At 41.5% G+C, this 136,988-nt stretch overlaps 1 long non-coding RNA gene across 1 annotated transcript; it reads right to left on the bottom strand.

Moving 5' to 3' along the window:
- Positions 1 to 20,507: 20,507 nt before the first annotated feature.
- LOC140706076 (uncharacterized) lies at positions 20,508 to 106,744 on the bottom strand. Its single transcript, XR_012085803.2, has 2 exons — positions 72,892 to 106,744; positions 20,508 to 54,986 (listed from the first exon to the last, which is right to left on the bottom strand). It is a non-coding gene; the product is annotated as an uncharacterized LOC140706076 (long non-coding RNA).
- Between the last annotated feature and the right edge of the window lie 30,244 nt (positions 106,745 to 136,988).

Below are 136,988 nucleotides of genomic sequence, written 5' to 3'. Positions count from 1 at the left end.
TTCCTGTTCTTTATCTTGCAGAAATATTTGTTCTTTCGCCTGCGTTATTTATTTGGCGTTGCTGCCTGTCTCATTTGCTATTTATCTTATTTCCATATCTTATTACTGGCAGTCCAGGCAGTCTTTCCTCCCACCCCTGTCTTAGAACTATATTCATTTTATTATCCCCTGCTCTTAACTTCCTCAGTGTTAATCATTTATCAGCCAGTTGCAGAAGGAGAGAGAGGAAGCAGGCCAGATTGTCCTGAAAATAAATTACCATGTGGCTTCACTTTTGATCACTACAGTAGGTTTAAGAAGCACCATTGCATCCATTACGCTGCCCTCACATCGCATCCTTTTCTGTTAGTAAACTGAACGAATATTCCAGCTCAAAGTAGGCCATCCTTCATAGAATTGTTCTAGCTTAGAAGATTTAGCTCTATGTGCACAGTGAGGTTGGTTGGCAATTCCCATATGCATCAACCTCATCTTCACAAGGGTCAACGTCCCTTTCAGACTGCAATTTGAAGTTTGTTCTTGTTGGGCTTCTTGCCATCTTTCCAAAAAGCCAGGAAGGAAGGTCCCCTTGGCAGGACTGACTGCAGGAGAGAAGCAAGCAGAAAGCCGTGGCTGAGTAGTTGAGTCCTTATTCCAGTTTTGTATTCGATATCATGATTTACAATCTGGCAAAATGTTTTATAGGTGCAAGAATTCAGGTGCACATGACCTGCAATGATCTCTCTTTTTATAGTCAATGAAAGAACTATTCTAATGAAAAGGAATAAGATGATTTAATGTTTAGAGTGTTAGAGGGAGGCAACTTTGGCAGATCTAGGACACTTCCCCCTCCCCGGGGTGGTATAGACCACAATTGCCTCCTATAAAAAAAGGTAACCAAAGTCGCTGGAAGTCTACTTCTGGTTCTGCAGAATGATAGAAGAGCAGAATGATGTAGTTGGAAGGACCCTACAAGGCAGGGGTCCCCAACCCCCAGTCTGCAGCCTGGTGACGGTCGGTGGCCTTGGCAAGACTGGGCTGTGGAGACAGATCTCTGCTCCACACACACACACACTCCTTCCATGCACACCTACATGCATGCATGGTCCAACCACCCACATGCACAGGTGCCCCACCCACCCATGCGAGCGTACCTCACCCACTCATGCATGAGTGAGTGTGCGCCCCACACATCCATGAGCATGCCCTGCCCACCTGCGAGCATGGGGAGGTGCCCCCCTGCACATGGACCCCACCCTCCAACCAGTCCATGGTTCAGAAAAGGTTGGGGACCACTGCTATAAGGTCATTGAGTCCAACTCTCTGCTCAATGCAACGATCCAAATCAAAGCAGATCTAACAGATGGTTCTTTAATTTCCTCTTGAATTCCTCCAGTATTGGAGTGTGCTCGCGCGCGCGCGCGCACACACACACACACACACACACACACACACACACACACACACACACACACACACACACACACACACACACACACACACACACACACAAGGTCATTGGCTCCATTGTCCTACTCCTCTAACAATTTTGTCCATACTTTATTTCTCTAAGGCATTTTGGAAGATCTGAAATTGTGCAAATTTTTGAGAAGAGACACATTTTTTTTTCTCAGAACAAATCTTAAGCAGGACAAAAATCTTTGCTTTTTGTTTTGTTTTGTTTTGTTATAAGAGTCAAACCCAAACAAATTTTGTCTCCATCCCTTGTGGCAAGTGATGCAAATGACAGCCCTGAAGAGCTGCTGATAGCCAAAGGGAAGGCAGTACCTGAACAGGCTAATGTATACTTTGACACAGGAGAAGGCAGCTCTCTCTACATAACTACGAAAACTTGGGAAAGAGTCAGAGCACTTGTGCTTCGTCACTTACTCTGCTTGAAATGACAAGACAAACCAAATTTATTCTATCTCTCTCTCTCTCCTGCTGGTGATGGGTGGAGACAAGTGCCACCTTACATAAGAAATAAATGTCACTCCTCCTTCAGTAGTGTTCAGTCTGAAATCAGGTAGACGCAGGAAATCACCAGATTTGCCTGAGACATCACTTGGTATCCTGAGATCTTTATAGGTTGTTGTTACATGTCATCAAGTCACCTCCGAGTTAACACAACCCTATGAATGAGTGATATTCAATATGTCCTGTCCTCAACAGCCTTGCTTTAAAGAGTCAATCCATCTCATATTTGGTCTTCCTCTTTTCCTACTGCCTTCCACCTTTCCTAAGCATTATTTCCTTTTCCAGGGAATCTTGCCTTCTCATGGCGTGCCCAAAACAGAACAGACTCGGGTTCATCATATTTGCCTGTAATTCAGTCTTGCTTTGCTCTAGGAACCACTTGTTCATCTTTCTGGCAGTCCAGGTCGGCACCACATTTTTAATGAATCATTTTTGGGTTTACAGTTATGCTACCTTTCCCTCTCTTGGTGCCATGCTGAGGAAGGGCGGAAGATGGGGGCCACTTTTTGTCATCCATGAAAACAGGGGCGAAATAAGAATAATCAGCTCAGCTCAGCTCTACTTGACTCAACATCTTCATAACAATCATTTCTCTTTGCAGTTTCATGCCAGGAACCCAACACACAAGACGGATGGAATGATGTTAAACTGTCTAATTCCTGATACAATTTAAGTCTAGCCTGCCTTGCTCAAATTAATTAATGCCACATCATTATCTTTAGATGGCAGGCAGATGTTAAGGTTATGGTGTTTGTGAACCCTGCACGCTTGTTCTTTGCAGATTGAAAGCAGTTGCTTTATAATTGAGAAATCAAGGTCTAGGCCTACTGGCAAGTGAATTGGTTTTGTAATTACCTCAGTAAAAGGCGTCCGTTATTATTCAGCAAGGGTCCTCTTTCCTCTGCTGATGGGTCATGGCAACCCCCCAGGATCCATATATGGTCCAGTTCTAATTTGTCCCCTGTAAATGACTTGCCATCTGTGAGCCATTCAACTTCACCTGTTGCTGTTCCAGAAAACTCAATAAATTAATTTCTGACTTGCAGGTTGAGGTAAGAGCATAAAATTGATTTAGGTTACGATTTTTGTGGAGCCTCCCCCCACACACACACACACAACCCCACTCTGAGATGGATTTGAACTGCTAAAAATAATCAACCATACTTGGCAATGAAATGAAGTTCAGAACATTTTATATTGACTTATGCCAGAGGTGTGTTCTGTTCCTGCTCAGGGTCTGGACTGATGGATGAATTAGGTGCTAGTCTGACACCGGTCCAGGATCTGGAGCTCCCTGGGAAATGAGATTTGGGACTTTTGAAATTCTTTGCCATTGTTCCTTGTCATTTACTGTGTTCCCCCCTCGGTTTGTCAAGGCATCCCATCTTGGGGCATTTAGTTCTTGCTTTTTTTTCTAGGTACGGCGAGATACTAGGCAGTAGCTCCTACCCATGTGAATATTGATTGTGCTGTGTATTGGATTGTGAGTAGAGTTGGGCATGAACCAAACCACAAACCAGAAAAAAAAATAATTTGGGCTGGTTTGTGTTTTGGTTTGTGCTTCCTTTCAAGGATCCCATTTTGCTGAAACATAACAAAGTGCTGAACATTTTTTTCCTTTCAGTGCTTCATTTTGCTTCAGCAAAATGGGATGCCTGCCCCTACCCCTACCGCCATTGTCTCCCTACCTGGCCTTGAAGCTGCCACTGCTACCTCGGTGGCAGCAGACCCAGCCCCTTGCATGGAAGCTGGGGCTGCTGCCTGCATGCGTGCACACGCCGCTCAGCCGAGAGGTGGAGGCTGCATAGAACCTGCCAGCATGAACTCAAAACATGAACTGCACACCAGTTTGGGATTTTTTGGGGGGGGAGTCATGATAATTTGTGGATTGTGGGTAGCCATAAACCATCATGAACCCTCAGTTTTCTCGCTCATGCCCATTTCTAGTTGTAAGGAAGGTTTGTTAGTCCTGTGGAACAATGATCAGCAGTACCTAAAAGAGCAGTGACTGCAACAAAGGGCATTTCTGGAGGCTGTCTGGGTAATCTCTGCTGTGTTCAGAGCAAACTGTTTTGCCTTCAGGAATCTTGATGGATTTGCTGTGCTCTTTTAAGTAGATCTGGTAGATATTTAGAGAAAAGATCTACCCACGATTAAAAAAAATTGCATCTTATCAAAAGGTTGACAGGCGACTCCTCCAGAGAATCTGGTCACAAGGATTTGTTTCTAGCTTTGCTTTCTTTAATCAATTTATAATCTATTTGCTGAATTTCAGAAGAAGAAGAAAAATCGACCCCTGATGGTAAAACTAAGAAGTTGGAATGCTGCAAATCAGGGCGTCCAAACATAACCAGGTGGCAAACTGGGTGTGGGATTGGTCAGAGAAACCCTGGTTAGAAAGAGTAGTGTTTAACAGAGCCCAGAGCATTTGGCAATCTCCCCATTGGGAGGAAGAGCCTATTCTAAAATCAGGGTGCTGTGCTACCATACACAAGGCCTGCTCTTGGGTTGCTGCTAGATGTCAATCTGTATCATGAAATAATCACCAAACCCTCTTCTGATGATTATTCAGATCTATATATAGGACTGGGACCTTGATCTTGCTTTGAAGTGTGTAGATCTCAACTATATCAAAAGGAATCGGCTGGAGATGCACACACACACACACACACACACACACACACACACACACACACACACACACACACAACACCACCACCACACTACCACCATCATCATCACTACACACACACACACACACACACACACACACACACACACCACCACCACCACCACCACCACCACCACCACCACCACTACCACCATCATCATCACTACAACCACCACAGAAATGTGACTCTCTGAACAACTTGCAGTACTTGGTCACTCATGACACAGTGATTAAACTGTAGAACTGCAGTGAGGACTGCTCATGATCTGAGTTCAAACCCGATCTTCCATCCTTTCAAGATTGGTAAAATGAGTACTCAACTTGCTCAGTGAAGGCAATGTGTAGCCTGCTTTATCTATCTATCTATCTATCTATCTATCTATCTATCTATCTATCTATCTATCTATCTATCTATCTATCTATCTATCTATCTATCTATCTATCTATCTATCTATCTATCCATCCATCCATCCATCCATCCATCCATCCATCCATCCATCCATCCATCCATCCATCCATCCATCCATCCATCCATCCATCCATCCATCCATCCATCTATCTATCTATCTATCTATCTATCTATCTATCTATCTATCTATCTATCTATCTATCTATCTATCTATCTATCTATCTATCTATCTATCTATCTATCTATCTATCTATCCATCCATCCATCCATCCATCCATCCATCCATCCATCCATCCATCTATCCATCCATCCATCCATCCATCCATCCCCCACCCATCTAGACCGAAGTCTATTCTGGGCGGCTAACAACAATACATAAAAGTAAAGGCAATTTAAATAAAAACAACGGTATTAATATAATTCAAGACAGCAAAGAATAGATTAGTTGGTGACAGGAGGGAAGGCCTGCCTGAAGAGCCAGGTCTTATGTTTGCTCTTAAAAACACCCAGTGAGGGAGCCAGGCAGATTTCTGTGGTTAGACTGTTCCAGAGGCGAAGGACCATTTCTAAGAAGGCCCAGTTTCTTGTTCTTTCTCTCCGGGCCTCCCGTGGCGTTCGGCCCCTCAGCTGCCCATCCTGGCTAGAACAAGTGATTCGGGTAGATCTAGGTGGGAGAAGATGTTCCACTAGATATTGAGGTCCTAAACTGTTTAGGGCTTTATATGTCATCATTAACACCTTGAAATCAATGCAGAAACACAGGCAGCCAATACAAGGAAGCCAGAGTGGGGGAAATATGCTGATATTTTCTCACCCCAGTGAGAAGTCTGCCACATTCTGCACCATTTGAAGCTTCTGCATCAAAGGTAGCCCCACGTAGAGCACATTACAGTAGTCTAATCTCAAGACTACAAGCACATGGACCAGAGTGGTGAGCGCCCCAACATCAAGATATGGACGCAGCTGGGCAATCTGCCAGAGATGGAAATAGGTGGAGCAGACCACTGACACTACCTGGGTTTCCATGGTGAGCGCTGGATCCAGATGGACCCCAAAGCTGCGAACCTCACTCTTTGTGGTGAGTGTCACTCCCCCAAAAGAGAGGGAGTTCCCCAAACGACCAATGGTGGGGCCACCCACCCTCAGGACCTTTGTCTTGTCTGGATTCAGTCTCAGTCCATTCACTGGCATCCATTGCAGTACAGCCTCCAGGCAGCACTGAAGGGATGGAACGGCATCCACTGTTGTTGGAAAAAAGGAGATGTAGAGCTGGGTGTCATCAGCGTACTGATGACATGAAGCCCTACATCCCCTGATGACCACACCTAGCAGCCTCATATAGATATTAAACAGCATTGGGGAGATAATATGCCCTGCAGAACCCCACAACTGAGATTCCATGGGGCTGATACACCCTCCCCAAGCTGTACTCTCTGAGGACGGTCCTCCGAGAAGGATTGGAGACAGGTAGGCACCAGACCACCTATCTCAACTTGGAGAGCCTCCCCGGGAGGATACCATGGTCAGCAGTATCGAAGGCAGCTGAGATATCGAGGAGGACCAAGAGAGACATTTTGCCCGTCGGCCTCCTTCAACAGGTCATCAAACAGGGCGACCAATGCTGCTTCCATGCCATGGTGCAGCCTGAAGCCCAATTGGAATGAATCCAGGGCATTGGTTTCATCCGAAAGGATCTGGAGCTGGTCAGCCACCACTCTCTCTTCTACTTTGCTCAGGTAGGAAACATTGGCAATGGGCCTATAATTGCCAATGTCCTCTGCTGCCAGACTTGATTTCTTCCTGATGGGCCTAATGAGTGTCTCCTTGAGGTCAAGCAGAACCTTGCCCTCCTGGAGAGACCCATTAATTATTGCAGTGGCCCATTCAGTTGTTACAGGCCTGGCTGCTTTGATTAACCAGTTCAGGCCAGGGACAAGGGAGGTGGTGGTGGCACGACAGTGATCAAGCTGTCTTTTATTTGACTTTTATACCACCCATCTGGCTGCCACTCTGGGCAGTTTACAACACAATAACATCATAGATAGCCATTTAAAAAAAAAAAAACAGTAAACATAAACAATAAACATAATAGCTAAAGAAAATCAAAATTAACATCAGTTACACATACACAAAACAACATAACATGAACCAAAAATAATTAAAGGTAATTTAAAGGCCAGGTGGTGGAACTGAATATGAATGCTGAGACAACTACAGTGGTGCCTCGCATAGCGATGTTAATCGGTTCCATTAAAAACATCGTTATGTGAAAACATTGTTAAGCGAAACACCATTTCCCATAGGAATGCACTGAAAACCGGTTAATCCGTTCCACTAGGAGCCTATTCAATACATTTCAATGGTGAAAAAAAAATCACCAAAAATTCAAAAAGACTCAGAACGAAGCCAAATTACTTTAACAAAGGTTTTATTAGGTGCACTAATGATTCCAAGCATTTTAAACATTTTTAAAACATTTTAGAATATTTTTAAAATAGCGAAAACAGGGCTGTCAAAAAAATGTTAAGCGAAACAGGGGACCTAAAACTGTCATTGTTAAGTGAAGCAAGGTCCAAAACATCGTTATGCAAAAATCCCCCATAGAAAACATCGTTAGGTGAGGCGACAAAATTTCCAGCAAAGGCCATCGTTATGCGAATTCATCGTTGAGCGAGGCACTTGTTAAGCAAGGCACCACTGTACTGTGTTATGGATGTTATAACGCCTGGGAAGGCCTGTCTGAAGAGCCTTGTTTTCAAGGACCATTTGAAAATTCCCAGTGAAGAGGCCAGGCGAATTTTGGGCAAATTAAATTGTAAACTGTCCAAAGAGTGCTTTTAGCCCAATGGGGTGGTATATAAGCAGCACACTACACACTTGGGTAGCTTCTCCATGATGACAAACTAAGCTCCTGATACAGAATTGTACCAGGGGTTGCCCAGTGTGATGAATTTGTGGCATAAAAGACAAAACCAACATTTCCTTCCTTTCTTTCCTGCTTTCCTTTACGTAAGCAGGCTACCCTAATAAAGAATTTAGAAGTTAACAATACTGATAACCCCATCCTTTGCTCTTTCTGTGTTAAAATGGTCTCACCGAAAGTGGTGCTGTGTCGTACAAAATTACCATACAAATTGTGTCACTGAACTCTGCAACTGAAATAACAGCAATTTGCCACAAATGGCAAATCTGAGTTAATTATTGATTGTCCGATAAACAAACCATTTCTAATCCACTGCATGATTCATTATTAATAGATTAATAAGAAGGCTTGTTTTATTATCATTGCAGTGGGATCAGTTATGATTAGCTTCTATGAAACGAAGGGACAATGCAAAGATTTTTAATGAGAGGAAATTTGGGGGTCCATGATGCATTTGGTAAGCCCTCATTGCTTCTTTTGTTTTAACAAATTGTAGTGCAGTGGAACCTCTACTTACAAACATCCCTACCTACGAACATTTTAACTTATGAACAGCTCCATTCGCAAAATTTTGCTTCTACTTGCGAATGGAGCTTCAATGTATGAACGAAAAAAATACGGGTAAGGCAGGGAAAGCATGAAATTTGAACTTTCAGTTAACTGTTGGCCAGCAAAGAGGGTTCTTCTCTGCTATCTCACTCGTCCAAGCGGTTAAAGATTGGATAGGGAGAGAGTCTTCAGACTGCCTGGTACTGTACTGTACGGACTGTATTTTTTTGGCTTTTTTAATTTTGGATTTTTGGATTTTTGATTTTTGGATTTTTGGATTTTTTTACTTTCTTTTTTAAAACAGAGATACTGCCTGTTCTGGGTGAGTACACTGTATTTACTGTACTGTACAGGATTTTTTGCAGCTTGGTTGGGGGATAGGGCTAGGTGTGGGGGGGTTATGTTTCTGTGCTCTCATGGGTCCTGCAGTGTAGATTTTAGTTTTAAAATGTGTGTGGTTAAAATTTGGCTCTAAAGTCTGTTTTAAAAACAGAAAACATTCTGTGATGGGTTGTAGATGCAGGCATCCAGGCTTTAAAATGGAGTTTAGATTCAAGTATATCCCCCCCCCGTGCTCTCTTTTTGTGATGAGGAGTTCTGCGCTGGAATAATGGTTGCTGATTGTTGGTGCAAGCAGGCTTTAAAATGGAGTTTAGACTCAAGTCTCTAACCCCCTCTTGTTTAGACTCCACAGACCTTTTTTCTTAAAATCAGAAAATATTCTGTGAGGGGCTAACTGTTGATGCAGGCAAACTGTAAAATGCAGTTTAGACTCTCTTTTTGTGATGAGGAATTCTGTGCTGGAATAATGCTGGATTCTGTGGTTTTTTTAAAGGTGTTTTGTTCAAACGGTATTCTCCTGCCTTTTTAATCTAAAAGGTGCTTGGTTTTGTTTAAAAGGTGCTTGTTTTTAAAGATGTTCTGTTTAGAAGGTGTTCCCTCCCCCCTCCTTTCCTGTCCTTTTTTTGACCTAAGTTCATTTTAGGTCAAAAGAAGAAAAATTCGCTCCCTAGTGGTAGGAGACGGATTAACCAGTGTTGCATTAGTTCCCATGGGAACTAACGCTTCAATGTACAAACGGCACCTCTACATAAGAACCAAAAACAGCCGGAATGGATTAATCGGTTTTCAATGCATTCCTATGGAAAAATTTGCTTCTACTTATGAACGTTTCAACTAACGAACATCTTCTGGGACGGATTAAGTTCGTAAGTATAGGTTCCACTGTATCTGAGTCTTTTTGAAGGCTTTTCTTTTCAGTCTGGTTGGTTTCTTGCTTGATATTAAATTTATAAATAAATATTAAACATTTTAAACACCTTTAAGACGAATAAACATATTTCAGTACTCCAGTGACAATATGTACTTGTTTTGTTGAGCTTATTACTCAGAAAAAGAAACGGCAAATGGCAAGTGGGTGAAACTGAGGACATCCCTTCACGTGAGAATGCCATAAAAATAGGAATGAACTTTTTTAGTGATTTTTGGTTTGTTTGGTTCATTTGCCCATTTGCTCTCCCCCGCGTGCGCCCCCCGACAGCTTGCTCCTGTCAGTCAGAAGCACTAGGCAACCCTGGGAGGGACCTAGAGACTACCAGATTGGCAGGTCAGGCAGCCAAACATGCACTTCAAAGGGCTCTGAGGGAGTTGCTTGTTCTTATTCATAAGATTGATCCACAGAAGCCATTTTCACCTCAGAGCCACTTTTGCTTTTCTGAGGAACTCTTCTACCTCAGAGCCATGTGAGCTCAGATGTCCAGCAGCATGTTGCTTTTCTTGTCAGGCGCCTTGTCTCCCCACAACCACCCCCTCAGCTCAGACCACACAACAACCTCAGCTCAGACCTCCAGTGCGGCATTGTCCATGGGATTTGGTGTGTTGTCCATCCCCAGTCCACCTCATGATGAGCAACACCCTTTGTCAGGTTCCTTGGTACACTGCTGGAATTCTCTCCAAGACAGCTACTAAAGGGCACTTTCCTGGAAGACCAGCTTTCAGGGTGTATAACTTGGACATCCGAAATCCATACTTCACCAAACGTAGAGGAGGTATAGAGGAGAGTCAGGAGAAGCTTCTCTGTGATTTTGCTGTTTCTGCGCGGCTAGGGCTCTTGAACCTCCAAATCACAATGAACTGATTCGTGGTACTTTTTTTCCCAAAAAAAGTTTGGGAAGTTCATAGTGTATGGACTTCAGAGAACCACAAACCACAATGAACCACCATTTTGCTGGTTCATGCCTGTAACGGGCAGACATAGCATCACATGTCCATCACAGCTGGGCAGTGAGTCATCAGCCAATGGTGGAACTTAAGGGGAGGAGCTAGTATAAAAAGGGGGGTGAAGAGTGTGTGAGGGAGATTAGAGTCTGAGCTGAGAGCTGAAAGTGATTGTTAGTTATAGTAAGTGAGAGAGCCTGTCAGTGAGAAATAGTCTGTGTGAGCAAGTGATTTAAGAACAGTGATTGACTAATTGATTCTTTACCAGTGATTTACTATTTTTATTTCTTGTAATCAATAAACCAGTTTTTGTTTTCAAAGTTACACTTGTCCTTCTTTTGATTTTTAAGGATAAGTTGATGGCAGCAGAGTTTTGAAGTAAAGTAGCAACCACTCTTTGAGGTTTGAGGGTGGCTGTTACAATGCCCATCTCTAATCAGAATAATGTTCCCCCTCAAGTAAGGTTCTTGTTGTTCTTGCAGCATCCCTGCATACATGACTGGTACCAAAATAGTGTCAGTGGCTTCTTCAACATTGACTATGGTATACTTTTTTGTTTCAGTCACATAAATATTTGCCATATATATGCAGTTTATTTGTGAACCTGGCTTCCTTTCAGGATATAAAAAGACTGAAGGATCAGAGAAGAGCTTACCTACTCTGCCTTCTTGGTTCCAGCCACATCCCGGCAGAGGTTGTTAGCAAGTCCAAAAGCAGACAGGAAATCAACAGCCCTTATTTGGTGTTGATCTTCCTGCAAATACTGCACCCACCTCTTGAATAGAGAGACACCATAAATTATCCAGGTTAAGATTTATCTTCTTCAGATCTGTCCAGATACCTATTTAAGCTAGTGACCACCTCCACAATGTTCAGCAGCAAACATTTAGTCATCATATTTGCCTTCAGCGATGAGACACAGAAGTCCAGCCTCAGAGTGTGGCACAATCTGGTCTTGCCGGATCAAGTGGGAGTTCTTTTGGATTAGCAGAGAATATGACATCTGCCACACAGGATTTCTCTGACCTTGGCTGCAACGAGTGGAGAAGAAAATTGCTACAGTTCATTTGTTGACTTTAAAATAAAAGCATTTCTCCCTAGTTGCTGGGAAGAAAATTTCTTTGAAAATCCTGAGGCTGAAGTGTGCATGTCTGTGTATTTACATGTACATGTATGAAGAACTGGATTTAAAAAGAAATACTTTGGGGAATACAAATCCCAGAATGCTCCAGCCAACATAGCCATAGCTTGTGGGAGCCCTAAAGCTATGTGTGTGTACAGTGGGGTCTCTACTTAAGAACTTAATCCGTATTGGAAGGTGGTTCTCAAGTTGAAAAGTTCTTATGTTGAATCTGCATTTCCCATAGGAATGCATTGAAAACCATTTAATCCGTATCTGCTCTTTTCCATCCATAGAAACTACAGTGGAACCTCTACTTAAGAACTTAATCCATTTTGGAATGGTGTTCTTAAGTTGAAACATTCTTAAGTTGAAGCAAAATTTCCCATAGGAATGGACTGAAAACCAATTAATCCGTCCTGGCTGTTTTTTTGTTATGTAGAGGTGCGTTCGTACATTGAAGCATTAGTTCCCATAGGAACTAATGCAAAGTTGGTTAATACGTACTCTACCACTAGGGGGAGATTTTTTTTTTAACCTAAGATGACCTAAGGTTAAAAAAAGAGCAGGAAAGGTTTTTTCCTGTTCTTATCTTGGATTTCTGTTCTCAAGTAAAAGCAAAATTTAGCAAATGGAGCTGTTCTTAAGTTGGATTGTTCTTAAGTAGAGATGTTCTTAAGTAGAGACCCCACTGTATATATGTGCACATATGATGCACAGAATGTGTAACACAAACAAAATGAAAATATTGCAACACCTTTAGGACTAATTAGGCATGGTGTGAAATCCATATTCTCTACCTGTAACATCAGGACTTCCGCAGAGATTTACATCTCAGCTGCTAGACATGCAAATTAAGCTCATGTTTACCTTCCAATATCCAAACATAAAACTAGGTTTAGTGTGTTACAGTTATCTTATTCTTGTTGTACACAGCCCAGAGTAGTAATTTGCTAGATGGGCTGTATAAAAATTATATAAAATAAATGAATTAAATAAAAATGTATTTCAGTGTGAATTTTTGCAGAGAAAGAGAGCTGATGGATGGGTCAAGACAGCTGCTCCCTCTTTTTAAAGAATCTCAGTGGTGGTGTCCTCATAGGCACAGTCCATTTGTGATGAGTCGCTAAACTTCAAAAACACATCACTATACACCTGGCAGGCAGAGAAACCCTGAACAGATGAAAACTCACCAAACAATCATCACTCCTCAGATTCTTCTCTGTCCTACTTACCAGCCACTCTCTTTTGCAACATGATGAAAAAATTAAGACATCAATGTGCAATTGCACTCGTTACATGAGTGATATGGAACAATTATTTGACAATTAAATGTCCAGTTAGTATTGCAGATATTTAGCAATGACAATTAATCCACCAGTTAATTCCACCACTGCATTTCAATAAAAGGTATGAGAGTTTCTTTTTTTCCCCTTTTCTAAGATTTCATTGGAGTTGATTTCAATTACCCACTGAAGCAGAACTGTATAAAATGAGATGTCTTGTCAAACTAACTGCTGTCAGTGCCATATATCTGAGACACTCATTGCCCTGACAAGTTCAAAGAACCAGGTCAGATTCTTGAAAAGGCATGAGGACTTGATTTGATTCAAATGAATGACAAATCAATAGGCATTTTGATCAAGCGAAATCCAGTTAACAACACACACTCAAGATGGCTCACTTGGGGATGAGATTTAAAAAAAAACTAGGCCACCAGGCTTCTGAAAGTTGAAATATTTGGGTAATATTATTCCAGCTGTGATTTGTTGAGGATGTGGTTTAGCGTACAAAAGTATATTATCTGATAGTCCTTATTTGCCACTGTAAAGTCAGATGAAGGTGCCTGAAATGCAGCATTCCTGTACAGTGACCACCATTGTATAATGGATGGAGAAATCTTCATATATAAGGTACAGTCTACACTGGTCTCAATTGTGTTCCTTGGACTTCTAAAATGTATTTTATTTTCATCTATTCTCAAGTCACCCTGCAAATACAATATATTCTATTGTTGCGAACCGCTCTTCTCACTGGCGAAGGTAAAAGAATGGCATGATGAATAAGAATGAGGATATCGTGGAGTATTCAGGCCTGGTAAATTAACTGTGCAATGAGTTTAGGGAAAAAAATCACTTCAGATTCCTTACTCCCTTACAAGATCTGGACTAGGAGAAACTTTGAGATCAAACCTGCAAGGAAGACCAATTGAGAAACTTGTGTGGTGCTTGAGACGATACCAATAGATAATTAGTAAGGCTTATCAGAATAGATCAGTATTGATCAGAGAACACCGCTAGGTTTCGGAATCAGTAATGGAGTTGTAAAAACCTGCAATATCAGGCCTATGTCACAGGAAAGGCTTCTAACATGACAGATAAACAGAATGCTAAAAAATGCTCTCAGTTCAAGATCATTCGGATGCAAAATCACTGGGATCAAGATTACCTTGCGTCGTATTTTCACCTGAAAAACCAACATAACTAATTTTTTGTTGTGTACTCATGGCACAATAGTGTATAACTATCATTGTATGATGAATTTCACAATAATGGGGCCTGTTTCAGTCACAGTTAAGCACTAGTGCATCCAGATAGTTCAGTGTGAGATTCATATCTCCTTTGAATTCAAGTCAACTTAAATATACTTAATATGATGGGATGATGTTCACTGCAGAGGTGTTCTTGGTGATGATTAAAAGAATTCATTGTAAATACTGACAGTTCTTTCTCTGTGTTTTGTCCTTACTGATAATATGCAGGAACAGAGCTGAGTATGTTCAAGAATGTAGTTGACTATGATCTTGGTAGCTGCTTGTAAAACTGTACCCCACCATATAAAAATTACTGGGGAAAAAGTCAAGTGCCTAATCTCAGAAGTAGATTGGCACTCAGAGAGAGCTTTAAGTGCTATGGGGCATATACAGTGGGGTCTTGACTTACGAACTTAATCCGTATTGGAAGGCAGTTCTCAGGTCGAAAAGTTCTTAAGTCGAATCTGCATTTCCCATAAGAATGCATTGAAAACCATTTAATCCGTATCTGCTCTTTTCGTCCATAGAAACTAATGGGAAGCTGCTGTTACATACAGCACTGATGTTACCTGTCTGTCATGGGTTTGGAGGGAAAGTTCCATCCTATGGGGAGTGGAAGGCGGGACATCAGGAGGAGGGGCTGTACTGTATAAATATGTGATGCGTGTGTGGAGAAGCTAAGCAGACGAAGCAGCAGCTGGGAAGAAGGAGTTGGTGTGGGAGTCTGTGTGTCAGACAGGGTACTACTGTGTGTCAGAGTACCAACCTGATAGGTTCAGGTGTCTGTTGGTTAGCCAGAACTGATAGGTTCAGGGTCTGGGCTTTAAGTTAAGGTTCTGGGTGAACCAAACTGTATGCTTGTATGAGTGAGAATAAGCCACGTTACTTTATGTTATTCACCTAATTGTTTTATTTACCCTGTTTGTATTTAAAATAAACCTTATTCTTTTATTGTTTGAAAATCCATCCCTGGTCTGTGTGACTTATTATAGGGAATGGTTGGTGGCAGCTTAGTGTAACTGTGTGACAGGTCCCAGTAGGTCTGGGTTTGTCACATTGATTGGTGTCCAGCGTGTGGGATACGACTGGTCCAGTTGTCCAGCGGTCCAGCAAAGCCTTGGCAAGTGTGCCCAGAGCAAGGGGGGTCTAGTCAGGGACAGTCTGAGGCGCGTAGGTAATCTTCTAGGTGTACCTCACGGGGAGGTGCGCTAGTAGAAGAACGTGCCAACTGGGGAGACTTAGATTAAGGTGCTCTGAGGCAGCCTAGTTTTGGCGGGAAAAGGCTGAGGCAAAACTGCGTAGTAACAGTGATCTAGCCTGCCAGCTGAGAGGCCCAGCAGAGGGGGGTAGGCTCTGACTCGATACTGTTGCAAGTTAGTGCTGAAGAACAGCAGCAATCTCTAGGGAGAGCTGGTTCTGAGGCAAAAAGGAAAAAAGTGGTCGTTTTATTTTGAGGCTTGACTTTTTAAAGCAGCCTGTTCTGAGGGGGGATTATGCCCTTGACTCGAAGCCAGATGGCCGAAATGAGTGAAGTGAAAGACCCCCAGATTGACCAAGGTTCTGAGGATGAATTTGGCTCAGTGCAAGGTGACAGCACAGGAGAGCAGAACCCAGAACTCAGAAAATTGATCCTAGTCCAACAGCATGAACTGAGGATGAGGCAATTTGAAATGGAGGAAAGGGAGAGGCAGGAAAGATTGGAGAGAGAGAGAATGGCGTTTGAATTAAAGAGATTGGAACTGATGAACCAGAACAATAATAATAATAGGGATTCTGAGGGAGGCCAACTGTCTAAAGCTGACCTGAAGAAATTCCCTGTGTACCACAAGGGAGATTGTCCTGAGGTGTTCTTTTCCTTAGTGGAAAGAGCGTTTGTGGACTTCTCAGTGAGGGAAACTGAGAAGATGACCATCATGCGATCTTTAATCAGTGGTAGCCTGGCTGAGGTTTATGCCGAGATGCCTGAGGAACTGATGAAAGATTTTGCAGAGTTTAAAAAACTGGTGTTTGCCAGACATGGGATAAATGCAGAGCAGCTGAGACAAAGATTCAGGTCCCTAACCAAAAAACCAGAACAGACTTTTACCCAAGTGGGGGCCCAATTGGTGAGGCTGCTTGAGAAATGGCTATCGCAGGAGGGAACAGAGACCTATGAGCAGCTTAAAGACTTGATAGCACTGGAACAGTTCTATTCAGTCCTGCAAGGGGAATTGAAATTCCAGGTGAGGGAAAGGAAACCGAGGTCTGTGGCAGAAGCCGCAGAGATCGCAGATTTTATTTCCCAAATAAGAAAGCCCTTGGGTGAGGGGAAATCTGTAGGTAAACCCAAAGAAACCTACAGCAAGTACTCTCAGGGACCAGGGAAAAGCCAGCAAGGGGGAGGGGCCCATGGTGAAGGGAAGCCCTCAGACATGAAACTAAGACCTCAGATTTTGGAGGGAAAACCAAAACAAGATGAGAGAGAATCAAAATACACCAGAAAATGTTATTTCTGTCAGGGAAAGGGTCATCTAATCTCAGAGTGTCAGAAATTAAAGCAGCTAAAAGGAATGGTGCCTCAGGAGTCTAGTGGGACCAAGCCAAAAGCTGTGTTCTGTGTCCAGAAAGAGCAAAGCTCAGTGTCACTGAGGGAGCCTGTTGCCATGGCTACTCAGTCTGGAACAGCTACCTCTGCTGAGCAGGCTGAGGAAAATGGTCCTCTTATAGAGGTAAAACGCTGCTTGCTGGTAAAAACAGATTCTCAGTTGTTTGAGACAGCCGGGGTGGACGTAGGAATACTGGACCGTCAGTATAGGGGGCTGCGGGACACTTGTTCCCAGGTAACCCTGTGCCATCCAGATATTATTCCTAGGGAGTTTATAATCCCAAATGAGAGCATGAAGGTGGCAGGGATTGAGGGGCAGGTAATCTCTCTGCCAGTTGCAGAGGTACCTGTCAACTTTCAAGGCTGGAGGGGAGATTGGCGGATAGCGATTTCATCGACTCTGCCAGCAGCCGTGCTCGTGGGAAATGACCTGGCTGAACATGTGAAACGGGTGCTAGTGATCACACGCTCACAAGCCACCACAGGGACAGTTCAGGGGGGTAATGATGAGCCAGAGACGGAAGGAGAGGGAAGTTCAGAAGCTGTGGTGGAAACCTTAACCACAGACAGCAGATTTGGACAGGAGCAAAAGGCAGACGCCACTCTCCAAAAGTGTTTTGAACAGGTGACTGACGCCCAGCTAACACCTGAAACCCCAGTGAGATTTCTGGAGAAAAAGGGGATTTTATATAGAGAAACCCTGAGGAATATCTCAAAAGGGGGAGATGGGATCAGAAGTCAGCTGGTGGTACCTGAAAAGTATCGCCCCATGATCTTACAAAGGGGTCACTCTGACATGTCTGCTGCACACTTAGGGGTGAAAGGGCCCCTTGATTTGATCAAGCAAGGTTGGGACAGACAGGATGACCCACAAGACGTTGTGACATACATAGACACCTTGATGAATGACCTAAGGAGAAATCTAGAGCTGGCAGCAGAAAACCTGCAAGCTCAGAAGGTCAGACAGAAAACATGGTATGACCACAAAGCTAGAGAGAGGCACTTTGACCCAGGGGAGGAAGTGCTTTGGCTTAGGCCCTGCAGAGAGAACAAACTGCAGCTCAAATGGGCAGGACCATATAGGGTCATTTCCAAGATGTCAGACCTGAACTACCTAATAGAGCAGGAGGAGAACCAAGCAAGGAGGGTGGTTCATGTGAATGCCCTAAAACCCTACTACAAGGGGGAACAGAGGGTTTTATTCGCGATAAAAGCAGCTGAGAGTGAGGAAGCTGAATTACCCTTCTGGGAGGGTAGAGGGGAAGTAAAATACAACCCAGAGGAGGTAAAGATCAGTCCTGCACTCACCCAAGACCAGCAGCAAGAACTAAAAATGCTGCTTAGTAAATATCAACAGGTGTTTTCTAACAAGCCGGGGATAGTGAAGGGAGTGATGCATCGGATCCACACAGGGGATGCACCCCCGCAGGCAGTATCCCCATACCGAGTAACGGGACCCTATAGGGACAAGGTGCGGAAGGAGCTGGACGAGATGCTGAGGGAGAACATAATCGTCCCCTCTTCTAGTCCTTGGTCCTCTCCGATAGTCCTTGTAGACAAGCCTGATGGGAGCATTAGGTTTTGTGTTGATTACAGGAAATTAAACCGTGTAACCACTCCTGATGCCTACCCAATGCCCAGGCTAGACAACCTGATTGAAACCATAGGGGGTTGTCGGTTCATCTCATCATTGGACCTGGTAAAGGGATATTGGCAATTAAGAATTGATCCCAGGGATCAAGAAAAGACTGCCTTTTGCAGCCCTTTTGGTCTCTATGAATTTCGAGTCCTGAGCTTTGGTCTCAGAAATGCACCAGCCACATTCCAAAGGCTGATGGACCAGACCTTGGCAGGGCTCAGTGACTTTACAGTGGCCTACATTGACGACATAGGGATCTTCAGTAATACCTGGGAAGATCACCTGATACACCTGGAGTTAGTGCTGCAGAGGTTAAGTGCAGCAGGGCTAACAGTAAAGGCCAGCAAGTGTCAGCTGGGTAGCCCAGAAATAAAATACTTGGGTCACGTGGTAGGGGGAGGAATGATAAAACCCCTGGAGGCCAAAATAGAAGCTGTTCGTGATTGGCCTAGACCCAACACCAAGAAAAAAGTTAAATCATTTCTTGGGTTGGTGGGCTACTACAGAAAGTTCATCCCGAGGTTTAGCGAGATTGCGGCTCCGCTGACCGATCTGACGAGGAAGACGGCTGATGACCGCATCCCGTGGACCAGCGACTGTGAGGCGGCGTTCCAGAGGTTGAAGGAGGCGTTAATCAACTATCCTGTCCTACGTGCTCCAGACTTCGACCGGGAGTTCATCATCTACACCGATGCGTCTAACAGCGGCGTAGGAGCAGTTCTGTGCCAGGAGGATGAGAGTGGTGACCAGCATCCAGTGTCCTACCTGAGTAGGAAACTTCAAAAAGGTGAGAGACATTTGGCAACCGTGGAGAAGGAGTGTTTGGCCATAGTCTACGCGATCCAGAAGGCCAAGCCTTACATCTGGGGAAGACATTTTATTCTGTGTACTGACCATTCACCATTGCAATGGTTAAAGACAATGAAAACCCACAATAGCAAACTTATGAGGTGGGCTTTAAACCTACAGGACTATGACTTTGAAGTGAAGGTGGTCAGAGGGTCAGTGAACTGTGTTGCTGACGCCTTATCAAGAAGACCTGAAGAATGAAGACGGCGAAAGAACATGGACTATGTGTATATACTGATAACCAAAAAGTTAAATGTACCTGGTTTTGAATTTGGTTTGTATGAATAAAGGTAAATTGTTGTAATGTTAATGGTAAATGTTTAAATGCATAATTGCTATGGTTAACTTAGAGTGTAAGTATATGTAAGTATAATATGGTATGTATAACTGTTTTTGTGTATTTTATACAGGTTGTTTTTTTGGTGAAAAGCACCTTAGCTTTCCCCCTACAAAACAACTTTTAAAGAGGGGAGGTGTTACATACAGCACTGATGTTACCTGTCTGTCATGGGTTTGGAGGGAAAGTTCCATCCTATGGGGAGTGGAAGGCGGGACATCAGGAGGAGGGGCTGTACTGTATAAATATGTGATGCGTGTGTGGAGAAGCTAAGCAGACGAAGCAGCAGCTGGGAAGAAGGAGTTGGTGTGGGAGTCTGTGTGTCAGACAGGGTACTACTGTGTGTCAGAGTACCAACCTGATAGGTTCAGGTGTCTGTTGGTTAGCCAGAACTGATAGGTTCAGGGTCTGGGCTTTAAGTTAAGGTTCTGGGTGAACCAAACTGTATGCTTGTATGAGTGAGAATAAGCCACGTTACTTTATGTTATTCACCTAATTGTTTTATTTACCCTGTTTGTATTTAAAATAAACCTTATTCTTTTATTGTTTGAAAATCCATCCCTGGTCTGTGTGACTTATTATAGGGAATGGTTGGTGGCAGCTTAGTGTAACTGTGTGACAGGTCCCAGTAGGTCTGGGTTTGTCACAGCTGCTATTCCACCTTCTGCCACTAGAGGGGGATATTTTTTCTTTTTTTCTTTTAACCTAAGATGACTTAGCTTTTAAAAAAGGGGAAAAAAGAGTTCGTAACTCAAATCTAAGTTCGCAAGTCGAGTCCATATATTCCTATGAGAGCAGTTCGTAAGTCGAAACGTTCGTATGTCGAGCCGTTCGTAAGTCGAGACACCACTGTAAACAGCACACTTTAAATGTCCCCTCAGGTCGAGGAGTAAACTAGACCATCCCACCTAGCAAACCAGACCAAGGCTATTTAGTAGTAAACAATACTAAATATAAAACAAACTGCATTACCAGAATCCATTTTCTCTTTACTGCACGTGCAACAGTCCATTGAAAACTTATTGGCATTTCCCAGTGTTTCTGCAAGTTACTGAATTTTCCATTCATAGAATAATAGAATCATGAAATTGCTGAGCTAGAAAGGGCCTATAAGGCATCATGCCATACTCCTGCGCAGTGCAGGAATCCAAATCAAAGCAGATTTGACAGATGGCGGTCTAATTTTCTCTTGAATGCCTCCAGTGTCGGAGTGCTTACTACCTCCCAAAGGAATTGTTTCCATTCTCATACTGCTCTAACAGTTCAGAGGTTTTTCCTGATATTTAGCCCAAATCTGGCTTCCTCTAGCTTGAGTGCATTATTACGTGTCCTGCACTCTGGGATGATCAAGAAGAGATCGTGCCCCATTCAATAGGATGGTATTTAGCTCATGAACAACTGCAAACTGGAGATCCTGCAAAGCATTCTGCTGCCATGCTGTTTTCCCCAAGCAGGGTCAAGGTAATCAGAAGACCTACTTGAAATCAAGAGATCTAATGATACACATCCCCAAGGGCTACTGTACATTTTTGTAAGGATTGTTTTAGCTTCTGGGGAAACAGCTGTGCTCAACTGCTATATATTTTACTGCTCAGAAGTTGCCAGATGAATTCAAAAAGCAATGATTCCTGCTTTTCACAGCCAACATACAGCATGCTTCTTGTTTGGCATGTATATTGTGTGTTGTCCTGTTGCAGTGGTTCAAGGGACATGCATTTTTCAAATCGCATCTCTTGACTGAAGAAAAAGATCCGTCAGCCAACTTTGAAAGTTAGGAAGAAAATATTGCTGCAAATATCTGCATATATTCTGAGTCTCCTGAATGCCCACATAAAATAGTATGTGTGTTACCTGCCAGAACCACAAGGAGATGAGCAAACTCTGATCAATGAGTTCTTGGGACTTTTGAAAGCTGTTTTGTAGTTTTCTTTACTTATTCCCGGGGGGGGGGAATCTGAGCATTTTTAGGTACTGCTAGTGTGGTGAGATTGACAGCCTAAGTTTGGTACCAAACACATGGAGGATTATTTGCGTTCCCACAGGTTTATCCTCTGTCCGTTATTTCCATGTTTTAACGTTTATTTACTTACTGAGTTCGGTTTTTTGGTGGTTTTGCTTGTTTGTTTTTTAAGAAGAATTTGTTGGCTGCAAGGCTCCCAGATCCAAAACCCCATCTAGCACATCTTGTTGAATCCATAAAATAATCATCATAGGAGACCAAACACCTTGCATACACCGACAGCCATGGATAAGGGCATTTTAGCAAACTGGAATATAAATAAATATCCAATAAATAATTCAGGCCGTCATGTAGCTATTTGCTTTCTACTGTCAGAAGAGAGCATTCTTATCTCTTGAGTGGCAAAAAACAGAACAACAGCAGTGGTTTAAAAAGGAAAAGGAAACACACAGCCACTCACTCCATAGAAGTCTATTTTTAAAAAAGGGTGCTTCCCCCCCCCCAAGTCAGACATTTCGATGATAAATTAATATGGCTAGCACATTTTGTTTGATCAGAACTACCCACTGTGAATGATGAGAATGCATATTCAAAAGGTGAAGAGATGCTGGATCAAAATATGCAGGGCAGGTGAATAAGCATGAAAAGATGAGAAGAGGAAGCGCAAGGGCAGGGGTGGATGAACTGTCGACGTTTGGGGGCCATCTTCTTGCAAAAAGTGTTAAATATGCCGCATAAAAATTCAACCATAAATGGTTCGTGTCTGTTTTTCAAAAGATGGATTCCACAGGGTGTTAAATCATGCAAGCCTCCCTGCTGTGAGGTATTTAAAAGGTGAATTACCACTCCCAGAGGCACCCAGAGATCTCAGTCACTGCTTAATCTTCTTCATCATCATCAACTTAGAACTGCAGAGCTGGAAAGAACCCTGTAGTATCAAGAAGGCACAGTGGGGAATTGAACTCCCAACCTCTGGCTCCACAGCCAGAGACCTAAAGCACTGAGTTATCCTTCTGCTGGAAAACAGCTCACTGAGTGTAGGCTAAGGGAGAGACTGGATAATACCATACCTCTTCCGTGTCCAACAAGGTGGCCACTGGCATATCAAAGAGAAGAAAGGGGGAAACATGGGGGGGGGGGGAAGAAGGTGGAAGCAAAAACACATCAACTTGCATAAAACATGTTGTTTTATATGGATACATGACTATTTGGAGGCCATTCATAAAACGTATGGAGAAATCCCAATTGATCTGTGCACTTGCTAAGTCTGCTATCCTGATGCTAAATGTTAAACGTAACAAGGGATCTAGACAGAAAAAAAAAAAGAGAGTGTTTCTTTCATTTTGGGCTGTGTCACAACTACCTTGCTCAGTCTTCTTTTGCTTTCACATTTTTGTGTGTTAGTCCTTTCATTTAACATGAAAAGAAAAGCTTCTTCTAGGCTATTTTGTTTTAGACTTTTCATTTATGCTTCTGGCACTCCAAAGCCCTACAGAACCCTTAAAAGCTGCTCCAAAAGAGCAGAGAAATAAGGCAACTCTAAAAGCAGGCAACAATATATAAAAAAGAAAAATCATCATCCATCTTATATAAAAAAAACAACCTCATTCACCCACCAACCAAATGAAAAAAACAGTAAAGCACCAAAAAATCAGAACAGGAAAAAAAAAAAACCAATGTGAATTCATTGTCACCCACCCAGCACAATACTGACCCTGTAGACCTGGTTAGTGCAATAGGGAAAAAAAAAAGACAAAGAAGTAACTTTGTACAGAGTAAGTCAACTAGCATCAAGTAAAACAGTTCCCAAAACTCCTAATCAAAATATACACCTTTAACAAAATTAACACAGAATAAATTAATGAAATAACATTCTAAAAAAATGAATCAAACAGGGAAAGCACCTCCTCCCACACAGGGGAAAAACAGCACCACAAGAGAGTAAGCAACAGCAAAGGAAAATGGAAGCAGTAGGAGTTCAGTGAGCAGCACAAGAGGAAGAGGGGGTAGGAAATGAAGTGTCAGTGGCACAAAGTGTGAAGGGAGGTGGCAAACATGGCAACAGTTCACAAATGGGAAGGAAGGTGAAATAATGGTATAAATGGCAAAGAAGGAGGGAGGTGAAGCAGTGACATGGAAGGTTTTTAGGGGAAGAATTTGTTTGCATGTTTGTTTAGTTTCATATCTCCCAGTGAGAGGACCCAGGGCAGCTTACAATGCTAAAACAAGCAATACTAAAAACACAATAAATTGCAGATTAAAAACCAATTAAAGTAGTTTAATATTTAGAAATCTGCTTTTTCAGTACTTTTAATTTAATTTGCTTTGTGATGTAATAGTAAGTGATATTGAGTTTTATGCTATGCAACATTTCTTATTAGTTCGATAGTTAATGTACTAAACAGGTTTGTATGGCATGCAGGAATCTATCTGCCCAAAAAGTTCTGTCTTCCAGAGAGAACACAGGAAAAAAAGGAGACAATAAACTCATGCCTCCTGTGCGTAAACAATGGTTTTAACATGAAAGAAATCCCTTCAGTGTTACCAGTCTGCAAGAAAATGGTTGGTTCTTCCCTTAAATGATCAGGAAGAAAGAAGATCAGCAGGAAGAATCAGGTGCAGCTGAAACAGACAACTGAAGGAATGGAGGAGGCTTACTGCATAACAATCCTGCTTTTGCACTAAAAACTAGCTTTCAGGGCTGTATTGAAAAAATACTGACAAATATAATTAAAATACATTTTTAGAACTAGTGATTTTTAAAATATATATATTACAGTTAAGTATTAAGGTTGCTAGGATCTATTTTCCCTGCCAGCGATGCAGTGGTAAATTACACCGGTACAGGTATTCGTCAAGGCATCTCCATGGCTAGGCTGGCCCTACAATTAGTCCTGAAGTGATGGATGCAACTACTTTCTTCTCACCCCATTAATGGGCCCCTGCTGCGGGGAAGGTTACTGTTTTGACTCCTCCTACTTCACTCTTGTACACATGTCCAACCGCACTGCACTAGAGGCGGTAGCCCCAATGCTGCTCCAAAAGCCAGCCCTACATAGAGTGGAAGATTCCTGGAACGCCTGCCTCAGAGGATCCTCATGTGAAGTCAAAGATCAGGTAAATCACCTTTGCTATAACTGAAAGTAAGATCAGAGGGAAGATGAAGTCTGAGGGACATGGAAGGTGACATTACGGTCCCTGGTGCTTTGACTCCCTGAGCCCACATCCTATTGTGCTGCTTTTTACTGCCCCACAAGAATAAGAGAAACCATTTAATTTTAATTTTATTTTATTTATTCAATTTTTACCCCACCCCTCTAGACAGCGTCTACTTGGGGAGGCTTACGTAGGTTAAAAAACATCAAATAAATAGATAGATAGATAGATAGATAGATAGATAGATAGATAGATAGATAGATAGATAGATAGATAGATAGATAGATAGATAGATAGATAGATAGATAGATAGATAGATAGATAGATAGATAGATAGATAAATAAATAAATAAATAAATAAATAAATAAATATATTCTTACAATTCATTTTAAACAACACATTTCCAAGATGGCAGGACTCAAGAAGAGGGATCATTTCTCCTGATCTTATCCAGGTTCCGGGACAAGGACTGGCAATTTCTGAGGGGATATTTCCTGTGCAAGGCAAAACACAGCTCTCCTCTAGAGATGGGCACAAATCACTGCTTTCGTGGTTTGTGCTGGTTTGTTTACTGGCTGAACAAGTGTTCGATAATCAGAGCCCTGCCTCCTCTGACAGGTGCCCACTCCAAGGCAGCACCCTGAGGAGGCAGAACAGAGAAGCTCAGCCACTTCCACTGAATGGGCACCTGCCAAAGGTGGCTGGGCTTTGAAGTGCCATACTCCTGTTCAACTGATAAACAAATCAGCATAAACTGCCCAACTGCTGGTTCATACCGATTTGCTTACATGATTTACCCGTAAATCCAGAACTGATATTCATCAGGACAACAAGATGCTTTCACTTCTTGCAATTCACTTTTTTAAAAGTCAGCTATGTAATGGCTGTGTTTAGATCTCATATCAAATTATAATTAATTGAGATCTGAGATTATTTTTGCCATCACATGGTGCGCCCCTTCCCCTCTACACTGCCACACGTTTCAAAGCTTTCCCGTCTACTTTTGATTAACAGCAAATTGCTAAGTCATCTGAACTTGGCACACTGTGGTTAAGCTTCACTACAGCTAAGTTTCAAACAAACCAACATCAAAGTTTCAAAGGTTGGCAAAGCGGCCTTGCTTGAAACTAACTGTTTTCAAGATTAACCACAGTTCGCCAGGCTGAGACAACGCAGGATGCCCTGGTTAATCAAAAGTGAAAATGAAAGCTTCTAACCCCCATCTGATACATGAGTGAAAGGAGCGCATATGTCTAGGGAAAAGGTTAAGCTTGTTCATATCTTTAAAAATAATAGTTTAGAGTGATGTCAGAACACAGTCAAACTGTGCTGTAGAAGAACGTTTTCATTTTACTGGTAGTACACATATAGCATTCACTACTTTCCTGCCCATTGATCTAAAATCAGTTCCTATAATTCTCAACATTTGAAGTAGTAATCTTGATGTACAAGTGCTCCACAGTTTTGCACTAGCTTTTTATTCATTTCTAACTTTAGTTTGAACTTGTTCAGTCGAATTACTCTTCCTATAAGACGCAAGATCTCTTGCCTAATCATATGTCTTGTCTTTTTGCCTAGGTTTCATTTCATGTCTTCTTTTCCTCTCTCCATCAAACCATTTTTTATTTCTTCATCAACACTACCTTGTTTCTAATACACAAAGGGGCTGTTGCCCCTCACCCTATGTTACAGGAAGTATAGATATACAGCTTCCAAAGTTGGTGATACTCTCACCCCACTCTCCCTGCCCACAGCACCTCAATTCTACAAATTAATTGCATGCTGTCTAAAGAAGTTTGGACTCTGGTGTTAAATCTCTCCTGGGTTATATGAGGATTCAAGGTTATTTGGTTTCTTCCTCCTAGATAAAGCTTATACAACATAGCTCCCAGGGGCTAGACTCAATAGGCTGGGCCTGGCATGTACAATTAATGAAGAGTTATAAAATCCAACCAATATTTTGTGGAATCTGAGAGGGATTTTTTACAGCTAAAAGGATAAGCTGAATAATGCTTCTGTTAAAATTCCTGTCTTTGTTACTGAGGGCATGATATTCTCCCAGCTTCAGTGCACTGAGACTATTATTCTTGTGTACACTTAAAAGTCAACATGGTTGTTTAAACAGAAGCCCCCATGAGTCACTTTTGTGCCTAAACCCTCACCTTGGTTTTGATATTTGAGAAAGGTAAACAGTCGTTTACAACAAATAGTTTAAATAGTTGTGTATACGAGCATTTGAGAAGGAATTTCGGGGTCAGAGATTGTGGTGGCCCATAATACTAGACTATGAAATGCTCTCTGATTCTGTCAATGTTGGTGGCTAAAATCCTGTTGCACAAAATCTGCATGTGCAATAGTGATAACTGCCAGCAGTAATGGCAAATGACTGCTGCTAAAAGATGATTTCGAGGTGAAAGCAACACATACACAAGGCAATGAAGTCACCTGTATTCTGAAATTACCAAAGGAAGCCTTTAAATAGGCAATGGCTTACCCCTGAGGATAACATTATCGCCATTGTGCATGTGGAATTGTGTAACAGAATTTCAGCCACTGACCTTGATACACAGAATGAGATGATTCAATCCTGTCATCCCCTATGCCACATGGGAATTCTGTTTCTCTTGTGAAAAGGCAATTCCACAAAAGTAAATTATTTAAAAGCAAGTTCTTGTCAGTTCAATGACTTGAATGCTGACAGTGCAACACCATACTTGGCTTCTCACATGTTTCCTAGGGCTTCCTGAGGCTTGCACATAGCTAAATATATACGATTGCAGAGCAAACTGTTTCACAAGGACAGAAACCGAGGAATGCAAATCCTTTCATGTATGAAATTCATATGGCACAGACATTTTATTAATCTGCAAGAGGGCTAGATATTTTCTGTCTCTGTGGATTGGGGTTTTCATCTGCAAGGATTATTATTTTTTTAAGCAAATACGTAGCCCATTGTGCAAAACTATGATAACTGCTATCTTGATTAATGGGGTTTTTTTTTTTTGAAAATCAAAGCACCATATTGGTTGTTTGCATCTTTTTGGTTAATTAGTCAAAGTTTTCCTACTTGTTGGGTATCTGCGCATTGTTCTACGAAGTGAAAAGACAAATTTTTGCACAGGGACATTTTGTGCTAATTGCAAAAACGTTGAGAAAAACATACATTGTTCTCACACCTAGAGACATAGTTTTTGGTCCTCTAGAAATTAATGACTAGACGTTAACTTGTCATGGTCACTAATGAGAATTAAATTTGTCAGTTTGCACTTTGCATGCATGACTATACTTTTACTGAAGGCATAGGGTTTGCAATTGCTCCAACAGGCTTTTCTGAAGCCCTGTGCTGTACAAGACAGGTGCTCTTTTGGGCCAATCATCTGTACACTATCAAATGGACAATTTCCAACCTCACAAGCTTCTGAACACATCCAGGCACATTCACATGTACACAAATTGAGATTGGTTGTTGCAAAAGTCCTGGTAAGCGTTGCAGCTTGCTAACTAGTGAGCCCCTTCCATTCCATCCTCTACTTTGGTTCTTAATCAGGATTGGCAAAGGGAGCAAATCAGAAAAGAGCTTATATCAAGCACAGTTACAAGCTCTATACTGTCATGCTTTGATGTCATGGCTAGAGCAATGGGGAGTGACCTATCAATTTCCAAGAGTTATTATAAATAACACCCAAAATCAAGTATTAAAACCAGAAACCAAACATTCACACAGGAACGCAACTAAAAAACAAAACAAAACACACACAAAAAACCCCACTTTGGTTTAAGGAAAAAAGATATGGCTGAAGCTCTACTCCCTAAAACAAAGAAATTCAGATCTCAGTTCACTTCCTTTCCATCAAAATATGGGCACACTTATGCACCCTTCTTATACATTAATTTCCTTGCAAAGCAATGACTATAATATCGCTTTACTAGCACTCCTCTCTATTTATAGCATGTCAGTATTAGTGCTGAAGAACTAAATGAAACACGGGCTGGATAGTGTTAACATCCCCATATAGCCAATTTGAAGTGCACTCTTATCCACAGTTACATGATCTTTACTAGTCTGGTCCAATTAACCCATATTCTGGGTGCAAGGAAGTCTTGTTGCATTTAATGGATAACAGATAATAGATAATCAGAGAGTTTTTGCTTTCCTTTAGAGATTCAAAATGTGGAGCTTACTTCTTGTGTTTATGTGGGCGGAAGTTAAGGCACAAGAAGACCATGAGAATGTAAGTAAGTTTTAAATGAGGTTAGCATTAGGAATTTCTTGCTTCAACGATAATGATTTAATTCAGACAAAAAAAAATCTCTTAGGGGAGCTTTCCTGCTCTTGCAAAGTATTAACATGTAGACATGAATGCTGGGGAAAGAAAATCTACTATTATTGAACAACTTAAGATATGAGAAAACGGAGTTAAGCAAAGCAACAGCAACAGTGCATGCCTATGACTCAGTAACATGCTTAAAATTTTCCGCTGGGAAACACATTCAGAACTAGATATCTATGAGCAAAAGCTAGTCATACCTGTAGGTGAGAATGGTAAAGAATCACTGCCTTCACCCAACAGTTTCCATTCTGCATTGACCACTTGGGTTAAAGGGAGAAGTAGAGACTTCATGTTTTCCTAGGGTCATTGCACAAAGAGGGAACATTGTTATGGTAGTGAATAATGTTATGTGGCAACCAGTTGCTTCTGACGTGTGGCAACTATATGAATGCATGACCTCCAAAAGGCCCACATTTCTAAAATCTTCTCATTTTTCACCTTTCATGACAATAATTATCAGACAACATATTCTTCTGTTGATTTATCAGTATTCTTAATCTTGGTTTAAATTTCATTTGGATGCCTGTGATTAGAAACAATCTTTAGCACTTTTTTCCTTTTTAAAAACATTGTTCTCTCTGTGTTGGCAATAAATATTATACTAGTTCTCTTTGTCTTTATGTGCATGTCACTGACCCTATTCCTACGACCTTGTAATTCTGCTTCTTGCTTGCTTCTTAATAATTTTAAAAGTTTCATAGGTCATCTGCTCAGGTGTTTCTTTTCTTTTAGCTATAAGCATAGTCTTTATGCATTCTTCTCTAACAACATCTCTGTTTCTAATCTGCAGTTCTTCTAGCTCATGAATGACTGAGTTCAGTGATGCAGATGTATTCTTTACATGGGCTTTAAATTCTTCTTGGGTGTTATTTAGTCAAAATTTTGTTTTTGTGTTCTTCTTCAGCTTCAGTCTAATTTTCATATTAGCAAGTTTATGGCCCGTACCACTCACTGATCCTGGTCTTGTTTTTGTTTTGTTTTGCAGATTGAAACCAGTGATGTTGATAGAGTTTTCTTGGGTGTTTTTTGTTTGTTTGTTTGTTTTTTATTGATTAGCTAGCAACCCCCATGTGTACAATCATCAGTTAGGTTGGCAGAAGCACATACGTATAATAAGCAAATTGCCTAGTGAACAAAAACGATAGTAAAAGTGTTGTGAAAATTAATAAAAATGCGCAATCTGCCATTGTTTTCTACAGGAGAGATAATATGGAAGCTTGTCATCAGCCATAACTATGTGTTGGCTAGAACTACCATACTAATAATAAGGAAAAGCAATAAACAATGGTCTGTTTTAGATGAGTGAGGAATGAAGGAATGGAAATAAGATACCAACCCCACCTCAGATGACCTATGAGTTCCAAGAGAACTAAGGCAGATATGCTGGAAATGTGCTGGCACATCTCCTTTGGGTTAAAAGGATTAAAGAAGTGATGAATTGCCCTGTATGAGGTTTTCCTATCTGAGTATGTCAGTATACCCTGTGTGCTATTCACAGCTATCCCAGGTCATCACTGCTGCCGAACCATTGTCCACTAAGCCGAAAAATAAATGGCAACAAGAAACATCACCTCCACTTTTTTCCCTTGATTTCCCCCCCCCCCCGCCATTGATTGATGGTGTCTCATTTGCTTGCTTTCAGGCCTGATTGCAATGTTGTTGTTTTTTTAAAAAAAGAAAGAAGGGAAAAGAAAAGGCTCGCATCAAAATCAGCTGATAATTGTAACTGAAAAGCAAAGAAATAACCCGGTGCTCCCTGTATGATTCTGCTTACCAGGCATTTGAGAGATTTAGCGACGAAGCTTCTACATGCGGAAATTAGATGAGTACTTTGTCATTCCTTGGTAGTCTTTATTTAAAGATCTCAAAAAGCTACAGCAGCAATAAATCATGTGGCAATAAAACCGTACTGCAGAGGTCTCCAGTTGCTACTCTCCAGAGACAGAGGACTTCAGAAGTAATGGTATTTCTATAAGCAGGACTTCGGTGCGGTGCAGTGCTTTAGCTTCACTGAAGGGTCCATTGTTCCAAGACTGGGCCTTTGAATGACAGAGGCATTGCACTGATGCCAGTACACTAGCAGCAAGAGACAGTGTTGTTCCACAGGCAGCAATGCAACCACTACCATAACCATGAGCACAAGGAACACGGAGCCTAATGAAATCCATGAGTTCTGCTGAGTCTTCTGTGAAAGCCTGTGCAACAGCTGGCTTGTAGAACAGTGTGTGAAAGCACTTTTGAAACAACTGGGAAACAGCCTGTGGAACAAATTCCTGTTGCACTCTTGTTCCGATTGTGGGCTTCCCATAGGCATCCGTTCAGCCCCTGTGTGAACAGAATGCTGGACTGGATAAGAGCTTGGTCTCATCCAACCTTTTATCTTGTACGTTCTTAGCATAATGTACTGGGATTTGACATTTATGGAAGGAGGAAAATGCCACAGAAGTCCTACATTCGCAAAATGACATCCTAGGATACAACCCAGTATTTCCATGTCCCCATAAGCTCAATGCCCCATTAAAAGAGTGCTTCTACACATTTAATATAATGATAAATTCACTATCAATGCCCATCCCCATAGCCAAAATAGTTTTCTACTTGTAAGTAAAATAGCAACAGCAAGGGGGAGGGCAGTGCCAGCCCACTGTCCCTCACATGCACCAGTAGCTAGGAAAGAAATTCCAGCTAGCAGTAGCGGATCACATTGAGCAGTCAGAAACTAGCAATATTCATTGTGGCTCAAATAGCAGTAGCAACAGCTGTATGCTAGAGTCCAAGTCCTTCACCCCTCCAACAGCAGTGCAAGTTTTTTGGGACACTGCCTTGACAAGCATGGCAGGGGGCCTGTCCTCCAGAGACACCACCTCAGAGGAAGGACAGGACAGAGATGGAGACAGAGGTAGAGGTGTACATGCAGGAGACCTGCAAGCCAAAAAAGACCAGATCCTTGTCTTACCGGTCTAAGACTCTAGCCTAAGTGGCAGTGGGACTGTTATCTCGCTCACCAACTAGTGTGCCCAGTAACAGAGTGTTCCCTCAGGCAGGGGACATTGTCAGTCCATATCACTCATGCCTAGAACCTACATCTGTAGAACATTTCCTTAAGGTCAATCTACCATTGCTGAAAGGGTACATGGTGGCCCTGCAGTTAAAACTGCAGAAGCCTCTGTGCTGTAAGGTCTGTAGATCTTCAGCTGTAAGATCGAATCCATGTGATGGAGTGTCCGTCGCTTGTCGCAGCTCCCACTTACCTAGCGGTTTGAAAGCATGCAAATGCAAGTAGATAAATAGGGACCACTTCGGTGGGAAGGTAACAGTGTTCCGTGTCTAAGTCGCACTGGCCATGTGACCACGGAAGATTGTCTTCAGACAAATGCTGGCTCTATGGCTTGGATATGGGAACGAGCACCACCCCCTAGAGTCAAACACGACTGGACAAAAATTGTCAAGGGGAACCTTTACCTTTACCTTTTACCCTTGCTGAGCGTCCCAGTGGTCCTCTAAGTAAGAGAGAATGGCAGACTTTGTTCAGAGTACTAAGCTTGTCATGCTTGAGTCTGCTCCTCCTTCTGCTTTTTTCATTCTTTCAACTGCTGCTCCAAGATTGTGCTCACTCACTTCAGCTGTGCTGTGCCTCATGCTGTTGGCAGAGGTCCCACCCACCACAAGCTGTCTGCCACTCTAGTTTGTCTGCCAGTGCTGCCCAAAGTATTTGCTTACTCCCCCCTGCAACCTGACCTCTGCTTCCTCAACGCTAGTGGCATTTCCTGCTGGCATTCCCGCTGTTCAGGGTTCAATCAGTATGCCCGTTACAGCTTATTTCCTAATATCGCAGCACTGCTGGCTGTTGGTGTGCATTTTTTTCCCCAAACCCAAATTCTGAATCAAAATTTTGGTGCTAGTGCACGTCCCTAATAAGATCGACTCAGCCAAGGTCCCTAGAAACGTAACATATTAATTGCTTGCTGGTTCAGCCATTTTGTTGCTTTCTGCCAATCCCAGCTGGGGGATTTCTGAGTTACTCCCCCATGCAAAGCCCCTCTGTGAATTGCCTCATGTCATTCTCTTTTCCTAAGGGTTAGGAAGAATCATTAATTAACGATTTCCTCTCAATGCTAATTATCTTGTGAGACCGTTCAATAACTATTAAAAACTATTATTGACAGATGCTCCATTAAAGAAATGCCACCTCATCCATTACCATTGTAATTATAATGTTACAGGCATTGTGTGTGATTTCTTTTTCTTTTTTCTTTTTAAAGACAATGGGAGTCATTAACCTGTGACCACTGATAGAAAACTCCATGCATATCAAATTTTGCTCCTCTCTACCCCCCTGCCTCAAATACCCCTTCCTAGTTTTATCATCTGCGCATAGGTCAACAAAATGGAGCAGGGGAAAAGAGGCATGTCCACCTAACTTAAAAAGAAAAAAAATTAACTGTCCATTTACTACCTGATCAGTTGAGGCTCTTGAAAAAAATAACAAAGAGGACACTTTAACGAAAATCATTTAAATTCTGCAGACTTGGACCAGTGTCAGTGTTGGAAACAAGAAAGAGAGCAGTTCTTTGGGGCTCGGCGCTTAGAATCCGTGCTAATACTCCTTATTCTCTCTCTTTGAAACAATCTGTGAACTGACAGGCCATAAACCATCCCAAGAATACATGTTGTCTTTCCCCGAATGAAAAAGCTCTTAGAAAAATCCACCAGGTAGAATCTTCAAATGACCTCTAAGGCTGACAAATCATCTGAAAGGAAAAGAGAACCTACACAGTAAGAGGCACCTGCTGTTTCTTTTGCTGAAGTCAGAAGCAAATGCCAAGTGGGGGAAAATGTAACTCTCTGAGACTATTTAAAATTCCAGCAGGACGACTCTGCCTGAATTCCAATTTCCTGCCTGAAACATACAAAAAAAAGCATCTGAATGTCAGAAAATCACCACATGCAACCAGGTTCTTTTGACAAGCAGCAATTTATTTAGACCGCCCTCAGGAAACTCAAAAGCTATTCTTCTCACCAAATGTTGCTACTGCTCTAATTGAAAGATTACATAAAGGTTGCAGATTTCCATTCGACTAAATACTGTTCCAAGCATCTCCAAGAAGGAGCACAAAGGAAAAGAAGAGAACATATCATATCATACTACCTACCATACAGCAAACCATGCAAAAAATATTAAGAGATCACAGAGCATGGGGACAGACTTTCTGAACTACGAGCATGTCTGTTTTCGGATATGCAGTTTCCTCTAAGGTCCAGACACCCCAGTCCTGACCCTAAACTATGGGATAAGGAAGGTTAATAGATCTCCACTTTCAGTCCTCCAACTATTTTATGCCAATACACAGAAGTCCAAAGCTGTATAGCTGAAAATCATGGGTTTCTAGCAGTTGACCCAAAAGATGTAGAGGAAGAAAGATTGGAAACCACCATGATAGGGCATATTTCGACAATATAAAATAGAGTCATAAAAGAGAATAGAACTGCAAAACTGGAAGGTACCATATGAGTCAAGCCCCTGTTAAGGAGGACCATTGGGGGATTCAAACTCCCAACCTCTGGCTCCACAACCAGATGCCTAAACCACATCATCATTACAACGTTGCTAGTCCAACCTGGAAATAAGGAGACAAGGCACAAGTTTTAACTGGGGACACAACTTTATTAAGATATTAAGTTATAATCTCCTGTCTCCTCAAGAGGGGGACTACTGTAGTGAGGATTCAGTTGACAGACACCAGGCATACCTGCCAACCTTGCCCTGATCCCCCATCGGGCAAGTCCCAAGGCTTAGGTTCATGCTTTCCTGTTACCAGCCCATTCCCTGACAGCTAACACCCAGATGACCCTCCTGGCCATCGGACGCCCAAGCCTTCAGAAGCAAGGTAGATGGTAAGCACAAAAATGGCATAACAATGTTGGCACCTCATTTGGAGAATATCCTCCTCATGAAGTCTGCCTGATTCCTCTTATACCAGATGCCAGACAAAAACTTTCTTACCTGCACTTTTAGTGAACAATGATGCTGAATTAATTTGCAAAGAACTTTCACACCTATTATTTTCTCAGCAGTTTTTAATCTATTCTCTTCTCTCTTTGCTGCTTGGAGCTGTTCTCCAACTATTTGGTGACATTTATAATGCATATTTGGGTTTCACCAAATTGTTATGTACAGCACTTCAGATATTTAAAAACAGAACGCACAGAGCTGCAAAGTAAATGGAGAGACAGCAAAGTCCTGCATCACAGAATGAACATGCATGCCGGTCTCTATATGACTAACTAAAACTGATATACAGTGGTGCCTCACTTGACGATGATAATCCGTTCCAGCAAAATCGCTGTAGAACGAAATCATTGTCAAGCGAAAGTAAAAAACCCATTGAAATGCATTAAAAACCAGTTCAATGCATTCCAATGGGCGAAATACCTCATTGTGCAGTGAAGATCCTCCATAGGGTGGCCATTTTACGGTGCCTGTTAAGCAAGGAAACCGTCCTAAACACAGAGGGGAACCATTTTGCACAGCGGGCAGTCATTTTGAGAGCCGTCAATCAGCTGTTTTAAAATTGTCGTTTAGCAAAGAATCGGTTCCCAAAGCAGGGAACCAATCGTCGTAAAGTGATTTTCCCCCATTTAAACATCGTTTTGCGATTGCAATAGCGATCACAAAAACCTCATCATAAAGTGGATTCGTTGTCTACCGGGGTAATCATCAAGCGGGGCACCACTGTAATTTGTTAATTACAGGTGTAACTCAGAGATGTGCCAATTTTAAGGGACTGGAGATGGGCACAAGTCCTTCCTGCCAGTATAAATCCTTCCCATGAAAAGGCTCTTCTACTGGTGGAACCCTTTACTGATGATTGATGCCTGAGATTTGCCAACACAGTCATCTGGTGACAGAACTGCTCTCGTGGCTAACATTCTCTGGCAGGAGAGCCAGGAAAAGAGTCAGAGAAGTGGTGAGGAGAGGAAAGATCCAAACTCTCCAAGCCCAGGAACACAGTCAAAACACTGGTGCAAAATTAGACAAGGGGAAGAGCAATCCTAAACAATTTCCATCATCCTTATACTCTTAATTTGGAACCAGGATGTAATACTTTCGCCTACTCCTTGTCCAATTTGGATTGCACTCTTAGTTATCAGTTGAAGTTGATATATTCATTGAAGGGGATATAACCAAGAATTCTTGGTTGATCTCAAGCTTCCTAATAGGATAGAAGGAGGAGAGAATCAATAGGCAACTTGTGACCAGAATAGGATGGTGCCCCTGCCCAGAATTTTGGAATGAGATGCTTCCCCCTACTCAAACTACAAGTATTCTTGCTAAGGTAAGTGTATATCATTTTGCTAGGGTACCTGTCAGTAGCAATCTCATTGAAAACAGGTTACTGCTGAAAAACAGAGGAGAAAATTGTCCACAATGCTGCCTCTGGAATAAGCAACATGCCTGTACGGAGGTATGAAGGTGAGTGACCTTCTCCTGCTGTGTTCCACCCACAAACAATTTCCTGTTTCCCAATGCTGTGCTCTGTGACAATTATGAGGGCTGTTGCTCTACTGCCTGTGAAAATTATGATGTAACACATTGAGTAGACTGAGGTACTGGTGGAACACTAAAGGGTGTGGCTTTTGCCCTTTCACTGCCATAACAATCTCTCTCCCACAGTACACGAATGTTTGCTGGCATACAATAGTTACTAAACTTTGGAAAGCATTTATAAAGCCATCTGGATGTTAAAACTTTACCCTGCAGTGACACCAAGAGGGAGAAAAACATAACATTGATTATCTCTACTGTCTTGATACTCAGAATGCTCATATTTGCTTTCTTTGATGTTTTCACACAGAACACATTCTTGGTTCTTCTGACCTCGGAATGTAGCAAAAACTCATATTTTTTTTGTCTAGTTTCTGAAGAGTAAATGTACTGTGTGCAGAAGATTGTCCTGATTCAGCCAGAACCTGGTCATGGAGAAAACAGCACCATGGAGAGCTCCGAGTAACAGGCTAGAAGCTAGATAAGTGTGTTAGCATGTTACAACAACAAGCCTAAGATATGATGTTGGCTTACATAAACTTTTGTCACCTCCTTACCACATTTAAGCTGAGGGTTCCTCCCTTGAAGAGTCCTGATCTGTTTAGCGGCACCAGGTTGCTACAACACAGAAATGACTAGAATGTGGTAGTATTTCATAGCTGGTGTCATCAGAATCTGAGGATGGCAATGGGACTTCTTCTGGACGCAGGAGTCTAGTCACTGGGGACTTCATAGGAAACCTGGTGGTAAGGAAATTGACATTTTGTGATGACTTTCTGTAACTGAGCCCTCTCTCATCTGTTGTCTCAGAAGTCTCTTCATCTTCAAGGATCTTGAATCATGATGACAAACCTGGGTTCAGTTTCTGACCCACCTTTAGTTTAAAAAGAAGAGGTCAGGTAACTGGTGATGGAAGATATTTCTGCCAGACCTCCTAGTGAACAATTGCCAATAAAATCAGGCAGTTCTGGGCAAGAAAGACAAAAAGTGTGATCTGCTATAAGGCAGTTGCCAGTGTTCCCATGTATGTTTTTGTGTATAATCAGCCAACTGGGTTTAGAATTCATTTATAAGCTGTTTTATGTGTCAGATTTATAAGTTTCTACATAAAATTTCTGATGAAGAGAGCTTCATACCATGAAAGCTCACACCAAAATATGATTAGTAATGTTTAAGGGATGAATGAGCATAACTACTAAGGTCTTTCTTTGTAATTTGTGTAAAATGTCTGTAGTATCCTGTTCTTTTGAGAAGCAAAGCAGAGCAGGGCAAAGCAAAGCAGATTGTTTGACAGATGAAAACAACCCATTTGTGCTTCAGAGTCTTAAATAAACCAGCAGGCCATCCCAGTTTTGGACAATTCACACAAAATGGTACTTCTCTCACACAGCATCATTCTCTGCAATATGATCCTTCTGTCAAGAGTGCTAAGAAGTTCCTCATCAGTGCCAGTGAGAAGAGTGTTATATTTCCCTGTCCTGTGTAAGGATGAGACAACTGAGGATTAACAGCCCTACCTTCCACAGACATGGCTAGTGATGCTATATTTATTTATTTTATTTATTTATTCAATTTATATGCCGCCCACACTACCCAGAGGTCTCTGGGCGGCTTACAATAATTAAAATTCAATACAGTAAAAGATAAAGTAATTAAAATACAATTAAAATACAATTAAAATTGCCATCAGACCCACAGCTAATATTATTTCAATTAAAAGTGAAATATGTGGGGAAAATGTAAGTCGTACCCTCTGTAGGATAGAAATTCTGCACCAGGCCTTCAAAGGTTGAGGAGAGATTTCTCAAGGTACTATATCTCCTTCCTGTTCTTTTTTTTCACCTCACCAGATGTTTCCTGGGTGAGGAGGAATCCCATCAAACTGAAAATGTGAACACTAGTTGTACCAGAAATCATTTAATACCCCTCAGAAAGAAAGAAAAATCACCCTGAAACAAGACAAAGTAAAGTGGTAGGAAAACAACTGTGCATAGGCTTTTCAAATGTCTAAGTGTTACAGCAAAAAAATTAGGGGGGAGAAAACCCAACACCCTGTCACTCCGATAGCTATCATGCTGTCAAAATGCCCCAGAGCAGAATTTCTTCCCTGGGCTTGAAACAGCCATGGTAGCAGTGATTGCTATAGTCGTTAGACAGCAAGTATTTTTGGAAAGATGACAGCTGGCTTGTCAGATGTTAATGCTGAAGTACTTGGTGTTGGTATGTTACAACAATAATGTGCTGAGCATTTATTCCCGCATTAGTGTATGCAGAGCTGTGAAACTGCCTCCTGAAGACTGGAAGGAAAATGAAGCCAGACTGTGCTATTTTCATTTGTTACCAGATCTCCATTGAATGTAAATTACCTTTGTGCTTCTTTTTGGTCTTCCCACTCAAGGATGTATCAATGTAAACATCTACTGCTCAAAACATATGACCCATTAAGATCGCTGGACCACAATAATTCCCCAAATCATGTGGAAATGCTAGTTATATAACAGAAGCAAACACAGATGTACTATGGCACCTTTAAAACTAACCCATTTACTTACGTGTGAATTTTCATGGATTATACACTGGAATGAATGTGCTAGTCTTAAAGAGACCACAATACTTCAGGGGTTATTTGTTTATCTACTTGTTATACTGAGACAGATACCTCAGATACCAACGATTATGTGAGAAGCTGTTGATAATAAGATTATCTGAATATTTAGAGGTAAAGCATTTTTTTAAAAAAAAAGAAAGAGGAAAAGGATCATTCAAACATATAACAATGATATTTTCTACTATTGTTTATCATACAAGCTACTACATCCAGTGGTTGGTCTATTCAATAAACAGTTACATCTCTCTAGACTTAAAGCCGGTGTGTAAGTTACTTCAGTTGTTTTACATCTTTGGGAACTCTTTCAAAATTTTAAAGAACTCTTTTAAAGAACCTCTCCATGCTGAGCTCAGATGCACTGCAAGAAATTCGCACACACCAGGTACACACTAGGGCTGTGCAACTTTCTCAGAGTGTTCTTGCTGCTTTGAAGGAACCACTCCCAAGGGAAGTCATTTCGATGCACTGCTCTCATTTCCTGAAGGAAATGTAATGTCCACACAGAACCTCCTGAAACTACCACTTGAAGGTGCTGAGAAACAGCACCTCCCAAGGCAGCCAGACACATGCTCCTTGTATTTCATAACAGGAAAAATGAGGACCAGGTGGAGTCTCTTAGAACTCCATGGAGTGATGAATTCTAAAGAAATCAGCTTTATGTAGGAGATGAAGGAAGATGGAAGGATCTATGAGGAACAGCAAAGGGGGTTTTAGTGGCTGCCTTGGGTTCTCTTGAGGAGAAAGGGGGTTATATATAAAATGTACCAAGGTTTCCTTACCTGTGGTCTAGCTCTTAGTTTTATACCCCATGTGTAGCAGAGCTGATTAGTGAGAATAACTGATTGATTCCTTTTTTTTTTTTTTTGCTCACCAGGACTCTCAAGAAGAGGTGCAATAGTGTCAGATCAGATGGTCTAATGCTGAACATCTCCATAAAAGCCCTACACAACTTTATAGACCTCCGGGGGTGGGGGGAATCACAAGCTTGTGTTAATCACAACTGGCATTTATCCCAAAAAGGGCTAATTCCTGAATGACATCAGACTTTTCCAAACAGTATCAAAATTCATCTAATTATCAAGACATAAGTCTTGTCATTGTTGCAATAATTCCAGGCAAAAACAGCTTGACTAATTCTACAAGTTTTATTTATCTTCATTGCTTCTATGTTCCAGATACATAAAATACTTCAAAGATGTTGGAAAGCATCCAAACATCTTACAGATATATAAAAACTGTAGGCAAAAAACCTTTGAAAAATATGAAAACTAAACTTAAGTTGCAGGCAAAAACTTAAGTCAGATTTCAGTCCAAAATACAAGAGCATATAAGATACAATAAATACAAAAAGGAATGTTTCAATTACATTTTAAAATTGCAAGAGCTTATAGACTTAAAAGGCACAATGAAAAAGCAGAGACTACAACACTAAAATACATCATTGAAAAGTAAAAAAAGCATTATAACTTTAAGAAGTCTTTAGCTTTTAAGCATATTATAAGCAACATACAGAAAATTATTCAAAGTGTTTACCCAGCCAAACCAGTCTGAATCTATAAGGGAAACTCCATTTTGTTTGCTGCTATTCTTTCTATTGCTGCTTGTTTGTTGGTATCTTTTGTGTGTGACATTGCATGTTACATTGTATGGTGTTGCTAAGTGAGTACCCTTCCTATATTTATATTTTTCTCAAATGTTTGCATTTCTCTTCCAACTGAAAACATTTTCTTTTCCAGGACCAGTAATTTCTAGAGACCTGAATGCATAGTCAAAAATACATAGTGGAAATTTATATTTATTTTGCAACTACTGATTTACAATAGCTTGCAAATCAAAATCTGGCAAGCTGCCACTGTAACGATAAGCATTCTTATATTGTCTAACAGGACTGGAGCCCAGCAGTTTACACTGACTGTAACTATAAGGATAGTTAGCAACCTATATGTTCAAACGTTCACATCTCAACTATAGGCTCATGTAATTACAAAGATTTGAAACATTAAGCAAAAACATCAGAAATATTCTCCAAAACCCAGTTTTTAGATAACTACTCATAGATATCAAATGCGCTTTGGAAAGATACTGTTTCAGTTGCCCACAAGAAGCTCAACAGAGATGGGGCCAGCTTAAATTCTTATGGGAAGGAGTTCCACCATCAAGGTGCTACTATCAAGAAAGTTTTGTGCATACACACAATCCGCTTTGTGGATTGAGGATCTCAAACTCTGGACATGTCTCTACTGAAGAACGTGGTTTTTCAGATACTGTGCCCCCAAACCATTTAGACCTTTGGAAATCAAAACCAGCACCTTGGATTGAACTCAGAAGCAAACTGGAAGTTCTAGAAAGGGCAGCAACAAAAGGAAGAGCAAAGGCACTCCTGAACATACTGTAGCAGCCACCTAGCTTTCAAGGAACAATAAGAGCACTGCTGGGCTGTGAACTTTGGGGGCAGGGACGTTCAACTCCATCCAAAAAAGGCTGTAATGCCAATCTCAAACTGGTCTTTTTGTTGGCCAACACAACTTCTATCCAGTTTGGACTAGGTCTCAATTGCATTTTAGACTTTTCCTGTAATCCCACTAACAATGTCCTGCCCCTGCAAAGGATCAGCACTGCCATTGGGATTTCATAGCTCCTTCTTTTTCTACAATGGATCCTCCCCTCCCTGTCGTGATTATATTTTTATTACCGTATTTTTCGCACCATAAGACACACTTTTTTCCCACAAAACAGGGGGGGTGGAAAGTCTGTGCGTCTTATGGAGCGAAGAAAACAGATTATATTTTCCTGTTTTCTTCTCCTAAAAAAATTGGTGCGTCTTATGGAGCGAAAAATATGGTATATTTCCTGGGTAGAACTCATGAGCTACTGACTGGGAGGTTATCTGTCACAGAAGCTGGTTTTCCATGTTGTTTCTCTGTTACTGTTTCTAAGTCACAACTTTTAGTCCCATGGCTCTAAGCCTTAGAAGAGGATTTTCTCCCCATTTTCTCTCTCTCTTTTTGCAGTTTTGCTGGTCCCGTGCAGTCCATCCTCCACATCTGAACATTGAAAGTTCAAGAGAAAGTGAGCATTCAGGGAGGATAAGTTATAAGTCAACATGGTTTGCATAGCATTACTGTGTACTGAAATGCATATCAAAACTGTTACATCAGTTAAGGCATCAACTATAGCATGCTGTTTCATGGCTTTCTGGAATCTGAACTGCAATGACATAACTTAAAATGGTCATTTCATAAACAATGCAATTACTGTAATATTTTAAGTACTAAGACAGTGCATATCATCATAGTGGGGAAGGCAAACCATCTTCATGTTCAGTCTGCTCCCTGGATATTCCCTGACAATGGCCAAATTCAGAACCCTGCTGCTTTCCTTCTTAATGGCATTCATGCCACATTACGAACAGCTAGACTCAACAGTTTGCATAATAGGCTCTTCTAAACTGTACTTTTAAAATGAAAGAAGCTCAATTTGTGCTCATCAAAATCCATTTTCTCTGGATCCAAAGAGATCTGTGGAATCATTAAGCCTTGCCTTGGAAGTGAATATGACCATTCTGCTTTGAGTCAGAGCTCAACACAAAACACTCTGAATTTGGCTGATCGCACAGTTCTACTTTGTAGATATTTTCTAGAACCTTGCAGGCCCAGTAAAGTTCTCTCCTTCTGCAGGAGTCAAAATCAAACGAGGATCCGCCACTGGAATCTGTATTACCTACTGTTTTTGCAGTTTGCGATTCATCCCTTTTGTCATCCAAGCAGCATATTGATAGGTGAAGCATAAAGAGGCGGATTAATACGGTAAATCTATAAACCAGAACATTTGAAGGAGAACAAACTTCTTTGAAAGACAGGCCATTCAAAAAGGAATAATACTTTATGTTGTTCACGCTGTGCTAATTTGCACTACTTTATTTTGAGTCAAGGCAAATCCGGGCACACAGGGATAAGGGTATTTTAAAAGTAACATTGGAACCTCATTTTTAAAAAAGTAATAGCAGAGCCAATTTTAATTGGGACTGCAGTTATCAGATAAAGTGAAATTTCATTCTTCCCTTTCCAGTTATGATTCCAGGGTAAAATTACTCTGAGCACTGCTTCCCATCCTTAGGGGAAATTGTTATTGGGAATGGCTTCCTTCTCACAGACATTTATGCTTTATGTGTGAATGCCATGGGTGCCATGGCTAATGAAACATCAAGGGGAGGGCTAGTATGTCTTGGGAGGGTGAATAAAGAGAATGTGGAATATGGAAGTGTCTATAACTGGGCATCAGAGTAGATATCAACGTTTATATTCACTGGGGATGGTCACAGAGATCACATAACCCTCCTGTTACAGCAGTTTCACTGGCTGCTGATTTGTTCTTGGGCATTTTGGGTCCTTTTTAAGGAGAAAGATGGGGCAAAAATGACTGACCGACCAACCAACTGACTGACTGACTGACTGAATGAATGAATGAATAAGGGCATTATAATATATAAAACATTGTCTGATCATGTAGTCTACTCTAAACAACCTATCAGAGGAAGCTGTCCTTATTGTAGTTGCTTTCAACAGTTACTTTACTTATCCATTCCTGCTCATGCTCAGTTTGTACTTTGGAATTTTCCACTTACAGTTATAAAAGAGCAATTGTTTATTACTGTATTTGGTGAGACCCACTTTGCATATACACTATGTGTTAAAGGACAGAAGATGAACCCACTTAAAAGAGCTCTGCTTCTAGCAATGTGCTAACCTGTGAAGCTTGGGCCAGAGGCATTCTTTCAAATAATGCTTATGACAAATTGCGAATTGTTTTTGAGGTTTCATAAGAACTTTGTTGTCATGGCATCTACCACAGAATAAATTCCATGATTTTTCGAGACTAATCCATCTTCTTTAAACAAGTTATAGTTTTGATTTTGTATTTTCCTTTTTGATAAAGTTTTCAACAAATGCTCCTTTTCCTTCTCATAGGGGGAAATGCTTAGTCACAGTTTTTAAAAGGCACTGTAAACAGTACAAGATGAAATCTGTGACAGAACAGGAGCTGAGGCTGCACCTGTGGTGGAGGTAATAAAATATTTACCACTCGAATTATTCAAATAATTAAGCACTTTCTTCACTTTTCTGAGGGAATACGCTATGAAACCTGAAGTCAAAACACTGTAAGGGGTGTTCAATATTTAGCATTTTGTCATCCACAGACTCATTAGCCATTAAGATCAATCTGACAGAGTGTTCAGGTAGTCAAACATAATTAGAAAGTTTTCAGTTTGATTTTCTTCTCCTTCTAAAACTTTAAGCCACTATAGATCCTTCTGGAAATCCCTAAACCTTCAGATATCCAGCTGTTTATTTATTTAAGAGATTTTTAGGCCACCTGGCAGGTAGTCTATTTGGTTAACATATCAGAAACGAGAATGAGTATCCTACAAGAAATCACCCTAACAGCCTAAAATCACAATGGCTTTGCTTTTTTCAGGTATAGGGTGAACTTCTGGCTTGACCAGGAAGCCCTCCTTCCAGACTTTCAAGGTCACTTGGAGTGGGAGACTAGGAGTAACAGCCTGAAATTTTCAATTTTCCAAAGTTCTGATGTTTTCTTATCTGCTCAGATGCGTCTATCAGCACAGCAGTACAGATTCATAGAGATCACAAAAATTAAAGCATTGGAAAGGATCCTAAAGTTCATCTAACCAGCTGCTGATTTAGGAAACCCTAAGGTCCATCTTGCTGATCTAGGTCCTCTACTGCCAAGACATCCTTGATAGATGGCTGTCCAAACTCTGTTTGAAAAACCTCTAGCTAAAAAGGGACACCATCTTGTAAGGTAGTCCATTCCACTGTTGAGGAGCTCTCACTCAATGCTTGTTCATTTACTCTTTCCTATGCTGGAAGGATCTGTCCTTCCAGTGAGCACTCAGGGTTGATTTCCTTTAGAGTGGTTAGGTTTGGAAGGAGAACAAACCTATCAATTCTAAAGGAAATCAACCCTGAGTGCTTGCTGGAAAGACAGATCTTGAAGCTGAGTCTCCAATACTTTGGCCATCTCATGAGAAGGGATGACTCCCTGGAAAAGACCCTGATGTTGGGAAAGTGTGAGGGCAAGAGGAGAAGAGGACGAAAGAGGACGAGATGGATGGACAGTGCCATTGAAGCCACCAACATGAATTTGACCCAATTCCGGGAGGTAGTGGAAGACAAGAAGACCTGGCGTGCTCTGGTCCATGGGGTCATGAAGAGTTGGACACGACTGACCAGCTAAACAACAACAACAATGCTTGCCAAATGAACTCAGGAGGTTAGCTCATCCTGTCTTTATGTCTTATAGGTACCAGAGTAAGACTTCTCCATTCTGGAAAGGTTTCACATTGTTCCAATGAATTTTCATTCCATTACTGAGTAAAATGGCAACTAAATGAGTTTTTAGAATATCAAAATTTAATGATTTTTATGTTGCTGAAACATTTTGTTGGTGTTTTGAAGTGTTTTAATAAAAGGCAGGTTATAAAAATATTTAATATGTGTATGTCAACATGCATATAGACATAACTTACATGCATACATAATACATCAATCAATGTGTCACAGTGTGGCAAACTGGGCATGCACACGACAGAAGAACCATCTCCCTGTGGCATAAATTCTGAGTGTACCGGCATCCCTTGTGTGAAATCATCTGGGATGCCTAATCACAAGAACTGTTGAACAATGCAAAGAGATGAGAAGCATCATATTTAGCCCCCTCATTACAATGAATGTATTCAAGCTCTTCGAATAATGAGCTGATCAGCAGATGTAGAAATGCTTTATAAAACAATAAATTTCTAGCTGATGCCTAATGCCATAAAGGCAAATTGCTTGGTAGCATTGTTACAATCATCATGTCAACCTCAGGAGGAAAAAAAAGATAATCAGAAGCAGAGCTTTTATGTTACCTTACAATGGCAGTTCTAACAAAGATCTCCATTCCTCAGCTTCATGTTGTACTCTTTGTACACCACCTTCTCCAAATCTGAAATAAGATAAGAACAAGAAGACGGCTGGTTTCTCAGAAGAGCCATCTCACTCAGGTTAGTAATCCTGCTTCAGACATTGACCAAGCAGGTATTCATTGGATGTTCTGGATATGAATGCAATATCCCATCTCCAGAGTCATCCAGAGCCATAGTTAGTGGCTCTAAAAATTGAGGTTTCGTATAGTCATGACAAATACCAGAGATGGGCACAGGAGGGGGAAAAAACTCCTTTTGCTTTCGAATCGAATTATCCATTCAGTAATATTCAACTCTTGGCAATTCCATGAGCCAGCTCTCTCCATGATTTCCAGTCTTGAAAACTTCTTTCAACTGCTTTATATTTTGGCTAGCATCCACTTTGATTACATCTAAATATGTTCTTTACTGTCCTCATTGTCTTTTGCCACTGGTCATTCTGAGCATAACATCTTTCTCCAATGATGTTGATCACATGACATGGCCAAAATAACACTCTACATTTTGTTTGTCTTTCAGTGGTATATCCAGTTTTATGCGCTTCTGCACTTCTGTATTCATTATCTTTGCAGTCCATGGAATGTGCAAGAGCCTCCTCCAACCCCTCAGCTCAAAAGAATCAAATTTCTTTCTGTCCATCTTCTTCATCATCCAACTTTCACAGCCATATATACTTATGGGGAATACAGTGGTGCAAACTGATCTGCATGTGGTCATCAAGCTGATATCCTTACTTTCCATATTTAGTTCATACTCATAATTGCTGTGCAACCTAGCATGATTCAACATTGTTTAGGCATCAAAGAATCACAGAGCCATAATTCTCTGGTGCCTAAATAGCTCGTAATCATTGAGTTCTGTAAGAGAAAGAAACAGTTAATAATCAACCTGGAAAGAAGTTGATTGGAGATGTCCGATGGAAACTTATTTATTCCATTACACCAATTAAGGTACGGAGCACCCATTTTAAACCAGAATAAATGCAGAAAACATTTTTTTCATCAATAGTTGGGTTAAACTGACTTTGAATAAATACAAAATAGCAGCAGAAAAGATTCAAAAAGTGTCTGAGAAGCCATGGATTGGATTCTGAGTGGTAAATCTCCCAGCTGATTTTTATGGGCTTTTAAAAATTTAATACTTTGGGCAGGATTTAGGGAACTGGAAAAATGGCTTGGGAGCTGCATGGTGCCCACTAGAGATTTGGTTAGTGGCCACATAGGTGTCCAGCACTTCAAATCCCCACCTCCTCCAGCAGGTACCCACTCAGAGACAGTGACCTGGCTTCCCTGCCTTGCCTCCTCCAGATGCTGCCTCTGAGTGGGTGGTCACCAGAGGAGGCAGCCTTTGAAGCACCAAACATTTAAATGAACTGGCATGAATCACTGAATCAGCAGTTTGTGCCCATCTCTACTCCCCACCCATATGCTAAATATCCCAGGAGATGAAGCTGCGATACTTAAGAAACATAAGCGCTAAGTAAACTATATACAGTACACCAATATTTGAACCTTTGCTTTCTCTCTTCCTTCTTTTCTTCCTTCCTCTTTCTTTTCATCCCTTTCTTCCTACTTTAATACATCAATCCGAAATGAAAAGATTGCCCTGATATGATCAAATCAAGGAGAAATAGGACAATGGGGAGACATTAAAGCCAGCCGTTTTCCCCTTCATTCTCACTGCATTTTCTGCAGCCCTTCAAAAGAGGTAAAAGACATGACCTCACTGTGTTCATTTCCTTAGACAATGATTTTCCATTCAGATGGAGAGAATCTAGTATTTCTATTAAGCCTAAACAAAGTGCTAATATAATTCTTCAAGCAGTATATAAAAAATTCATTATCCCTTTGAAGGCTAAACAAGTTGGAGTGCCAGCAGAATAATGCACTGGATCTTACTTACGATCAGCATCTCTCCTGAATTGTGTGCTTCGTGCACAGATGGTATTTATTGACAACAAAACTCAAGAAAATGCCTGGCTGGTATTCAGTATTTATTAAAGTGGACCCCGGGGGCATTAAAGCAGAGATCGCTGTCCTTTATTTGAGAGAAAATGCCTTACTGCATACATTGCATAACATTAATTTTGTTTCTTCATATGCCAGGCCTCCAGTATGATTAGGATATATATTTTCACAGTACAAGAAATGCCACATCAGTTTTCATTGTAATGTAACAGAGCCCCTACTGTGTGTGAAATGAAGGAACCAGGAATCTATACGGGTTTTCAGCAGTTATATTGTGAAGGCAGAATGAAATTAATCAACTGTAGCGTGGACCAGCTTACACCAGTTTCTCCAGGATTTAGAATAGTTTTGATCCATCTATGGTCCAAATAGCACTTCCAGTCCCTAAAGATTTTACAATGAATACTGGTATTTATTAGAGTCAGGTTTCCATCTTGCTGATATCTGCATGGATCTGTTGCTTCTTGACTCCAGAGATGACAAAGTTCCTTGTCCATGTCCTGGTGGAATACTAGCCAGTGATTTGTTCAACCAAGTCCCCAGTCTGTTGTCTTGAAACAGAAGTGTCTTTTGCTATTACTAGCAAAATTATTATTACCAAAAAAGGTAAAGGGGAAGGGAACCTTGACAATTTAGTTGTGTCTGACTCTAGGGGCCCATTCGTAAGTCAAAGAGCTGGCATTTGTCCATAGGCACTTTCCATATTCACACGGCTGGCATAACTAGACACAGAATGCCGTTACCTTCCCACAGAGGTAATATCTATTCATCTACTTGCATTTGCATGCTATCAAACTGAAGTTGAAAAAGAAATGTATTTTGCTAGACTTGTGTGTGGAAGAAATGGGTCAAAAGGTGGCCCACATGTAATGTTTAGCTATAATACTAATTGTGTGCTGCCAAGTTGATCTTGATTTACCGCTCCCCTTTCCAGGGTTTTCAAGGTAATGAATACACAGAAGTGGTTTATCATTTCCTTCTCCAGGGGGTTCCCTGAGACTGTGCAGCTGGCCCAAGGACGCACAGGCTGGCTCTTCTCTCAGGAGGCACAGTGGGGAATGGAACTCCTAGCCTCTGGCCCTGCAATCAGATATCTAAATTAGAGATGGGGACTGTAACGTGGCGGGCCTCTCCAAAGTCACTGCCCACTCAGGCTTCTCAGAATGCCCACCACGCCACTACACACTCTTGCTGCCACCAACCTTTCCTTTAAATAAAAAGGACAAGGGTTTCTTCGAAAACAAAACTGGTTTATTGATTACAAAATGAAATGGGTAAATCACAGGAAGATAATCAAGGTGTAAATCACTGCTATTTAGTTAAATCGATCTCATAGACTTTCCTTCACTGACAATCAGACACGCAGGCCTCTAACAAACTATTTCTCTCTCACACAAGATCTCTCCAGATCTCACTCTCTAGAACTCTCAATCTCTCTCTCATACACTCTTCACCCCCCTTTTTATACCAGCACCTCCCCTTCAGTTCCACCCTCCGTCGCACCATTGGCTGATGGTTCACTGTCCAGCTGTAATGGACAGGTGAGGTCAAGGCTGCCTGTTACAGGGACGAATATAAAAATGGATCAGTTTTTCTGATGAATATAGCCGATTTGTCATATATTCGTCGATCCGTAATTGTAAATCAGGATGAATATAGCTTGACAGATATTTCCTCAGTTTTATTCAGTGATCCATTCATATTCATCGATATTCGTTACCCCTTTTGGGGGCCTCTCAGACCTTGCTGGCGCCAATTCGAAGCTCCCTCCAATCAGTACTGAGATCCTGGATTGGCATGTCCGGCAGCCAATAGTGCTGCTGAAAGGTGCATCTACTTGTACAGACACTTCATATAAGCTTTTCCCGTCCGGCTGTTCCCCACTTCTGTTCGTGAGAACAGTCACTGCTCGCTGGCTTGCTGGTGCTCTTGCGGTTTCGCTTTTGCAGCAGCAAAGCAAAGAGCTGATCTGTTTCTGACAGCCCCGTGGCCCTGTGGATTAACTGCTGTTAGTAGCACCAACCCTGTTCATCTGATGGTGCCACTGGTGCTCTTGGAAGTTGCAAGCAACCTCAGTTGCCTCCTGGGGGTAAAAAACTTTCCTTTGCAGGCAAATCTGATGTTGCTGAAGAAGATGAGTCTGCTCTGCTGCCTTTTGCCTCAGTGCCCCGATGGGGCAAGACACACCATTTTGCTGCTGCCAACTACTTCAGTTCAGTGCCCGATGTGGCCAAAAAAATCCTGCTTTCCTGCTGCCAATTTCCTCAGGCCCGACGGAGCCAAAAAGCCTGCTCTGCTGCCAAATTTCTCCTTGCCTCCAGTCCTCCTGAGGGCAAACTCTACTTCACTGGCAAATGTAATGTTGTGCTGAGCTGAAGACAATCTCGATGCCTCATGCATGCCTCTGCAAAAAGGACCTCTCATTCTGCTGGGGCTAAATATAACTTCTTCAATCCCATGGGCTTTGTGCCGTGTGGTAAACTCTCCTGAGGGGACCCAATTTGTGGGTGAATAACTTGGAGTTCTGATATCCAATCTTCACCAAAGTTGGCAGACGTGTTGGGAAAAGACATAGGAAACTCCATTGTGATTTTGGAGTCTCTAAGTACCTGGGGGAGCTTTCCTGAGGGCTCCTCTTTGTGACTATATAACTCGGGGATCTGTGATCCAATATTCACCAACCTTTCAGGATCTGTAGAAACACATCTGAGGAAACTTCCCTCCAAATTTGGTATCTCTAGGTTGTCAGCGGCCAGTGTTATAGCCATATAAAGTGCAGACAAATTTACTGATTGATTCATCGAAGAATATTTGTATATTCATACGAATAACGAATCAAAATGAACTGCCATTTTTTAAATTCATCCCCATCTGTAATATAAACCATGGAGCTATCCAGCCAGCCCAATGCTTTGTTAGGACCTCTAAAAAGGCATTAAATGAAACAGAAAATTGAGCTGACCAAGTCTATTATTCACATTCTTCATGGGGGGTGGGGCAGGTCAGCTGCAGAAAAAAAGTAAATAAGGCCAAGCAGGAGGCATGCAACATTTGTGTTATTTCCTTTAACAAATAGCAATGTTTATTTCTGTGTATTTAAAAAACTGAGCACATAGCTCTAGAACAGGAGTTGACCTAGAGAAACCGCTGTGCTTTGCTTTTTATATTGTTGAATTAGAGCAATTTATTTACTGTGAAATGCCCACCTTATTGAATCGTACGGTTTCGAAACTGTGCCTACAATAAAATGCAAGGCATTTTACTTAATAAAGTATCAGAATGATATCAACTCATAAGGCAAATCGTTCAAGCTAGGAAAGATGTAAATACAAATCTGATAGTTATTTCATGGACAAATGGAGTTTGTGGATCCATATAATGGTCAAAAGGGTCATACAATAAGCTGTTCTCATAATCGTCATGTTCCTTAGGTTTCATAGCATGTGGGGTCATAGAGAAAGAGGGAGGGTGTAGAAGAATGTTCTGTGGAGAGTTCAGATCTGGCATAAAAATATTTTGGTGACTCCCCCAAGTCTTGGTTGGTTGAAACTGAGAAGAGTTATTGTTATTGCTTTTGTATATTTTCCTTCTTTCTGTTTGTCGTCTAGTCGTTTAGTCGTGTCCGACTCTTCGTGACCCCATGGACCAGAGCACGCCAGGCCCTCCTATCTTCCACTGCCTCCTGGAGTTGTGTCAAATTCATGTTGGTTGCTTCAATGACACTGTCCAACATCTCATCTCTGTCATCCCCTTCTCCTCTTGCCCTCACACTTTCCCAAGATCAGGGTCTTTTCCAGGGAGTCTTCTCTTCTCGTCTCATGAGATGGCCAAAGTACTGGAGCCTCAGCTTCAGGATCTGTCCTTCTAGTGAGCACTCAAGTTTAATTTCCTTTAGAATTGATAGGTTTGTTCTCCTTGCAATCCAGGGGACTCTCAAGAGCCTCCTCCAGCACCTCAATTCAAAGGCATCAATTCTTCGGCGGTCAACTTTCTTTATGGTCCAGCTCTCACTTCCATACATCACTACAGGAAAAACCATAGCTTTGACTATGCGAATCTTTGTCGGCAAGGTGATGTCTCTGCTTTTTAAGATGCTATCGAGGTTTGTCATCCCTTTCCTCCCAAGAAGCAGGCATATTTTAATTTCGTGGCTGCTGTCACCATCTGCAGTGATCATGGAGCCCAAGAAAGTAAAATCTGTCACTGCCTCCATATCTTCCCCTTCTATTTCCCAGGAGGTGATGGGACCAGTGGCCATGATCTTAGTTTTTTTTTGATGTTGAGTTTCAGACTGTTTTTTGCACTCTCCTCTTTCACCCTCATTACAAGGTTCTTTAATTCCTCTTCACTTTCTGCCATCAGAGTGGTATCATCTGCATATCGGAGGTTGTTGATATTTCTTCCGGCAATCTTAATTCTGGTTTGGGATTCCTCCAGTCCAGCCTTCTTTCTGTTAGAGGGGTGCTAATCCAGTAAATCTATTTTCCAGGAAGATGCTTGTATTGTACTTAATAACAGTACTATATACTACTGTATGTCCAGTCCAATCTGCTGCTCAGTATGGAAATTCACACTGTACAGATCCACCCCAAATGGCTAACCACTTGTATAGCTTCTTGTTTGCCACAGTATCCCTGACTATGGGGCATACCAATGGAGTTCTGCATTCAGTACACAACTCATATAAGCCACTGTGTTTCAGTATAGGAAAATGTAAAGCAATGCACACTGGGGTGAAAAATCAAAACTTTAGTTATCAGTTAATAGGTTCTGAGCTGTCCGTGACAGATCAGGAAAGAGATCTTGGTGGGCTGGTGGGCAGCTCAATGAAAGTGTCAACCCAGTGTGCAGCGGCAGTGAAGAAGGCTAATTCCATGCTAGGTATCATTAAAAAGGGGACTGATAATAAAACAGACAACATTATAATGCAATTGTACAAAATGCTGGTAAGGCTGCACCTGGGTTATTGAGTACAGTTCTGGTCGCCGCACCGCAAAAATGACATACTGTAGTGGGACTGGAAAAGGTGCAGACGTGAGCAAGTAAAATGATGACTGGACTGGGGCACCTCCCTTATGTGGAAAGGCTACAGAGTTTGGGGCTCTTCAGTCTAGAGAAAAGGCGCCTGAGGGGGGATGTGATTGAAACATATAAAATGATGCAGGGGATGGATAAAGTGGATAGTGTATACAAGAACCAGGGGACATCCACTCAAATGGAGTGTTGGGAGAGTGAGAAAAGACAAAAGAAAATATTTATTTACCCAGTGTGTTGTTAGTCTGTGGAACGTCTTGCCACAGAATGTGGTGATGGGATCTGGCCTAGATGCCTTTAAAAGGGGATTGGACAAATTAAATATCTCACTTATTTTAAAAGCCTTATTTGGGTTGATATACTGTAAATTCATTCCAACTTGATGGCACACAACATACACATCCATTGAATGATGTATAGGCATAAATCATACATATTGTATATGTTTAATACTGTAATATTGATCAAAATCTTATTGGTCAGTTACACAGGTGTAAGTGCAAAGGCATCAGTTACAATGACAAATCCTGCTAGTTAACAAATGTCTACTTGTATCCCTCCTTATGAGGCAGTCATGTGACTTGTAGCACAATGAGGGAAACAAGCAACTAATTAACAAGTGTCAATATAATGTGGCAGTTTGCTGCACTGCACTTATGCCTGCCTAACTAACCAATAGGATTCTAACCAACTATGTGTGCACACATACACATATATAAATGTGAAGTATCATATGCATGTAACATTTACAGTATATTATACACATTGGCATAAAGAGGATATACATTTACAGAGCAGAAAAACCCAAAGGCTCTTCTCTGTATAATCTCACTAGCTAAAACCATGCAAACTCATGTTCCTTTACTGCTTCACACTTGGCTTTCACCTTATATTTGGATTAGGGACATTTATTGCATGGATGGTACTAAGAACAGCATCCACAGGGTACATTCTTTGAATGAACACATCACTTTGGCAGCATTCACACCGGCATTCTCCATCAGCTGATGAAGATTATAAATGTTGTGGCTGCTGTTTATGAACTCAGAGCTACTTAAAGTTATGCTACGGTGCCTTCTTGACAGGCGTTGGACTCGATGATCCATACGGTTGCTTCCAGCTCTATAGTTCTAAGATGATGACGACAACGACGACAAATGTGGTGGATTTGTTGTAGGGATACTGTTTTGAATAGCATCCAAGGACCTGTTGTCATGTGTAGATAATCATTGCAGGCAGGGATAGCAGCAAATTGTGGGATTATGGAGGAGAAAAGGGCAAAGGAAAAGAACAATAGAGAGGGCAGGAGAAATCACTACATCCCTGTTAAAAACATCACATAGAACACAATAAGTAGAACAGGTTCTCTGACCCTGCAGTCTAAGTCAGAATGTTTAGAATCCTACGATAGGCATTGTACTTTCACTGTTTCTCAACACACAGCAGTAACAGTGCAGATACGCCACTAGAATCTGTCAACAATTACCTTGTGCTACTGTACATGGCCTCTTATTCTACAATGTAAGGATTTTCTCAGTGGCAGCAAAATTTAATATCTTCTGATCCATGTATCCAACTGTATTATTACTTCACAGTATCAACTGCCAACTGAAATAGTACAAAGAAAAACTGTAAGATTCAGCATCAAAGTAGAGTCCTTCTCGTTTCTGCCCCCCTCGTTTATTTATAATTCCATTGTTCTTCCCACACCTTAAAAGTACAGTAGATGAACTTCCTTTCTACTACCCTTCACTGCAGGATTTTGCAAGTCAGAAGTTGTCCTTCGCTATCAGAAGGAATGGCAGTGTGACTTTTCCTTTAACCAAAATGGTCAGAGGAAAATCTGGCAAGGACACTGGTCAACCATTGTCAGGACATTTGTCCAGTTACTGTGAAGCTAATGGAAGTGAAGCTAGATCACAGTTGAAGTCTCATGTGTCCTTTGGCCAAATGACAGATGATTCCCCCGCCTGCATTCATTCAGTTCTATTTCTGCAAAATCAACTGGGGATGAGGGTGGGGTGAGGGATTCCGCTCCTAATCCTAGAAAAGGCATGTTCACCTTCTAATCCTCTGGTGCATTTTACAAGGAACTCTGCTTTGCTTCAGGCAAGGATGGGCGCATATGATGGGGCTCTTTCTAACATCACTATGCTTCACTATTTTAAAAAAGTCTCAGGTATTGTAACTCCATCGCCCTACACATATTGAGCTGAAATCCTTCTTGCCTTATGCTCATCCAAATGAAATCTGTCTTGTTTTGGGAATAATTTGTGGCATGTGCATTATATAAATTTCTAACAAACTATGGAGGAAGGAAAGGGAAGCAAATCATCAACACACAGACACACACACACACACAGAGAGAGAGAGAGAGAGAGAGAGAGAGATTCACATTCCACATAATCCATTGCATCTATCCTTATTGGTTTGTTACACAGGGAAACCTCCATGTTTTATGCCATTTTCAGGACAATAGTTGCCAGAGTAGGCTAAGCTCGGTACATTCCTTTTTTCAAAAACAAAACAAAACAAAAACCTGTAAAGACTAATCTTGTACTGTTCCCTGCACCTTTAGTATGAAATTTGGTAGGCTTTATTCCATTAGAAAAATAATAATTCCTACAAGCTTCACCCAGTTACCTAAGACATAAATGAATAATTATCGATAGTTCCCTTCTGTAAACTTTCAGGCTTTGAAACTGTGTAGCAGTTTCCCCTGTGTCTATTTTCTACAACCTGTCAGCCATCGCTCTTCCAAGAGGCTGCTATTTCTGAAAAATTTGAACAAACATAAATGGTGGGCTTATTTTTGGATTTCCAAATATAATGATTAGAAGGCAGAAAGCTTCAGATTTGCAGATATCAGGCTAGATCCAGGACTAGTTCAGTAATCCTTTATATGTCCTTTCAGGTCAAGGAGTCAGTTAGTCAATCAATTAGTCACTAATTAACTAAATGATAAATTGATTGGGCCAGTTTCCTTGCATATCTTCCTTTCAAATAGTTCACTTAAAAGAAGTTCGCAGCCCACTTAACAAAACTGGCCACTCATCTTGAACATGAGCTGTCATCTGGTCTGTCAGATTTTTCTCTAACCATTCTAGTCAGCAGAGAAAACTCACATTGGAATAATTTGTGGACTAAATTGATGGAAATTGGGAGATGGGAGTGCTAAATATGTGATTTTTTCTTTTTTCTTTTCTTTTTTTTGGTAACTGAATAGGTGAAATGATGAAAAAGTACGTTTAACTTAAATGAGTTATATTTTGAGATTCAAAACCTGCACCCTATGATCACCCTGCTCCCCAGGGCCTCCTGGTCAACAAAAAGCAGTCTAATCCTGAAGATTCTGGTTGTCTGAGGGACTTCAAAAATCTGTTGCTTTTTGCTCATCATGTCCTTTCAAATGATCTCCTGAGTTTGTAGCTTCTACTTGTATGAGTCCTCAAAAGATCAAACTAGATGTTGAGAGGAATGTATTGCCCCTGTGATTAGCTTGTTCTCCTTTCCACAGTGGAAATTCCTTATGCCCTTAGCGATCCTATATGCAAATTAAGCTGCTGTTTACCACCCAATGGCCAATTGCAAAGAAGCATGCTCTCTTGGGGAACAAAGAAAACACAGGTAAGAGATACTGTGAGATTTAACAAACGAACGTCCTGAACTATTTGGAGAGCCATTTCTTTCAAAAGTGTGATAAATGTGTCATCATATAGTTTAACCCTCAAACACGTTTGGGAGATATCAGCCAGGCAGAGTTTCTTGAGAGTCCTCAAACAGCCGGAAGGCATCAGTTGGACAGAGAATGTATCTGCAGGAAACAATGATGTCAGTTTGATACCACTTTAACTGCCATGGCTCTACTCTATGGGATGCCAAGATCTATATTTGGTAAAGTATTTAGAATTTTCTGCTGTGGTTCACGGGAGGGCAATAGATGTCTCAATTAGGGAACTGTTAAGTTTCCAGCAAATTGCAGATTCTGGAGTTCCACAGGATAAAGCCATGGCAGTTAAGTGTTCGATACATAGTCAAAATCTCTTGAGAGTGCTCAAGCTGATCATCTGTAGATAAAAACAGGGCCTTTTCTGAATTTGCATCCAAGTTCCATGGTTCTGTTTCTGCTTCTTCTGATTCATATACATCCTGCTTAGCTTTTTGTACTTGTTTTCACATCTAAGTGCCACTGGTTACATAACTGAAAATGCATTGGACTGGCCCCTTGCACATAGTCTGGAACTAGATATTGACAAGAGTTATGTTGTTTAGATGGATGACAATACTGGAGCCTGACTGAAGAATGCTATATGCTATTGTAGCACCAACAGACAAGAAGCTGGAGTCTGGAATGAGTTCACCTTCTCCTTTGTACATACAGCACAATGTTCTATTGACTGAATTAAATGAAAAAAATTTTATTTCACACATTGTCCAATCTACTGCAGTATTAAGTGTTTCAAGTGAGAGGGAAATACATTTTCTCACTTATTGGGAAGTGAAAGTGTGTCAGCTTTAAACCAATAAATGTCTGGGTTTTGGCTGTGACATTTACAAGTTGCCTGTTCCTCTAAGCAGAGTGTTTGAGATGATGGCATACATTTGAACATTTGTGTCTTAATTGTCACACCATTCTCCCAGCAGATTCCTCAGGAACCTTTGTGATGAGATGCTAGACAGACCACAACCACCAAGACAGAAACACTACATACAGCATTTGACAAGTGGTAGGGCTCCCCCCCCTTACATTGGCCAAGGGGAGGCAACGCTTAATAAAGGCTCTGTGCATTGATAGCAACTGAACACTTGCTTCAAATATATAATGCCATTTCAAAAGGTCTGTCTGACATTTGTTTCCTTAAGGGAGGACTGAGTTAGCATCCATTCACAAACAAGGGAAATAACAATGGCAAATCCTCCATTTAACAGGGTTGTATCTCACACCAGACAGTTTGGGACAGAATATGCCAAAGGCGAAGTTGAGATTTCAAATGCAAAATGAAGTGTTAGAAATAATATATATTTGCATTTAAAAGGAGAAAAACATTCATGGGATGGCCAAAGTATTGAAGCCTCAGCTTCAGGATTTGTCCTTCCAGTGAGCACTCAGAGTTGATTTCCTTCAGAATTGATAGGTTTATTTCCCTTGCAGTCCAGGGGACTCTCAAGCATCTCTTCCAGCACCACAATTCAAAAGCATCCATTCTTCGACGGTCAGCCTTCTTTATGGTCCAGCTCTCACTTCCATACATCACTACAGGGAAAACTGTAGCTTTGACTATGTGGACCTTTCTCGGCAAGGTGATGTCTCTGCTTTTTAAGATGCTGTCTAGTACTTTGCCAGTACTTTGCCTAGCTATATGCCAGTACTTTGCCCAAAAACTGAATACTGGAGACTGGACAGTAATTATCAAGTACAGTGAGATTCTAGGAGGGCTTTTTCCCCCATGCAGAGCTCTTAACTGCTTCCTCTTTTAGGCACACTGGAACTCAACCTTACTGCAAACAGTCACCCTTTCCTCTCCAACATTGGGTAGGGAAACAGAACACACCACAGATAAAGGGTCCTGCTAGAATGAATGGCTTTCCTGTGATGGCCACCATGCTTTTCATTGCTCTCACATATTACCACATTGATGTATTATGGGTAGAAAAACAATGGCTGCCTAGAGAGGATAGTGATTGATGCCTACTGTGCTACCATGGCAGACCAGTTAAAATCCACCACCTGAAAATTAACCAATGAAAATTAACATAAGTAGTGAGAAGGGCTCCTATTCATATTTATGTGGTCCTCTCTTTTTTGGCACTCATTTTCGGGATACAAATAGGCCCGATTGGTGCATTTGTCTTGAGCTGGCTGAACCCCCATCCAGGTGTACAGCATTCAAGCAGGATTATAGCACTTGGAATTAACATGATTTTATAACAGCAAACACACCTGCCGTGAATGTTTTATTCCCTTGGTCTTTAATAACGACTCCAAATTAAACAAAATTGCAATTAGCCATTCTGACTTAATTGCACAGTTCCAATGAAACCTTGGTTTACCGGCACCTTTCTTTTCCTCTACTTGCTATCACCTGCTTTCATTGATCTTGTCTTCAAAATACGAAAAAGGTAGTTGCAAGGGAACCTCCAGCACTAAAGCTAAATAGGGAAAATGTCTGTCATTATTAGACATTTCAATCGAATGCATCTTTTGCGTAATTTATTTAAATGTCACCTCTGATGCAGGATTTTTGAGGGCATGGTGGGCCATTTTAATCTTATTTCATCACAGAACAGGTGTGGGAGACAATCTGGCTAAGTTATTTTTGAGTTTAGATTTCTAAACCAGCACCAGGTACCTTAAAATGCAAGCCTTGATTTCAATGAGCAATTTTAATTTACTTTAGAATGAGTATGTGGGTGTATACACATAAGTTGGGTGGGTGGGTGTATTGGCCACCTGTCTTAAAAGAAACTGATTATGGCTGAGCTGAAATTTAAAGAAAATGGCACCCTTTATTCACCATGGTGGAGAAAATGTTCAGAATCCTGCTGGTGGTTTGAATGTGCATAAGTTAAATGGTATAACTCACTGCAGTAAATTGACCCTAAATTGGGCATTGATATTCATTGGACCTGCTCCACAGGGATGCCCTGTGCTTTTCCTCTCTCCCTCTTCTCTCTCCCACACCTATCCTTCTCACTCTTATCAATTACTCTTATCTTTCTCTGGGTTGCCATATTTCAGTCTTTCAAATCAAGTCAGCTACGCTAGTGGATGCAAAATGTTTTCTTACCATGCAGATCATGCAGTGGGTTACAATGAAAGGGTTTGAACCATGGAGAAATCTTCCTACCGTAACATAACTCTACTTCCTTTAACTAGTCAATTAATACTGCAATTCTATACACACCTACTCCAAAGTAGGTACCATTTTGCTGCTCTCAAGGCCAACACCATTGTCTGGCCCCATTTCCACACCTGAAGCGTGTCCAGGAGTCATGTTTTCAGTTTAGGGATCTTGGAAAAGCTCTATAGGATCATCAAACCTCAACCCTCTAGAAAACCTGAATATGCCTGCCAAGGCACACCCAATTTGCTTGTTTTCTTTACCATGGCAGTTTCTTGATATTTCCAGTTATGGTGTGGCCCACAGTAGAGCTAGGGGGCATGGATCCTGTCCCTGGCAATACTGAGGTAACCTGCGTTTAGGATCAACTTCAGCCTGAAAGGCGAAGTCATCCCAGAGTGAGGCATTTAGCCCCTCCTCCTACCATTCAACCTTCGTCTCTTGTAAAAGAACTCCCTACCTCCTCCTTCCAGCGCAGGTGACGTGAGCTTTTGAACAAGAAGCCACCCATAGCACATTGCATGGTAGAGTATTCACAGCAGAGGGTTGCCACTTTAACACCTCTAAAACAATGGCGTTCAGCATGACTGCCCCTTTTTGTATGTGTTTTGTGCATCTGCAGTGCACAGCTCAGTGGATCACTTTACAGTGCTAAATCTCTTAGTTCCAGAATGGTAGCATCAGTCACAACTGTGACCTGGCCATTGTTTAAACACACGGAAAGACCATAGCAGGTTTGTCTGTTGTAAAATAACAGACTGCAATAGCAACTGCAGGTTTTGCCAGCAGCTTTGTACAAAAGCTAAATGCATCAGGTATTGCTGCCATCTTCATCCTCGTTGTGTACTGTCAAGACAATTCTGATTTATGGTTACCATTTCCATGGTTTTCTAGGCACACAGTACTCAGATGTGGTTTATCATGCCCTTCTTCATCCTTGGACAATGTTTGCCCAAGGTCACACTCTTCTAGAATGCACAGTAGGAAAATGAACTCTCAGTCTTTGGCTCCACAACCATATACTTAGAGCTATCCAGCCCATATAGCTATAAGTTCTTGTTTTAATGACAGATGGACCTCCAAGCCAGATGAAAAGATGGCAGGTGTCATATGGCTAGAATTCAAGTACAGTGATGCCTTGCTTAACGGGCGCCCCGTTTAACGACGAATCCGCATAGTGATGGCTTTTTTGCGATGTTGCCTATGGGGAAAAATCGTTTGCGATTTTTCCCCGTAGCCCTATTTTCCCCCAGCTGACCGGCGGGGGCTTGGGAAGGAACGCGGGGGGGGCCTCCTCCACAGTCCTCGCAAAGCCCTAGCCAGCATTTTCCCCCAGCTGAGCAGCGGGAACTTCCGAAGCCACCGCCACTCAGCTGGGCAAAAATGCCGGCAGTGGCTTCAGAGGGACTGCGGGGGAGGGTTTCTCCATGCTCCTTCGGAAGCTCCCGCCGCTCAGCTGGATGAAAATGCTGGCGGTGGCTTCAGAAGGACCACGGGGGAGCCCTCCCCCGTGGTCCTCCCAAAGGCCCCATTTTCACACAGCTGATCGGCGGTTCCAAAATGGCCACCCGCTGTGTTGCCTCGCTTTAGAGGCACCGAAAATGGCTGCCCCTATGGAGGATCTTCGCATAACTGTGAGTTTTCCCCCATAGGAACGCTTTTTTGCCCCGTATAGCGATGAATCCGGATAGCGATGATTTATCCGGAATGGATTATCATCACTATGCGGGGCACCACTGTATAATGTACGCACATGCATAAGATGACGACTGTGTCTTCCATTCTTTTCCCTCCCCACCTTCACTGCTCATTTAGTTCCACAGTTTCCTTCCCACACATATTAAGCAACAGGATTTCTCATTCCTGAAGCAGCCCAGAATAAAGAGGTAAGGCACAGGTAATTGGTTTGAACTAGGGCTACAACTTTATTAAAACCTTAGAATAGCTGCCCCCTTTTCACAGAGGGGCCTACCATAGTGTGGACTTCTGATCAAGAGTCAGGAGTCAACCCAGAATATCAATACAGATATTCGAGAGGCAAATCCCAAGCCGTTAAATTGTACAGCCCTGCTTCAACCAGCCACGTACAGTATGCAGCTGATCAAGGAGAAAGGACCGCAATTAGTATAGCAAAGTTTCGCTGCTCTCAGCGCAGATTCTTTCTTCCTGCAGCTCTTAAACTCTCTAAGGCTGAAACGCTTGCACAACTGCTATATGGTTTGTTTCTGGGGCCACCTAGTTCACATTTTGCACTCCAATAAAGGGTACAATGCAAATTCTTATGAACTGTCCTTCAGGACTCCAGATATGTCTCAAATACAATTGCAGGATACGATCCTCAAAGGATACGATTGGGGACATATCTCCTAAGAGTCGAGGCCTGGGTTTACGTCCTGTCTATATATACATGGCTAAAGGGACAGAACAACCCCCAAAGCCTTCTGCCCTTGATTTTCTATGATAATTTCCAATCCAACTGGATAAAGGCAGTCCAGAGCCACTTGATGAAAATCGGTCTATCTCCACAAGTGCTGCTGTCGTACTAAATAAATGTGGCAAGGAAATTAGTCAAACAAAGAATTGAGGATATAGAATACCAAGCTGACTTTGCTAGTGTACAGAATCTGCTGTTAAGGGCCTACATTAAGAACCCCATGGAACCCCATGGCAGACTATCTATCACTCTTAGAAGTGAGAGGATTTAGAAGAGCTTTCACACTAGCAAGATGCTCTGCCCTTCCATCAGCCATCCTCGAAGGGGAATATAGGAATGTGCCTTATGCAGAAAGGCTTATCTCCTGTTCGCTAGGGGTGGTAGAAACTATGCAACACATGTTTTTTTTTACCTGTCCCCACTCTGAGATTGCACATAATCAGATTATTTTTTTCCACTGATTAAAAAAAGATCCCAGGTCACACAGAAGAAAGTAGACCCCAGTTTCTTCTCTCAGATAAAGATCTGTTCTAAGATCAGTTCCTGCATGGTGATACTTAGATTCCAGAAATCAAAGGGTAGATAAATTTTAGATGTGTAGATTTTAAATGGTTTTAAATTGTGGATTTTAAATGGATTTAAACTGCCAGTTTTTAAATGCATTTTAAACTACTGTAAGTGGTAATTTTGCTATGCTTTACGCTCAAAAGGTTGAAATTGTAATTGTTTTGTTTAATTGGTCTAAGGATTGTAATAAAAGTATGTATGTATGTATGTATGTATGTATGTATGTATGTATGTATGTATGTATGTATGTATGTATGTATGTATGTATGTATGTATGTATGTATGTAACCCACCCACCCTGGGACACTGCCCACTCAAGCTTCATGGCTCTAGGCAAACTGTAGCCCAGGGATTTCCTTGTACATCTTTCCCCCTGCACTGAAATCTTAGGATGGCAATGAACGCTCCCAGGTGCCCTCATGGGAATTCACCTTAACATCTACTCTTCTGCACTACCTGCCTGTGTGACGTATTTAAAGATGCTCCTCACTCTTATCAGTTCAGAACTTCAGTTCCTGTGGGTGGTCAACATGGAACAGGCAAAAAAACCTCCTGCCCACTTTTTGTTCAATACACCAATCCGGTCAGGTGAAAACTTTCTATCCAGTCCTGAAGCAAACACGTTCTCTCATACCGATTTTCCCAGGGTGGCCGGGCAGCCCAAAAGCTTCTGGAAAGAAGCTGAGGGGCCAAATTATCCATCTGTGCTCCCTAGAGTCTGTGAAGGGGCTATGTGAACAATCTGTGTCTTAACTCATGTCAGAAATGTAAAAAAAGAACAGAAGACACAGCTATGTGAAGGACCGTGGAGGGAAATCCTTACAGAACCAATTTCCTTTTGCACTTAGACAGAGTGAGTTAACCACTACCTGTCCCCTTAAAGACAGCCAAGCCTCTGAGTTGCCAGATAGATAGATACATAGACAGACAGACAGACAGACAGAGCTATCTATCTATCTATCTATCTATCTATCTATCTATCTATCTATCTATCTATCTATCTATCTATCTATCTATCTATCTATCTATCTATCTATCTATCTATCTATCTATCTATCTATCTATCTATCTATCTATCTATGCATTATGAACATGGTTGATTAGGATATAAAAGGATATATATGAATATAAATATATCTATATCCCCACACCACTCCCATATCTTTCTTCCAGTACTGAGACCCAAAGCAGTTTACAATGTGATTTTTTTTGGGGGGGGGAAGCAAAATACAGTGCAAACTCAGTAAGTTATAATATAATATTAAGATGTAGTTAAGCAGAAATATAGTTTTATTTACCAAAGTACAGGCTTTGCAGTTCTCGCTGGGTATAAGTCAGCAAGTGGAGAGTCAGAATTAGTTTTACAGCTCTACCAACTCAGTCCCTGCAAAATCTAAAACTGGCAGTAAAACCTCCAAGTTCATTTAAAATTAGCTCGAAAAGCAAGAGGCTTACGGTGAAAGCGAGAGTGTGTAGCAGAGGCATAGAAACCTAGCCTGCTACAATACACCTGAGCAGTGCAGCAAGTTTAACCTAACCATAATATTGATCTTGTAAGTGAGCAAATCCCCATTGCCATGACAACAGCCAGTGAGCAACAGGTCTGAAGGAGGCCAGTAGCAACAAGGTGGGAATTAGAGTTAAGACAGACAAGCCTTTAAAAGATCTCTATGTATGTATTAAAATATTGATGCCTGGCCCTTCTGTCGTCCTGATCTGGCAATAACTTCCAGCCATGTTTAAATACAACATGAAAATCCAGCAGAAAGTAAGCTAATGCGAAAGAATAAAACTGGGGTTAAAAATGGCCAAGAAAAGGTGAGGGGAAAAAAAGAATTTAAGCTTTTGACCTCCAAGGAAGGAAAACCATTGTGGATTGGTTCCAAATTTAGAGCAGACCTATTTGAATGAATGAATGAATGAATGAATGAATGAATGAATGAATGAATGAATGAATGAATGAATGAATGAATGAATTGAATTGAATACATAACTAACCTAAGGTCCATTGCTTTCAGCAGGTCAACTCTAAGCATAACTAAATCTGGACAAGAGATGGACATGAACCACTGTTCCATCGGTTTGTCCCTGTTCACGGAATGCCACAACAGATGTTTGGCAGTTCAGTGTCATGCTCCTTCAGTGGGTACCCACTGGCAGGGAAGCCAGGATGCATGAACCAAAGGGGCAGGACACTGAACCATCAAACACCCTTTGCATCACTCAACAGACCAAGACAAACCACCAAAGCAGCAGTTCATGCTCATCTCTAGTCTGGACCCATCCCACTGTTTTTACCTGGCACATCAGGGCCTTAAAGGGAAGGTGAATCTGGCTTTCAAGACTGGAGCGTTTCATAAAGGGTTTTCCACACAGCTGAATTAGCCACTGACTTACAGTACATACTTACTCAGAGCTGACTAGAACCTCTGTTAAAGATTTGAATGGATAGACAGGATAATGTGGGCGAACAGCTCCTGAAAGTATTGCCAGCCCAGGACATTGAAAGATTTTTTTAAAAAAAATCAGCTCTTTGCATCGGGCATGAAAATGGACCGTGTGTTGATAGTCCATGCCGGCTCATGGCCAGTGTGGGTAAATTGGTTGGTTGGAGGCTTACTTGACAATGGTAGGTGAGGTCCCAACCTTAGCAGACTGAAGGTGGAGCTGAAGCCTCCAGAAGAACATAGAAACTGTAGCTCACCTGTAGGGGATGCATTATGAACACAAGGTACAAGGTTTTAATGCTGGCTTTTGCAGTTAAATAGAAACCTGGTTAGCAATGTGCCGTCAAACCAACATGGATGCAACTTGAAGCATCATTGTGTGTGTGCGTCTAAATCAACACCAGAAAACACATGCACACAATGGTAATCACACACATGATTAGCAGCTTTTTTGTGTGTATGTAGGGTGATCAAGTTTAAAAGAGGACAAGATTCATGTGCCTTTCATAGCTGCTTAAAGGTAAAGGTAAAGGTTCCCCTTGACAATTTTTGTCCAGTTGTGTTCGACTCTAGGGGGCAGTGCTCATCCCCGTTTCCAAGCCATAGAGCCAGCGTTTGTCCGAAGACAATCTCCCATGGTCACAATGCCAGTGCGACTTAGACACGGAACGCTGTTACCTTCCCACCGAAGTGGTCCCTATTTATCTACTTGCATTTGCATGCTTTCGAACTGCTAGGTTGGTGGGAGCTGGGACAAGCAACGGGAGCTCACTCCGTCACGTGGATTTGATCTTACAACTGCTTGGTCTTCTGACCCTGCAGCACAGGCTTCTGCGGTTTAGCCCACAGCGCCACCACGTTCATAGCTGCTTAGAAAAGAAATTTTCAACAAAAGCTGCACCTTTATTAAAAGCTGTACCTGCTGAAATTGCCTCCTCTACAAAAGTTATAAAAGTATTGGAAGTATCTTCTATTCTGCATCTTGTCATACTAATTCTATTTACTGGTTTTGGTAGTTACATTTGGTTTTATTTTAATGTTTCTATGGTTATATTTGTTTTTACTGGTTGTTTTATTGTGTTTCATGATGCTTGTAAGCTGCCTTGAGCACCATCAAGGAGTGGGGAGGTGGGCTAAGAAAATGTAATAAATGAAGGCAATGATTGTGATAGTTCACTCTTTCTTCTATATTTTCAATGTGCAACACTAGAACTAGCTGTTAGAGAGGATCAAAAAGAATGTCAGCATTTTGGGGGTCTCCTGGTAAAACACAACACACTAATAATGTGCAGCACAACAGTTTTTATTTCTGAAGTAAAGCTAACAATAGTGATAGTCTGACTGCCTAAAACAAACACCAAAAGTTATTTTTTTAAAAAGTAATATTTCATGTTCTACATAAGATCTCAGAGAAATGGCAGCTAAGTTGGGATCCAACACCAATAGCACTGTAAAGTAGTTGCATTTAGTGTCACACTCTTGTACCTGTTGCAGAGATTTGAATTTCTGGTAAAATTCCTTTTTGCTACACAGTAGAAGAAATAGCTATAAGTTCCTTAGCATCCACTCCTTTTTCATTAACTGGCACTTAAAGTCTCAATAACTCACTCTGAGACATTTGTAGGAGAAAGAATAAATACATTTCTTTTCTTACAGTTGCTTGAAACTGCAGACTTGTGCATGCTTCTTTCTTCGCTGCGCATAAATTGGCAACCAGCTGAACAGATCACCAGAAAACAACCAACTGTAACTAACAGGAGAAAGAGAAGGAAAGAAAAAACTCAGCAGAGTGGGGCTGTCTTTGAAATCAAAGGCTGAAGGCGACTACTGGTTAGTGCTGTACAGACAGATATTCACCTCAGCCCAGAAAAATAAAAATCCCTCCCAGTCACACAAACTCCAAGCAGCATGTGAGGTTGCAAATAAATTGGCAAGAGTGTCATCCTCTGAAAAATAGCAGAACATTATAAGGACCTCACTTTACTACAAATCCTAGGACTTTTTAGGATGAAGCTAAGAAGCCTCTGTGCTGGGAGGTCAGAAGACTAGTAGTCGTAAGATTGAATCCATGCAATGGAGTGAGCTCCCATCGCTTGTCCCAGCTCCTGCCAACCTAGCAGTTCGAAAGCATGTAAAAATGCGAGTAAAAATGTGAGATAAATAGGTACCACTATGGTGGGAAGGTAATGGCATTCCGTGTCTAGTTGTGCTGGCCACGTGACCACAGAAACTGTCTTCGGACAAAACGCTCGCTCTGTGGCTTGGAAATGGGGATGAGCACCGCCCCCCTAGAGTCAGACACGACTGGACTAAATGTCAAGGGGAATCTTTACCTTTATGATGGCTAAAGTTATACATAACTTCATTCATGGACTGAGTGGGAAAGTTTGCTCCCCAGAAATTTTTGAGTGAGGTGCTGCCCTGTAGCCCATGAGGTGCTACTAATTATAGTGGTGTGGCTGTGGTAGTGCAGATGGTATAAAGTGATATCAAAGTATAACAGTGTGGTGCAAATACACCTTAAGTGAAATCTGTCTGCTTTTGAAAACAATTTCATGTGTGTTGACTCCAGTTAACAGTGAAGACTGGGAGGGCAAACAAAACTGCATGAAAACTGGGGGAAGCCCTCCTACCAGAGTAGTAATTATGGGGAATGGGATTTCATAACGGAATATGAAAGCCTTCTATATGCCTTATCAAGACAGCAATTTAAGAATACCATCCATCGATGATCTTCTGAAGTGTCCTTTGGACACCTTTCCTTTGTTTTGGCCTCTCCCCAGATGAGATACTCAACTCTGTACCAGCTGTTTACTGATGTGTTTCACCGACTTTTATCTTCCTGTTTTATTCTATCATTGTTAACTGTATTTACTGCTTGGTGATAATTTTTAATAATTTCTCAATAAATAAATAAATAAATAATAAAGGCGGAGGAAGCAGGAAGGAAGGCTGGCCGTTGTCACCGTCATTGCTCTTGGACATAAAGCAATGAAAGAACTAGAGGAAAAGTCACAGAATGGCAGGAGATAACGCTAATACAACACGCATCTGTGGTTCCCTTTTGAAATATACCTTCTATTTTAATGTTCAGGCTGTAGTTCTCTCAGAAGCAAACCTATCATCATTTATTACCTGCCTAAATCAAGGGCAGTCCACCTACTATTTATGTTGTATACTGCAGTGGTTTATGCTATATACGCTACATTGGTATTGCAATTTAAAATTTTGGACTCCTTCCAAAGGGGAAGAAGCTAAAAGCTTTACCGTAAACCCACTTGGTGATCTGGCGATGTTGAGGGAAACTAACAAATCAGAAAGAGACCCTTCCTCCACAGCTTTGCTCTTATGGACAGACATATCCAGTTTATTTGTGGAGGGTTGCCCTCCTTTGACACCCCAAACTCTATTCTGTGTTCCATTCTGCGCTTGTCTAATGCAAATTTGTTGCAGGGGAGAGAGGTTAAGGCTAAATGTCTATACAAACAGGTTGATGGAAATTAGCCCCACTGACTACAGTGCTGGAAGGTGATGATGTTCTGTCAAACAATTGTTTCTACCCTTTGTGGAACTCACTACATGCTAAGAAATGTAGAGGCAATCCAGTCACACAGTATGACCATTTCCACATTGGGTTGCAGAGTAGCGGAGTACAGATATAACCAATATTACCATAGTTTTCTCCTCTTCAACAAGAAAGGGCATCTTGAGAGATCGTGAGCACCACATGCCAAAATTGTCAGCTTCTGGTAGATGTTTTAACTCTGCATGAGAGCAAAAGGGCCAAGATTTTTACCCATAGGAAACAACATCAGCAAAAAATGTTGTATTTTGCCCAGAAAACTGTTGGGAGTTATTTCAACCTTGCATGCTGCCTTATTAGGTTTGGCTGGGAAGGACTTTTCTGGGCTGATTGTCAGTCAGTCCAGCAGTAACCAATCATTCCTTCCCTGCCTCTAATTTTGAAAGGAGCCATGCCTTTCTGCTTCAGTGTCTTTTCCCCTCTTTTTTTTTACTACGCCAGCAAGTTAGTGCAGTTAGAATGTAGTCTACGGGAGTCTGCTGGAAGCAGGCTGTGATTCTGTTGAGGCCTGTTCCTATAAGCAGTCATTTTGTACAATATGCTGTTTTGATCTGTTCAACTATGAGTAAATTAAACTTTATTCTTTCTCTTGCCAATGCCTCAGAATGAGCTACTGAGACTGTAAGTGCCAGTTGATGAGACAGGGAGGGGTGGTCTACTCTAGTAGACTCAAAGCTATGTAATTCTGCTCTGTAAGTCCCTGCATGTCAAAACTCTGCAACAAAATCCTGAAATGTTACATGGTTTCCTGGGGGAGTGCAAAAGAACTCTTTCCTAAAACATTCACAGAAAAGCTCCAAAAGAATGCACAAAAAACCATGCATTTTTATGGGAATGAAGAGAATGAGGGCTGTGGGGTTTTGCTTGCTTTTACATCACACAGAGCTGTGTGAATTCACTAACTGGGTGGCAAATAAATAAATGAAAGAATGAATGAATGAATGAATGAATGAATGAATGAATGAATGAATGAATGAATGAAAATCTCACCCAACTCTGTGAAAGCTTTTAAGAATTCTTTGTTCTGTATGACAAAAATTAAATAAGGGAGAATTCGCATCCCTAGTGCAAATCACTAGGGATGCAAATCATTTGCAAATCATTTGACCCAACTCCGGGAGGCAGTGGAAGACAGGAGGGCCTGGCGTGCTCTGGTCCATGGGGTCACAAAGAGTCAGACACGACTTAACGACTAAACAACAAAAAACAACAACAAGTGCAAATCAAGTAAATCCATAAAACCAGATGGATTAAATTCAATGTATTGAACAAAATTTAGTATGGACACGCATCACTCCCTGCAGGGATTTTTTAAACACTTCTGGAATACCTTGCCTCACTCTATTAAAAACATATATGCTAAAAATGTCACTTTCTCCTCCTAAAAGCCGGAAGGAGTGGTGGTTTCGCAACAGAGAATGGTACAGGGGCTCTCAGACCACCAAGTCCCCACAAAATGAAAGTGGAACTGAACTACCATCACCATTTCATTTGGGTTTTATACTCTTTGCTCATTTTGGAGTCAGGTGCATCCCCTGCTGGGTCTTGAAAGAGGAAAGATGACTCCCTGAAACTCCAAAGTTTCTCATTGATGACCAGCTGAAGTTGCCATTCCATCAATATTACCAGTTGTTTGGTTTTGAAAAGGTCAAGAATAGCTCCATATAAGCATCTCTGTTTCTGAGTGCAATCAATGATGCATGGAATTTTCTCCTGCCTATATGCAATCCGTTCTCACAGATGTGAATGAAGATTTACACTACACATCTTTAAGCTCTCCCTTGGGCATGTGTGTTTATAGGTACAAATCATTGGCAAGGCTGGGAAAATTAATTTCAGGGCAATTTCCATGAGCTTTTATGAAATCTGGGAAAACATTGCAGTTTCCATTAAGGATGATTGAACTCAGTGCATGCAATTCTGATATGAGATTATCTGAACTGTGGCTAATGGACTCATGTATGGGCTGGAACATTGTTATCCAGTGTCTTCTGCATTTCCTGGATGTTTGGTATAGCTCTTTTCACATCTGCATGTTGACACGAGTGGAAACAATTAATTTCTCAGGCTTAGGAACAATAATATAAGAAATAATCCAGGATTGGGACAGTCGGATATAAGAAATACTTAACGATTCGGACAGTTAACTACATGATTTTGTTGTTGTTTAGTCATTAAGTCATGTCTGACTCTTGGTGACCCCATGGACCAGAGCACACCAGGCCCTCCTGTCTTCTACTGCCCCCGGAGTTGGATCAAATTCATGTTGGTAGGTTCAATGCCACTGTTGAACCATCTCATCATCTGTTGTCCCCTTCTCCTCTTGCCTTCACATTTTTCCAACATTGGGTCTTTTCCAGGGAGTCTTCTCTTCTCATGAGATGGCCAAAGTACTTTACTGTATCAATCAATCAATCAATCAATCAATCAATCAATCAATCAATCAATCATAAAAGGAAGGAAGGAAGGAAGGAAAGAAAGAAAGAAAGAAAGAAAGAAAGAAAGAAAGAAAGAAAGAAAGAAAGAAAGAAAGAAAGAAAGAAAGAAAGCATTTCGTAACCATGCTGGCTGTGAGATTCTGGGATTAAGAGTCCAAAACAGTAACTTATCCAAAGTTTTTACTTGTTTGCCATAGCCCAGAAACTGCCAAATACTGACATGGGCTGGTGGACTGTGTTTAGCTTTTAGCTTCACAGGCTAGTGGAGATGTGAGCTAGCTGGATAGCTCAGTCATTTAGGATGGGATTTCAATTCCTCTCTGTGCCTCCTGTGAATAGAGCCAGCCTGTGTAGCAATGGGTAAGCTGCACAGTCCCAAGGGATTCCCAGAAGAAGGGAATAGTAAACCACTTCTGAGTACTCTCTACCTGGAAAACCTTAACAATGTCAGAATTGACTTGATGGCACATGGTTAGTGGAGAGCAACATTCAGATGGGGTTATATTTTATCATCCTGTAAACAACCCAGAATAGTGTGCTGCATTAATGGGGTCGTATATACAAACAAACAAACAAAATCTGTCTCCAACAGTCCTCCTTCCTTGATCCACCACAGAGGATGTAGAACCAAAAGAGGTTAGGCATTCAAATATACATATATATTAAAGCCATCAATATTAAACCACAATACTTTGTTTAAAGTATATAACACTTACTCAGCACCCTGGCCCCAAGATGAAAAGCTGCTAATTAAAATGCTTAACATGTTTAAATAGCCTTTTTCTCCCATTGATCTTTCATATTCATTGTTACCTCCTCTCCTCTTATGCATGGATAGAAATATCAATATTCCCCCACACCTCCTGTTTGTGAGGTAGTAATAAATTCACTTGCTAAGTAACAGGTTCAAATTAATACAAAACAAACTGGCTCCTTCACAATGAGGGCAGCCTTCCTCCATCTGCAAGCTTGAGGATAAGGGATAGAGAATATACAACATATTATATGTGGCTTCATTCAGATGGGTTTTTTGCTTTTGTAGCACTTCTCGGTGCACAAAGAAATGTAGCTTAAACTTCATTTCATTTGCCCTAATAATATGCACTTGCATGCACTAAAACTGGGTATCCGTGGGAAGGGGCTTTACAGCCTAAGGTGATAGTTCTTTACCACTAACTTGATCAGTAAAGTTCTTTTCTCACCTCCAGCATTTGAGCCAAGCTTCCATTCCTTTTCCTGTTTGTTTTTGCATCAATTGTTTTGTTGGTAGCTCTCTCTTTTTCCTCTGACCATCCTCCAAACAGCAAGCATGCTGGCGACTCCATTTCCCCCCTTTATCCTCTGATTATAACTACAGATAGTAACTGTAAGTAAAGATACATTTTTTCTACTTAAAAGAGTTCTAGAGTGATTTTTAGCATACAAAATACTATTTTTGTATGCAAATCAGTGAGAGTAGATTGATCACGTTTCTGTGTTTTCTCCATTTTATATCTGCTAACTAAAGAAATAACCACATTGCTAGAAACCCCCTTTTTCATTTTATCAAAATTCACCAATAGAGATAGCCAATGGTCTTTATAAAGAAAGGATGGCTATCCTGCATGGATGTATTTCATTGAGACAAGTGTTCAAATCACCCTTGCCCTGAAATCAAAATACTTACTCTCCAATCCTATGTATGGTTTCCTGAGATGTAAATCCTCCTGAACCCAATGGGGATTATTCTTAAGTCAGTAAGTATTAATACTAGCACTAATATATTATTGACTTTAGGAAGTGCATTAAGTGGATCTTTGCTTTGACCCTCTTGCTGCATACATACAGCTAGGCTAAAGCCTTCCTGGAAAAGCAGTAGTTATATTGTACCTTTCTGTAGGCATGAGGACATTGCATTCCGTTCCCCTTTCTGGCTTCATAGCTCGGTAAGAAAGCTCCATAAATGCATAATTTAAGGTGCAACTACATTGATAAATAATGCAGAAATGTTCTGGGATTGGTACAGTCTGATTCACATTGTTTTCCATTGACAACATGACATAAAAGTCAATGCATATCAGCCCAGAGTTTCTCCTTCCAATCCATAGTGTTTATTCCCTTTAGTGCTGGGACTTCTACTTTCTTGGAATCAGGTGCATTCACATTGACTCAAGCAAAGTGATCACATGAGCTGATATGGAAGGCTTTGTAGCCATTGTATTTCAAGCCATTTCAGCTGGCTACAGCAGCAGTGAGAGGGGCAGAGCAGCAGGGAATCTGGATGCTGTTTAAATTCTCTCCTCTGGAAACCTGGTGCCTGAGTCTGCCTTCAACCCTAACTAAAGATGGGCATGAATCGAACCACAAACCAGAAAAACTGACGAATTAGGCTGATTTGTTGTTCAGTTCACAACCCAGTTTGGGGAATCTGTTTTGCTGATGCGAAACAAAGTGCCAAACTTTTTTTTCCTTGGCAGTTCATTTTACTTTTGGCAAAACGGATTCCTGCCCACCTCTTTCCTACTGTCTCAGTTGCCTAACAGCTGGGTGGTAGGTGCATGCACAGAAGCAACAGGCCCAGCTCCTGGAAGGGAAGCTATCCCACTGCCTATGACAATGGTGGAAGCATCAGGACCAGGTAGAGAGGTGATGGGGACAGTAAGAAGGGGTGGGTGGGCAGGCTCCCTTTGTGCCATCGGTTGATGCCCATCTCTAAGAAGGATGTAAGCATACTCACTAAATTTTTCATTCTCTGCAATTTAAGCAGACACGATTTGATGAAAAAGCTCAAGGAGGGATTCTCGAGGCCTGCAAGATTCCTTGTCTCTAACTAAGGAGTGCTATTTTTTCCCCTCATACAGTACTTTGCTTCAACTGTCTCTATATAAAACTTGTGTCCTCTCCTTTTGAGATGCAAAGCATGTGTGCCTCTGTGCACACACATGCACAGCAAGCATAGAACAGGCAGGTTAGGGTGTAAAAGACACAAAACAACTCCTGCTCATCTAATCCTTGAAAGTCCATGTAAAAAGGTGGCAGCCAGAATCCTTTGGTGCAATTCGTCTTTACTTTTATGAAAGTGTTACTTTGCATACTAATTACTTTGTGCACATTTCATTCTTGTTCTCATTCTCTTCTTTTGTCAGAACAGCCACAATATACAGTACTGTACGAGCACAGTATCTGCGGGGGATCAGTTCCAAGCCCCCCTACCACGGATGCCGAAAATCACAAAAGTATCAAACAATATACATTGCATGTTCTCTGTCTATCGTGGCCAGTTCTGGTAAACACAATCTAGAAATACATATAAATAGGTATTTCTAGGTATTCTCAAAGGCTTTCACAGCCAGGATCCAATGGTTGTTGCAGGTTTTTCAGACTGTCTGGCCATGTTTGAGGTATTTCTTCCTAACGTTAAAGCGGTCTCTGTGGCAGGCATCTTCAGAGGACAGGAGTCAGAACTCTGTCTGTGCTCTGGTGCAGTTCAAGGGATAGTTCATGGGTATTTCTAGAGTTTTTTATTTAGTATTTTCAGCCAGTGGAAATGTGAATCAGCAGATACTGATCTCATGGATGGGGAGAGGGTCCTCCTATACCTCATTCTTTCGTGGGGTTTGGAGAATAATTTTGCAGTTCCTCATTCTTGTATGTGAAGTTGAGACAAACAAATGGGACAGGTTTTCATTACCAACAACAATCCCTTCCACCGACTTAATGAGCACTGACTTACCCCTCACACCTCACAGGCTTACCTAGTAGTACCAGTAATGCTGGGTTAGAAGCCATGTGGCCACCATCTTATATTTCCCAGCATGCAATGTTTGAGACTGATCTGTGTTAAGCAGTCACTATTCTTCACCTGATGCCACTCCCAGGTCTGTGGGACATGAGCTAAAGAACTGACCTTCAAAAATGTCCTTCCCGAATAATATTACCTCACAGAAATCTGAGCATAAACCGCCACCGTTTTTGCCTCTGGGGGGAAAAAGGCACAGCCAACAAATAGAATGTGAGATGCTTATTAAGAGATCAACTCAATTTATTTGCCTTTTATAACAAGCACAACAGCCTTCTAGGCTGGAAGATTATTCTTTGAAATACGTTTTAGAGTGTGTGGAGAGTATATATTTGCAAATAACCTCATATAAGACTCCACAGACTTGGGGTTTATTCTCAGAATAATTTAATCTTTTTACCAAAATAACTGAATAAATATTTTTTAAAAAGGAACAGCCGGCTATTAAAGACCAAGTCAATACTAACCTAATTTTCCAAAACTCATTTTGAGGAGCAGCTTCCAGGAAACTTACTGGCAGCTCCAGCACTCAGCAAACTTCACTATAAATGCAATTTTCTTTATTTAAGGGTTGCATTTGAGGTTCTTCCCCCCCACACACACCGCCTCTTGTTATGGTCTGGGTTCCTTATTTTCATTTGACATCCGTAAAATATTGTGGCATGCAGAGATGCTTTGTTCTTTTTAAGGGTAAATCTTCGGCTTTTAAAAAATGTGGATCAATATATTTTGCAAAGTTGTTAGCCACCTTGTAATAACTAGAAATATAAACAAGACTTACCACTTTTGTTACAAGGAAAAGAATAAGCATATAACATAAATCTGATCTGATCGCCTGCCCACCAGATGGAGGAGTGAGCACAGCCAGCTTCCTGTGAAAACAACTGTTTAATCACATCAGCTTGTGACCAACATTTATATTTGAACACGCTTTCACTTTAATTACATGAAATGCTTAAAAAGCTTCTCCTGAACTCCTTGAAGCCTTGCAATTAAAATTTACAGCTTTCTAAGAGCTCAGGCCAATGGCTTGTTGCTCTTAGAATAAAGGGCCCTGCATCAGACAAATTGTATTTATTTTTTTATTTTTTTATTCATTCATCCAAAGTGGCTATACATAGTGGCAAGCCACTACTCCGGGCAGATAAACTAATATAAATAGACAAACTGAATAAAAGTAATAAACATCTATCTATCTATCTATCTATCTATCTATCTATCTATCTATCTATCTATCTATCTATCTATCTATCTATCTATCTATTTATTTATTTATTTATTTATTTATTTATTTATTTTATACCTTGCCCATCTAGACCAAAGTCTACTAATACAAGAACCCTCCCTTGAAACCTCCTCTCTAGCAGGCATCTAATGGTAAGACTGAACAAGCCATGGAAGGATGAGATTTATGCAAAGGTTTTGATCAAAATCTCTACCTTCAGTGATTCTTCAGTGACTGCCTCACAGGGTACATCTATTCAGGAAGAACTGCCCTCCCTCTGAATAGGCTTTCTTTATCTTCATCTACCACATCAAGACTCACTAGGAGATATCCAGTTGGCTAGAACCACTCTAAAAAGTGAAATAAATATTGAGCAACTTTCTGTACAGAATTAACATAGCAAAGCAGGGGTAAATAAGGATGAGCGGAGTGGCAGAGGCAGTGAAAAGGGTGGGGAAGCATACTTTTAGTTATATACGTTTAAAAAAAAAAAAGACACATTTCTCTCCCTCAACCCATAAGTGTTACTTCTGACTGAAGGTTTGGAATGAGTGATTGGTCAGCTGAGGTGTAATGATAAATATTAACCAGGGTTTAAAACTTCGCCTCAGTGCATGTTTCCAGGAGAGGAATGGGTGACTTCAAGATGTCCATGGGCTGCACAGGCCCTTCCCTGGTCTCTGGAGAATGACCCTACCTAGAAAAGTCTTACAAAATGGAAGCCGTACTGAGGGGAGGGGGGAAAGGCCGTTTGTACTGTCTAGTGGTCAAATATTTATTTTATAAATGGCAGAGGGGTGGCAAAACCCCCTCCCCATGACTCCTAGAGAACACACAAGGACTTTTTTTCCATGCCTAAAATGTTTTTAAATGTTTACATTTGGCGTGTATGAGGTTGCTGGGGGAGCCTCATTTGGACCTGGGCAGGGGGATTTACAACGTAGCTGGGCAGGCTTCATGTTTGTCACACTTATTCTAGTGATGGAGAAAATGAATTTGGGTCAAATGCACCCAACTCTTGATCATGGTGTATCTGAAGGTCTCATCTCAAGCATATGGAGATGCAGAAAGTATTAGTCCATAATAGATGGCCCCATCTTCTTCATTGGAAAAGGCATGTTGTACACGTAGAAAGGTCCTTGGTGTATCTTTTAGTTAACCAGACGGTTAAATAACAACAGTAGCTTGAGACTAATAACCTTGATGACTGGAGTGGCTTGCTAATGGCAGAGTGCCTTGGCTTTTCCATGGTTATCATTAGCACAGAGCTTTTCATGTTTAGAAGGCTCTGAAAATCTGAACTGCTTAATTAATCTACACATCATTTGATTCCCCCCCCTCCATCACCACCCTCTTACCAGAGACTGTGTGTTGTTTACCAAGCAAACTCAAAAGGAACACAGCACGCCAATGTTGACAGCAGGCGTGAAAGATTGATCTACAGCTGCATGCTGTACTCAGCTGCTAATTTGTTTCACTAAACAAAACAAATACTTCCCATAGGGTCTACTGTTGCTCTTGGGGTGGCAGCAGTAACAGCTTCTAAAGTACACAAGTGTGGCAGCAAACATATTATCTTCCTAGTGAGAGTCAGACCACAGGCAATTGGAAGGTAGAGATTCCACACAGCATATTTATCTAACAGCCATCCTAGATTTATTGATTGAATTCTGAACATGCTAGCATAGGATAAAGGCATTTTCTTTCCATTGGAACCAATGACTTGAGGGCTGGAATGCCTGGTAGATCTTTTTCTTTCATGCTGCATGGTAATGACAAATAGGCAACAGCCAATGTTGTGTTTGCATGCCGCATGCCATCAAAATTATTATGACTTATGGCTACTTTCTGGGATCTTCTGGGTATGGATACTTGGAAGAGGTTTGCCATCTTTTTTTTTTTCTGGGGTGCCTTGGGACTGCGCAGCTTGGCCAAGGCTACACAGGCTGGCCTTTCTTCCAAGAAGCACAGAGGGGAATTGAACTCCCAATATCTAGCTCCACAACGTGTGAATTGTGATCCTCTTAATTGAGTATTGTCTAATGCCATTGCACTCTCTCTTTCTCCACTCACCACTTGGAGAATTCTATACGGATAATCTGTGCTCCTTCTTTTTACCATAATGGAGGGCCTTACAGTTTACTGGGAAAGATACTTCTCTCCTAAGAAATCTCAAACAAATGAAATGAAAGACATAACCTTCGATGTTGGGGCTTCTCTCCTGGAGCTGGATTTTTCTTTTGTTTTGTTTCTGAATGCTTTCAGATACCAGAGGAAACCTTCTAACTAGGAACTTCTCACCACAGACGTGGACTGTATGGAAAATACCATACTTCTAAACCCTTCCAGCCTACACACACACAAGAACAAAAGAAAAGTAACCATAAGTCCTGCTGCAAGGGAGGACAACATGTTTGAATGTTATTTGCAAACTAGCATGCTGTCTGTAGTTGGTGTGACAAGGAAGGACTGTTCTAGGCTTGAGTGGTTGACTAGTCAGCAGCACTAACCAATAATTCCTACCAGCCTTTGATTTGAAAGAGAGCCCCACCTCTCTGCTGAGTGTTCCTTTCCCTCTCTTTCATCGTTTGGAAGCAGGTTTTTCCCTCGTGGATCTGTTCAGTTGGTTTCTAAATATGTGTCCACAAAGAAAGCAGCATACACAAGTATGTAATGTCAAGCATCTGTACATAAATGTAGTTTTTTTATTCTTTTTCTTACAAATGTCTCTGAGTGAGTTACTGAGAAAGGGGTGGACTTTGGAGAACTTGTAACTGTACTTCTGTGTGGAAAAATAAATTCTGCATCACAAAAAGCATGGGAAACCATGGGAAAAGTCACTGCACTAAGGAAAACAGGATGATTGTCCTTTGGATGGTGGGGAAATACCAATATCGTTGTAGAAGGTAGCATATTACAGTAAGTAGAACAAATGCTCTGTCTGGAAGAACCTACCCTCATCCACATATTCAATGATTTAAATAAAAACAACCTTGCCTGCTTAAGATCAGAGCAATGCTTATTTCAAGTTGGCTGAAGCTCTGTAAAGCCAGGAAATTGGTATCTTAGTCAGATGCCTTAACAAATGAGCTTTGTGATTAACAAGCATGTAGCAGAATGTCATAGACTACGATTACAACGTGCCCTTCATACACCCATATCTTGACTTGGTTTTTCAGGTCCAAATTCAGATGGAGAAGATGGAGTGCTCACCTGGAATCATCCTGCTCCAGTTCTGTATTTCCTTCAGAAACATCTGTGCCATTCCATATTGCTAGATGAACTCTCCAGTAAATTGGCCTTTTCCTATTTGCGACTCACATTGGTGCTGGCAAGACGGGTTGAAAAGGGAGATGGGGTCTTCTTCTTACACCCATAAATATTTGTTTGGCAAGACTTATCAACCTCCTTCTAAGTCATTGTGCATGGCTGGTAGAACAAAACACTGACGAGACTTGTGATACCTTAAAGATGCACAAGTTTTACTTGACATAAACCTCCATCAATATTAGGCAACTTCTTGAGGTGCATTGTAAGAAGTGGGCTAACAGTCATTAAAGTTTACATCAAATAAAACTAACAAGTCTTTAAGGTATCATAGGACTTTGTTGTTTTACCAGCAACAGATTCCTGTAGTTGCACCTCAGGAAACTGGTGGGACAATATTCAGCTAAGACAGTGGTCTCCAACCTTGGGTACCCAGATGTTCTTGGCCTAAACCAAGAAGACTTAACCACTAGCTGTGCTGGCCAGAATTTTCAGAAGCTGTGTAGACCAAGAACATCTGGGGACCCAAGGTTGGGAATCACTGAGCTGAGAGAATCAACATTTGCCAAGGCTACAGTTTTCATTTCATTCTCACAAATGCAAGCTCTGTCTTTAAAAATAGAAATAGAAATAAAAAAAATCAACAGGCTTAACAGCCAACTTTGGGTATGATCAGAAAGAGATATGCTCCCCTTTTGCACTGTTTGTGGTATGGACCAGTGTGAGCTATTTTCCAGCGATCATGAGACACACAAGAGATTACAAACCATGCACGCTGCATCTTGCTAAGAGCAAGAACCCTGGAAAATCAGTCCTTACTCATCTGGAAAGCCTACATGTCAACAAGAGCTGCTTCTCTTCAGGCACGTCACTCTCCAAGGGGAGTGTTACTGAGAACCAAATAATTAATGATTGAATGGGGCTTTAGTTTCCATAAGACTGTTCTGGTGGCATGCCTTAAGGTCACACCCTAGACAGGGATGGCAAGCCTTTGGTGCTCTGGAGATCTTGGACTACAACTCCCAGAATTCTTATCCTATATTGCCAGTGATAAAGGAATGCAAGGGATGTACAGGAGAAGTCATCTTACTAGTCACAACAGCCAGAAGTAGATATTTATTTAGGTCATTTAGTAACGCATATTACTTTAGATTGTTTTACTTTGTTTAATCATGTTGTGCACTGCTCAGGGTGGCCTTGGTAGCTAGATGGGTGGTATAGAAGTTGAATAAATAAATAATAAATAGATTCTCAGTGTGGTGTAATGGATACAGTGTGGAATAAGACTCTGGAAAACAGGGTTCAAATCCCCACATGGCCATAAAAACTGACTGGTAGAGTGAAACTAGTAAAACCATTCCTTAAACATTTCACTTACCTGGAAAGCCGTATTATGGTCTCTGTAAGTCGGTTCCAGCACAGAACACACACACATACAGACACACCATGCTCTTTTTGAGAGCCAATAGTCTCTGAGCAGGCTTTGGAAGAATGCTGCTCACAACAGCATCTAAAGCAGAAGCTGTGATTCACACAAAAGGACAAAAGGAAAGAAGGGGGGAGGGAAGAAAAGCGACATTATCTTTCAAGCTGAGGAAATGAATTTGTTTTGCCTACCGGCAGAAATCAAGAGTGCTTATACTGAAGTGAAACAGACTTTAAAAGATCTCAGCATGAGTATCTGTGCACAGAGGCCAGTCTTGATAACGTCCAGCCACTTTCACATCAATGGCCATTATACAAATATATATTATTTTCTGTCTCTGATGTGGATATAGGTATCTGTAAACTTGCATATGCACTGTTGTGTCCTGTACAGCCCTTGAGTTGCAGGTTGTTATCATTAGATTCATGGGAAAATGCAATAACTGGAAATGCTGAATGATAGGGGAGTCCATTTAACTGCATCAATCCATGGAGAATAAGGCTATTAGAGGCAAGTAGCCTTAACAGCTGTATATTAGCTCCCGTGTCAGAGACAACATGCATCTCCAAATACCAGTTGCTAGAGAACATGAACAGGTCGGTGCTGTTGTGTTCGTATTGTGGATGTGGGTTTTTTGTAACCATCTGACTGGCCCCTGTGCAGACAGAATGCTGGACTCACCAGGCCTCAGACAGGGATGCAGATTAGAGATAGGCATGAATCAGAAAAATAGTTGAAAAATCACAAATGATAAATTTATGATTTTTTTCTGACAAATCCATGAATTGATTTGTCAATGCATTTTTATTTAAAACCCTGTAAAACACCCCCCCCCCGAACCTCGAGATACCAGATTCACAGAGAAACTCCCTCCGACTCTCCTCTACAAGCCCTCCATGTTTAGTGAAGTTTGGGTTTTGTACATCCAAATTATACACCCGCAAATAGAGACACTGCAGGAAAGTTTTTTCCCCACCCCAGGCACCTAGAGACAACAAAATCACAGAGAGAAGCTTCCCCAGACTCTCCTCCATGATTCCTCCAAGTTTGGTGGAAATTGGACTTCAGACATACATGTTACACACCCAAAAAGTGGGTCCCACCAGGAAAGTGCCTTTTAGCAGCTGGATTGGGGAAAACCAATCTTCACCAAACTGGGAGATATTGTAGAGGAGAGTCATGGGAAACGTCTCTGTGATTTTGGTGCATCCAGCTGCCTGAGGAGAACATTCCTGAGGAGCCCCTCTTTGTGGGCATATAATTTGGACATCCAAAACATCACCAAACATGCAAGGATTGTAGAGTAGAGTCAGAGGAAGCCTCCTTGCAATTTTGGTGTCTCTAGGGGTTTATAACCAAAAAATTGTCAAATCAAAAAGTGCCTAAAATTCACTGATTCATATACATCAAGCCAATGATTTATACAAATACAAACCAAGGAATTAGCGATTTTTGAATGACTTTGGTGATTCATTTTTTTAATTCAAGCCCAACTCTAATGCAGATTTTTTACTTCTTTCATTGTCACAGGTGATTTGTGAATGAAAAATCTGAGGAGTTTTCTGCCTGTTGGATGAGTTTCTGAAGGTTTTTGAATTTGTCTTAACTTGATTTTTTTTTAAGCACAGAATTTTTGTGCAAGTATATTTTGTGCTTATATTTATGTGACAATAACCTTGTATGGTGCTCATCTATTGACTTTATTTTAAATGCAGTATCTCAATGTGCTTGGCCAACCTTTTTCACTGAGGACAAGAAAACTGGCAAGTATTCATTACATCCCTAGCCTTTGGCCTAATCTAGGATGGCTCTTATATTCTTTTATTCACATGAAATAGGTACTTAAAGTTATTTCTTATGTGATTTAATTCATGCAGTACAGTATTAAGCTAATTCCCTAGCATAGGAAGAACCTATTGGCAGAAAACCTGTTGTTTTAGAGTAGTAACTCATACCATTGAATCCATGGGAATTTGGTGAGTCAATTTCTCCGCAAGTTTCATTAAATCAAAAGGGACAACTTTAGGTGTGATTTACTATACTAAAGTTACAACTAGAGTTGTCCCATTTGAATCAAGGGGACATTGACTCACCAAACCCCCTCCCAACTTGCATCCCTATTGAAAAACATTTTTAAAGTATTATCATGCTATGTTTCATTATCTCAAAGGACAGTGAAGAAAAATAATGTCTGTCCTTCTGAATGGAGAAATTGATGAAGAGCTAAGCTCTGACAATACATGCAAACAGGAAAGTGAAAGACTTCAATGAATTCATGTTTTTCATTGAGATGACCAATTTTGCATCTCCCCAGAGGAAGTAAAACATTTATTCCTTGGAAAACTTAGCATTTGTGGGGCTTGCTGTGGTACCTTTTACATGGACAATATCATGCATGCATTTAAAAATGTAAACAGCTAAAAGTGTGCACTGTTGAAAAATACATGAAAGTACATTTTATCCATTCGGGAAAATGTCTATCAAGCCTGTGCATTAGGAAAAGCACATAAATGTCTATATTAGAGAAAGTGTATATGGAAAATGTGTATGAATTTACATACAGGAAGACAAAAAACAAAGTTTCAGAAATTGCTATAGACAGTGTGAAGGGATTGCAAAAGTATTTAGAGAAGGCATTGCATATTAGAAAGTCCTAAGTTCAAATCTGATACCTGTCAAAGTCCAAGATATCACAGGCAGCCTCTCACCAGGGACAAGGGCACCAGGACCCAGTCCGCCACACAAGGTGTCTAGCTGAGATAAGGGTATTCATATTCAAATACAAATATCCCTGCACAGGTGGTGACAACAAGGGTCCAGCCCCATGGGGCCGGACGGTCCAAACCCCAATCCACTGCTGCTGCAGATGCCACAATTCTTCCAATGGCATCACAGATCGCACTCCGCAAGCCACTCCTGGCAGAAGGCAGGAGGATAAGCCTCACTGCAAGGTTGAGGAATTTGAAGAATCACAGCATTTTTGGCAGTAGTAGATTGGTGAGTAGACCATCCAGCCCCATGGAGCCGGGGCCAGACTCTTGTGTCACCATCTGTGCAGGGATATTCATACTTATTTATTTAGTGCCCCACCTATCTGGACTACCAGACCACTCTAGGTGGCTTCCAATACAAAATAAAGCAATTAAATACAATAAAAATACAAAAATGTGCATAATCATCCAATAACAAGCACAATCACAATGAAATAAACAAAAAATAATATAAGGGACATTGGAAAAAGAATTCAAGAACTGGCTGGAGAGAAGGCCTGGATGTATAACCATGTTTTTAATTGGGCTTTAAAGACACCCAGCGCAGTGTATTTAAATGTGAATACCCCCCCCCCATCTCAAGTTCAAAGACATCCACTGAACAGCTGGCCATGACCAAGCAGAAATGGGAGCACCAGGCTGAGAGCCAGGTCACAAGACCGGGAACACTGAGCTAGAACAAGGTGCCGAGATACAAAAGACCAGCAGAAGCCAGCAGGGACCAGGGCAGAGACAGGAGTCCAGACACAGATGTACAGATACTTAGGAACAGCAGGGCATAGCCAAAGACCTTTGTTGCTGAAGCAAGTTCTGGGAGGGAGAACCAATCCTTAAATAAGCCTTCCCTCCACGTTTCCAGGTGAGCCTCATAAGTGGCCCAGCAGCTGCTACACAGGCCAGGGCCTGAGCCTGCAAACACCAGGCCACTCCTGGCTCAGGTTGGCCCTGATCCTGCAGCTCCCAGGGCAGTACAGGCCAGATCCTGAAAGTATCTATTAGAAGGCCAAGAAAAACTCCTGCCCCAAACCCTGAAGAGCCTCTGCCAGCCAGTGTTGATGACACTGGGTATATTGACCAATCATGTGACCCAGTGAAATTGTATAATTTAACCTGTGGGACAGTGGTTCCCAACCTTGCATGACCCTGGCATTCTCGGCCTTCAATTCCCTGAAGCCTTCACCACCAGCTATGCGGGCTGTGGTATCTGGGAGCTGCAACCCAAGAACACCTGGATTAACCAAGGTTGGGAACCACTATTATAGGAAAACAAATAATATAAAATTTAAAAATCTGTTTTTAAATAGGAGTGAAAGGCCCCCGGGGTGCCGGAGGTCCGCATTTAAAAAATACATATGTTGTGGCGTGCTGCTGGTGCTCTAGCCCATTGCCTTCCCCTGCAGTGTGAGGTAGCTTCCTATATTCTCAAAACACCTGCTTTTGTAAATAAGCATTTCAAACCCACCACCTTGCAGTGTCCCATCAGGCAGAAAGCATCTGGGTGACCTGTCATGTAAAGCCAGTGTCCATTTCAAGTGCTACTTGGTTTGACAGTCTATAGCAGTGAGGGAAGGAGACAGATATCCTTCTGGAGCATTGGCTTGGTAAAGGTAAAGGTTCCCCTAGACATTTAGACCAGTCGTGTCCGACTCTAGGGCGCGGTGCTCTTCCCCGTTTCCAACCCATAGACCCAGCATTTGTCCGAAGACAGTTTCCGTGGTCACGTGGCCAGCATGACTAGATACAGAATGTCGTTACCTTCCCACCATGGTGGTACCTATTTATCTACTTGCATTTACAGTATATGCTTTCAAACTGCTAGGTTGGCAGGAACTGGGACAAGTGATGGAAGCTCACTCCGTTGCATGGATTCGATCTTACGACTGCTGGTCTTCTGACCTTGCAGCACAGAGGCTTCTGTGGTTTAACTTGCAGTGCTGCCATGTCCCTAATTGGCTACTGCTCTTCTAATGCAAAGATAGCATTTATTAAGCGGTGAGGGATGTGATGAATTGGTTTCATCCCATCCTGCCCCCACATGGGTGCACTGACTTCATTATGTTCACTCTGCTGTCTTTCATAGTGGAGCTTAGGGGATTCACATTTGAATCAGCCTTGCAATCAACCTCGAAAGGCTCCATCTTGTCAATTTCTGAATATTTTAGATGTTTTCAGCAGATACTTTAGGCAGACAAAAGGAAGTCCTCCTTCTGTGGTGCATTATCACCCTTTTCCATCTGTATCTGTTTTTTTTAAAAAAAAATATGAATACACAAAGCAATAGCAAATGCTTCTGTCATCTCGCCTACTGCAAGCAGCTTAAGACTTCCTTTGAGATAATGGAGCTTTATGTGATAATACCCATAAAAAGGTTTTTGACATTTCATTCATTGCAGCTCAAATTCAATAGGTGCAGCCTTTCTAAAAAGAAAGCACAATGCCTTTGTGTTTAAGGAACAAGGAGCATCTTTTGCTATGCAGAGATAATATGATTTTAAGTAAGGTTACCTTCTGAGGCATTGCTAAATTGCTTGAATCTCATAAAAATACATAGGGCCGATTGCACCCTGAATGCTCACAGGATTGTTGCAGCTGTGTTTAGGGTTAAATCTCAAACCAGGAGTGTATAAATGACTGCTGAGGGTTAAATATTGTTTAGTGAAGAATTCTAGTGGTATTTATCAGGATGAAGGTGCTTAAAGTCTGTGTGTATGACACGCAATTTATGAATGTAGTTTTATACAGTAATTGCCTGATAACATTTGGTACATACCTGTGTTGTGGGTTAGAGGTAGGAGAAATCAATAAAACCAGTGTCTAGGGATATTTATTGCCATAGAACCCCATGTAAGGAAGATGAACTGGGACAGTAAAGCTACCTTATGTTGGTTGCCCGTGAAACTATATAAAACCCAGTTTTCTCCAGATGTTTTAGGTTGCAGTTTCCACCACCAGCTACTGAGATCTGAGGAGAGTTGCTGTCCATCACCTCAGAAGACCACCAAGTGGGTGAAGGCTGACAAAACCCATGCTGCTCTCCATTTCAGATGGTTAGATGTTATGGTTTTTGCTGTGTGTTCAGTCCTGTCAAGTCGTGTTTGACCTATGGTGACTATTACTAGGTTTTCAAGGTATGTGAGCTGTTTAAGGAAAGTGAGTTTCCATGGCCAAGCTCTCTCCTGAGCCCTATTCCAACAGTATGACTCTTGCTTTTTCTTGGAAAAAGAGCATAGAACTTGTGCTTATCTAGCTAGCTAGCTAGCTAGTTAGTTAGCTAGTTAGTTAGTTAGTGAACATATCTTTTACCCGCCTTTCTCCTTAAAATAGACCCAAAGCAGATTGCATCATTAAAAGACAGCATTTTAAAGCTAACAACAGTAAGTATACAATTACTAAAATGGATCAAGCAAATACCATGTTAAAAAGCATATGCAACACCAAAACACATTCAAACCTGTATGAATGTGTGCCATGTCTTCCCTGAATCATCGACCCGTGATGGGTGTGCACCAGTTTATTTTTCTAATGCATCCCATGGAAACCCTAGTTGTTTCAGGTCATTGCATTCATGATACATTTCCTTACATTTGGAAGAAACCACTGTGGGAGGGAAGAAACAATTAGCACTTTGCCTCATCAAAATGCATGGGAGGCAGAAGCGTTAAAACAGGAAACATGTCTACTCTTGCAGCCCACAATGTGGTGCCCAATTGTGTTTTTTTTTGGGGGGGGGGGACACAGCTGGCTGAAGCTGATTGGCGCCAAATCCCAGCAGTCTGGCTTCTTGGCATCTGTGGTTTCCCTGTTCTAAATTCTAGTCCGTTGAACCTCTATGAATATTTCTAAACATAAAGAGCCATGAAAGGGAAGAGAGGGATGATGCTTTGAAGAGATCTTGTGCTGGCTTTCAAGCTAAGCTCACAGAGGATCAGAGGATTTAGCACTTGTTGTATTTTAGCTATTTTAATTTGACATTTTACAGTCTTAATTTGTTACCCACCCTAAGCTTTCAGCATGGGGTATGATAAATGTGTGTAAAAGATTCCCATGACAGCCCAAACACTAATGATCGCTGCTTGGAGAGAAGCATAACACACATTCTACATAGAGCTTTAAAAGTTACTTTTAAAAGTAATTAGTTACATAAGCCCAATGATACCTGAACAGTTACAGTTTGCAAAATAATTCTTTCCTAGCTTGTTCTTCAAAAGTTACTAAAATAATTGCATTTGGTTCTAAATGCAAAGCACGATAGAGTGCACTGGGTAGTGAACACAACATTTAAAAATAAAAGACAAACCATAAAGAATAAATAGAGAGAGCACATAAAAAACCCCTATGAAGAAACAAAAGTAGAAATAAAAGCAATATACTTCATAAAGCCAGCACAAAATCACCAGCTGCTGTAAAAGACCATAATGTATGTGCCAGAGGAGCAATTTTTGAGATGATAGCCCACCAACAGGACCTCACGTCTGAAAAGAAAGTCGCTTCATTTGATGAAGACAGAAGGATGTGGGTCTCAAAGGAAGACTTTTGACTTGATGAGCAGCAATCAATGTCCAGGGCCATTGTTGCAGGTCCCAAGGTTACCCATCACCAAATAAAATTTTGTGGCCAAGAAAGTCTTCTTCCAGTTTTCCTTTTTCAGTGTTAGACCCTGGAGAGGGTCACTCAACCCTTAAGCCCCCGAACACATTGTAAACCTTCTGTCCTCACCCAGCTCCTACAAAAAGCTGAAGGGGAAGCTTACTTGGTATGTGTTTTCAAAAAAGAAAACCTCAAATCAGGTGGCTGCTACCAGCTCCACCTTCTTCATATACTAGAGAAGAACAGAGACCCTCTTTTTTCTGGCATATGGGAGGAATTTGTTTATATTAAAAAGGGTGGTACACAGACGGGAATGTGTCTCTGGACCTGTAACACTTTTAAGTTCTATGAGGCTATTTGCTTACTTAGATATCTGTTGATGCAAACAAAATTTCACAAAATGAGTCTTTTCTTATTTGCAGCTACATAACAGACAACATGAGTTATTATAACAACAACACACTACAATTTGTGTGCACAAGTCCTAGGCAACAGCACCAATACAGGAATTGCTTGTAGAATTGCAGATTTCAAGGGTCCCTTTGAATTTAAATTCAGATAAAAATTCAAGACAACTTTCTCAACTTACTTGGGTGTCCAGTACATAGTAGAATCAGCTTCACATGTGGAATCGTAAAAACCCAGACCAAGTTGGCAAAGGCATTAGTAATCTAAACAGCAACAGCATCTCTGGCCTCTTCAGTTTTCCCACTCTTTCTGATTCAAATCTCTTACTCACACCCCTGTTCTCTCTTCACCTCACCCCTTTGGACTGAACCAATATTCCATAAGGGTTACAGGCACAACTTAAAACCTACAAAATTGTATAGGAAATAAAGAAATAATGTAGCCCTTCTGGAAGATCAGCACAGCCAAACAAAAGCATAATCCCTGATATGACTTAGTGCAGTCCTGATTTTACTCATGGCTTCTTGTCTCTCAGTTCAAATTGTCTTGGAATCAGCCCCTCACTCATGGCCAGGTGGAGATAAGACGATTCAAGAAAGAGAGAATAAAAGATATTTAAAAATCCCTCAGTTAGCCTGATTGGCTGATACTAGAGATGGGCATGAATTAAAAAATGGATCACCAAATTTGTCCAAAATTGCTAATTTGTTGATTTGTATTCATACAAATCAGTGCCCTGACAAATGCAAATCAATGACTTCTTAGTGATTTTAGATTCATTGGTTCATTTGGCTCTAAAATGGCCCCCAAAGCACCTAGAGACACCAAAATGACAGAGAAGCTTTCCATGACTCTACTCTACAATCCCTCCAAGTTTGGTGAAGATTGGCTTTCCCCAGGCCAGCTGCTAAAGGGCACTTTCTTGGTAGGACTCAATTTTGGGGTATATAACTTGGATGTCTGAAACCCAATTTTCATCAAACTTGAAGAAATCATAGAGGAGAGTCAGAGGAAGCGTCTCTGTGACGTTGGTGTCTCTAGGTACCGGGGGCAGGGATTTCCTGGGGTGACCCTTCTTGTGGATTTATAACTCAGACACCCAAAATCCAACCTTCACCAAACCTGCATGGCTTGTAAAGAAGTGTTAGGGGAATATTCCCTGAAAATTAGGTGTCTCTAGGTTCTTGGAGGGGCATTTATAGGGTTTTAAATTTAAAAAAATTAATTGACAAATCAATTCATTGATTCATCAGAAAAAAAATCATTAATTTTTAATTCAGGATTGATTGACCTCAGTGAATCATGAATCAGAACAAATCTGATTCTCATTTGTGCCCATTTTTCTCATTTGTGCCCATTTTAGCTGATACCGTTGACTCATCAGCTGTATCACCACTGGTCTCTCAAATTAGCTTTCAAGTGCTAACCCTTTCAAGCCTTTCCAGGTATGCATGTTATAAACCTGTAATGTATACATTAGGCTTTTGAACACATTGCTCCAGATGAGTCTTCTGTAATGAAAATGGCTGATGAGTGGGGGATCTAGCTAGGGAGGTGGGAGAAGAGAATGTGCAGCACCTATGGTGCCACACAACCAGCACAAACTTCCAAACTGAGGTTTGTGCCCATCTCTTGCAGTAACCTCAGCCTTCATCTCTGCATAATTTCTCCCACTGGTTTCATGTAGACACTGAAGAGCTTGGGAGATAGAACAGAGTCCCTGGGTGCCTGTTTAGAACCGCTGCTAAACAGCAGAGCCATAATCCGTGGTGGCTGCTCCATTGCAATTAATGGGGCATTGCCTCACCTCATTCCAGGCTACTGCCAGTGAGCTCATTTCAGCTTGCCTCTTTCCTAGAAGCAATGGATCCGGGGAGGGAAGCAATGAAGTTTATCAATGGGTTTGGACGTTTTTGTAATTCAAGCAGTCCATTTAACTCAATGTATTTTTAAAAGGAAAAGTCATTGAAATGTTTGCACAAAGGATTCTCCAGTGATATGGTAGGATAAACATAGGTTAAGTAAGCGGCAAGAACAACAAAAGCTGTAGCTTTTGAATAACAAAAGCAGTAGCTGCCTGAAAAGAAATGAGATCCAGAAATCTCCAGGCTTTCTTGAATGCTGCCTAAATGTTTGCAGGTGTTAAGTCAATGCTGACTTATGCTGATCCTTTCTAGAGTTTTCTAGAAAGTGGTTTATTTGTCCCTTCTTCTGAGTTTATTCTGGGACTGCACAGCTTGCCCATGATTACACAGTCTGGCTCTTTTCCTCTGTGAGGAATCAAACTCCCAATCTTTGGCTCAGCATCCAGATTCCTAACTCACTGAGCTATCCAGCCAACACTGATAATTTACATATGTGTAAATGAAATTACATAAATCGCATCAGCAAACTGCCACTTATTGATGAGAGGTTGGTCACGTTCATGGTTGTGCAGCTGATTGTGTAACCAGGAGCACAAATGGCATCTCAATAAGTAACAGCAAGTTGTTGCCACAACTTTTGCAATTTTATTAACACACACACACACACACACACACACACACACACACAAATCACTAAAAGAGATGTCTAATTGGCAGCAGACACACAAATTGAAGACTTAAGCAAACACAGATGCTTGGGTACAACTCCTGTGGTAATTTTGAAGCTCAAACAAGTTCAAGAAGATCTGTCTAATTTTTCAAGATGGTGTTCCACAGACCTCTTGGACAAAAGCAGTACTGCAATGGAACCAATTACCTCTGAAGGTGGTGAGCATTCCAGTGAGGCATTCAAGAGAAAATTGGACAACCATCTGCCAGGTCTGCTTTGATCTGAATTCCTGCATTTAGCAGGGGATGATTCTATGATAAGACAGTGCCACAGACCTCACACTAATGATACTCCATTTCTGTGAGCCACAAAGAAGGCAATAAGATATTAATTATGAAAAGCACAAAAATACTTCTACTACAGCTTGGAAGGTGAATGGAAGCCCCCTGCAGGTATGGGTGCTCGTGAGCTGCTAGTGTTGGCCACAAGGAAAGCAACCCATGTGACAATAGAGAAGTTTCTTCAGTGCTGCAAAGTGTGTACCTGTGTAAGCTACATAAAATTAAAGGGATTTTAGACATCAAGGAGGAAAGAGTAAACACATTCCGATGGCCTACCAGTGTAATCTTTCAAAAGAAATACAATGGCAAGACGCGGACTTTCCAGTAGCTCAAGGGACTCACAGTCAATAAATTTAATAGGCTGCAACCAAAAAAGTCAACGCTAAAGTAGTGTATGTAAATGGAAGCTCAGAGAGCACTCGTCTTCCCAACCTTAGGACAGAATTAATAGAGGGGAAATGACAAAATACATAAAAGGGAATATATAGGATTTGACAGTGTGCGCTTTTTCTGTAACTTCAAGGCGAACTACCAGCCTATTTCGGCCTAGGGAGATAAATCAGGCAGGGAACTTTTATCAGTTTATATAAAAATCTTATTTCCTATGTAGATAAGAATAAACACGAGTGCTTTGTATTGTGGATACCTAGGCTTGGGTGGGCTGCCACAGCAGGGTGTTATAAATAAACAGCATGTCAAACTGAGATTAACTTCAGTGAACATATGGTAAAACCGAGTTATGCCTTTCAGCCTCCAGGTTTAAAATATTCATTGTGTGTTCCTTCAACTGGGAGACTTTGCTGATCTTATTGGACTATATATATATATTTAGTTTTGTTTTTAGACAGCCACTTTACTCTAAATTGGTTTGCTACCCACAAAGATTAGTAAAATTGATGTGCATTACAATAGCAGAGGGGCAGCCTCTGCCTACAGCTGCTGGTTTATCCAAGGGCCAGGTTAATTGACTGCACCCGACTCTTGGTGGTAGCACAGCATGACTCTGTTATACTGAATTGCAGGTAGGCTGGAAGGCATCATAATCAATTCTAGCCGTGGGATGTGGAAGGTAATTATACCTCCTATGTATACTCATCATCACTAGACAGAAACTGGACATGTTTAGCCCTGAGAAGAAAAGACTGGGAGGATATATAATAGAACTTTTCGAATACTTGAAAAGGAGCCATACAGAGGGGGGACGGAATCTATTCTTGATTACCCCAGGCTGCAGGACATGTAATAATGACCTCAAGTTACAGGAAGCCAGATTCTGGCTGAATATCAGCAAAAACATCTTAGCTGTTAGAGAAGTACAAAAATGGAAGTGATTGGCTTGGCTGGTGGTGAACACTCCAACAATGGAGGCATTCAAAAGAAAATTGGACCACCGTCTGTCACATCTCCATTGATTTGGATTCCTGCATTGAGCAGGGGGTTGGGTTTGATGGCCTCATAGGCCCCTTCTAACTCAATTATTCTACTATTTTATGATCCCACAGATGAATTGTTCCTCTCTTTTGCTTCAAGGGGCAGGAAGTATTGCCACTTAGTTTCCTAACACTTACTAGTAGATTCACCTCTAGATTCCAATGCCTTCTAAATGTTTATACCCTGGGGCAAAGCTTCAGTTGTTCCACCCTAGTTAGAGTCCTGCCTTGGAGTCAATTTGTTAACCAAGATCTAAGGACAGTGGTGCCTCACTAGACGATGATAATCCGTTCCACTGAAATCACTGTTTAGCGAAATCATTGTCTAGCGAAAAGCATTTCCCCATTGGAATGCATTGAAACCTGTATAATGCGTTCCAATGGGGAAGAATCGTTGTTGTCTAGCGAAGATCGGCCATAGGAAAGCCGCTTTGCGAACCGCTGATCAGCTGTTTAAATCGCTGTCTTGTGAAGCTTAGGTCCCAAAAACACCCATTTTGCGAGCACGGAGGGAGCTGTCAAAATCGTTGTCTAGTGAAAATCGGTTTGCGAAGCAGGGACCAAACATTGTCCAGCGAAATTCCCCCATAGGAATCACTGTTTTGTGAATCGCTATAGCGATCACAAAAAGCCAATGTCTAGCGAAAAAACTGTAATGCGGGGGTAACTGTCTAGCGAGGCACCACTGTACTGGTATAAACTGGGCAAACTATGTTTTATTCAGAAAGTAATGACACACAGCACTCTTATGCAGTTTGAATCATAGTCATAAAAGTCATCCATGTGCAGCTGCTGCAAACTTAATTCCATGCACAGGCAGAGTAATCTTATCCATCCTTCAGACATCAACTTCCTTGATATTTATGTCTCAGCTGCTAATGAAAGCAAAGCAAAGCGTGCTGCTTATATATCGCTCTTCAATGAAAGTGAAGAAAACATAGAAACATCCTGTGAGGCCCTCAGAAAGCAACACCTGGATTTTGTAATGGAGGATTTTAATGCTAAATTGGCAAAGGACCTGGTGGGGAATTTGGTAGAAAATAAAAACCAGGAACATAGACCAGGAATGAATGTAGAGGAATAATAGTACAGTTTTGTGAAGAAAAACATGTAGTCACCAATGCCACATACAATTAACTACTAAGGAAACTGAATATATGGAAATCTGCACAAAACAGCAGTTGACAACTATGAATGCGGGGAGAGAGATTTACATGCATAACAAAATACTTAGGGTGCTTTAATTGTGGGTTGGGCGAGGAAAGGAGGAAGCTGCCTTATACCCGGTCAGGTCGCTGCTCCATCCAGCTCACAATTATATATTTCTACTGGAAGAAGATTGTCAAGATCTCAAGAAAAAAAATCTTTCTCATGACTGGTGGACCATTTCATTCAGGAGAGAGGTGGGCAACTTTGGTAGGTCTGAGGCCAGGGTTCTGCACCACAAACTGTCAGTGGCCATACAGATTGTCAAAAGGACTAAAGACAGCCATGAAAAAAATGGACGTGGCTAGAAGTGGGTGGATGCTGGTGTTAGGGATTGTGGAGCTGCAACCTATTTAAAAAGTTGAATTGGCAGCATGACATTTCCTCCAGATTTCCAGGAATTGCCCACCAGCATGGTCTACCACCATAGGGAAAGGAAGCAGTAGACCAGGTCTTAAGCTAGTGACATGACTTATTAGTCACCCATGCTGGTAGGGAAAGCAAAAGAAAGGTGGTTACTGGGACAATGAAGGGCGTATCTACCCAAGGCTAGGTGGATCATGCTTGTGGGCCAGATTTTGCAGAAAAGATAGAAGGCTGGTCTAACCAGAACTGCGGATGTAGACCACACCTCCCTTCTTGGAAGACACATCATTCTGTGTTTTAATAGACCAAGCTTCTGAAATGGACTACAGAATGTCAGCTTTTTCATATATATGGTAAACTACACATATTTGATTTCTTTCCATTTTTATAGCTGTTATCACAATGCTGCTGATCCCCTGTGGAGGCCATGAGATGCTGGCAAGCTGTTCCATCCTATAATTACTTGTATTATTTCCATGTTATTAATTACAAAATGGATATATTTTGCTAGCCCGTGGTACCACGTTATGGCTCTGTGCTACATGTATCCTCAGGTCCTTACTTTGCCCATCCCTGTTTTAAAATCACATTTCAACAGTTGAACCTGGTACTTTCTGCATGCCATGTATCAGAAGTGCTTCTCTTTAAAATGAAGTTCTCTTTCAGAAGGTAACCGTAGATGAAGTGTTCCAACTCAGAAATCAAAAGCCAAGAGACAACAAAATTTTGCGAAGGTTTTGGATAATCTGCTTGTAAGGAAGTCTTTTCCTGACTTCTTCAATGATATAGAAAAGGAACATTGGAGAGGAGCAAAAGAAGAATCGAACATTACTCCATTGTCAGCAGTGGCTGGTTTCACTGGACATAAACTGAACCCAAACTAGGGGTTCTTCTCTTGCCAGTTCGTAATGTATGAAAAGCCTTCCTCTTCATTAAACAAGAGGAAACTGTTGATTCAAGTGGAAGCAATTCTGTCCTATACTTGCAGGAAGATCAAAATGTTGGTAAGCAAGGTTGACTTTGAGCGAATACGGTGGTGCCGGTAGCAGCTTTGCCAAGAAGACAGATGGACCCAATAATTGGTTAAAAGAAAAGCTCACAGAGTTGGCAAAATGCTTGAGCCCAAAATGATATTTCATTCACGCCCCAGGATGCATTTCCAACATGTGTCTTCTTTTCAGATTTGGGTTTCTGAAGCTCGTTTGAAAGCGAAAGAGTCACACAGGTGAGGAGAAGCATGAGAGGGGAACAAAGAACAAGGCCCTTCAACTCATGAGATTCAATGTTGACAGTTTTCTGTATTTCTAATCTACTTTTCCAACTAAGAAAATGTTCACACCGTTGGTAAAAACTAATAGGACGTGAAATCAAAGTTAAAGCAAGTTGATTCAAATCACAGCATAGAGCAATAGAGTACCAAGTCAATTCTCCTTGTGCTTGACAGCCCAAGCAGTCGGCCAGACAATGACAAGAGAAAGATCTTACATTTTCGTTAAAAGAATTTTGAAACTGGTGAGCTTCTCTGGAATGTGTAAACAATGGTACCAACATCATGAAGCTGAGCTGTCCATGCTTACAGATCTATGGGCGCCTTTCTAGATTTTCGTTACCTGGTCCCGGCATCTCACAAACATAGATGATGGACTGCTAGTAACTTGATTACCCTCCCCATCCATGCATTCCCATGAAGACTACAAAGGTAATTCCTTGTCATATGACATAACCTCAAACCAGATGTTGTGCTGGTGGCTCGAGGTCATGAAACATTAATGCAAATACATATTCCATTTGATTAACCTGTATTCTGCCACACCATCGAATTCCTCAGGGATAAGTGCCCTGATCGTCAAACGTATGAGTTAAGTCCATATTTACCTTCCATTGCTAACCACAAAACTAAGCATGCTAAATGCAAGATGCATAAGGTGAGGAAAAGCACATGCTGTTATTAACATACATCTTTCATCACTGAGAGAGTTCTTTTAAAAACATGCTGGAAAGAGTTCAACATAAATTAATCCAGTTTGACCCTCAGACTAGATTGCTTGGCTGGCTTTTTTTTTTCTTTGTGTATTACTAGAAAAGTAGGAGCAAAAAGTAAGCATAGGATAAAAAATTTACATACAGTTTATCAACCTGAGGCTCAGGTTAGAGGTATGTGCTGTGTGTCTGTGTGGGAGAGAGAGGGAGAGAATGAGAGTAAGAGGAACCTCGTTTTTATCTCTAGCAGTTTCAGAGTTGGAAAAATAATCCACTCTTCTATTATCTGTTTAGTGCTGATGTGAAGCTCTACACTGTTGTTGGTCTCTTAACAGGTTTATTTAACGTAGCTCCCTGGTAGGCTGTAATATAGGGCTACAGCAGGGTCTCTTTCACACCAAAGGATGAAGTAGGAAGGCTGGTATACATTTAACATGCCAGTACAAAGTTAATTCCCTGCCTGTGAATGCAGCACAGCTGTGAGGTAGCCCAGCTTCATACATCTTTCCTCAGCAGGGCGGAGTGAAAATGACAACCACATCACACGTACATCCAAAGCTGTCAATTGTTTTCATATGCAGGATGTTAGCATAATAAGAAAATATAATTATACATCTCTGATCCTATCATCTAAAATATATATATTTAGCTGGTTCGCTAAGGCGTCAGCTGGGAATCAGCTGATTGCATAATTGGTGGGAGAACTGTAAAAGAAACTAATGTTTTGGGTCTAGGAAATTTTACGTGGTTATAATCAAAACTATTGTTCACAGCGGCTGTTTTGAAATGATTTCCTTCTGCGCTGTGTTCAGTTCCTCACCCTCCCTGCTTTCTGCTTCAATGGCTGTATATCACCATAGCAAAGTAGCTCATTCAGAGAGAGCTTTTGTTAGTCTGGACAGGAGAGAACTAATGATTTTTTTTCTAGACTTATGTCTGCTTTTTATTATGCCCCATACAAATTTTATGATACTTCTATAAATTTTTTTGTTCAACCGCTCAGTCAGAGTGTGGTCCAAAAATGCCTTTTGTTTCCTTTGAGTCTTCTTGCTCTGTCTTCCCCCTCTCTCTTTTTTACAGCTTCATAATTCAGTGGTTTAATTTCTTGGTTGTCTGGTAGGAACAGTCAGGGAGCTACACGCCGTCTAACACCTGGGATGGACTTAAATTTCTGCTTTTCTCATTGGGCTTTTGTAGATCCTCTCACCCAGGTTGCTAAACACTGGAAGATGCATCCAGACCGCCAAGGCTGGTAGGAAAAGGACTGCGTTCATATGCCAAGGCGTGTGCTCAGTATATAAATGTCACTTGCAGAACAAATGGTAGCTATAAAAGCTAGCTCTTGAGTTCTACCTATTTGTCACGCTCAAAATGTGACAAAGAAACAGATCCCTGGGGCAAAGCTATTTAGGGGAAGAGACTTATCTCTGCTGATAGATGCCCCATATTTTCCAGGAAGATCCCCTATTTATGGTCATCCTTCCTAGTAAATTGCCTCTTTGTCCCAGTTTTTTGTTTCTGTTGCCTCCTACCTGGCTCTCGTCATGAAACCACTGTCATTGATCTTCTTGATGTTCCTACTTATCATCCCAACTCTATAGGGATCATAGGTGGGCGTCTTGCTGACACATGACCCTTGAGGGTTGCGGCTAGTTGCCCACCTGCAACACCAGTCATGGTTTCATTTAAAGGCATAGAGCAGGCACTAACGGCAGAAACCTGGACATATCTATTCCAAACCCAATCTCATTCTGTTCAATGAGGCTTTTCTCCCAGGTGGTTGGTTACTGGATTACAGCCTTAATTGACACAGATAAGACAACTCTTCTCACAGCTATCCTGCCAATTTGTTCCTTCTTTCTTCATTAATGACACGTATTTTGGACATCAAGCAAGCCAAGGAAGCATTCCCTACCTTCCACCTCCAGGCACTGACTTCCAAGGATAATTTGATTTTTCTTCTTCCCTCGACAACTGGCATGTTTAATTCAATAGTATCTGTCTTCTGGTGTTTTTTTTTTTAAATGACATCACAGCTTCTGCAATACTGGGAGTGAAGATCTGATTTAGACACATCGGCTCGTTAAAAAATACTACCATGAACAGTAATTTCAATAAAAAATAAAGCAGAACTCTTGACAGTGATTAGTAATAACCCGAACAACTCAAGGATAAGGAGCAGAAATGGAGCGATGTGTCCAGGCTTCGCTCATAGAAGACTGGGCTTGTTTGCTTGCCTGAAGACAATATGAATGTTGCGCAGCTAGATTGATGCTATTGTAGATCACCATTGCCATCTCCTGGTGCATAAACTCTTTCGCTTTATTTTCTTCACACTCTGGATTTATCCCGAGAAGAGGCCTAGTATTGGGCAAGTGCACAGAAAAGACTTCAAGGTGAAGACAAAATGAAACACTTAAGATATTAGGGAATGACTATTAATGAGTTCTCTATGTCCCTTTCCTTTTTTGCATATCTAAATAGGCAGATCTAAAAGCATAACTCCAAAAAGATGTTTTTTATAACAGGAACATTTTACAAATCAAGGTATTGGAGTGATGTTATTGTGAATGAGAAATTGTACTTAATACCTATCTCTACCGATTTCCAACTGGAAAATAAATGAAGAGAGCAATGGGTTTGTTTGTTTGTTTTTTTAGCAAAAAGACATTCATCTTAACATGGTGCGCATGTAACCCCACCCCTAGTAATTTGTTTGCCTTTGCAATTTTGCTAAGGGGGCAAGAGAAGCTTATTGTTTCTTTACTTCTTCAAATTTTAGAGGAGGAACTGAAGCAATGTTTGTCACTGTGGTCAAATTGCCCTCCCCGTACATAAGATTTCCCCTTTGAGGTCAGGGTAGCTTTTAGAATTACAACATCTGTGTACTAAGAATATATACAAACTAAGTATACCAAAACAGGTAATGAAAAGTACAAGCCTCATGAAAGAACAATTATTCTGAACACTTTACCCACTCATCTATCGAAGGTGAACAATCCCCAAGCATACACATTTTGCACTGTTAACTAAGGTATAGTACTCATGCACAGATGTATAAAGAGTAAGTCATCGTTTAGTCGTTTAGTCGGTTCCGACTCTTCATGACCTCATGGACCAGAGCACGCCAGGTCCTCCTGTCTTCCACTGCCTCCCGTAGTTGTGTCAAATTCATCTTGGCTGCTTCGATGACACTGTCCAACCATCTCATCCTCTGTCGTCCCCTTCTCCTCTTGCCTTCACACTTTCCTAACATCAAGGTCTTTTCCAAGGAGTCTTCTCTTCTCATGAGATGGCCAAAGTACTGGAGCCTCAGCTTCAGGATCTTTCCTTCCAGTGAGCACTCAGGGTTGATTTCCTTCAAAATGGATAGGTTTGTTCTCCTTGCAGTCCAGGGGACTCTCAAGAGCCTCCTCCAGCACTACAATTCAAAGGCATCAACTCTTCGGTGGTCAGTTTTGTTTATGGTCCAGCTAAAAAAGAGTAAGTAGGTAGAGCAAAAAACCTAATGGAAAGAGAGTGGGGTTCAAACCATCACAGAGTCATAAAATTCAATAGGTGGTGTTGGGCTACTTGTGATCTCTCCTCCTAAGACAATTGAAAGCTTTAAAAAAAAACAAGGGAAGGATCATGCATTCCATGTGACCTCTATGGAGGCAGGACAACACATTTTGGAGCCACTGTGGTGATTTTCGAAGGAAAAGGACATTAGGTTTCTGCACAGATGCTTTGAAGAAGTTAGAGACACATTGATAAGGAAAGCAAGCTTTATTTATCCTGACTTCTGGACTAGGACTGCACTTGTCTGCAGGAGGCTGAGCCATTCAAAGCTTCAAAATTCTGTGTCTGCATGTCTCATTGAGTCAAGACATCCTAAACAAGTGACAACAAAGCATGTAGTGTGCATTCTTTACATCATTGCTTCCGAGCTTTGGAGTCATGAGCTCCCCAGGGGTTGACAAAGTGTTTTTGGGGATTTGTGTGTCACAGATCATCTTATGTGTTTTATAGTCCTTGTTAAATAATAATATATTTTATAGCAGTTTTAACAATATAGTACTTTTATTTTATTTTTTTTTGAAGTTTTAGTATGTAGTTAATTATGTCTTATGTTGATGATTGTTGGTTTTTTTAATGTTGCAAACTGCCCAGAGTGGCTTTGGCCAGATGAGCAATATAAAAAGGTAATTAAATAACTGCATACATACATTTCTTCCTTGACCTGGAGTGCACATTTCTTCCTTGACCTGGAGTGGGATATTGAAGTTAGTGTGTATGTGTATGCATGAGAAACAGGCCCTTTGGGGGAGAAAGAAGCCTCTACCTCTTCAAAGGAGATGTCTTTACCCCTTTTTAAAAATGTGGTGGGGGGCACAGGCTACCAGGCTGTTATAAAATGGGTCGCAACTTGAAAAAGGTTGGGAACCACTGCTTTACGTCCATACTAAAAGGTTACATACACACTGTGGTAGATACGTGTTACATGTGAAATTATTGTTGTCTTTGGGTCAGTCCCACAATTGGAAAGACTAGCACCCTGCCTCATGGAAACAGATCTCAGGATACTATTAAAGGCTAGAATACTCTCAATTGTTGAATTTATTATCCTGTCTTACCTTTATGCTGTGAGGGAATGTGCATCTGGATTTCTACCTCAGACCTCGTAATGTTGTGGGCTACTTCTGAGTCCCCTTCATTCATCCAAGTAAGGAGAGTGTGGCTTTAAGATTACAGCCCAGTTCAATAAAGAATAGTTCTTACTTCAGTTTGTTGGGATTTACACTGTGGTGAAAGGACTGGCACATCCAGATAGGGGTTACCTCACAGTCCAGAATGTCATTTGGGAAGGGAAATGTTGCTTGGGTTTGTGGGATCTAAATGGTGCACACCTTATTGCGATATATTCTGTACAAGAATCTGAATGTATGTGGTGGTTTTTCACACAGTAAAAACTAAAACTGTAGCAAAGTGCTGGTAGGCTGCCCTCTGACTACTGTGAAGAAAACACTTATTTCAAATTAGTCTAAAGTGGACGTGAGATGGTAACCAGAGTCCCTCTAAACAGGCACAAAATCTCCATCCAAACCAGAAGGTGATGATGTGGGACAGGAATCATCATCATCTTAGAACTGTAGAGCTGGAAGGAGCCCTATGGATCATCAAGTCTACCCTTGTCAAGGAGACACAGTGTGGAACCTAACTCCCGACCTCCTGACTCTGCAGCAAGATACCTAAACCACTGAGGTGTCCTGCAGCATCAGAAGTGTGGAGAAGGAGAAAACCTGAACTAAAACAATGTGGGTATTTGGTTTGAAGAAGAAAAGTCTACATGCTATGCAGGGGTGCATAGGTGGTTGTGTGAAAAAAGAGAGATTATCGAACCCTGCGGGACTCCACATTTGAGAGTCTATGGAGCAGACAACATCTCCCCAAGCTGTACTCTCTGTGGATGGTCCTCCAGGAAGGACTGGAGCCAAGCCAAGGTCTGACCTCCAATTCCTATCCCAGAGAGCCTCCCCAGGAGGATAACATGGTCAACAGCATCAAAGGCCACTGAAAGATCAAAGAGGACCAGGAAGGACATTTTGCCCCTGTTGGTTTCCCTCAAAAGGTCACCTTGCAGGGTGATCAATGCTGTTTCCATGCTATGGTATGGCCTAAACCTGGACTGGAATGAATCAAGGCCATTGGTCTCCTCCAGGAGTGCCTGAAACTGATTGGCCACCACTCTCTCTACCAGCTTCCTCATAAAAGGAACATTGGTGATGGGTCTATAGTTGTTTATATCATCCACCACCAAGTTGGGCTTTTTTCAGATTGGTCAAATGAGTGTCTCCTTGAAGGAAAGGAGCACCTTGCCCTTAAGGAGAGACCCATTAATAATGGCAGTAGCCCGTTTTGTTGTTACAGAATTTCAGCAGCTAGGCTGGGCAACGATCTAGTGAACAGGTGGTGGCTCTACAGTGCTTAAGCACCCTGTCAACCTCAAGCGATGTCACCAGCTGAAATTGTGTCAGGTAAGGTGGAGCAGTGGAAGTCTCAGCTCAATCTACTGATAAAGAGGAGGAATCCAGGTCCCGGCGGATGGTCTCCACTTTGTTTTTTAAAAGGCTGCAAATTGGTTACAAGAGATACTACTGGGAGGCCTGTCTTTATGACCAATCCTGGATAGATTGTGCACAATATGAAAAAGTTCAACTTGATGGTCACAAGCTTCAGTTATCCAGGACGCAAAGTAAGATCATCTTGTGGCCTTCACTTTAGCTAAAAAGATGATCTTAGCAGCTATTTAATTGGCTTCCATCAGGTCCCGTCTCCAAATGCTCTCTAGCCTCCTTCTGTTTTGCTTCATCACACATAGCTGCTGGTTATAACAAACAGCTGTGCGTGTTCAGCAACAGAGGGGGTGTTTAGGTGCGATCATGTCAGCTGCCCTGGAGGTGGCGGTATACCAACCATCCACCAGACCTTCAACAGAAGTTCCAACTAGCTCAGCCAGTAACCCCCACATTACATCTTGGAAACCAACAGGATCCAATAGTCTGCAGGGGCAGACCATTTTAATAGGTCCTTGCTCCCTGTGGGGGGCGTAGAGGGCCACTGAGAGGTTGCATTTTATCAGGTGTTGGTCTGACCATGACACAGGGACTGATGTCAGGTTGGTCACCCTTGGATCACTCTCTCCCTGTTCAGTTGAGATTAGCAGGTCTAGAGTATGACCAGACACATGGGTGGGGCCGTTCACATGTTGGGACATGTCCAAGGAAGCCATGGTTTCCAAGAACTCAAGAGCTGGACTTGGGGCCCCAGCTTCAGCATGAACATTAAAGTTTCCCAGGACAATAAGCCTGGGGGACCTCAATGCTGCCACCAAAACGAAGCCAGTCAGCTCTGGAAAGAAGAGTGCTGGTTGCTGGGTTAGATTAATATCTTCCCAGTGCTTAGAAAGGGCAACCTGTTCTGATTGTCTTCCATTTTGAGAAGTGATTAGAATTGTCTTTTCCTGCGTAGCTGAGCAACAACATGGGCACTAGTCTCCTGTCTTCCTAAACTTCCTCCTGTCCCTAAAATATTTTAGTCACACGAGACAGGCAAACGTGATGTGGCTACAATTCACCCCCCCCCCTCCACTTTTGGATTACGACTTCAGTATTCAACAGGATGCCGAGCCATGATAAATCACCCTTTCAGTCAAATTGGTATACAGAAAGGAATGTGAGCTAACCTGCAATAAATTCCACAGAGTGACAGATTAAACTAATGGAGTCCATGCACTGCACATTGTTTTGCCTTGTTTTCTTCTGCCTTTCTGACAAAGCTTTATACTTTTCATATACATTTCAGAATAGGGGCTCCGGTCATCATTGATCCACCATTCGGGAAATCACAGTAATGAATAAATGCAATGTTATGATCATCACAATCTTAGAACTGTAGAGCTGGAAGGGACCCTATGGATCATCAAGCCCAGCCCCTTTTATATGAATGAAAGAGCAATGCTTTTTGTATTGCAGGGTCTTTAGGAAAAGGGGATGTGGCAATTTTTCAGTGAGGAGAGCAGGACTGAACTCATACATTCTGCTGCTGGGGCAAACAGCAAGACTGCCCCCCTTCTTGTTCCATGTCAGTCTCATTTCAATAGTGGTGATAGGATAGTGGTGGAGTAACGTGAGAGGTATAGAACTGGCACTGTCAATCAGCAATAATTCAGTTTGGCACTTCACATTGCTAGTTCCCTTTCTGAAGATTGTCCTCCAATTTTGTCGGGATATTGTAATTTTTATAGGCCTGAACCTGGATAAATGTGTTATTAATGAGCTGCCATTGTGAACAGATGTGTGTATGCTGAGTCACTCTGACTGCTGAGAAGATGATGCAATGTGTGAAAATGAGAAGACACCCAGGTGCAGAAGATGAAGTAATGTGTCTTCTGATTGGGCTAAAGAAGCCTTGTATATGTATATAAGTGAACAGTGTATTCATAGTTTTCTCTTCTCTCTCCACCATTTGCTGCTATCCTCTATGCCGGTTTGTTTAATGGTTTCCTGCCATGCTGATGTGATGCCAGCCTGTATATACTTGTAAATATTGTAAATACAACCGTCTTGCTAAAGAAGAAGAACTTGTGTCTTCAATTAACTCTGCGTATTTTCCTGTCGCCAAATTCCTGACAAATTTGACATTTGTTTTGTGCATAATTAAAATCAGACCAACGCAAGAGTGCTCTAGATTTTTCCATAGGTGAAGATGTGATACCTTCCCTGAAAAAAAGGTCATTGGGTAAATAAGTCAACAAATAAAATGAAAAATCCAAGGCAGGCTTGCTGCAGACCACTAAACATGAAAGCATTAGAGATGTTCAAGTGGCACATAATGGTAGGACAGGGTCTGACAGAGAAACAGTCAGTAGGAGATCTCTCTCCGTGAGCCAGGTGACCTATTATTCTCTGTACAATGCTACCCATCGGTGATTGTTCTAATGCAGTCTACCTTTTTCCCACAGGAATGAATGCCGGCCATTCACTTATGTGAAATAAAACAGACATCAGGATACATTCTGTGCCACAGTTTCTACGCCTGCTTGAAGCTCAGCAACTTAACTTTTTTGGGCTACCATTCCCAGAATTTTCCAGTCATCATGTCCACCTGCAGCCCTCGTGGTTGAGAATCCAAGTTTCCAGGGGTTCATCCACATTTCTATTTCTTATTTGCATTAGAGCAAAACTTTGTATTTTGATTTCACAAGGTCTGTTCCTTGTAAAGGGTCTCATGATGCCTGACAAGAACTAACTCTAACCCAGGCTACGAGTTATGCTATTCATGTGGCAATTGCCCTGCTGTGCTTGTAAGGAAGGTTCCCACCACCATCTCCCTCTGTGAGAAGAAAGGGAGGGTGGAGGCCTTTCTTCACACCATCTAGTGATCAAAGAATCTGAAGCTGGTTCTATACAAAATGTTCCATCTTTGCCTGCTGTGGGAGTTCAATGACCAGTGTGGGGCATCGGCATCCTTTGGTGCCACAATCTTAAAGGAAAGATGGGCAGATGCTTTCATTTCATTGTTGTTTAGTCATTAAGTCATGCCCGACTCTTCGTGACCCTATGGGCCAGAGCACACCAGGCCCTCCTATCTTCCACTGCCTCCAGGAGTTGGGTCAAAGTCATATTGGTCGCTTCGATGACCAACCATCTCATCCTCTGTTGTCCCCTTCTTCTCTTGCCTTCACACTTTCCCAATATCAGGGTCTTCCTTTCATACTATCTGATAATTCACCATCTATGAATTCAAAAAGCCAGCTCCCTTGATCACATGGTAGTCAATGAAAATACATCTGAGGTAAAATTTATCAAAAGAGACTTTCTAGAGGGAATTTCTGAAAATATCCCTTTTTAAAATACAGTCATATCATCCAGAGACAAGTAATTGTTGTTGTTTAAAACCCCATAGATTGTGAGGAGGTGAGAAGCAGTTTGACAAAGAGGTGTAACCTCATCTACGAGTAGTTCACTGACTTGAGCTTTATGTAATGCAGCAGTCTGCCAACTGCTTCCCAAGGTTAGATCCTCCATTCCAGGTATTCATGTAGCACTGAGTTCCATTGGACGGACTGATGGGCAAGCACTGACAGATACATCCAGAGTTTTTCTTCCTCATAGGATTTTGTAATAATTCTCTTCTAAAGAGTTCACCACTGTGGTTTTTTTTTTCTCCTGCATAACTGAACCTTTCCTTATGCTCCCAATGGATTCAGACGGATTCTTCTCAGTGTGGAGCTATAAGATCCCCACCTCGTATGCTGGGTAAATAAGAAGTGTAAGACCCTCTTCATGGGGCTCCTTTTGAGCATAAGTCTTCCTTCAGCTAAGGGATGTGGTGGCGCTGTGGGCTAAACCGCAGAAGCCTGTGCTGCAGGGTCAGAAGACCAAGCAGTCGTAAGATCGAATCCACGCGATGGAGTGAGCTCTCGTCGCTTGTCCCAGCTCCCCCCAACCTAGCGGTTTGAAAGCATGCAAATACAAGTAGATAAATAGGGACCACTTAGGTAGGAAGGTAACAGCGTTCTGTGTCTAAGTCGCACTGGCCATGTGACCACGGAATATTGTCTTTGGACAAACGCTGGCTCTATGTCTTGGAAACGGGGATGAGCACCATCCCCTAGAGTTGAACACGACTGGACAAAAATTGTCAAGGGGAACCTTTACCTTTACCTTCCTTCAGTTAGCTAGCACTCTCTATACTTAGGACAGCCTTTGGACAGTCCTTCATCTGTCAGTTGAGATGATCACATTCAGTCCTCGCTAAGGTCTTGTCCAGGGGCTGCCTTATTTAAACCTGGAGCTACTTCCACCTCTGCTGATGCAGTTGGTCTATGTCAATACCCACATCCCTTGTGTGAATTGTTATGGAACACAGCCTCTTTCTCAACTGACCCTCTGTGAATAGAAGGAACAAATTTGGAATGCCATGTTATGAGCTCTATATGTTTTTTTTCCCTTTTTTAAAAATTGGATTTTCTTTTTCCAAACCATCCAACTGTCACTGTTTCTGAAATGGCAAAACCCAGGAATGTCTACTTGGCTAATCTGAAAAACCAAGGTTACAAACCATGCAAAGAGTGGACAAATAACAATGCTATCTATGCAAATCGCCCCCTCCCTCAAAGGCATGCCCCTTCACCCTGGCATAAAGCAGCCTCAAACGCTACGATATACGTTTTCTCAGATATGTAAAAGATGCTCCCTCAAAAAAGGTGTAATTTTCAACCAGGTCAAAGTATACTGAGGGAATGATAGAAAAAATGTCTCTCTAGTGCCAGCTGCACTGTCTAACAAGACTATATAGTGAGATTGTATTCTATGGCTTACAAGAGTATTGATCTGTGGGTACTTCGCAGTGGTGCTACATTCGTTTTAACATTGATCCCTGTTTCATTACACCACTGTATCATGCACCCTTGGTGTCATCTTGGTGCCCCTTCTATAAAAACCAAAGTGCTTTGCGTTGCGGGCCAGATATACAGACGTTTTGTGTATCTTGTAATTCAAAACAAATCAATTCCAAGCCTACTTAGCCACGGGTGCGCATGCGAGAAAAAGTCGCTCTTCCGAAAATATTGGTCTATAATGATTTAAATTCAGAAAGCAAGGAAGCGGCAAGAATAAAAGGACTTTTCTGTCCCCCCCCCACTTTGTGTGTGTGAAAGTGGGGCATGATTTAGCTTAGGGAGAAGGGGGTTGGTACACTTCTCCATTGTTTGTGTTACCTTTCACAGGTCTTTGGAAAGGCTATTTCTTCCCCTAATGGCTTTGTCCTTCTTTCCACGTTTTGGAAAACATTGATTCTCCTTCCGCACGTTCTTATGCAGTTCAAGTGAACAGAGTGCTGTTTAATATATGTGCAGGTCTGTGTAATGCCACAAACAAATATATAACTACAGCTTTAGGAAGGAAAGTTGGTTTTCCTTGTGGACAAGCACTGCCTCAGACAGAGTGATGAATACACTGGATCTCAAAGCAGCAACTTGTTTGTTCTCCTCAAGTTGGCTGCATTTGTTTCTGTAGTTTTAAGTCAAAGGGGAACCAGGGTTGTCCTTGTACTGTATTTAGCAAATTATTCATCCCTGTGCATCACAGTGGCAATGCATTCCTTAATAAAGGAAAACCAGCTTTCTCTTCCTGTTAAAGCCATTATTATTATTATTATTATTATTATTATTATTATTATTATTATTATTATTATTATTATTATTATTATTATTATTATTATTATTATTATTAGAAAATACAAGATAGTCTTTGACTGGCCTTATATAACAGATAAGAGTTTTAAGCGAAAACCTATCAGTTAACTATAAGTGTAATGGACACGTTGTTCCTAATATTGCCAGTTGTCTAAGGCAAATAGATGAACTGACTAGGAACACAAGAGTCCTCTTGCAATTGTCCCTCAGCATCTGATATATATATTTTTTAAAATACTGCCTTTGATATCACTTGAATTAATAGGTCACCATCATGTCTGTCAGTTACAGTGGAAAGCTTTATGTATCAAGAACTTTATCATTCTCTTAGGAAATCACCGATGTTACTGCCATCATGATATCCAATGGTAGGGAGATGAGTGCTGAACTACACATTGTGCCATATTTTAATTATCTGCTGGATGGCAAGTGGGTGGGAAGTCAAAAGAATGGAAGGAATAATTATCAAGTGTAATGTGTACCTGGCTGCAGAGCCTTAGAATGGAGTTTGATTCTCCATTGTGCCTCCTGGGAGAAGAACCAGCCTCTGTAGCCTTGGGCAAGCTGCCCAGTCACAAGAAGGGACTGGTAAACCACTTCTGAGTTCTTCATGCCAACAAGACCCTAGCAAGGCTTGCCACAAGTTGGAACCGCTCATCATCATCATCATCATCATCATCATCATCATCATCATCATCATCACCACCACCACCACCACCACCATCATCATCATCATCATCATCATCATCATCATCATCATCATCATCATCATCATCATTATTATTATTATTATTATTATTATTATTATTATTATTATTATTATTATTATTATTATTATTATTATTATTATTATTATTATTATTACCTTTGCTACCAGGTTTATGTAACCTTCAAAATTTCACCTCCACTACTGTGTATGTTTAGAACTGTTTTGTCACCCAATTGTGAAAAACGATGATGGAGAGTGAAAAGAGATTCAGCTGAAAAACAATTACATTGTTGCCTATCATAGATGCAGCGTAAAGTATGTCAATGTTTTCATTATAATTTCAGGGATTTATATCACTTATTCCACTTTAGCAGACTCTTTGGTGGAAGTGACAAATAAAAACTATAGGAGAAACAAAAAGAATCTGTGTAAGCACCCTATTGAGCAATAACTATGCATCATTGCTCAAGGACTGAATGAAAATATATCACTTTAACTTGGGGAAAGGAAATTGTAATGGGGTCAAGGCATTAGGTACAAATCTCAGGCTTCTCAAAATTTCATAGTTGGAAAGGACATCATTTCAGTGTGTGGTGTCTCTTCTATAAGGATTCCTAAATGGAATTTGATATTTGTGTAGACCACCTCTGTAAAACACCCATACTAAATTCAGTTGGGTTTTACTTTCCTCCTTGCTCTTTGACGACGTGGTGGCGCTGCGAGCTAAACCGCAGAAGCCTGTGCTGCAGGGTCCGAAGACCAGCAGTCGTAAGATCAAATCCACGCAATGGAGTGAGCGCCCATCGCTTGTCCCAGCTCCCACCAACCTAGCGGTTCGAAAGCATGCAAATGCAAGTAGATAAATAGGGACCACCTCGGTGGGAAGGTAACAGCGTTCCGTGTCTAAGTTGCACTGGCCACGTGACCACGGAAGATTGTCTTCAGACAAACGCTGGCTCTATGGCTTGGAAACGGGGATGAGCACCGCCCCCTAGAGTCAAACACGACTGGACAAAAATTGTCAAGGGGAACCTTTACCTTTACCTTTTTGCTCTTTGACACCATGTGTTACACATTCTACTCCATAGGCTAAGGTGGATAGAGCCAAATAGAAACAGTCAAGGGAGACATAAGGATAGATTTCCCTTCAAAGTGTCCCATCACCCTTTCTGAAATGCACACTTTTCGAAAAACAGCCCTGACAATTGCTTAGGGATTGGGTGAGAAGTGGTTAACAGATGAAAAAAGGAGTCAGCTTCCAGGATTTTCCCTTGTGTGTTTGTGACCGGTAGTGAGCACAAGAGGGTATCCTGTAGACCATCTTAACTGCTGCCATTGGTGTTGTCAACAGTCAGGTTGCTCTTTGCTATGTAAAGCTTGCCATCTTTTTTCCTGCTGGCAACATGGGTGTCTACATTGTTCAACAATATCAGACCCTCTCTTGGCTTTCTGAATCATCGGTATAGAAGCACAGTATCCCACACTGATAAACCAGAGGTTTGTTCGTTGTTGTTGTTGTTTTTTAAAATAACTCAATCTGAATTTATGAGCAGGAATCTTAACTACAAGGCATGTGGATGGGGAGATTTTTGTCCCAAGCTTTGACTTGCTGCAGGATTGCCTTGTGCAACAAGAAGGCTCATGAGTTGCAGTGGTGGCGGCCCACTCCCTTGCTGTAAAGGGCATGATAGGCACAAGCGTATGTACCCACTGTCTGTTTCCATATTCCTCTCCCTTTGCTGATGCACTGACACACTGATCAGTGCCTCTGCTTTGAATATGTTTTGGTGTTGCCTTTTTTTGGTCTATTATTTGGTTTATCATTTTTCGTATTGGTATACTGACCATTGTTAGCTTGAAATACTGCCTTTTAATGATGTAAGTTGCTTGGGGTCTTTTTTAAGGAGAAAGGCAGGGGGGGATATATTAAATTAATAAATAATAAACACACATTGATAGAGAATGGAGATGGGTGGCTAGGCTTTAAAGTCACCTTATACAGAAAAATCAAAGATTCTCCCCTGCCAGCACCACCTGCTTTGAAAGTTGCTTTTTCATATGAAGATCCAGGAAATTCCAGCAATTTTCTGAGGCTCCAGCTGGTGCCCTACCCGTGGCCAAAGTTCTTTCTGGTCCAAGACATTTTGATTCAACTTTAGTCCTTGGTAGGATGATGTAAATCCAAACCGGCAGGAGATGAGACGCGGCACTGTCGTTCATTGCATCGCTGCTGTTTGGTATTCTGTAGAGTTATTTGCGTATGACGAATTTATGGCAGGGAAAGTGGTAGACTGCTTCTTTGCCTTCTCAATATAGAGACCCACACTGCATCCCATTTTGCAGGGATGAACAAAGGAATCCTTTGCAGAGTGATCTGCTTCCTCATGCACAAGCCATGGCAGGCATATACACTGCATTCTCAGGCTCTTTTTCCTCACCAGATCCCTCATATGACAGGCAATTTTCACCTGCATATCAGAACAAGATTCTTCCTTTGACGGATCAGACCACAATCTCTTTCATCTGGCCCATCGATCTGTATCCAGCAGCAGCTACCCAGATACTTGCAGGACATTTGCTGTTGGACCACAGTATCTGCAAAATCAGTTTCAGTATCCTCACAGATGCTGAAAAACCCAGAAGTATTAAATGCCATACATTGCATGGTCTCGCTGTCCCTCTAATGGACAGTTCTGGTAAATACACCCTGGAAATACATAAATTGGCATTTCTGGGATTTTTTATTTTAGTATTTTCATCCAGTGGCTAAGTGAATCAACAGATACTGATTCGGTGCAAGGGGGGTCCTACTATATAAGCATACAGTGGACCCTCGACTTACGAAGGTCCTACTTATGAAAATTTCGAGGTACGCAAAGCTCCGGCCACAAAATTTTCATTTGACTTGCGGCTGGAGCTTTGACCTACGAAAGGCAGGAGGAAAGGGCAAGAAATTCAAAGCCGCCCCTGCTGCCCTCTGTTTCCCATCCCCGTTGACATCCCACGGGGACAGGAGGCAGAGGGCAATGGGGATGGGAGACGGAGGGCAATGGGGGCAGCTTTGGAAGCCCAGGAAGCCAAAAGCCGCTCCGCATTCACTGCCGGCTTTCGGGCAGCGGAGGGGGTTTTGAAGCTTGAGAAGCCAAAAGCCGGCACGGATTAAATGCTGGAATGGATTAAATGGTTTCCAATGCATTCCTGTGGGAAATGGACCCTCGACCTATGGACTTTTCGACCTGTGGCTACTGTTCCAATATGGATTAATTCCGTAAATCAAGGGTCCACTGCACTATGAAGTTAACAACTTTCCATTTGTCCCACCACCTGCTTTTAGGAGGCATACTGCTTTGGTACCTGGAAGTTTAATTTGTCATAATGGCTAAAAAAGCATCCCTTGGTCTTTCACTTGTGGAATTAAATTTTAATTTTCTAATCTTGCAGCTAAATGTATAAATAGTGTATAAAAGGCAAATGTGTGTGGTTCTTATTGAGGCAAATAGTTTTCAGTAATGTGTTCCTTGCCAGTCTCTTTGTGTTGTTTTGCATCTGCACTGCAGCCAGGAACATCTTGGCACGATTTTGTTTAGAATGGCAGATGCAAGCTTTCCTAAGTCACCCTGACTTGTCAATGGTCACATACACCAGTGGTTCTCAACCTTGGGTAATCCAGATGTTTTGGGACTGCAGCTCACAAAGATCCTGGTCAGCAGAACTAAGAGTGAAGGCTTCTGGAAACTGCAGTCCAAGAACACCTGGGTTACCCAAGGCTGGGAACCACCGACTTATGCTACAGATGCCTCATGACTTTGGCAAGAAGAGTGCTTCTTCCTGGATTGCAAAGCGTCATGATGTACTCCGCAGGGTCTATGAGCTAGCCTGCTCCTATGGCTTCCTTACATTGTATCTAGACTACTGCAATATGGACAAAAATTGAAGAGAGTCCAGGACTGATGGCATCAACGAATGCAATGGAATTGTGTTTCCATTGCTGCGGGGGGGGGGGGGGAGAAGGGAGCAGCTACGATACTACCAGTGTCAGGATCACAATCCTCTGACACAAAAAGATTTCCATTGGTTGCCAGGTCCCTTCAAGATTCAATTCAAAGTGCTGGTTTTTAATCCCAAATGGTTTGAGACCCAGCTATCTATTCAACCACCTGTCTTCATTATGAACACATCTGGTTTGCTGAGGTCCTGCTTATATAAGTGTCCTGCTTATATAACGCCTCATAGCGCTTCAAGCACTCTCTGGGTGATGTACAAGTTAATTATGCAGGCTACACATCCCCCCCCCAGAGAGCTGGGTACTCATTTTGCCAACCTCGGAAGGAGAGAAGGCTGAGTGAACCTTAAGCAGCTACCTGGGATTGAACCCCAAGTTGTGAGCACAGTTTTGGCTGCAGTACAGCAGTTTAACCACTGTGCCATGAGGCTGCTTTGTTTGAGGTGCCCTGGGTCACCTATAGAGATGTCAGCAATGGTATAATCTTGCCACCGCGCCCGGGTCAAACACTGGAACGTCTCCAGGACCCCATGGAGTCCCTTCCCGTTGTCTCTGTCAGATCACTCCTTCCATCTCCTCCTGTCAGGCAGGTGTCAGCTCATGTCTCTTCAGGCTGTCCCCCTCCTTCAAAACCATCTTCTTTTTGCATCTCATAGAGATTTCTTGTCCTCCACATTTCAGTCCACTTTCCCCTTTAGGTGTGGGAGAAATCAATATATAAATCTTAGGACTGCAGAGCTGGAAGGGACCCTATGGATCATTGAGCCCAGAAGACCCTGTCTAGCAGGCACAGTGGAGAATTGAACTGCCAACCTCTGGCTCTGCAGTCAGATGCCTGAACCAGTTGCCCTGCCTTGTGCTCCATCCAAACCAGCAGGGATTGGCTAGCCTTCTCACTCACCTGCCTGGCTGCTTGCCTGATCAGGATAGCTTGGGTGCAGCTTGGCTTTCTGCACCTCAGTCTTTGTAAGTGTGTGCATGTAAGGTTTCAGCTAAAACCCGGAAAAGGAGCCACGCTGGCAGCTTCTGCCTTCCTCTCTCATAGTTGCAGCAGAGTGGTAAACTGGAGTGTGCGAATGTATGTGCAGGTGTACTCAGGAAGGAAGGGGGCGCATACATGAAAAGAGTATTGTGTACATGAATATGTGTGTTTCTGTGTGCATTTAAGTTTCATGGGGGGACCTACACTTTTCTATTTGGGGCTACCCTATTACTTGAACAACAAGAAGGCTTTGTCCTGTGCTCTTTCCAGACTGTGGAACAAATTACTCTCATAGCTGCAAGCAGTTCCCACTCTTGGGGAGCTTTGTGGCACAGTGGTTAAACTGCAGTACTGCAGCCAAGACTCTGCTCACAACCTGAGTTTGATCCCAGCAGGCTCAGGTAACCAGCTTGAGATTGATTCAACCTTCCATCCTTCTGAGATCAGTAACTGAGTACTCGGCTTGCTTGGGGGTGGCATAATTAAATTGTAAACTGCCCAGAGAGTGCTTTAAGTTCTACGGGTAGGTATATAAGCAATACACTTTGCTCTATTTCTTTTAGAAGGGACACAAAGACACAACTCTTCAAATTGGCTTGTTAAACTCTGGTTATTTTACTACCAAAAAAAATGTAATGGTGTTGATCATTTAAATAGTTCCTAGTTATCATTTCCATTCCCTCTTGCTTCTTAGAACATAAATACCAAAAAAATGTGATAAAGAAAGGAAATGTGCAGGATGGTCCTCATGCTGTCTTTTACCATTATTTTTATGTATCCAGAATCACCTTTTCATCGGGGTCATGACTTTTTTATATATTTGAACTTTCGCTCATCTGTCTTGCCAACAAGATCCATACTGCAAGCCTCTGTAGGTTTTCTGCCAATATAACTGTTACGGCTGGCTCTAAAGAATCCTGGAAACCAGAGTTTGGTGAAGGTACTGTGAACTATATGTGAAAGATTAATAATCTCCTCTCAAGAACTACAATACCCACAAGAAAATCTATTTTTCAGAACCCGACTTAGATTGTATGCTGTTCTACTGATCACAGAATTACAGAATTGTAGAGCTAGAAGGGACCTCCGGGGTCATGAAGACCAACCCCTGTAAAAACAGCGAATGTATATCTTCCTTTCCGTTCATAACCATTCTTTTCTTTCTTTCATTCTTCCTGAGAAAACTGTTTCACTCCCCTTCAAAGGTAGCAAATGGATTATACTGCCAGCTACTACATGTGCTCCAGGCATTGCTTATCAATCAATATACATGTTTAAAGCTCATCCATATTTTAAAAGTAATTCCTTATGAACGACGACATGGTTTTCTTTGTTATACCTAGAGCCCCCAACCCAAAATTGAATGTTTATAGTGGCTTGTGTTTTGTATTAAGTATGGAGCCATCTGTTCTTGTGAAAATGAGCCAAATTAGTGAAAAACAATTAATTTGGGTAGTTGGTGAACCACAGAATTTGCCAATTTGCAGTGATTAAGGTTTTCTGCACTTGGAATGAAGTATAGATGGGTGGAAATAAAGGGTGGAAATGATCACAGCCATGGAAAACACATCTAGATAACTAATTCACACATCAAAACTCACTGTCTTCCCCCCCCTCCCATCAATCAGAACAATAGAAGTAGAGTTTTTCTTCCATGACTCTTTCCATGATTTAGTCATGCCAAAATGTAGCTAGATAAGTGCAGCTCTTCTTCCCTGTTAGAAAAACATGCAAACCCTGTGTTCAAGGTTATCTAAAGGGAATGGATAGCTGAGTGGTTTATGTTATGTTGTGGGTCCAGACACAACAACTGCTTCCACAAACGGTCCTTTATTCCAAAGACGACATCATATACGCAAGACATACAGTCGTGCCCCGCTTAATGATTACCCCATATAACGATGAATCTGCTTCACAACGATGTTTTTGCAATCGCAAAACGATGTTTGAATGGGGTTTTTTCACTTAGCAGTGATCGGTTCCGTGCTTCTGGAACTGATTTTCTCTTTACGACAATCAGCAAACAGCTGATCATTGGGTTTCAATGAAGAAAAAGGCCCCCCACTGTTTTCTAGGATGGATTCCTCACTTTACAGGCACCGAAAATGGCTGCCGTATGGAGGATCTTCACTGGACGAGCAGGTATTCAGCCAGTGGTGGGATTCAAATAAATTAACAACCGGTTCTATGTCCTAATGATTGATTGATAAATAAATAAATAAATAAATAAATAAATAAATAAATAAATAAATAAATAAATAAATAAATAAATAAATAAATAAATGCCCAGGACAGTGGGATCTGATGAGGGTTTCTTCCATAGTGGTCTCCCTACTGCCTATTATCACAACTACCTCTCACATGATTAAGACATCTGGATAACTGTACTGTATCTCTTTGGGCATACCACTGCTGTTACCCTCACCATGGGCTTGTGCCAAAAACGCACACACAAACACACACACACCTCACAGTGAGTGCTTATGACCAAGTTTGACAGAGAACTGACACATCTTTCCTTTACCTCCAATTTCGCCCTATAGCTCACCAGTAAAAATTGCTTCCCTCCCCTTTCCTGCTCCTGAAATGACTGATAGCTCAGTTTGTTGTTAACTGGAGGCCAGCTTTGCACACCTGCAGAAGTTGTTGCTGACAAATCCATTAAAGCTGTTAATCAAATTTCTATTCCAAAGAACTCGACCTCTCCATTTCTCCCCATATCAAAAATCAAGGAACTGTCATACCCTAGTGACGAACCCTGTCACATCTGCTCTGTGGATCTCTGTACTTCTACTGCAACACACAAAGAAATTTGACCAGAAATTTAAAACTTCAGAAGATTCCTGGTGAAAAGAATGTGAACAACTGCTCTTCCAGGTGTAGGGATTTACTTTTATTTTATTTATTTATTTATTTATTTATTCAATTTCTACCCCGCCCCTCTAGACAACGTCTACTCGGGGCGGCTTACAAACATTACCTTACAAAATATTTACAGGGCCCTTTGGCATTACTGAGCATGCGCGCGCACACACACACACACACAAAATAACTCTTTTTGAAAACCAGAATTAGAATTCTAGCCGCTTTGGGAAGAAGAAGGAGGTGGACTTTGCAACTTACAGACTTTGCGGCAAAAATTGAGACCAGGGGCAACAGACGTTGCTCACCCCTGCTGTACATAGATATTATGTTTAAATTATTCAAGAGAATTATGCTTCTCATAAGTTTCCTTAAACTGCTGTTGTGCTACACAAAACTTTAATTTGCTAAAACCCAGTCTGTGTCTAAAATATAGAAAATTAGACACATTTTTCTCCCCATATCTGCACACATGGGAAAATAGTAAAACCGCATAAGAACCTAAGAGGAGCCCTGCTGGATTAGGCCAAGGGCCCATCTCAGTCCAGCATCCTGGATCTCTCAGTGGCCCCATCAGATGCCTCTGGGAGCAAAGAGACAACTAGACGCCTGTCTCCTGATCCCCCTTCCCTGCATCTGGAATTTGAAGGGACCTTCCTTTTAAGCCTGGAGACCTCAGCAACCACTGCCTCAGGGTCAAGCCTGTAGTTATGCAGAGTGTGACAACTACCTCATGTCATGAAATGGCAGGAAATTATTAGTAACTTAGGGTTACTTGTTGTATTTTTACTGACAGGATTGGGGAGAGGTGCTTGCAGGATTTTCTGCTTCACACTACTTCACGAATTGTCTTTGGGTGGCCCTGAATGATTTCACATACCTTCATCAGTACATTATTATCTACTACAGCACTATCTAGTTATGGAAATATACAGATTGAACAAGGAACAAGACAGGGATGTAAAAACATGTTGACTCAGCAGTAGGCTGCCAGACACTTCCTCCCCCCGCCCCCCACCCCCCAATTCACCAACAATGTGGTTGTCGAAGTTCCTCTGGCTTTTGTTCTCTTAACTGCAGTTTAACATTATCAATGACTTGTTTCCATAAATGTTTACTGGAAGCTACCTCTAGACTGCTCCTATTTCATGCCCCAAAGCTACCACATTTGTAACGAAATTGTAGGCTGGTAGTATTAATGATGACAGTGAAGTAGAATTCTCTCCAGAGAAATTTTTCAAGAGAAATCAAATTTTTCACAGAGACAAAATAGGACATGCTTATATGCTTGCAAATAATAACATCCTGCCTTTCACAACAACCCTTAACATTAAGTAATGCAATTCAGAGAGGGACAGACTGGGACTCCAGAGTCCTGCATTTGAATTCCCATTCAGGCGTGGAAACTCACTGAGGGCGTGGAACTGGTAAAACGTAAAGCCACTCCTTAGATATCTCAAATATCTTTAAATATCTCACTTGCCTTGAAAGGCCCATTAGGGTCATCTTGAATGGCACATAACACACATGTAAAGCAAAGATGAACTTGAGAATAACTCTCAAATTCTCTGACCCCTTCTGAAGAAAAAGTTCTTACCACAAAGCAACAGTAACAAAGCTTTTTCTGTAGCACAAGCAAGAGAGGGCTGCCACCCTGGGATTTGGAACTGGTCTCTGAACAACGTCACAATCATTTAATCCCTCCCCATTCCAGGTTCTGCAGAAAAGCTGGAGGCAACAGGAAAAGAGGAAAACCAAATGTGAGATGGATTGACACCATCAGAGAACCCACAGGGTTGAGTTTGCAGTAGCTGTGCAGGGCTGTTGAGGACAGCACAAAGGGGCAATGTTGATAGCATGTAACAACAACAGAAGCTTAAAACAGCTTGCTGACACACAGAGGACTGTCCCAATTAACAAAATTATGATCATCTTTGCAGACACCCTTGGCCTGATCAGATCGTATGGCAGATACTCTGGACTGCCAAAAAAGATGAGTAAGTGGGTTCTCGATCCAATTAAGCCTAAATTATCTCCAGAGGCAAAAAGAAAAAAACGCACAAACAAACAAACCTGAGGCTGTCCTACTTCGGGCACATCATGAGAAGGCAGGCATAGATTGAAAAAGACCATAATATTTGGAAAGGTGGAAGGCAGCAGGAAAAGAGGAAGGCTAAATGCAAGATAGACCTACTCCCTAAGGAAACCACAAGCTTGAGTTTGCAACAGATGGGCAGGGCTGTTGAGGCCAGGCCATGTTGGAGATTGCTCATTCCTGGGGTCACCCTAAGTAGAAACCACAGGCTTTGTATGGATTCCCTGCATCTAACTGCCAATTCCAAAAAAGTTGAAAGGTTATTCCCTTAATTGGTTGTTGTGAGTTTTTCGGGCTCTTTGGCCATGTTCTGAAGGTTGCTCTTCCCGAAAAACCCACAACAACCATCAGATCCCGGCCATGAAAGCCTTTGCAAATAAATGCCCTTACCAGCTTTTAAATTTTTTAATCATCATCATAATAAAATATAATACCATCCCCTCCTCCTGACCAAGCCTGGTTCCCCATTAGTTTTTCCATAGATCCTAAATACTAGATTTCTGCATACCAATGAAAAAATTGGCATGTTATGCCCTCCCTCCCTGAAAATCTAAACATAGTGGCCTATATCATAAATGTTCATTTTCCCTTGAAAGGACATCACTGGAGGGAGGCAAATTAACTTCATGTTAAAAAGCATTAACTCATGGTGGCAAAATGTGGTTATGTTTCTTGGGGCACCTGATGAACACAATTAAACTTAAGCATGTGTTAATCACAAATACAGGAATAGTCTGGCATATTAGGACTCTGGAGACCAGGGTTCAAATCCTCACTCAGCCATGGAAATTCACTAGGAGTGGAAATTGTAAAATCACTCTTTAAAAACATATACTTTCTTTGAAAACCTAGTTGCTGTAAGTTAATTTTGCATAACTAATTAATCACCAACAGGCTTCTGACCTTTTTTCTCCAAAGTTCAGGTATTTATTTATTTCAAAAAATAGAAGTATCAAATTTTCTAAACTCAAACACAATAACAATTACATAAATGCTAAAAGGTCCTAAAGGGAATCCTGTTGAAATAATTTTCAAAATATATTTTACATGATAAAATATCATTTCATTTTCCTCCTTCCATTTCTCAAGACTGCATGGCAAACAGCTAAGGCAGGGAAATATTTAATAAAAAGCGGCTTTTTGCTCAGACATAGTCTGCTTTATGTATTATACTTACCTACTTACTTGAATAATCTTAAAAATGAAAGCTTGTGAAAGCCAGTTTGAACAGTCCACTGAAGATGCTGGTCACAGAGACAAATGCAGCATGCATGCTTGAATTAACATGCTCTGTGTGCCCTTTCCTCCTCCTCTTCCTCTCAGTCCCTCCAGCCCCCACCCCCACCCCCACCCCCAGCCTGAAGGTCTGGATAGTTTCCCTTTGATATGTTGATCTGCTCTGCTTTAACCCTGGCCTGGTGGTAAATCTTACTAGTGTTAAAAAGCTGATAGCTGTCTTCCTGTTTTTGAGTGAACGATCAATGTGTGCCATTTGTCTCCACAAATTGTCAGAGCAACAGCCTTAGTTACGTTTAACTTGGGAAAAAACACATAGCCCCCCTCCCCCCCCGCTCCTCGCTGGTCACCTGGCCTTTAGGAAACGGTTCGGCGAACTATTATCAGATTTAGGAAACGGTTCCATGGAACCGGTGCGAACCTGCTGGATCCCACCTCTGTATTCAGCCCATTGGAACGCACTGAACAGTTTTCAATGCATTTCAATGGTTTTTTTATTTCGTTTGATGATGCTTTCGCTCTACAGGCAATATACATGATCTAGCATTGATCATCCTTTTACACAGCCTTTTATCTTGCTCAATCTTTGTCATGCCAAATCTCTCTCCACAGCAGGGGAAAAAATGCATTGGGAAGAGGAAAATGGTCACCCTTGCTCCACTTTTTCCTTCCAAACCACACTCCTTCCTTCCCACTTGTAATTTGGTCAGTTGGAAGACACTCTATGGAACGAAAGTGGATCTCTGCTGGTTGGCCACTGAATCATTCTTCATTGTTATAAATCAGATTCGCTATGGCAGAAACAGACTCATGATGATTGTTGTAGGTTTTTCGGGCTGTCTGGCCATGTTCTTGAGGTTTTTTTCTTCTAACGTTTCACCAATCTCTGTGGCAGGCATCTTCAGAGGACAGCAGTTAGAACTCTGTATGTATCCTGGTGTAGTGTCTGGGATAGTTGAGTATTTGTAGCTATGGGATCAGCTTTTTGTCCTTTTCAGGAGATTGGGTGATTATGGTGATCAGCGTGTTTTTTGTTGTGGGTATATTTTGTGATAAGGGGGAGAGATGATCTGTCACTGTGATTGATGGTCTTTTGTATGCAGTGATCACTGGTCCTTGTGGCTGGATAGAGTCCATTGACCTTTTGCAGGCTGTGTTTTTCAGTGCTGGGAGCCAGGCTTTGTTGAGTTTTAGACTTTCTTCTTTTTTGTTGAAACTCTACTGGTGTTTGTTCAATGGCTTCCCTGTGCATTCTAACATAATGATTAGTGGTGTTGTCCAGAAAATCCTCAAGAACATGGCCAGACAGCCCGAAAAACCTGCAACAACCATCGGATCCTGGTCATGAAAGCCTTCGAGAATACATTGAAAGACTCATGATGTTTCCTTCAAAAAAAGAGGAAGGGGCAATTGCATAACTTAATTTTTAGATTTGTTTTTTAAAATGTGCAATGGTAATTCTGCGGAGAGAACAAAACCTGGAGTAAGTTCAGAGGAGACCAAATTGGAGCTATTCAGGGCAATGATGATCAGGGGGCTCAAAAACCAAGCGCTATGAGGAAAGGCTGAAAGAACTGGGTATGATTAGCTTTGAGAAAAGAAGACTAAGGGGAGATATGACAATACTTTACTTGAAAGTTAGTCATACAGAGGAGGGACAGGATATATTCTCAGTCATCTCAGAGTGCAGGACACATAATAATGGGCTCAAGCTACAAGAAGCCAGATTTTGGCTGAAAGCAGGAAAAGCAGGAAAAAACTTCTTAGCTGTTAGAGCAGTACAACAATGGAACCAATTACCTTGGGAGGTGGTGAGCGCTTCAACATTGGAGGCATTCAAGAGAAAATTGGACAACCATCTGTCAGGTGTGCTCTGATTTGGATTCCTACACTGAGCAGGGGGTTGGACTCGATGGCCTTATAGGCCCCTTCCAACTCAATTATTCTATGATTCTGTGATTTGTGCGCATCCCTCCAAAGTCTGAAATTCATTTTGCTCTGTAACAATGACCTGTATTAAGCGGCGCTCATGGACAAAGATGAGAGGGAGAAAAATAATGTGGCATTAAACCATGGCATTAAACTCTGCAAAGGCACAATGATTGTCTCTTCATTACAATGTGGTTAAATGGCTATTCTGTGAATCGTTGCACTGTTACAGTGCAGTAGCTTAATTAAATGAGGGGAGCTGAGAATCATGCTTTATTTATTAGTTTTTTTCATGCCAGAGTAATGCAAAAAAATGAGTTGCTGCTTTAATAAAGTGCTCCAAATGTGATGTTCCTTTCATATATTATTAATGTCTTCACAGTTCTAATAAATACACACTTGCATTTTCCTCTACACTCTTTATGATGAGTTGTTGCTTGAACAGAACAAATAATCAACATGAAGCTGTCAGAATATTGTATTAAACTGTACAAAAGGCCAGGGTAAAGAGTACATAAAAACACTTGTAAATGGTATTGTAATTTGAATAGATTGAAAGAGCAGCCACCTAGCCAAGAGGCATAACATGGGTGTCAAGGATCACATGATATATTAATAATTGTTTAAATAACAATCATTAAAGTAACATGAAATATCTTCTTGGACATGTTAATTAGTTGTGGTGCTGTCCAAAGCAGAGCTTGGAAGTAATTGGCTACTGGCAACTTTGTAACTACTAGTTACACCACATTTTACTTAAAAGTAATTAGTTACAGGTTATTACCTGTAACTAATTCCTTTTAAGTAAAATGTGGTGTAACTAGTAGTTGCAAAGTTACCTTTTTATATATAAAATGGAACATTAACTTTCAACATTTCCTTTCTAAGGCCATTTAGAGTTTTACAGACACTTTGACAGGATTTTGTCAGGTTATGTGCCAAGTATCAAGGGAATTATTCTTCGGTTGCATCTTTTCTGTTCTGATAAATATCTGCAAGGTGTAATATCAGAAATGGCCACTAGAAGGAACCAGAGTGTAATTTTGATATTCTTCTGGACAGCAGTAATGACAACATGAGTTAATAATGTGCAATGCATAAATCATTTGTGCAGTCAGAACAATGGTAATAAGAGAAACCTGGCTGCTAAGAAGTAATGAATAGTACAATGTATCATTTTTAAATGTAGTTGTCTAAGCTGTGGTCCAAACACAAACTTACTTTATCCTTTCACACTGGAATACCATTTGGGAATCATGGAGCAGATCAAATAGTAACTGGAAAGAAACCTGTTCTAACACAAACTAGGGAGGTCCATGGACGGTGTACATTCTGAAACATTGGGGAAAAAATCTGAAAAAGAAACCCAATTTCATGCCATTCCATTTCAAAATCAGTTTCTAAAGTTCTTTCCAAAGTTGATACAAATTTGTGTAGACCTTATGTGCATCCTCATGTACCCAGAAATGTGCACTAATTTTATACTTTGTAATGTATTCGCGAAGGCTTTCACAGCCGGGATCTAATGGTTGTTGTGGGTTTTCCGGGCTCTTTGGCCGTGTTCTGAAGGTTGTTCTTCCTAACGTTTTGCCAGTCTCTGTGGCCGGCATCTTCAGAGGACAGCACTCCTCTGCAAATATATGTACAAATGCATACATTTTAGCAAACATGTCCCCCCTGATATGTATATTTGATATTCTCTTTTCCACATTATATACATTTTTCATCCTTTTCCCCCAAATTGGAGAACTTGAATCATGAAATTTGGAGGAGTGTCAGAAACTTCTTGGTATTAGTGTTAGATTTTTGTAACTTGCCACAGCTAACTGGAGTTAATTGACAAGGTGCTAGGGCATGTCACAATTCTGGGGCTGGTCAGGAGTCTGATTACATAACTGAAACGCCATCCAGCACATTGTTATGTTGTTGTTTAGTCATTAAATCGTGTCCGACTCTTCGTGACCCCATGGACCAGAGCAAGCCAGGCTGTCTTGTCTTGCAATTTCCTCACTTGTGGGAATGAGGTTTTCCATGGAAGATTTGAAAATATACCAGTATTATCGTGGACCGGACAAAGACTTGACAAGAGATTCACCAAAGTAGCTTGGACAGGCTGGGCACCTTTTTGAGTGCCCGTATTTGAGCAAAAGGGGGGGGGGAGGACCACTACACTTCCCTATTCCAGCCACTAGCCTGTGACACAAAGTGCACTGTTCTCTTTTCTCTTCTGTTGTCACCTGAAGATCCTCAATGGGGCATGAGATAGAACAGCACGAGCCAGTACCTGAACCATGTGATATTCCTCCTCCACCATTTAGTGAGGCAGAACTCCAGTACCTATGCAAGTAACTAAAAAAAATTGCATTGAATAGGGACACAGGTATCCTTCACTGACTGACCACTATAAAATAGCTTTATCCTTGTTACTGGGAAATAAACTAATAAAAAGTAATTAGTTCTCAACGTCTCATTGCTTTCAAGTTCTGCTTTTCCCAGAACGTCCATTTTGTAATGCACTTCGCTCCATTTGCACTCTCCTCAGAATTCTTTCTGGCGCCAGTACTCTTGCAAATAATGGGGATTGTATCCATGACCTCCATTTTCTTAATTAGCTCCTCAAATCATTGGGGCAAAAGAATTGTAAAGAAAGACTTGTGTCTCTTGTAACTTGAAACTCTAGTCAGAGCTGTGAAAGGAAAGGAAGGCATGGGTTAGCATTTCTCCAAGAAGGTCATTTGGTTCTTTCATTTGATCCTTTCTGTCCATACTAGTAAGTACTCCATGCTAGTAACTATTCCATGCAATTGTTTCTACAATTTTACCAGGAAATATTTTGCAACAACTTCATCTTGTTTGTTATACTTGCCAGCTTCTTTCGAAGATGCTCAAAGGTTCGGAATGTATGAAATAGTGCAGACAGAGATGGATCGCCAGGTAGAAGGCAGGTGATGTGATCAAAGAGGCAAGATAAATAGAATTTATCACACTGTTCAGTAATTTATAATGCGGATGACACCTCCGCATGACTGGAGCATTGTATATAATATAGATGGCTTAGGAGTGTGCCCTCATTGCTCTTCCATTGCTGACATGGTGGCATATCTTTTGTTGTATTAATTTATAGCCCCTGCTCTTTCCCATGGTTGAAAGTGTTCTGCTGGTACTCAGCTTTAAGTGGATGAGAACCTCTTCAGCTTAAACATATGCCCTTTGATTTAAGAATGAGAAACTATGCACTCTGGCGTGCTTCTGAACTGGCTCGGGGCCAATTTTGGATGTGACATTTTGCTCTCAGGTCTACAAGAGTCTGAGAAGACGCAGCTCCCCTCAGGTAGAAGGAATACCTCTATGTATTTGTTGCCACTTGACTCATAAAAATGGGCTCAGGTGGCAGATGGGTCACTAGAGATGGGCATGAACCAAACCACGAACCAGAAAAAGACAACAAATTGAGCTGGTTTGCGGTCCATTTCACAAACCAGTTCAGGGATCCCTGCTTGCCTCCTCACGTGATCCTGCCTCCACCGCCTCTTCCACCACTACTGTCACTGCCATCTTCCGAGGCAGCAGGCCTGGCCTCCATTCCTGGAGCCAGCCTGTTGTCTCTGCATCTGCGCCTGACTATCAGCTCATAGGGAGGAGAGCAGAAGCAGGTAGGTCCCCAACCCCCTGGCATGAACAGGTTCATTTTTCTGGGGTTTAATGGTGGTTAGCCATCAACCAGCCCAATTTATCCATTTTCTGGCTCATGCCCATCTCTAGTCCTCACACTTATCTGGTCATGTGTCGCTTGCACGAGCAAACCCGTCTAACCTGTGGCTCCCAAATTGTTTCACCAGTGTGGACAGGAGCGGTCTGTCAAGATACTAACAGCAAGAAAGAGATAATGGGTTTACCAGGGAAAATTGGGGCTAGGGATGGGTGAATCAGCCCATTTTTAGTTCAGTTCACTGGAATGACATGACAAGCCACGTCAGTTTTTATATCTACATATATTTTCAAAGGGTCAAGAGGCAGTTTTCAGTTTTTTCTGTCCAGAATACACCTGGTGCTATCAGGGATTGAACTTTGGACTTTAGGATATAAACAAGGATATAACAGCCATGATATATAATTCAAATAATCCCAACTGTAATAGTGTTTGAACTTAAATAGCTGAAGATTATTTGCTTGCTTTCTGAGTCTGCACATGCATTCTCTCTTTGAATTATTTTATTATTGTTGTTCAGGTCCCCAAACAGGGAGGAAAAGGATTCCATGCAGAATGCCTACATTAGCTCTCTTGGGATAATATGTCACATGACATGAAATGCATGATTGAAGGTGGAATGCATGAGTGTCCAGGTGGTCTTTGGGCCAGAGCGCTGAATTAGGATGGGTGGAAAACTGGATTCAATTCCCGACTCAAACCATTAAGCTAACAATGGACCTGGGCCAGTTACTGTGTCATTGACTAACTTGCCTCACAGGGTTTTTCTCTTGATGAAAACGGGGAACATGACAGTGTATGCCACCTTGGGTTCTTTGGAGAAAAGTTTGTGTTATGGGCCCTCAAGTTGCATCTGACTTACAAGAACCCTAACATGGTTTTCAAGGTACACTAGAAGATATTTCTAAAATAATTGGTTTTACCACTGCCACCCTAACCACTAATGAGTTTGCACGTCTGAGTGGCAATTTGAACCCACGTCCCCTGAATCCTTGTCTGCCACTCTATTCACTACACTTTTACCTGAGGAATAAAGCAGCATATAAATGCAACAGAGAGATCATTCATATAATATTTATATGTTAGATGTATATCCTATTTTTTTTTCTTCAAGGTTTTTGTAGCGGGCCACTCTGAAGCCTCTACCAACTCAGGCCTCCAGGAGTGCTCACTACTCTTCCTCTTCAACTGCTGCCACCAGTTATAATCAATATTCAAAAAAGACAAGTGTTTCTTCCAAAACAAAACCTGTTTATTGATATAATAAAATAAAATGAGTAAATCACAGGTAGATAATCAAGTTGTAAATCACTAAATCACACAGACTTTTCCCTCACTGACTATTTTGGCTCACAGGCCTACAGACATGCTAATCACTAACTCTCAATCTCTCCATCTCACACATCACACACCCCTATATATATTCCAGCTCCTCCCCCTTCTGCACCACCCTCCATCCCCTCATTGGCTGATGTTCCACTGCCCAGTTGTGACGGACAGGTGAGAGCAGGGCTGTATGTTATAGTCTTCAATGCCTTCTTCCTGATTATTATCATGACAACAACCTTGCAGGGTGACCAGCCCAATGTCACTCACAGAGGGACAAGCCCAGACAGCACTATCCTAGCCGACCACTTTAATCACATGCCAAGAGATGAGTCTTTCCTAGAATCTCGTTCTTCGCTTGGATGACAACCCAGCCTGTTTCCGCTCTGCTATCCATGTGTCATTGAGGCAGGCGTCTTCAGACACTGGGGGCAGCTTTATAAGCAAAACACTAGGAGCAATTAGCATCAGAATTAAACCTACCTGTGGCTAACAACAGGTGATTGCCCTGTCAAACAGCTGCTAAGTGTTGTTATGCACCACAATGGATTCTAAGCTGAGTGAATTGCGAGCATGCACCTGGGAGTGGCTGTGCACACAAATGGAGCCAGATTAATTGGGTCATATTTTTTTAAAAAAATGGATTATGATTCATGGATATCAATTCCTACCATGTTATTACTGCTGGAATTTCTGCTTCCTCCCCTTTCTGATTGTTAATGGGAGAAACAGCATAAAGGTTAACGTTCTGAGGACAATATTTTTGTTTTCAAAGCAAAGAAGAAGCAGGACAGAAAACGTTTTATGAAGACTCGGATGAATACAAAAACTGTACAAAACCCAGATGCTAAAGTTGAGAACTTAAAAGCAAAAAAATCATCAAATGTTTTCAAAGAGGAACTGTGGCTAACTTTTCTAAGCAAAAACTATACACATCTTTGAAGCTACATAGGAAACAAGGGACAAAAGCAATTCTGTGTACAGTATAAGTAGGTAGGCATGTGTGTGTATTGTAAAATGCAGGCCAGAATCCTGCTGCTGATTGGTGCTTCAGCAAGGGAAATCACTGGCTGGATAGCTCAGTGGTTTAGGCATCTGTCCGTGAAGCCAGAGTTTGGGAGTTCAATCCTGCACTTTGAGTAGAGCCAGCTCGTGAGGCCTTCATGGTCCCAGGGAGCCCACAACAGTAGGGACTGGTTAACCATGTGTGATAATCCTCTATCTAGAAAACCTTGAAATGGCTGCAATAAAGCAGATTTGACTTGACAGCCCCTGATTATTATAAGGGAAATGACACAGATCTTGGCAGCAAATTGCTGTTGACTAATGTAGTGATTTTTAAAAATTCTTGCCACACACTTGTTCAGGCAAATGCGCAGAAAGACAACCATCCTCTCATTAATGAGTAGCAATTCACTCCCAAAATATACACTGTTTGTTTTTTGTGCAAATGGACATGAGCAATAGGGTGGTGGCCTCTGAATCATTTCTCACTCTTTTAAATCACTGGTTTATAAAACCCTAAATCTAGCACAATTTCCTAGGCTAAGCAACAGGATTTTGGCCAATGTGTTATCATTGTAGAAGACATGATACAAAAAAGAAGAAAAGAACCAAAGAGAAACAAGGTAAATAAACAAATTTAGGGACCAGTTCCATCACATCTTTAACATGGCTCATTTTTCATAGTAGTTTTATTAAGCTTACTTAACAGAATAATTGAATTAATGAGTTCAGAAGTATCATATTGTTTTTATGACCAACCTACGTATTTCAAGCCAGACAGAAAATGTGTGGGCCTTTTTAAAAAAAGTTTTAGTTTTTTCTTTTTATTTGAGTGCAGATATTTGTTTTTCTCCATTCTTCAGACATGTGAGGGGCAAACATTTACATGGATCCGTTATTAGCCAAATGTCCATACCATTCAAAATAAACATAGCAGACATTCCATACTATGCCAGACCTGGACCCTCTGTGTACTTTTGAGGTCCCCTTGGTTCATACCTGCATTTGGTGGTCTCTCATATTTTCTTCTTAGGTAGCATTTCCTCGATAATCTAAACTGGACTCCTAGCTGGTCTTATCTCCATTCGCTCAGCAAAAGACTCCTGTGGCCTTTAGGATTCCAGCCTTTCTATTCATAACCCTTCAGTACCTACTATAAGGGAGGCTCAAAGCAGGCTCAGGAAGACATAGTGATTGAAAGACCATGGTGGGATCAATTCCATCTCTTCTGCTTCTTAGAACTGCAGAACAGGAAGGAACCTATGGATCATTGGGTCAAGGAAGCACAGCAAGGAATAATCCACTGAGCTGATATTGCGCGAATCCAAATATTGCATGACACAAAGATCTTGTCCAGTGTCCTGTTTTCCTTGATGACCTGCCTTCTTCTGCTGTTGATCCTTTGCAACAAGAGTTGTGCAGAATGTAGAAAAGTTACTTTTTTTTTTAAGACAACAAGTCCCTGGATCTCTGTCCCCCAGCTGACATCGATAGTAGCAGTTGCATTTACCAATGTCTTTAAAGAACTTTTGAAAATCCTCAGTGCTACAAAACAATCTTAAGTACAAAAATGGTCAAATTTCCTGATGTTATATGCAGGGTAGGAAAGCCTGGGCATCCATTAACCTCTTGTAACTGAGCCATTATAAGCTCGGCATTTTGAACTGGAATCTGTACAGAGGAGCATGCCATTAGCTCATACAGTCGTGCACCCCCACGGTTTGTTTTATTTTTGCTAAATCAATTATTTCAGCGACGCAGAGCAAATAATGCCTTGTTTCTTCTGATAGTAATTTGAGTCAAATTAGGGTAGACCCCTATGGAGCATTCCGATTCATTTTCATGACTATTCCCTACTATATTCTGCCTAAACGGAGAAAAGCAATTAAAAGTTTCCTACTGATAAGAGCAAACATGAATGAGGTTTCTTCTTCCTCTTATTCTTGTTGAGTTTAGTACTACATGTCTCCAAAAAAAAAGGCTAATTCGCCCACACAAGAAGATAAAGCTAATGAGATAAAATAATCGAGGCTGGGGAGGGGGAGTTAGTTTTGTTTATGTTTTTTGGCGAACCAAACTCCACCCCCCCATTTTGTCTGCAACAACTTTCAGCAAGCTCAATGTGCCTCTGCATGAGCAGCCTTTTATTTTGCTGTCTGAAGCTGTGAAAAAACAGAGAGAGTTGAAATTGTTCTATCAAGCACGCTGCCTGTCTTGAAACACGCTCAGTATGGATCAAGGGTAAAGAACAAACTGAAATAAAGAGAGAGAGAGAGAGTTAAGATTGAAAACAAATCTTCTGAAACAACGTAGGCATCCTGAAATTAGAGCTGCCAGTCCACCCTGATCTTTAAACAGACTGGATTGAAGCTATATATGCTGTATTGTTCCTTGGACTACATATGCATCCGGCTGCCTTCACGATGGCTTAAATGCAGTTTCAATAAGTAAACTGAATGGAATTTGGATTATAAAAGCCTTTCGTTTCTGATGACATGACTCTTCTTAGATTCTTAAGTAGAGATGGGCACCAACCACAGTTCAGAGTTTTATGCTGGTTCGTACCCTTCCCTCATGTCCTTGGCTGGATTCACCATTTGGCACACACTCCTCTCCTCCTACGCTTTGGCTATTCAGCCAGTCTCCAGCAGAAGTACTGATCACCCACTCAGACAAGGAAGCAGGACAGGCAAATCTGTGCTCCTGATGGAGACTGGTCAAACAGCCGAAGAGGAGGAGGAGAGGAGCATGCACCAGCTGGTGAGTGACACCTGTGGTGCTGTATATATGGGAAAGAAATGTGTGACGCCTGTGGTGCCATGCATATGAACCAGCATGAACCTCCAAACTAAGGTTTGTGCCCATCTCTATTCTTAAGATTTTTTAAAAAAATCTTTTTTAACTCATAAAATCCATGAAAAATGCACATCATGTGCTGTGTGTAATAAGTTCTGTCCTTGTACATGAATGGACAGAAGCCAACTTTTTGCATTCCAATCCATCCTAAATGCGGGACTACAACAAAAAGCCAGGAAACAGACCCTCCCTGGTTGCTTGCTGCTGTCTCTGAAATACAGTGGTGCCTCGCTTAACGACAATAATCCGTTCCAGGAAAATCGCTGTTAAGTGAAAACATTGTAAAGCAAAATTAAAAACCCCAATGAAACACATTGAAAACTGTTCAATGTGTTCCAATGGGGTAAAAACTCACTGTCCAGCGAAGATCCTCCATACGGCATCCATTTTCGCTGCCTGTATAGTGAGGCATCCGTCCCTAAGCACAGCAGGGAGCCATTTTAAGCACCTGGCGGCCATTTTGAAAACCCAACGATCAGCTGTTTTTGATCGTTGTAAAGTGAAAATCGGTTCCCGAAGCAGGGAACCAATCATCACTAAGCAAAATTCCCCCATTTAGACCATCGTTTTGCTATCGCAATTGCAATCGCAAAAAGATCGTCGTAAAGCGGATTCATCATAATGCGGGGCAATCGTTAAGCGAGGCACCACTGTAGTTCAAAAAAGTATTTATAATGGCTTTCAAAGTGCTGAATCAATGGTTCCCAAGCTAGGGTCTACAGATGTTCTTGTACTCAAACTCCCAGAAGACTTCACCACTAGCAGTGCTGGCAAGGAACATTTCCCCCCTCAACCAGCTGGGTACTCATTTTGCTGACGTTGGAAGGAAGGAAGGTGGAGTCAGCCTTGAGACAACTACCTGAATCCAGGGGGTTCAAACTTAGATCATGAGCAGAGGCTTGACTGCCGCTGCAGTTTACCTACTACACCACATGGCTCTTATTTGATCTTTTTCTTTTCCTCTTGCCTTCAGCTCTTCGCAACAATAAGGGAGGGTTAGAAACAGTTTAATAAATACATCAACAAACACCTTACTCTACATTTCGTAAGAGATATATTTAAGGAAAGTGCAGAAGGAAACCATTCTCTAAATTTGGTTACAGAAGACTCTAGAGCTGGCTTCTGTGCAAACAGGATCTATTACGGTCTAGCTAATATAAAAAACACAAAGAGGAAGTCACCTTAAAGACAGAAGGAAGAGATCTTGAGACCCCCAGCCTACCACCAACCTAGAAAAGACAAGCAGAGAAAGTACATCTAGGCCATCTCTCTGCCACACACACATAATAATACATTATAATATTAAAATGCTCAACAATATATTTAGTAATTCATTATTATAGCAAGGGCCAGAATCCTGTTGGTATGCACATGAGGTTTGCATAACTTGTCACAACTTTTTATGATTATCTAACAAGATGTCAGGATGCAATCAAGCATGTGATCAGGCATGCAATTGAGACAGACCCCAGCCTTGTCAATTGCCAACAATTTGCCATGGCAAGTAATGCAGACCTTAGAGAAACACTGACAAGATTCTGGGTGGTGTTAAGTAATTACATTAAAGGGCAAGATTGTTTAATAATTGAATAGTAATATAATAAGGCTGTCTGGAACCCTATTGGTGTTGTGTACGTTTTTTGTAGCTTGCTGTGGCTAATTGTGGCAAACTGATGAGGTTCCAGGGATATCTCAGTTACGCAAACAGGCCGGTGACTAGACACATGAGCAAGATGTACTTGAGGACTTCAGCAATTAGCCACAATTAGCCATGACAGTTACTTATAAGGCACTTCTGTGAATGCCAATAGGATTCCGACCATTAAATAATACTCATAATATTAAAGCACTGTTCACCAAAAAGCCCATCCAGAAAGAAAGATGTCAGCAGCACCTACCTCATAGGAATGAGTGGCTGCCAAAAGTCTGCCTGAATAACAGGATCTTTCTCTCCCGGAGAAAAGACAATGGGAAATGAGCCAGCCTTGCCTCTCTTGGAAGGAAGTTCTAGTTTTTGAAAGGATTATGATTTAAACATAGCCACTGAGGCTATGAACTACGTGAACTGTATGCATGTACTACCAGGCAGTATATCTACAAGAGAATTGCCAAGGCAAGTGACAGTGTTCTAATAGTACTCATGGCTGTTTTTCAACGCTACTATTTTGTAACAACAGGCGTCTGAGGTAGGTGGACGAATGTTTAAAAACAAAAATGGTGCATGGTGTGGAGAAGGCAGAAATGATTTGGGAAGCAGGTTTCCCTCGCTGAAGGGTGTAATTAAATGCACAGGGTCTAATTATGCACCAGAAGATTTTGAGATTCTGAAACAAAATGCCTATCTGCTGTCATTTAACTTCCATGTAATTAGTTTTTAAAGGGTTTTTGTGTATTTATTTCTGGGCAACTAGTCACTGTGATTTCAGTTAACTGACGGATGGGACTTAATTTTTTTTAAAATCTGTGCACCTTCACATCTGGTGCCAGAAACAGTATCAGGAAAGACTAGAAAATGCAAAGTGAAATAAAATCTTCTTGAAGGGATCAGCTAGGGAAGAGGACAACACTCAAGGCTAAAATACTTTCCCAAAATATCTGTGAAGATTCTCAGTCATCCGGGTGAGATTATCTAGAAGCTGAGTCATGGCAACTGGACTTCTTTCTTATTAGGTTGAAAAGTTTCGCTACTCATTCAAGGACCTTCTTCAGCCTGAGGAGAGTTGGTAGGAGACCCCTGATATATCCTATTCAGATCAGGGGGGAGTGAAACCAACATGGAGGCTATATCAGGGATCTCCTACCAACTCTCCTCAGGCCGAAGAAGCTCCTTGGATGAGTAGCGGAACATTTCAACCTAAGAAATAAGAATTCCAGTTGCCATGACTCAACTTCCAGATACTTTTCCAAAATGTGAATGTGTTGCACATGGAACCGAAACAGGGCCAGTTCTAGAAGCATTGTGAGTGTTTTTAGGGTATATATTTCTGATCCTTAAGACTGGTCATAGCCACAGTGCTACTGCTCGTCTTTCACTTCTGAGCAAGCACCACAGAAGACTATTTCTGACGCAATTGAGGTTTCCTGCTGCCTGCAGATTTTGGGGGAATCAATCAGAGTGCACAATGAAGGGTGTGTGCAAAGGGTGGGGTCATCATGTATTCTCTCATGAAAGTCACACAACACTTTGGTCACTTTATCAATGAGCAATTTTTCAGAGGCTGGGAGGGTTGTCACATTTCCCCCTTGTGACCCTTAGGAGGTCACAGCTATCCTGCAACTCTCCCCTGACACCCCCTAAAAGCACTGAATGTTTTAAAATCAGATGGCCCATAACATTTGGTAGGTTGGGACTGCAGATCTTCACTTATTTTATTACTGTTTTGCTCGCTGAATAACTCCAGAATATGCTGAACAGACACCCAGCTTTTCCCAATGCACTGGAAGTATCTTTAGCAATATTAGCAAGATATATTGAATGCATTGTGATGTTTTAACAAGATGAGGCCAGCTGTGATGGATCAAGATCATGATGGCCTATTTAATCCAGCGTTCTCTTCTCGTGTGCTGAAGCCTATGATCAATCCAATCAAAGGACATTGAGTATGTTAAGAACCCCCTTGTTCACATGTTCCCTGCAACAGGTTTTGAGAAGTTCTGAAACTTATCTGCCTCATAATTTCAAATCATTGGATTTTAAAAATACTGTTGGATACTGTTTTCATTAACAGTATTCAAAAGGACCAGCGTGATGAAGTGATTTGAGTGCTGGAATTGTACTAAGGAAGCTTGGTTTAAGTCCTCAATGAGCCAGACAATTCATGGGCCCAAATCCTCTTGCTTATTTTAATGAGAATAACACAAACAGTGTTAATGTTTGCATTCAAATTCACCTTACATTAAGAAATCAGGTGTTCATTATCCATTACATACTGAATTGTGGTGACTTCTTAACTTGTAGCACTTTGCCTCCAAAATGTACACTATTTGCATAACTAGGCAATAGGATTTTCGCCACTGGATAACTTGGGCCTAATCACTCTCTCTCAGGCTGACCATCCTCACAGGTTCACTGTGAGACTAAAGGGAAGAGGAACGAAGCCATGTATGCCACCTGGATACAATGCAGGAAGGGCGGGATACGAAGAGAACCTGTATGTATGTCTGTCTTCTCTACCATCCCTTTGTTAAATTTCTGTCTGAAATGCCAAAGCAAGTCTTGAACGAAGAGGCGTCCAATTTCAATTTCTGCCTTTCGCAAGTTGTAATAGAATCACAATATCCGTTAGATGTGTCTAAATGTAATGAAATGATTGCCAGCACTGCTGAGTGACACCCGTCGAGGGGTTAATGAAAGAAGGACACTTAGGCCTCCGTTTTTAATTTTCACTTTCCTTCTGTGGTGGTGACTACCTAAAGAGAAATAGCGTTCATTCCATAAAATACAAATACATTTCATTTGCACTGGCTTCATAAAGCTCATTTTTTTTCAGCTTTCTAGACTTCAGATCCAGATTCAGGAAGCATTATTAGTGTGGATATGGGACACATATTTAAAATCTCTGCATCTGTTTCATCGAATATTGGTCAAAGTCTACAAACTTTCAGAAATCTTTGTTTGTAATACCTTGCTTGCAATATGTTGCCTACGGCCATTGCATAGCATGCTATATTTCACATGTGTGCCTCTGTACATATGCACAGCACTCACCTAACTCATTCGTATCAGTATAGAGATTATGACCAATTAGTGTTGGGTTAGCACAAAACTAAGAAAACCCAAACTGAAATAACCACCAATTCTGCATTATTTTAGATATTTCCCTGAAAGTGTGTCCCACTGCATTTTAAAGAGACTTAGAATCTGACTGCAAGGCCATTTAGTCCACTGTTTCATCCACTGCAGGGATAGGCTGGTTCACTCCTAAAGATGGTGATCATCAAACTAGCCCAACCCCAACATGGTCCAACCCATACCCTTCTTGCCCCTGTTAGCACTTTGACTTTTGTTAGTGCTGGTACTGTAGGACTGCCCTATTTTGGTTCATTTCCAGTGTGTCCAATCTCTGGAAATGAACTAAAAGCGAGGCTTCCTGTCAATTGCCAATATTGTGAAGTACCTCAAGAAGAGAGCCACTTCAGGATATTGACAAATCAAACACTTCTTCGGCTCCATGGAGGGGCTGGGGAACTGAAAAAAATGTTTAGTGTATTAGGGCAGCACATCTGCACTGTTCTCTTTTTTAAAAAATAGCCAAATTAAAAATATCCTCCTGGAAGCAGGAGGAGACAGGAAGGGCAACAAGAAAGATTTTTGTTTGCTTTTCTCTTTCAATTAGGAGGAAGTTGAGAAAAGCAAACAAAATTCCCCCCATTGCCTCACTTCTAGAAGTAGTTTTCTATTTGGCTTTTATTTTCTGCAAAGTGATGCAGCACATACAGGCTGCCCTAATACACTATGATTTTTCCCCATTTGCTCAGCTCCTCCATGGAGCCAAGGAAGTGCTTAATTTTCCAATATCCTGAAGTG

The sequence above is a fragment of the Pogona vitticeps genome, chromosome 3 (genome assembly GCF_051106095.1).
Source record: "Pogona vitticeps strain Pit_001003342236 chromosome 3, PviZW2.1, whole genome shotgun sequence".
Classification (NCBI taxonomy): Eukaryota; Metazoa; Chordata; class Lepidosauria; order Squamata; family Agamidae; genus Pogona; species Pogona vitticeps.
The sequence above is the reverse complement of the archived record's forward strand: the minus strand, read 5'-3'. Positions and strand labels throughout refer to the sequence as shown.